Source organism: Dipodomys spectabilis, unplaced genomic scaffold (genome assembly GCF_019054845.1).
Source record: "Dipodomys spectabilis isolate Male_0828 unplaced genomic scaffold, ASM1905484v1 ptg000274l, whole genome shotgun sequence".
NCBI classification, from domain to species: domain Eukaryota; kingdom Metazoa; phylum Chordata; class Mammalia; order Rodentia; family Heteromyidae; genus Dipodomys; species Dipodomys spectabilis.
The window spans coordinates 573825-718003 of NW_024870951.1; positions in this window are offsets into that span (position 1 = coordinate 573825).

Here is a 144179-nt window from a genome sequence, read left to right on the forward strand (position 1 = left end):
TAGAAGCATAAAATTCCATTCTGTAAATATACCATATTTTCTTGATCCATTCATCTATTGAAGGGCAACTGGGTTGGCTCCATATCTTAGCTATGGTAAACAATGCTGCAATGAACATAGTTGTGCTGGTAGCTTATTGTGCCCTAGTTTGAGATCATTTGGATAACTGTGAGGAGTGGGATTCCTTGATCTTAAGGGAGTTCTATATTTAGTCTTTTGAGGAACCTCCATACTGCCTCCCAGAGTGGTTAAACCAGCTTACATTCCTACCATCAGTGTAGTAGGGTTCTCATTGAGGCATATCCACCCCAGCATCTGTTATTATTTGTTTTTTTTTTGATAATGGCCATTCTAACTGGGGTGAATGGGATCTAAATGTGATTTTGCTTTTCTTTTATGACCAGTGATGCTGAGCATCCCCCTTCTCTTTCCAAGAGGCCACACTATAACAAGTTTCTAGTGTCTCAACAGAGGCATAGAAACTTGTAATATTGTATGCTTTTTGTTGTACATTCACTTCACTTGGAGCTTCCAATGACTCCTATAACTTACAGAAAAAGTTTATACTATTTACCTTACTGAAAAAAAACACCAATTTTCAAAAAACATAGAAAAATGTATCTTTGTCAGGGGTCCCAGTGAATACTAAGGAAGTTTCTTTACTGGGAAATTTTACTTGGTTGCTTTTTCGTTATGTCATTTGAACACAGGTTGAATTTGGGGTTTCCCGGCCAACTCTTTAACAAACTAGCAACTATGTTCCTCATTGGATTTTGCTTCACAAATTACAAATATTTTGACATATTTTTGGTTTGGTGTTTGGGGGGAGGTTGGCTTTTGAAGTACTAGTGGGCCAGTACTCAAGCTTGAACTGAGGGTCTGGAGCTCTTGCTTAGATTGCTTTACTCAATGTTGTCACTCTGCCCCTCGAACCACATCTCCACTTCTGGCTTTTTCTACTTAATTGAAGATAAGAATTTGAGGATTTATTAGCTTGGGTTGGCATAAAACTGTGATCCTCAGATACCATCCTTGTGAACAGCTAAGATTACAAGAATGATCCAGAGGATGGATATATTGTGCTCCCTATGAAACCTAAACAAGGGCACATAATTCTGAAGCATGTGTGTAAGATTATGCATTTCTCTGTACAGTATTTTCACAATAAAAAAGAAAATTAAGGGGCTGGGAAGGTGGCTCAGTGGTAGAGCGCTTGCTTTGCATGCTCAAGGCCCTGGGTTCGATTCCTCAGCACCACATAAGCAAAAAGAAAAAAGCCGGAAGTGGCACTGTGGCTTAAGTGGTAGAGCACTAGCCTTGAGCTGAGGAGCTGATGGACAGCGCCCAGGCCCAAAGTTCAGGCCCCATGACCAGACCCCACCCTAAAAAAAAGAAAATTAGTTAGAAAATATAGCCCTTATATGTGTGTATAAATAATATAAATGTGCAGAGGGAAATGAGGATGTATCTGCTGCTTTTGAGGAAAGATTTCACCTATGACTTTTCACAGACTGGGCTACGCTGTACAGAATGCTTGAGACTAAAGGTGAGGTAATTGATGTCATCATTCCATTCATCTATATCCCTTGTTAACATGTGCATATCCTGTGGTGTAATCCTGATTATTTTGTGTATGAGAGGCAGTACTGGGCAGTACTGGGGTTAATTCAGGACCTAGGTACTGTTTCTTAGCTTTAATATGCGATGCTAACACTCTACTATTTGAAGCACAGCTCAGCTTTCTCGATTTACTGTTTAAATGGAGGTAAGAGGAGGTAATTTGATAACCATTCTAGAATTTTAAGCTTTAATGCTTATTAACTCAAAGGAGGATTATAAACATTCAGAATAGTGGAATGTGGCTACTACTCATTTGATTTATGTGGAAAGATGTTCAGAATTCTTATGGTAAAAAAAATATATATCTTCAAATTTCCAGTGGTTGACTTCTATGCTAACTGGGAGGAGACATTGGTGCTGCCAGGGTTTTGAAAGTTGGTAATGAAGCAAAATATCTGGGGAGAGCATTTGCTAAGGATATAATTTCCAAGACTCATACCAAATACATTGAACGAGAATGCTAAGTGATGAATGACTGAGCACCAAATTTTATTTGTTGGCTTCTTTGTTTTTGATGTCCTGGGTTTTGGTCCTAAGGCCTCCGTGCTGTTTCTTAGTTTTTTTCCTCAAGGCTAGTGATCCTCCAGTTGAACCATAGCTTCATATCCATATTTTTGGTGTTTAATTGGACATGTCTTACCAAATTTCCTCTTTGGGATTCCTTAAAACTCATCCTCAGATATCAGCCTCCTGAGTAAATAGGATCCCAATTGTAAGCCACCAGAGCCCAGCAAGAATCACATTGTAGAAGTATTATTTCGGTGAATCAGATGTGTTCGACTGCTAATTTAGCACTTGTTTCCAGTGGGTCATGTCAGTTTTATACTAAAATCAGAACTTTTCATCTTGTAATCCACAGTATCCCATATCTATCTATTTTATTCCTATCTTCATTTCTGACCTCTTTTTGCTTCTTTGTACATTTCCATTCTTACTTCACAAGCAAGCATGTCAGTGCAGTTTTCATTTTCTGAAGTAAGTCAGGTCCATTTTCATCAATGGGGGATGTACTTGCTGTTCTTACTGCCTGAAGTACCTGCTCTTAGATAATTGCCTGGATGATGGCTCTCATATCAACTATCTCTTGTTCAGGGTTGTCTCCTCCCATCTTCACTGTGAAGTTGTTGCTACGAAATCACCAATGTCATGTCTCTGATTTATAGGAATTATCATTATGATTTCTGGTTTTCATTTCAGCATGAAATTGGTGAGCAGAGAGCTATATTCACTTCTGTTTCCCCAATACCTATAATAGTGTCTAATCCTTAGTGTTCAGGAGTCTTACATGGAGATCAGCCTTGCCCAGCTAAATTTATCCTAGCTCCTGGTGAGGACAGCTCTTCAAGCTGAAGTCTGGTGGCTAATAGTCATTCCCTCTCATTCTTTGTGCCTGTTGGTGTGGTTGAGTCCACTTCAGGGCAAAACCAGTGCCTGACACCTATTTGTTGCTATGGCAAAGGTGGCTGTGGCATCATAGAAGTTATAGCCATTATTTTGTGAAGCTGTGTGAGGATATTCACCCCCACATAATTTCTTCCATATATGTGTCTCCTTTGCCCAGGAGTGCATTCAACAAATCAGCAACCAAACAGTCACTCAGTTCCTGATACATTCAGAGTATGTTTCCATTTCCTTTAAAAAAAAGAAAAATTCAAGACATACTTTTGTGATTTGTCATTGAATTACTGAAACCGAATATATTATTTTATGAATTTGTAAGTCTTTGTCCATCTCACGTGAGCCCTTGCCATATTTCTATGTGTTTTCAGCTTGGGAAGGGAAATAAGGTTTATTTCAGTATAGTCAGAGATTATAGTTCAGAAGGCTCTTTTTAGATCCTTTTAGAGGGAATGCCTACTTTTTCTCTGATGTTTTACAGATAGCCATCTTGGTACAGAAACTGAGTAGAGTGTCATAAGAGGCTTGTCCTGATTTCTACTGACTTTCCTCTGGGTTCGGGGAGTGTGATCCGACTGCATATATGTCCCTTTGCTAAACTGAAGGGCCCAGACCTCCTCTAAAAGTCTAAGGCCTTGGGGGTAAGAGAGACTAAACCTCAGAATCCAGCTTCCCACATCACTAGGATTACAGGCCTGAGTCTCTTGGACTCAAGTCATAGGTGCATTTTAATACATAGTGTAGTCAGTTTCATTATATTCACTTCATAGACAGATATATACAAATATATGTATATGTTTATTCATCTATTAATAATCAGTGTTAGATCTAGAAACACACAAATATATATTCATATAATCATATAATTATAATCAAATTATAGCTGTATTTCACCAAAAATATTTTACACTAATATTTTATGAAATAATTACTTAAGACTAAAAATTTAAATGTCTGTGTAGTTTGAAAACTCATATTCAATTTTTTATATTATATAATATACTATATATAACATCAAGAATATAACATGTATTTACATACAACTGATTTAATTGTGTTATTTTCCTTCCTGATTTTGTGTTTGTTCATCTGTGTAAACCTTCTTTCTTCTATTGATGATGGTTTTTACTTTCCAGTATAAATATTTCCTATATATTTTGTCAAATATCAACCATAAGTAGATTTTTATATTATTGGAGCCAAATTTTTCTTCCATATTTACCCAAAGCACAAAGAAAATCTATACAGATTTGAACTCACTGTTGGAAGAATGTCCCACATACCACTATAAATATTATGTCATTTGTCCCAATTGACAGAATAGCTTTGTAGGACATCTTATCTGCTGTCAAAAACCTTTTCTAGCCACCTTATCACCCCAGCCAGGCATGACCTGCCTTCTTTGCTGCTTCCTGTGCATTTAACAGTTCCATTTATACACAGTAGGCTCTCTTGTTCAGCCCCCTGTCACTCTGTGTTTTCCCTCCAATAGCACACATATGTACGATGCTTCAGATTGTAGGTTTAAAAAGAAACATATTTAGGATTCATGAGTCTACAATATATCAAAAACATTGACATTTTAATAAAGTTAGAAAACTAAATAGAATTAACACATTACAACAATCAGAACAAAAGGAAAATAAAGATTTTTCCAGGAAGGGGGAATGGAATCTCTAAGTCTATATTGGCCACTAAGTTGCCTTCAAGCAGAAATTCTCCCTCTGAGTACTCAAAGGGATTTACTTCCTCATTAAAGACAGGATTTTCTTCCTGAGTCCAGGGAGGGACAGGTTCTAATTTCTTAATTGGATATTGGATCCCCTGCAAGAGGACAGATTGGTCTGGGTATTCTGTGAGGAAAGATTCTCTTTCCTCAACTGAATCTAGATTTTGGACCTCTCTTATTGATTTTCCTGAACATAGACTGGGGTCATTTTCCATTAGCACACATTTACCCTGCACACCAAGACGAGTCTTTTTGACTGGTTTGGCGCCGATCTAGGTGAATTGTGAATATCAATGGGAGACATTCTGGATCATCTTCTTCCTTGGTTGTATGTGCAGGTGCACCTGCATCACATGTGGTGTTCAGAACCAGTGAGATGTCCACAAGACTCAAAACTTGCTTGGGCCTTTCCACAAATTAAAAAATAAAGCCCTCTATATTCACATGCTTTCTGGAGATTAGTGATGGCTTCCGATGTCTATCAGTCACCATAGATAACATCAGTGATGGGTTCTTTATCTGGAGTTCTGCAGGAGTTGTTCTACGGTGATGCAAACCTGAGCATGGAAATAGGTTCAGGAGTCTTAGAACTGTAGAAGTTAAGGTGTGACTAAACATTCATGAGGATCTAATGGGGGAAGCTGTAGAACTTGTGTTTGGACTGAACACTGATGAGAATGTAGGGTGTTTCTAATGGGTGATTACTTCCAAGTTCTTTCAAAAGGAGAACAGATATTACCTGACAAAGTATATCAATGAAAGGACATTTTACCAAACTGGGGCGTACTAAGGGCTCTTGGCCAATCAGGCACAGACCTAGAGACCCAGGTTCCATCCACACTCACCAGGCCTAAGGCATCTAAACAAGGACTTCTTCCTCTTTTTCTTGGTCTGAAGGATCATGCGTTCCTCCAGCTGCTCCAGAAGTATATGTGAGCAGAAGAGCAAGTCTGAAGAGGGCATGTTGAGCTTGACATACTGTGTAAGTTCTTTCATGGTGTCATGGTACTTGTGCTCATAGAAATCATCATGGTAGAAGTCCATCCACATAGGAAAGATGGATCAAACCATGCTGTGTGCAGACAAGGAAAATGAGAGCCCGCCCACCACATCCAGAGCCTATATCGTTTTTCTGGCGGACATGCATGTTGGGAGGTGGGAAGAGACTCCTACAAGCAGGATGCTCCTCACAATTTCTCAAATACAATACTCTAAAATTCACCCCGTGATAGGAGGAGAAATTTGTTTCCCCACTGAATCTGACTTGTTATACACAGACCTCCTTTTCATCCATGAGAGTCCACAACAGCAACCGCATTCACGATGTGTAATCTGCTATCCAGTGAAGTGCCAAACCTCAACCCCCTGGTGAAAATCAAAACTGGTGTGCAAAGAAGAATGTTGATTTTGAATCAGAAACCTCAAAGATACCCATTTTTCAAGGACATAACTTCTAATTGTCCCAACGTGCACTTTCTTTTTCATCTTGTTCATCTTCTTCTCAGTTTCGGTAGAAGGATCTGTACCAATGGGAGGAGAGAAGGAGAATTTCTGTGCTTCTCCTTGTTCTGAACTAATAGGATACACATGGGACTGGTTAAGTCCCACAGAGTAATGTAAACATGACAGACAAAAAGTGAAGATATGTCTACACAATTTCAAGAAAATTCAGTGAGTGTGCTTATATGCATCTGTCCAAATAAGTGCACAATGGCTCATGCCTCTAATACTACTAACCAGGAGGGTGAGATCTGAAGATCACTGTTTGAACACAGTGTAATTTGTAAAATTATAAAGATACTTCAATTAACCAGCCAAAGGCCAGACCTGGACCTGGGGATCAAATTATAGAGTACTATGAACAGGACAGCACTCAGGCCCCGAATTCAAGCTCAAGTTGCATTCTTTCTTCTGTCTATATTCCTTCAAATGCCTCCAAGATACTGGTTTCCTAGGTGAGGGTGGACGTGGGTGCCCCTGGCTCATTCCTATAATCGTAGTCTCTCAGCAAGCAAACTGCTAAGGCTCCACTAGTTTCTGTGGCAAATGAAATGTTCTGACAGCCCACTCCTAAGGAGTTAGCCATGGAGTGAACTTTTTTGTCTCAAGACAAGCTCCTGTGATCAGACCCTAGTGAAACAGTCTCCGAGAGGTACCAAGTATTCCAATCATCTGCCAGGGTGTTTCATCAGCCCTGTTTGAAAGAGGAGCACTCACTTTTTAAACAATATCCAGCAACTGCTCCATTGTCTCCTACTCTATAGTGGTGAAGGATGTTTCCCACATAGAAAAGATCACCATTCTGGTAAGCAGGGACCAGGTCCATTACCAGCATTTCAAACAAGCTTGACTCTAAGCTCCCTATATTATAAAGCACATTCAGGGTTTGGGCTAACTCATTGTCACACTGAGGTGGTAAAAAGAATGGATTTTTGAAACATGGAATTGGGAGTACACTTTAAAATGAGTAATAGAGTGGATTGAAAAGTACAAAGTAAATATTTTCTCAGTATACACATATAAAAGCACACAAGAAGAAGGTTGTACTGTGGGCTACGATGAGATTAAATAGGTTTCCTGTCAGTTATAACTGGCCTGAATTGCCTTGGGTTTTCCTTGGTTTCTTCTTATAAAAAGGCCCGAGAATATGGATTCGTGTTTTTGCACTGATCCAATGTCTGCAGCATTGAGTGAGGCACTCACACCTCTTATGCCTGAGACCTGAGTCTCTTGACCTTTGAAAACAACACAGGAATATTTTTCTTGTTCCTGAGCTACAGGCCACTTGAGCTGGCTTGAACTGTCAGTTACAGTTGCCTGGCACTCAGAGTTCCATATTCTGTTCCATTGTGAGGTAGAGAGTGTCATCTCTCAGAGCCCAATGATCTAAGCTGCTTGCTCACATAAGACCATCCCAATGACATACTGGAGACTGAAATCTTCCCTCATACATCACTCTATACACATGTGAACATTGTCAAATCCCAACATCCTCAGCTAGGTCTGGGAATCATCATGCTCTCAACCTCAAGGAACACCTCCTAGGTCAGATCCATGCCTTATTTGTCACTATTCCTCTCATCCTGCAGAAATCATTTTGCCTCTCAGGGCCCTCTCAGCATGCCATGTACTTCATGTATCTTTTTTTGACAACTACATAGTAGGACTTTGTTTGTTTTTTGTTTCCTAGTCTTCTTTGCTCTTGAAGCCCCAGTGTGCTGTCATCTGGAAAAAACCTAAGTACTTAGAGGTGGGAAAATCATACAAATATTGAAAAATAAACCTTACACATATTGTCAGACATTTTTGGAGATGTACATTCTTGTAAGATAAGAGAGTATTTTTGATACTTTTGTCATATTTTATGACAGAGGGGCGGGGGAGGAGGGAAGAGATGCTGCATTGTCTTCTCATGATTCAATGATTATTATAGAAAAATACTATAGTTGAAGGAATGTAAGCTTTAAATATGAAAACTTTGCTCCTGTTTTTTTTATAATAAGCTAGTCGTTTATAAAGAATTCTTCACTAAAGTCTTGTCATCTTTGTCCCATGAACTATCCTCCTCCTTAAAATAATCAGGAAAAAAACCTTCACAAATGAGTGGGCTGTTGCCCAATCTCTGGATAAGAATTTAAGATACGGGGGAGTTCCGGGAAGATGGCGGAGGAGAAGCTGGAATCTGAACAAGCTCTTGCATAGAAAACAGTTTCAGAGTTCCAGTGAACAGTCCCAAGCCAGAGAATCACACCAAGTGTGCCATCACAGGACAGAGAGTTACTCAAGAGAGGGGAAGCCAAGAAGACACATCTGAGTGCCTGCCAGCAGCTGCCACTGTGGCGGCAGGGTCGCAGCGTAGACCACCGCCCCGGGGGCATACCTAAGACACAGTCCGGGACGAAGGAGCCAGACGCAGCGGACGAGCGGATTCTACTAAACACCAGCAAGAACCGACAAGGAGCAGACAACTTCATCCTGCACTTTGCAGAACAGAGACGACCCGGGATCCAAGACTCGGCGTGAGTAGAAGCCCCACTTCCTCACTCCTTCTCAGGGAGCAGAGGAGGGAAGGCCACCCCTCCCCCCCCCCAGCACCGCTGATCTCCATCTTGGATACTGACAAAGCTCAGAGGAGCGGCTAGCTCCAGCTCAGGCCTTGGAATAAAACTAGTCATTTAGCAGGTCACAAGAACTTAATGGCGAAGTGACCTCACAGACTCAGTTCCATCCAGGGAAAAGTCACCCAGCTCAGGCGCCAGCCATTGGAGTGGCTCTCCTCACTGGGTAACCAGAGCCAGAGGCTGCCCCTCCCTCTAGCAGCCACCACAATCAATTGAAAAACAGAAACCCTGAGAATGGCTCCAGGCTGGGTGCTGTGAGTTTTTTTCACAAAATAGCCCCAGGGAAAAGCTACTGTTTGTTGAAAGGCCTCAGCTCTACCCAGAACCTAGCCTCATCACTGCATCCCCCTCTTTTGTAATTCTCAAAGCAGATCACCCTCCCAGTAAACTAACCTGGGAGGGGGATCTCAAAATCTTGGGTAAAGCAGAGCATTTTTCTGCCTGTTTCAACAAACTGACTTAAGAAACCAATCAAGCCACAGGACCTCAAGCTGACCAGAGACTCCAACCAGACTCTGGTTACAGACAAAAGGGAGATACAGGACTCTTCCCACCCCTCCCCCCCCAAAAAAAATCAAATAACTTATTTTTTTCTTCTTCTTCTTTTCTTTTTTTCTTTTGTTTGTTTTGTTTTTTTTTTCGTTTTTTGTTACCTTATATATATAAAAATTTTTTTTTGCTTTTCTAAAAATTTTATTAATCTTTAATTTTTGCCTCTTCTGAAAAAATAATTGTTTTCCATTAACTTTTTTTTTTTCTCCTCTTATAATTTTTATTTTAGGAATACATGAATGTGTGTTTTCTTTTCTTTTCTTGTCTTCTTTCTCTTTTTCTTTCATTCTTAATTATCTTTTTGTTTTTTGTCTAGCTCTACTGAACTTTTGATCTTTTCTTCTCACTTTCCGTATCCTTTCCATCTTTTCCTCTTTGTTCTTCTTTATGTGACTTAACTCTTGTCCTGCACATCCTCAGATAAACCCGTAGTTAACCAGTAGACCCTATCCCCCATTGTGTACACACTCAATCCACAAACTTATTACTCAATTCAAAACCTCTGAGACTTAAATTCATTAATAGCAGTACTACCTCTTTATACCTATATAATATTTTAAGAATTTTTTTAAAGTTTTTCACATCTCCTCTATGTCCCTCCCTTTCTCTCAACATATTCATATTCTTCTATAAATAGATGGTCTTTTAATCTCTAAAATAACATTAATTTTTACGTTTCTATTTTTTTTTCTCGTCTCTTTTCATTCCCCTTTCACTTTCTTCTTTTTCTCTCTCTCTCTACTTGCATCCTACCCAACCTATTTCCTGCATTGTGATTAGGACATAGTTAACTCTCCCTGTGCCTCCCCACACCAATCTATTCCTATTTTTTACCCACATCTCTCCCTAACCCTAATAATTTCTGGTTTTCCAAATTCTGCTCTGCGGTTCGAAGCCCTTTAACATATAGTTGTTTGATGTCGAATAGATGTATCTGTTGAACTAGATTGTATCTGTAGACTATTGACTGTACAAATGCAAACTTTGGTTGATGGTTGCCTTAAGATAGTGTTCTAGCACAAAACTGGTGCTATCTTCATCTCAAATGGGCAGAGTAAGCAGGAAAAACACAAGAAAAATGGCAAATCCGGGTATCTCAATTCCCAATCTTGATAATCAGGTGTTAGAACAGATAATGAATAATACAGAGGCGAGTTCCCCAACAGCTCTACAAACACTGCTGGCAAACATGATAAATGAAAAGTTTGACAACGTACAAAGGACTCTGTATGAGCGTGATAGGGACAGAGAGGAGGCATCCCAGAAGTTTATACAGGAATATCATAAGCGTGAGGAAGCTACTCAAAAACTGATACAGGATTTGCGTGAACAACTTGAGAATACTCAAAGAGAAAGGGAGGAATGGCGTGAGCAGGCTGAGAACACTCAAAGAGATCTGCAGGAATCCCACGAACGGGAGGAAGCTAATCAAAGAGTAATACAGGAATTGAGAGACCAGGTAGAGAACACACAAAGATCACTAAAGGCATTCATGGAATCCATTAACAAAGAGCTGAAGGAAGTCAGGGAGACCACAAAGGGAATGCTGAAGGGAACCCAACAGAAGGAATGGGAGCCCAAAGAAACCATAACCAATCAACTAAGTGATTTGAGGCAAACACTGAACACCAAATTAAGGAAGTAAAGAAATTCATACAAGACCTAAAACAGAGCTTCAACAAAGAACTTGAAGCCATCAAAGCTGACCAACTAGAAGGAAAAGAGATAAAAAACAAAGTAGAGAGTCTTGACAGCAGGTTAGGCCATGCAGAAGATCGAATCTCAGGGATTGAAGACAGCCTAGATATTATAGAGAAAGAACATACAACCATCCAAGACAAGTCCAAGAAATATGATAGATCTATCAAACACCTGGAAGACACCATCAGAAGGCCTAATCTAAAGATAATGGGTGTAGAGGAGCACCTAGAAACAGAAGTTAATGGTCCAGGAAATTTGTTTAACAGGATCCTAGCAGAGAACTTCCCAAACATGCAAAAAGATAGGCCTGTCCAGATACAAGAAGCCTTTAGAACCCCAAATAGACCAGACCAGAATAGGACATCCCACCGCCACATTATAATCCACTCAGGATCAAAACAGAACAAGGAAAAGATCCTTAAAGCTGTCAGAGAGAAAAGGGTAATCACTTATAAAGGGAAACCAATTAGAATCACCTCAGATTTCTCAGCAGAGACAATCAAAGCAAGAAGAGCCTGGAATGATGTATGCCATGCTCTAAAAACAAACAACTATTAACCAAGAATACTGTACCCAGCTAAACTCTCCTTCATAACTGAAGGCCAAATAAAAACCTTCCATAGCAAAGAAAAATTGAAACAATACATCTCCACCAAACCAGCCCTACAAAAGATTCTTAAAGATGTCTTACACATAGAAAACCAACAAGACCGCAATAAAGGCCAAGAAACTGCACCCAAACTGAGAATCCAAGAACCATAGGAAGAACCCAGTTTTCGCAGCCCCCAAGAAGGTAGATAACATGGCAGGAACTCCCAAATACCTCTCAGTCCTATCTCTTAATGTTAACGGACTGAACTCTCCAATTAAGCGACATAGACTGTCTAGTTGGATTAAAAAACAAGACCCTTCTATCTGCTGCCTGCAGGAGTCACATCTTGCCCATAGAAACAAACACATTTTCAATGTTAAAGGCTGGAACAAAATCTACCAAGCAAACGGACCGCATAAACAGGCGGGAGATGCAATCCTAATATCAGATAAAATAGACTTCAAATTAAAATTCGTGAAAAGAGATAAAGAAGGTCGCTACATACTAATTAAAGGATCTCTCTTTCAGGAGGATATTACAATTCTAAATATCTATTCGCCAAACAATGGAGCACCCAAATTTATCAAAGAAACACTACTTTCCCTCAAATCCCATATAGATTCAAAGGCATTAATTGTTGGGGATTTTAACACACCACTCTCCCCACTAGATAGATCAACTCGGCAAAAACTCAACAGAGAAACCGCAAATCTAAACAGCTGCATAGATCAACTAGACTTAACAGACATTTACCGAACATTTAAGCCAGCAGCATCAGAATACACGTTTTTCTCAGCAGCACATGGAACGTTTTCTAAAATAGACCACATTTTAGGCCACAAAGAAAACTTGTCTAAATTCAGAAACATTGAAGTTATACCTTGCATTCTCTCTGACCACAAGGGAATAAAATTAGAACTCAACACCAAAAGCCAAAAAAGAAAGTCCGGTATCACATGGAGGCTGAACAACACACTGCTGAATCATGAGTGGGTCATGGAAGAGATTAGAAAGGAAATTTAAATGTTCATGCTATTCAACAAAAATGAACACACAAAATACCAGCTCCTCTGGGACACAGCAAAGGCAGTACACAGAGGCAAGTTTATAGCGCTGAGCTCCTACATCAACAAATTGGAGAGATCTGAAACTAACAATTTAATGACACATCTAAACCTCCTTGAAAAAGAGCAGCAAGATAAACCCCAATCCAGTAGATGGAAAGAAATAATCAAAATTAAATCAGAATTAAATGAATTAGAATCCAAAAAAACTATAGAAAGAATCAACAAAACAAAGAGTTGGTTCTTCGAAAAACTTAACAAAATTGACAGACCCTTAGCAAATCTTATTAGAAAAAGAAGAGAACACACCCAAATTAATAAACTCAGAGATGAGAATGGAAACATCACCACGGAAACAAGCAAGATTCAGAACATTATAAGGGAATACTTCTCAAAACTTTATGCTAATAAGTTTGAGAACTTGATAGAAATGGACCTCTTCCTAGCAAATATTGACATGCCAAAACTAAACCAAGATGAGTTAAACTATCTTAACAGGCCCATATCAAGCATTGAAATAGAAACAGCAATAAGAGACCTCCCAGCTAAGAAAAGTCCAGGACCAGATGGTTTTACAGCAGAATTTTACAAGGCCTTCAAAGCAGAGCTCACACCAATTCTCCTCCAACTCTTCAATGAAATTGAAAGAGAAAGCTCACTACCGAACACATTCTATGAAGCCATCATAACCCTCATCCCAAAACCAGGCAGGGACTCATCAAAGAAAGAGAACTATAGACCCATTTCTTTGATGAACATTGATGCAAAACTTCTCAACAAAATTTTGGCCAACCGACTTCAACAATTCATCCAAAAAATCATACACCACGATCAAACAGGATTCATTTCAGGGATGCAAAGCTGGTTCAATATATGCAAATCAATTAATATTATTCTTCACATCAACAGGAGCAAGAATAAGAACCACATGGTTATCTCAATAGATGCAGAAAAAGCATTCGACAAGATCCAACACCTCTTCCTGATGAAGGTTTTGGAAAAATTAGGAATCCATGGAGCATTCGTCAATACAATAAAGGCTGTATATGACAAACCTACAGCCAGCATTATACTCAATGGTGAAAAACTAAAGCCATTTCCTCTTAACTCAGGAACAAGACAAGGATGCCCACTCTCTCCACTTCTCTTCAATCTAGTATTAGAATGCCTAGTTACAGCAATAAGACAAGATGCAGACATAAAGGGGATCCAAATAGGGAAAGAAGAAATAAAACTCTCCCTCTTTGCAGATGACATGATCTTGTATTTAAAGAATCCCATAGACTCCACTCCCAAATTACTCAAGCTGATTGAAAACTTTGGCAAAGTAGCAGGGTATAAAATTAACCCCCAAAAATCAATGGCTTTTCTGTATGCCAACAATGAGAAAAGTGTGGCTGAAATTAGGAAAGCAACTCCATTTGTAATAGCCCCACAAAAAATAAAATACCTACGAATTAACTTAACTAAAGAAGTGAAGGACCTCTATGATGAAAACTTTAAAATCTTGAAAAAGGAAATCAACACAGAACTTAAAAAATGGCAAAACCTCCCATGCTCCTGGATTGGAAAGATTAACATCGTGAAAATGGCAATACTTCCCAAGGCTATCTACAAATTCAACGTAATACCTATCAAAATTCCACCCTCATTCTTCAAGGAAATAGAAGAGGCAATATAAAAATTCATATGGAACAATAAAAGACCCCAAATAGCAAAAACACTCCTCAACGGAAAGAACACTGCTGGAGGAATATCAATACCAAATTTCAAACTCTACTATAAAGCCATAGTAATCAAAACAGCTTGGTATTGGCATAAGAACAGACCTCAGGACCCATGGAATAGAATTGAAAACCCAGAAATGAACCTACAGACCTATAGCCATCTATCTAATCTTCGATAAGGGAGCTAAAACAATAGAATGGAAGACAGACAGCCTCTTCAGTAAATGGTGCTGGTAAAACTGGTTAACTACATGTAGAAAACTAAACCTAGATCCTTATATATCACCCTGCACCAGAATCAACTCCAAATGGATCAAAGACCTTGAACTCAAAGCAGACACTCTGAAAACATTACAGGATGGAATAGGAGAAACCCTGGGTCTCCTTGGCTCAGGCCGAAATTTTCTGAATAGAAACCCGGAAACAAAACAAATCAAAGAAAGGTTGGACAAATGGGATTTTATAAGGTTGCAGAGCTTCTGCAGGGCAAATGACATAGCTAGCAAGATCAATAGAAAGCCCACGGACTGGGAGAAGATCTTTACTAGCCATACAACGGACAAGGGTCTCATATCTAAAATATACTTGGAACTCAAAAAATTAAACCACCCAACAACAAATCCTCAAAGAAACAACTGCCCAATAAGTAAGTGGGCGAAAGACTTAAAGAGAAGCTTCTCTGAAGAAGAAAGAAGGATGGCCAATAGACACATGAAGAAATGTTCAACATCCCTAGCCATAAAAGAAATGCAAATCAAAACAACATTGAGATATCACCTCACTCCAGTTAGAACAGCAAAAATCAAGAACTCTAACAACAACAGATGCTGGAGGGGATGTGGACAGAAAGGAACCTTACTTCATTGTTGGTGGGAATGTAAACTTGTTCAACCACTTTGGAAAGCAGTATGGAGGTTCCTCAAAAGACTCCACATAGAGCTCCCCAATGACCCAGCAATCCCACTTTTGGGCATTTACCCAAATGATCACAAACAAGGCCACACTAAAGCTACCAGCACAACTACGTTTATTGCAGCATTATTTAACATAGCTAAGATATGGAACCAACCCAGATGCCCCTCAGTAGATGAATGGATCAAGAAGATGTGGTATATATACACAATGGAATTCTATGCCTCCATCAGAAAGAATGACATTGCCCCATTTGTTAGGAAATGGAAAGGCTTGGAAAAAATTATATTAAGTGAAGTAAGCCAGGCCCAAAGAAATAGAGGTCCCATGGTTTCCCTTATTTGCAATATCTAGTATAGGTATGAGTCAAGCGGAAAAAGTCAGAGAATGTGATGTTAGGGAAACGAACCCTCAAATATGTATTTTCATGTTTTTGTTTCTTTCATGCATGTGTTTCTAACGCATTTATAAGATTATTTCTTTGTTGCTGTGTATGTCCCTCCCCCACAGTGTAACCCCCACTTTCACTATATTTGATGTCAGTATAACATGTGGAGGAGACGGGGACAAACAAGTCGTTTAAGGATTCAGGTGGACCTGTTGCAACAATGAGAAGTACAAAATGTCATGTCAAAACCAGCTTTACAATGTCGGTGGGGGGGGGGTTTGGTTGGGTGGGAGGGAGCGGGGAGGCTGGGAAGGGAGGTGAAGGGTAAACAAAGGAGGAGGCTGCAATGCTTGGTAAGAAATGTATGCATTATCCTGCCCATGTAATTGTAACCCCTCTGTACAGTATGTTCTCAAATAAAATAAAATTAAATTAAAAAAAAAAAAGAATTTAAGATACAACATTGCCAGCGAATCTGTTTGTTTACATGTGTGTTGAGTGTGTGTGTATGTGTGTAAGGTTTTGCTGTGCATATCTGTGTTTTAGGTCTTGAATTCAGGGGCTATATGACAAGCCTGAGTATCTTTCTGGTGACTGTAGTGATCTACCAATTGTGCCACAGTTCCATTGCAAGCTTTTTGTAGTGAAATGGAGAGGAGAGACTCATAAAATTTCATTCTCAGGCTGTCTGAACTAAATCTCAGGTCTCAAACTCCTGATTAGTTAGAGTTATATTTGTCAGTCTCCATAACCTGATGATCAAACTGTTACTGGAGGCAGTGGGGTTGCAAGTTTCTGTCTAGATTCACAACAGTTTATATCATAAAACAGCAACAGTAGAACCCTATATAAAAATACAATAATAAGATATAATTAGAATATAATTTAGTGATATAGTCTGTTAGCATAAATTTCAGGAAACCATGGTCTTAATGATTTAGCATCACAAATCCAAACAAAATGAGATAATTTCAGTAGACTCTACAAATTTTAATTCCATCATATAATAATTTCAAAACATTATAATAAACAGGAAAACGTTCATACTTACAACGTAAAAAGATGTAAAAAGACGAAGATGGCAGATTATGAAATGGGAAATTCTACACTGCAGGAAAATTATTGTCATGGTGAATATATGGTGGTATTGTCATGGTGAATATATGAAAATATTCTTAAGAGGAGCAATAGATAAATATATATTTACTACACATATTCTAACTTGTCTCTATCTCTATCAACTTCCAATATTCTGCACATTGTCAGTGTATTCATGTTTATGGTATATTCCCAAACAGCAAGCAGAGTCAGGAGTTAACCAAACTAAATTAGCTTGAATGTTTTAGGAGATAAACCTGCTAATTATATTGACTATTTTATATATTTAACATGTAGTGTGTTATCATTGTACTCTCTATATATATACATAAGCTATCCAAAATAAAATGGAATATAACATTGTTTTGCCTGTAAAGGTAGATATTTGGGACATCAGTTCCAGACGAGTGTAGAGTTACCTGCAATGCTCCCCAACCACTGGCTATGCGTGATGGAATACTTCTATCATCTCAGGCCCATGGGGAGCTGAGAACAGGAGGATTTCAATTCCATGCCATTCTAGGAAAGATCGTCCACATAGCTCCATCTCAACCAAAGAAAGTGCAACACTGGCTAGCACTTATCACCCCCACTTATGTGAAAATAAAAATAAGAGCATTGTAGTATAAGAAACAAACAATATTATAGCATGGCAATATAAACCATCATGAACAACACTTAACTAGTGTTTGTTTCTCATAATTGTAATCCTAACTATAGCTAGGATTATATATGTGAGCCAGAGGCAGCAAGCAGTTCATTTTAAAAATGATTATTTGAAGCCAGGTGCCAGTCTCTCATGCCTGTAATCCCAGCTAGTCATGAGGCTGAGATCTGAGGATCGCAGTTCAAAGCCAGCCCAGGAAGAAAAGTCCCCATAAGACTCTTATCTCCAATTAACAACTCAAAAAACAGAAGTGACTCTGTGGCTCAATTGGTAGAATGCTAACTAACTTGAGCACAGAGTCTCAGGGACAGTGCCCATGCCCCAAGTCCAAGCCCCACAACTGTCAAAAAAATAAACATTTTAAAGTCTGAATTTTTTGTAAATTAAAATGACAGCTGTGGTATACAATTCTACAGACTACTACAGATTTCATTATATTTGTAGTTAGAAAAAGTAGCAGCAGTTGAATAAAGGACATTTTTTCATAAACTAGGGCAGATTGGTCTCTAATTTGACGAAATTGCTGGACTCATAAGTAATATTTTTTGGTGACTTTTTGTTTTGTTTTTCGAACAGGATGAGAAACCTTATTTCTGCCAATGGCCATTTGGGTGTGTCTAACATCATTCACAGGCCATGAAAAATTAACAGTAAAAACAGGGCACAGTCAACTGGCAATAAATTTACTTGTCTTTATGCCACGTTCCAAATGATTTGTTTAGCTTATATGTCCCTATGGTGTATAGTTTCCTATTCCTGCCTTCCTCAAAATACAAGCATGTTCCACCAATTCAGATTTGAGCCAGGCAATATGGAGTATTAGTGCCAAGTGTCGAGGAAAATTGTAACACAACCAGATAAGCATGAAACTAACACGTTAGTAACTGGACACTGGACTCAGTCGTATAATCCTACCTACTCAGGAGGCTGATGATCACAGTACAAAGACAGCAGGAGTGAGAAAATCAGTGACTCTTCTCTCCAATTAACAACCAAAAAGCCATAAAGGGTGCTGGGACTCCAGAGGTAGAGTAGCCTTGATTACAAAAACTCAGGTGCAGCAACCAATCTTGAGTTGAAGCTGATGTTTAGGCACAAAAACAAAAACAAACTACAACAAAACAAACAAAAACTGGGAGAAAGCTCAGGAAAGGATGGCATTGTCTACAAGGCAAATGTACACATTACATGAATTGTGATATGGTAAACACACTCTACACACCTTAGTAACAATTACATTTAAAAAAGAATCTGAGAAATCCCAAAACCATGGACCTTATGATGTGCATCTGCTTCCTAATTTTTCAAAGTCCCATCATCTGACCTGGTAGCACACATGTTGTAGCCCAGGGTGATTAGAAAATATGACGGTAAAGATCTTTCCAGATTATCCCACCAAGTCTTTGATTACTTTAAGCTAAAAACAAAACAAAGCAAAGAAAACGAAATAGACTTTAAGGTTAATTAGGCTGCTATTAAAAATTCAGATGTTGGTAGTGTTTGTGGAGTGCAAGGGAAAAAACAAATTATGTAAATAAGGATATAGGTGGATCCATAGCAGCAATGAGATGTACAACACATTATGTCAAAAAACAAACTTTACACCTTTGGAGGAGGAAGTGGGAGATGGGAACTGATGAAAAGGGGAAACAAAGGAGGAGGCAACAATGCTTAATAAGAGATGTACTCATTATCTTGCAAATGTAATTGCAACTTCTCTTTACATTATTTTCAAAATTAAAAAATTGAAAAAAAGACTCCAGGCAGAATTATACTGTTAAATGATGAGTTAGTACATATGTTTTTTAGATACTGATCTCACATATGTCAGAAAAATATCCATTAATTCATAACTAAAAACTATGAAGTGTAAGGTGTATTAATTAGGTAAGTATCATTAGGTAACCAATGAAGAGAACACCACATGGTATTCAGTCAGGTAAAGTAGTTTATTTACTGAACTGCTGCCCATGTCATATGTGGTGGAGAGGCATGTGAAAAAAAGGGGATTGACCCAACCTCGGGCCAGGACATATCTAGGCCAAGGACCTGATGACATATGGCCTGTAGGGGGAAAATTCTGGCCACACTGGATGTGACCTCCGGGTCTGGGAATCTCCTCTGGTCAAATGGAAAGTGTGACCAGAGGCTGAGCAAGTTGTGACTTAGTAGGAGGGGGAGGTGTCTGCCTCCAGGCATGCCAGATACCTGGGTAACACAAAAAGGATGGAAACTTAGCCAAGAAGAGGGGAAGTGTCTGCATTGGGTCTGCATGGCTTGGGCAGACCTAATACCAAATACAGGTATCACCTCTGACATGTAAATCCTGACTCCAAACCGTTCATTCTCAATCATTATCTTTCTTTTCTTTCTTTCTCTCTCTTTCTCTTTCTTTCTTTCTTTCTTTCTTCCTTCCTTCCTTCCTTCCTTCCTGTTTTCTTTCTTTCTTTCTTTCTTTCTTTCTTTCTTTCTTTCTTTCTTTCTTTCTTTCTTTCTTTCTTTCTTTCTTTCTTTCTTTCTTTCTTTCTTTCTTTCTTCTTTCCTTCCATCCTTCTTTCTTCTTTCCTTCCTTCCTTCCTTCCTTCCTTCCTTCCTTCCTTCCTTCCTTCCTTCCTTCCTTCCTTCCTTCCTTCCTTTCTGTTCTCTCTCCCTCTATCTATCACTCCTCTCTTTCACTCACCCTCCCTCTCTACCCTACCTCAGTATTCTCAACTCTCAAAATATGGACAATTGGTGAGTTGAACTCACAGGCTGTGAAGAACAACTCAATTGGAAAATGTGAAATTTAAATTACTGTTACCTTATACCTCTACCACAGGTCACTGGAATCAAATAATGAGCACTCAGCAGCATGACATCTCAAACCATTTGGAGGAGGAAAGCATGCACATTCACTGCATTCTGGAGGTCCACCCTGGGAAGGTGGGAGAGACTCCTCCCTCCTCTTGGCTAAATCTCAGCCCAGTTTCTGCATCAGGACAGGTGACTGCCTCCAAGTGAGCCAGTTACCTAAGTGACCCAGGTACTGGGCAGAGACTTAGCCTCTTGTGGTGTTGAGATTAATGGATTATTCAACATGATCCACTAGATTGTTGAGATGGAGACTTCCTAAATTTTTGGTTAGGCTATGTTCAAATTGTGATCTATTTATTTCTGATTGCTAACCATGATTATAGATGTGAACCAGCACATCAGACCATTCAAAGATCTTTACCACGCATGGAAGACATTAAATATTAAGTTTATTTTCCCAAATGACATACAAGTTGACAGACAGCAATATAAGTCCTGAATTCTGGTCGAGGTGTTTTATAATGTGAAGCAAAATTTACTTAGCAAAATATATGACTACTGTGATTGTACTTTCAAACTTACCCTACATTTTAATATCAAATCACCTATGAGCCAATGATTCACTCAAATTACCTGTAATCATTAATTCCTGTCATATCTTCTAGAGGTAGGCAGAACTGGAGCACACACTATTAACTAAAGTGGTAGAAATTTGAGAGGATCACTGTTCTGAATCAGTCTAGGAAGGAAAGTATCACCCATATCAACATACTAGGTAGGTATATTGGAATGAAATCATGGTCCCTGCTTTTGGGGCTGGGTGCAAAAATTGCTACTCTATGAGTGAAGTAACTTAAACAAGAAAGGATTGGTGGAGTGACTCCAGTGGTGGAGTACCTGTCTGGCAAACACTACATCAAAACTGAAATCAATATCCTAAAGATAAAATAAGAAAAGGAAAGAAAGAACAACTCATACTGAACGTGTGTTCAATGTAAAGATTTAGACTAACTTATTGCAGTTATAATGCCATCATTTATTTCTAGGGCAAACACATTTTGTGTCAAGCCTAAATGAAAAAAATAACACACTATATACAAAGCTTTGGTAAAGCACAGGTCTGGCTTACAATTGTGAACACTTATGTTTGCATGTGCAGTGATGTTGCAGGATTGTTAAGGTTTATGGAAGTCCATCCCTTTGATGAACTTGACATGATGAAATTACCTAACCATGCAGTTCACTGGACAGATATTGCTGATAAATATATGCATATATATGTATATGTATATATACATATATACATATATACATGCATATATATGTATATATGTGTATATATACATATCTATGTGTATATATATATATATCTTCACACTTGTATGTATTTATATATTAAGTTACATGTAAATAAAATGGAATTTACAATGAATAAATTTAGTGAACAGATACCTTTCCTAGATAATTATTTAATGAATAAATTCATGTCTTATAGTCTCCAATGCTATATCACACTTATATGGTTGCTGATCCGCTTCAGCTTTTTTATGATATTTTTTTCAGATGAAAAAGCCTGCCAATAAATATACTTGTATGACCTTCTTTTCTTTATGAAATGAAAAGAAGCTGTGTAATATAGCTCTTTATGTGTCATCAACATATTTTTTTATAGTTTCAAGTGCATATTGCCTTATACTTAGATTTCACTCATCTTCCAATAATACCTATGGGAAGGAGAAAATGAAGGATAGTTCTGTTACTTTGGGAGCTTCTGTTATTAATCACTGCAATAAATATTATGAAAATGAAACTCTGAAATTATTTAGAGAGATGACTTGAAAGTTTCCTTTCTACACACTCATGTTACTCCCTCAACTAAATCATAGAACTTAAAATAAGTAACATTTTAGCTGGGAGCCAGTGGTTCATGCCGGTAATCCTAGCTATGCAAGAGCTGAGATCTGAAGATGGTAGTTCAAAGCTAGCCCTTGCAGGAAATCTGTGACAGTCTTTCCTCCAATTAAACACCAGAAAACTGGAAGTGGCACTGTGGCTCAATATTTGGAAAGCTATGTTTTGGACATGTTGTTGGAGTGACAATTGCTGCAGTTTGTTCAAGTGTCAGTAAAAGGGTACAGTTTTAGCACAATGATAGAAATCTTTCCGGGATCTGGTAGATTTTCCCACTGTCTTCAATTTTCCTTTTTTTCTGAGAACTAAAATGTCATTAAGTTATCAGATATTCAGTCTATCACATGTCTAAATAATAGAGAATGGCACCAGGTCTACATTGAGCACTCACAGGAGACAGGTTTCTGGACATTCTCAGGAAGAGCCTTCTTCAGTTGTGGAATTGAGAGGGCTGGATAATTTACAAAACAGCCATCATAGATGGAAAGTATTCTGCTAATTTGACCCCTGAGATATTGGAAGTTTTATCAGCATTGTATTGATTTTTATGAATCAGTTAATCAGATTCTTTATACTACATGATGTTACTAAATTGTGAAATGCATGTTTATTGCATTTCCTTTGTATAACATATAGTATGTTTTGAAATTTGGTATAAATCATTCATGTTTTTATTTTTTCAATATGGATTACTCCTAGTTCTCAAGAGTGGGGAAATGCTTTGGAACTTTGTAACTTGAAGTCATATGTTGCCATGTGTCATATCCTATTTTCCTTGTACAGAGTTGGTAATAAATTATATGTAATTTATTTTTTATTTTTATTTATTGTCTATTGCAGACTTTGAACTTGGGTCCTGGGCACTGTTCCTGAGCTCTTTGGCTCAAGGTTATCTTTCTACAACATTGAGAGACAGCATCAATTTTAGTCTTGATTGATTAATTGGAGATAAGTGTCTAATGGCAACTTTTCTGCCCAAGATGGCTTTGAACTGTGATTCTCAGAAATCAGCCTCCAGATTAGCCAAGATTACAGGCATGAGCTACCAGCACCTAGCTATATGTAATTTCAAATGCAGTTTTCTTCAAGTATTTCATCCTGCACTGAAGTTTATTTTTCTGACAAACTTTCTAATAAATATACAATCTATTTAATTTTTAAAAGTACTGCTGTACCTCCTACTAATTTGTGGCATTTCTGAAATCCAAGTTCCTCTGTGTGCCAGGGTAGATACTTTTGCTTGTAACAAGTATTGTTGTTGGACACATGACATATACCTACTAAGAGAACAAAGGATATGAAGCTACAGTGGCCAGATGAAGAACTCCCAGGACAATTCAAGTGCAACTCATGTACTCTCTGTGTAGGTGCATAGGAAACATAGAACAGACATTCTTTATTTTGGGGGGGGGCGATCATGGGGCCTGAACTCTGGGCCTGGGTGCTGTCCCTCAGCTCTTCAACTCAAGGCTAGTGCTCTACCACTTGAGCCACTGCGCCACTTCCGGCTTTTTTCTTATACTTGAAAGTGATTGAGTGTGTGTGCACATAGATGTTGACTTAATTATCTGTTGCTATAGTTTTACACATTCACTAGTATAAAACAATATTTCATATATGTGTGCAGATCACAGTTTCTAGAATCCAGAGAACCACCTCCATGGGCACCACTTGCCTATGTTGCTCTTTGGGTAATAAGAATGAAACCTGGAATTGTCCAGTGGTAGAGAAATTACTCAGAGATTCAAGCATTTGTCTTTCAATATGTTGCTTGTTCCTAACTCTAAAATTAGGAAGTCTGTTAATATATATGTTATATTATAATATATTTATTATACTACATAATGTATAATATATAGTACAATATATATTACATATAATATCTGACAGAATTATGTATTTATAAGGAAAAATGTAATAAACACATCAATGTCCATACTTTCCTAGTCATGATTAAGTTCAGCAGAGTTAGGTGCATTATATCTCAACAGGAAAACTCTACTGAAGTTCTGATGACCTTGAACGAGATAAGAATTCCTGTTTTTTTTTTTTTTTATTGTAAAGCTACTATACAGAGGGTTACAGTTACATGAGTGAGGTAATGAGTACACTTCCTCTTGAACATTGTTACCCCCTCCATTGTTTTCCCCCTATCATCCCCTCCCTCCCTCCCTTCCCCGAGGTTCTTTTTTTTTTTTTTTTTGATTGTGATTAAAAAGCCTCTCCTCAATTATGAGAAAAGATAAGTTTGGAAGTTTATTTTGTTTTGTTTTTTTGGGGTTTTTTTTTTTTGGCAGGTCATGGGGCCTGAACTCTGGGCCTGGGTCTTGTCCCTCACCTCTTCACCTCAAGGCTAGTGCTCTACCACTCGATCCATAGCACCACTTCTGGCTGAGGAATTGAACCCAGGGTGTCAAGCCTGCAAGGCAAACACTCAACCAATGAGTCATGTTCTGAGCCCAGGTTTGGAAGTTTTTGGGCAGAAGAATTTGGCATTTGCTTTGCATCCTTGATTAGTAATGAATAGGTATCATTTTGCTCCAAATTTTTTCTCCTTTTATGTTCCCTAGACAGTTACACAGGATCATCATTCCATCGTATATCTATAAGTCCTTCTTTTATTTCTTTTTATCATTATGGTTTTGTTGTTGTTTTGATGATCCTGAAGCTTGAACTCAGGGCCTAGGTAGTGTCTCTGATCTCCAGGCTAGTGCTCTACCACTTGAGCCACAGCACTACTTCTGGCTTTTTCTGCCTGGGCTTGCTTTGAATCATAATACTCAGATCTCACCCTTCTGGGTAGCTAGGATTACAGGTGTGAGCCACTAGTGCCCAGCAAGTCCCTCTCTTTTAGATATTATTCTAAAAGCCTCCTATCCAAAGTCACTCCTCAGATAGTAAATGGACTTATGCCAACAATTCCTTCACACTCTCATCTCCTGTTATGGCTATTATGTGTCTTTTCCATGTTATCTTGAAGCTATTTCACTGTTTTCTTCCTAATCCATGATTGTATATGTGTTACTAATAATTACCTAAATTTAGTGGTTATACACCCTAAATTACTCAACCATTAATTTCATTTACTTATTTTTTTCAATATGATTGTTCTTCAGTACCAATCTGAGCTTATCTCACTTTCTCTACCTCTTGGCATGTGTGAAGCCTGGGCCTTTTCTACCTTCAATGCAAGAGGTTAGCCAAAGGATAGCCTACAATATTCCTGCTTAGGATTCAGGACAAGTAGTTGAGTGCCTGAAAGAAGCAATGCATTCTTGGCATGGGAAGAGATGGGAGAGACAACAGCCTATAGAGTAAACTGGTAGACACAACATTTAACAACTTCTTTGAGGAAACTAACCTCCCACACAGTGGCAGTGAGATAACTCACCTAGTGAATTTTCATATATAAAGGAAGTTGTCATGTCTCACTGCACAACTCACTTTTAGTCAAAGAGATGAACATTCTTTTGTGTACTCACTCCTTAGGCCCAGTCTCACTTTATCTCCATCGTAGACTCTGCCCAGACTCTGTTCCTCCCAGAAAGGTGCCTGATGAGGAGGAAAATGTGATCTGTTGGTTTCTGACTGGCCCTGTGAAAACTGAGGTCACTTTTAGTTTTGAACCTATTCCTCCTGACAAAGCTGTGGTAAGTGGTGGGAAAGCTCATTCTCTGAATTGTGGCCTAGTACCAAATCTCTTCAAAGAATGTCAAGGAATGATAGATCCTGCCTGAGGGATTGATTTTATTTCCAAAGAGGTCAATTAATATCTGATTCTGAGTTCCAGGTGAAGCTCTTTTACTAGATCCTCCAAGCTGGTGTGGATGTTGCTCAGATTCCAGACCATCCTCATATTTCTCAAGCTCTTTCCAACAAACCAAAAGGTCACAGGAGTTGAGTTTAGAAACAAGGAGAAATGAGAATAGCAGAAGAATTATTGGCAGGGGAAGGAATTAGAAATTTTGGGTTAAAAAGGGCCCAGAAAATCTAGGATCACTCACATCATTTGGGAATCATATCATAAGATTAGGGAATAAAAGTAATAAATTACTGCCTAAATTAGTACTCCACTGTTCTGACTACATTACAAGTGTTCTGTCAAAAGTTAGCTGTCCTAGCTCACTGTTGATGAGCAAAATGGAACACATTTTTTCTTCACAAAGTTCTACTGAGTATCTTCATCTATGGCCCAGTTTGTTCTTACTCTCTACTTCTCTGTTACTTTCCTTTGCTGGATTCAATCAATGATACTTGAATGTGTTATCATCTTCAGACATGTAATCACATTTTCTTTTAATCCATTTGTTATAAATTAAAACAAATTATGGGGAAACATATATCTATGGTACATTTTCTTCCATGGCATACTTACTTGATGTTATTAAGTATTATTTTAATTGTTTCATTTTTAAAACTTGAGGAAAATATTTTGTTAGTATTAGCACTAATCAGTTGCACACTTTTAAAAAATGTTCCATGTCTGTGTTTTTGTTATTAAGCTTCTAACATTGTCTTGTCCCCCAACTGTTGCCTTCTTAAAATTGGATCAAATTACAAACTGTATATGATGGTCCTTTATGTGTTCATTGTTATATTTAAATTTCTTCTAATATCCACATATTATAGGATATCTTCAACCTATTGTAACTCCTCTAAAAATGAATATGGAGGTCCCTTTTAAAGAAAAACACTAAGCCACAAAACCTGTGAAATTAAGATTAGGTATATATCCAAAAATATTTAGCAGTGATATTGGAGAAATTTTCTTCTCTTACATACCAGAACATGTTTATAGTTATGAATAGCATATTTCCTTTATTCCCTCTTTTTGTGCATCTAGGTTGATTACACAGCTTTCTTTCTTGCTGCCATGCACATGGATGTTGATGTTGATTTATATTCCTTCTTTATGTAGTAAGGTTGCAGTAAAGGTCATCAATACATGTGTCTTTTTGGTATTGTCTAAACTTCCATTATGATCTTCTTATGGGTTGCATTAGTTTACAATATCACAAAACCAAATACAGTTCCTGATTTATTTCAACCTCCCAGATGTTTATTTATTCGAGTGGTGATAGCTATTCTGGTGTGTAGGATGGGATTTCAGTGACTTTCCTATTTATTTTCCTTTGTATTTCCTATGTGGATAAGAATCTCAAACATTTCATTTATTTATTAAACACTTACATTTGTACTGCATTCTTGATCAGTGTCTTTGTTTTTCTTTTGGTATTTGATCAGTTTTTAAGTTCTATAATAATTGATTTTTTTCATATTCTAAATACTTACTTTAGTAAGAAGATTTTTTTCATTGCTGTGGTGCACAATTAACTAAAATCAACAAATTGTACATTTATACCACTGGAATTTTTGTTTGTTTTACAGCCAGGAAATTGTTTCAATAAAGATGCTGAACTTTTCTCACTAGATAGACTGAAATTATAGTATCTCATATTAGCCTAAACTAATCTCAGAACTAACAGTCACAGCCTGGGCCACAACAGTCTAGGTTAAGTAAAACCAATAACACAGCACATGATCCATTTAAATAGAGCAAAAGGCTTCATAAAAGTAAGAAGAAAGGCACCCTCTTTATGAAGCAAATTCTGAAGTTCACAAGCAGATGTTAGGAATCTGAATATTAAGAAGATCTAAGGATAAAGCTATATAGAAGAAGAAATTTAGAGTTCATCATTCAGGAGGAGGAACAACCACTAGATACCAAAACTCAATGCTGTAGGGAAGAAGTGTTTTACACCAAACCTCAGCTGTGTCTGACTCACACCAAACACACCCACACACACACACACACACACCTAGTGAGAGACCTCAGCCAAAGTATAGCCATTCTGGACTTAGTCCATTTTGAAGGCCTCTACTGAAAGTATCCATTGTGAAGGCATTTACTAAAAGTATCCATTGTAAAGACTTTTACTGAAAGTTAGGACTCAGGTTCCTGGAAAAACCATTAAATGTCCCAAAAACATTCTTCCCGTAACTCTCCTAGCAATAGCCATAAGCGGATGACAGGAAGGTACCTAAAGCTACAGATGTTTCTTAAGATTCCATAGTTAGCATAATTTGTTTCTTACTGCTAAGCCTGCACATGTTAGCCAATAAGATTGTTACAATATTAACTCATTAAATGTCAACCAATCATGTAACTGACAAGCTATGAACCCACTTACTTCAGCCCTATGCCCTATAAAAACCCTGTTAACTGAAGGTTCAGGGCTCTCAACTCTGACCCACTGCGATGCTGACAGTTGTGAGTCCAGGCTCGAGCTTGCAATAAATGACCCTTGTGTGCTCGCATCAGAAATGGCTTGGTGGTCTTTGGGGATCATTATCTCAGCACAAGAGTAGTGTACACAGAGAACTCCAAGGGCAGCTGTATCTGGGACAATGAAGCATTTCCCTCTTCCAAGCTGAAATGGGGGTATGCTTTGCCTGGAGGATGGCACCCTGTGAGCCCTGCATGCATGGTGAACCAGACGTGGGAAGCCCTGTGAGCACATCTGGGATGGCCTCTTAGAGGCTGGAGAAGTTTACTCCTATACTTGGACATGGCACGAGGCAGGAGGACAGTGGGAATCCAGAAGATGGGAGAGGCACAGGAGCAAATATGCCTATCCGTGGAGACTCCTTGGCCATGTTAAGGAATTTCCAAGCCCACACATAGCAGCCACCATGCAAGTAAACAGAGGACACTTGTCTGGGGGGGAAGTCCCTGGTCCTGATCCAGAGCCAGAACTTCCCCTCTGGCCCTGTGCCTGGCTAGGGTGGAGCAGTGCCCACCAGCCATTCTTCCTCTGCCCTGCTGCACATAACCTGCAAGCAGCTGTCCGGTCCCCAACACTCATTGCAAGCCAGCTTTGTGGGGCAGGGGTGGAGCAGTGCCCACCAGCCATTCTTCCTCTGCCCTGCTGCACATAACCTCCCAGCAGCTGCCTGGTCCCCAACACTCATGGCAAGCCAGCTCTGTGGGGCAGGCTGAGGCTGTGCCTGAGATTCCTGGTGCCTGCTTCAAGGCGAAAGTGAGGCCTATTGCACAGAAGAGCTGGCCCTCACTCACGTCAAGGGCCCCAGAGAGGCATGACCACCACTGGTTCAGCTCTGCTGCCCTTTCCACCCCCAGAGTTTACCTACAAGTCCGTGCTTTTTTTCTTGAAATTCTTCAGCCACTGGTTGTCTCATTTCTCATTGCCTGTTTGGGTGGGATTTGAGACTCCTTGCTCTCCTCACCCAGCCACGAGGCCCCAGGGGCCTAACTCCGCACCTCACAAACACTCCCAGAACCCAGCTGCCTTTGGGGCTGCTGCTTCCTGAGCCATTGGCGTACTGCCTCCTTCCTCCCTTCACTAGCCTTTGCTAGGGCCTCCCATACTCTCCCTACTACCTCCATCCACAACCCCAGCTGGGCCTACCCCTAGGACTCCCCTCCTCTCCACACAGCTCCCAGTGCCAACCCCAGCAGGGCCACTGTTCTGGGGAAGACAACTGTGGGCCTGGCCCAGCAGAATCAAAGGTTCCACAATGTGCAGCCAGCTTAGAAATGGAGGCAGCATAGGTCACTGATCAGTGTCTTTCACTTCGCTTACACAAGTATTAGTTGTATTAATTTGGTATTTAATTTTGGATTTTGTTACCTCTTATTAAGCCTTTGAAGAATAGCCGGTAGAAATATAGTTCCAAAATTCGGATTCTCCCTTGTTTAATTCTTTCGAGATTCAAAGATGTTTAAGTAGTTATAACCATCATGAACTCTCATTTATATAGCAGAGTCTATTCAGAAAATAATTGCTTATGCATCTGTTATCAATTACTTACAAGACTTGAAACTTTTAAAGTTTCAAATATTACAGGAAGATCTTTGATTCATGTTGAATGGAAGTGAATAGGTTGAGCTGGTGCGTACATTTTTGTGTGTTCGTGTGTGTGTGTGTGTGTGTGTGTGTGTGTGTGTATGTGTGTGAGTGTGTCTGTGTGTAGGGGGGGTACATGTGTATTATTGAAATCAAGGATAAGGATGTTGAAACCGGGTCTGTACTTGTTTCCTTTTTCTGAGATATACATTATGGCGTTTTTTTGTTCGTGGTATGCTCTGATTGCTTGCCTTTGCCTGATGTGCACATTAAAGCTCAATTTTTCAATTAAAGCTTCTTTTTGTATAATTCATCATAAAGGGCTCTGATAGTGTTTTGTCTTTAGTCTGCCATCTAAGATCTTCTTTTCAAAAAATAACATTCAATATAAATTTTACCTCCTGACTGATTTTCCCTTTAATTTGCATTTTGAAATAAGTATTATAAGTCTTTTAATCTCTGAATTAATGAAGAAAAATCATTTTGAAGTCTCTGTTTAGTGTAATAACACCTGGACAGATTTGTTAGCACCAAGACCTTAAAATTACTTTTGTAGTTTTAGTTTAAAATACCTCCTCCAGTTTTATTCATTAAAATATCAGGTAATTCATAATTTTGATTATGTTTAGTGACGAATGAATACATCTGCTCAATAGATTTGCTTGATAGACCCTTGCACAAAAATACCACTTATGGGGTTGAGAAGGTGGATCAGTGGTAGACAGCTTATCTTGAATGCATGAGACCCTAGGTTTGATTCCACAGCACCACCTTAGCAGAAACAGCTAGAAGAGGTACTTTGGCTCAAGTGATAGAGCACTACTCTTGAGCTGAAGAGCTGAAGGACATTGACAATTCACCATCATCAGCAAATTAAATAAGTAAAACTCATACTCAAGTACAAGAATTACACAGGTTGATTACCATTTTAGTTAGGGGCAGGGTGCCAAGATACAACAGAACTCTGTTGTAAAAGTTTAAGAGGGATTTCAACACTTAACAAATACTAAAACCAGAAAGTAAAACATTAGCTCTGCCAACAACATATAGAATTGCTACTCAAAGAGAAACCAGTATTAAGAATGAAGTACTTGTTAAAACATTTCTTAAGATATTATGGCTTTATCTTAATTATCATATAAAGTGACCTTCAAAAACTCCATCGGTGGGCCTGAGTCTTAAGGGCACCTACAAAAACTGGAGGAGAGAATCATCAACCTGGATTTTTAAAATTGTTATTGTATTTTTAAAATTGTTATACGGATAACCATTTTGTAAGTCAGGTAATGAGTTCATATCCTGTTTGACAATCCCATCCCTCCTGTCCCTGTCCACAGTCGTATAGCTCATTGTGAACACAATATCTACAGTGTACAAGTGCTGCATTTGTTTCCCTGTTCTCCTTGAATATCTCTGTCTCCTTCAATGCCGTAAATGGATAAACTAGAACAGAAAAATCCCTCTTGTTTCCAATTCCTGGAATACATTTCAATATAAACATCAGTAGTTTTATGAGAGTGTCAGTCTCTGTAAACACATCCCAAACACGTATACTTCCTACACCCAGTCATAACTCCCACCTGATTCTAAAGTCCACACAGTAATTCTTTTCACTTTGCACACAGGAAGTAACTGAGATTCAGAAAGATTATGTAAGTCACTGGAAATACTGGGCTGAGCATAGTGGCTCACTCTTATACTTACCTATTCCAGAGAGTAAGATCTGAAGATCATAGTTTGAAACCAACCCAGGTTGACATATCCATTACATGTTTATCTCCATTTAACCAGAAGAAAGCGAGAATTGTGTGTTTCACGTGGTAGACCTAGAACGCCACCAGACATGAGTGGGAAACCTAAAGAATATTGACAATATGTTGATTTTTAAGAACTAATGTTGTCCCATAAATAATCTCAGACACCACACACACACACACAAACGAACACACACACACACACACCACAATCACACTCCTTAAAACAGATGTTAGTACTGAAATCCAAATAGTTTTTTTTTTTATTTTATAAGTTTTATTTTTAGCTTTAGTGAGGTTTGACCTGATAGTTTCTACTGATGAGCCACAACTTAGAACTTTGTTATAATTATACCCATATCTGTATTCAGAAGAACATTCTCCTAGTTATGTCTTCCTCCTTTTTCAGCAATGATAAGTTTTCTCTTCTTGGTCCAGTTTCTTTTTGGGATCTCAATCTCTTAGAATTTTCTGTTTTGCATGGTCTGTAAGTTCATTGATCCAGTAAATCTCAGCCATCCTAATAACCTGGACAGAACCTGCCTTGGGAAAAGTGTTCCAAGCTCACTATTCAGTGGATGTTGTTAGTACTCACCCATAATCACGTTCTCTTCAGAACTGGGAACTTGTTAGGTCCTGGAATTCAGGGAAAGCACTCACTGTGTGCTATTTCATGCTTTTTTGTTTTAATGGCAGCGTCCACCAATTGTCTACTTTAAGCATGGTATGAAGAGAAGGATTGCCCCTAAGAGACAGAAGCACTGTACTAACTGTGGCTCTCAAAACATAGAAGGAAGGAAAGAAGTTCTGAAGGAACCATAGAGCCTAGAAACTGATTTCATAAAAATTCAAACTTCCTTTTATCTTCCCTTCAAAATAGAAAGTCAGAGACTGCAGTTACTTGTATGCTCCATTTATATTCCTGAGCAAGGGACTCCCTTCCCCTTTGCCCTTCTGACAATTTACATCAGGGGCAGGTGGGAAGATGTAACAAGAACACCTAGAGTTTGGGCTTGGGATTAAAAACTCCTTTTTGTGATAATAAACATTCCACCACTAACTGAATTGGATCTGAGGGGCAGAAAGAAAAAAGGTTAGAATTTCAGAAACTTATAGTTACTTCTAGGTTTGCTATCTAAACTCATCCCTTTCCACCCCTCAGAATCCTGTTTCCCAACTATGTAGACACCCTTACACTCTAGTCTCCTGGAGCATTTGAGTGTGGGGTATCTTCTACTTCTTATGTGTACTGCTTTACAAATGGAGATTTTCTCCTAGGCTCAAAATTATTTCATTGATTGGGGCATTGTGCAATATGCTAAACAGAGAGTAACCTGGAAGGAAGGTCCTAGAAGGCAAAACATCTACTAGGACAATGGAAACCCATGGTTTGGCTTGCTTAATGTTTTAACTTGTGCACTGAAGTAACAGGAGAAAATGACACAATAAGAAATCTGCCAATTATGCCAAATAAAGAGATACGATGGTCAGAGAAAGGACATTGATTTCATGGTGGTCATGACAAGACAACACCTTACCACACATTCAAAATACTAATCCATACTCACCTACTTTTTTATTCACCCATGTCATTAGGTCTGAGTTGTATGTAGGAGTCCTCAGGGCCTTCAGAACAGGAAGATCTCAGGGAGAGATTAACACTGGTCTGCCATTTTGGGCATAAAATAACCAGTTTGATGAAAGCTCTTAGTAATATCCTACAAATATGTGCATTTATCCTACTACACTTGGTAAGTAACCCCTCACTAAATTATCTTTGGTTTCATCACTTGCTGACATAGAAGCTGTCTGGTAGCTCCATTGTGAATTCACTTTATTCTGCTGAACCAGAAATGGAGAAAGAGAGACTGACCAGAACACATTTGCATCTTTCTCAATGATCAGTGAATGGCAGGGGAATATTTAAGAAGCTCCCCATGTTCTCAGTTAGCTAGTATCATCTTAGATTCCGGCTCAAATCTTGATAAACAGATACAGAAATTAACTTGTTGTACCAGATTCACAGCTGGAGAGGTAGATGAGAAAATGGAAGTGCTTGGTGTGAAAGCCACAGGTTGATATGAAGCACAATTCAAAAAATGTGGAGATGAAGCGAGCTACCTGGAGGGAAATGGAGAGTCAGCTGAAACAGAAGAGCACCTAGAGAGAGAAGATAGAGCAAGTTTGATGCCACCTGGACATCAAAGTAAACCACCTGAGATACAACAATCTGGTTGTGCAGAGCTACAGGGAGAAGTTGGAAGAACATCAGCAAGTGCTCTTGCCCATTTCTAGGGAGCTCCCCAATTGCAATGGTAAGAATTGGTAGCTTCTCAGAGCATTGCTGCTGAGCACATCTTAGATCCCTTGCTACCATGATAATTCACACTGAAGAGGAGCAGCAAGAGTTGTATGATGTGATTGCAAATCACTATGTGGAGCCTGTTCTGTAGCATTGTGGAGTGTGGTCTCTCAGGATGCTTAGAGCAAAGATCCTATAGTTGGTGTCAAAGAATGCAATCTACTTGGAGTAGACATTTATAGATGGCACGTGCCTGAACACAACAAGCTGATAATGAGCTGCTAGAGGTAATTTCCCTAAAGATCTAACAGCCAAAATTGGACAGGCAAACCCAGAGCTATGCACCACATAGGCCACCATGCCAATTGCTTCTCCCATAGTACTGGCTTCCCGCTTTGCACACCCATGAACTTGTTACCTTGATTGTGCCCAACAATCCCTCACAACTTTTACTCTTCCACTTTGTCTATGCTTCCTTGTCCCTGCTAAACAGTTCTGGATACCTGTGTTAGCTACCCCAACCCCTGCAAAGCTGTTGCTGCTAACCAATTTCCTTACACTGGAACTCAGTAATTACAGTCACAGTTAACCTTTACCTGGTATCCTCCTCTCTACTACTCTTTTCTGCTACCCATAATTCATAACACTATGGTTCCAGCCACCTGAACCCTGACACCTCTGTCTCCCCTGTCTGTTACCCCATTCCTACCCCCCAAAAAAAGCAAGGGAAGAGTGGGCACAGACAGTTGACTTGGATACTCCTCTTGCAGGCATATTGGGACAAGTTATTCCTCAGGTATTTAACACGAGGGACCAGCTGGTGGTGGAAAGAAAACAGCTTACTCAAAGTTGACTAAAATCCAAGGACATGACTTATAACTTATTGCTAGGAAAAGAAGGCCCTGCAGTGAAAGTTACTGAGAAAGAAAATTTTACAAATAGTATTGGGAACGATGCAAAAGTTTGAGCTTAGTCTCTTCTACCAGTTGTCTGAATTATTTTATGACATATGATATGTAACTACATTGCATTTTAAAAATTATATGAAGATGTACATTTATGTGGTATTTATATTAATTGATGGAATAGTTGCATAGGATCACGTTAATGATATTCAATAGTTTATGCTCTATGATATGCCCATGAATCTGCCTTTGGCAATATATATTGACCTCTCTAACAACAAATGGAATTTCATTGTCAAATACTACAAGGAGATTATTTGTGCTATTACCAAAATGAAAGCAGGAACAAGAAAACTGAATAAAGCTACAAGTTTGAAGGGAGGGGGTCAGTCAGTGGTAAGGGTTATGATAAAATAGAAATTCTTCACCATGGAATCTTGGAAGAATAGAATGTGTTTTATTGTATTACTCGCTTTTAAAACATTCTTAGAAAGCAAAACATTGTTTTTTATTCTTGCTATTTGGAACCTCTTTAATGAATAGTTTAACAAAAAATTATCAATACAACTTTGAAAATTCAATGATGTGAATTATCAGATTAACATTATACTCAAAATTGGTTTGAGATGCAGGCAGGCTGCATTCCTTTTCTATTAAATTAATGGAATAAGCTTCCTTTTGAATGGGTGAACAGTCCATGACTCTTGTTCCAAAACAAGAAAATATACTGGAGAGAAAAAAAAGAGGAGTAGTTCCAGGAAGTTGGCAGAGGAGAACCTGGAGGCTAAACAAGCCCCCACCTAGAAAGCAGTTTTAGTGTAACAGTGAACAGTCCTAGGCGGGAGAATTACACCAAGTGTGCCATCCCAGTACAGAGACTTTTGCCAGAAAGGGAAAATCCAGGCAAGGAAACAGATCTGCGCACTTGCCGGTAGCTGTGGCTGTCATGGTGGCAGCGGTAGCAGTGGCCATTGCTGCCATTCCTACAACACAGAGAGTACTGGACAAATGTGCCAGACACAGCGAGTGATTGGATTCTACCCAACACCAGCAAGAACTGACAAGGTGCAGGTATCTTCATCCTGCAGATCACAAACCAGAGACAACCCAGGAACCAAGACATAATCACAGCTTCTCAGGAGCAGAGGAGGCAAGGTCACTCCTTCCCCTCCCCACTGTGCCACTACCTGAGATCTCCATCTTTGATACTGGCAAACGCCTGGCTGAGAATACAGCTCCAACCCAGGACTTGGAGGAAAACAAAAGAGTCATTTAGCAGGTCACAGGAACCTGACCTGACTTGCCAGGCTCAGCTCCACCCAAGAGAAAGTCACCCAGCCCAGGCAGTGAAAACAGCCCCCAGAGGAATGCCTTTCTTCACTGCTTAAACAGAGCCAGAGGTTTCCCCTCCTTATAGCAGCCTAGACAATCAATTGAAATTCAGTAAACATAAACCCTGAGAATGGCTCCATGCTGGGCTCTATGAGTGTCTCAGAAGCTAGTCCCTCAGGGAAAAGCTAGTGTTTGCTGAAAGGCTTCAACTCTACCCAGAACCTAGCCTCATCACAGCATCTCCAAACAAGAGGAAACTGCCAACTCCCTCTTTTGTGAGAAACAAATCAGATCTCCATCCCACTGAACTAGCCTGGGAGGAGGATCACAAAATTCTGGGTAAAGCAGACCATTTTTCTGCCTGCCAAACAAACTAACTTAAGAAACCAATCAAACCACAGGAAAACCAAACACCACAAGCAGACCAGAGACTCCACCAAGAGACTAGTTATGGACACAAGGGAGATACAGGATCTTCCCATTCACCTCCCCCAAAGAACCCTTTCTTTTTCCCTTTTCATTAACTTGTAATTTTTTAAAAAAAATTGTTTTCTATTAATCTTTTTTTCCTCTTATAATTTTTATTTTAGGTGTATATGTGTGTGCACTTTTGTATTTTTATTTTATCTCTACTGAATTTTGATCCTTTTCCTTTCTTTCTTTCTCATTCTTTTCACTTTTTCTTCTCTTCATTCTTTTTTAGGTTACTTAATTGCTGTTCTGCTCATCCTCAGATATACCCTTCATTGATTATTAGACCTTATTCCACATTGTTTACACACTTAATCCAGAAATTTATTACTTATTTCAAAAACTCTTAGGCTTAAATTCCTTAATAACAGTATCATCTCATAATACCTATATAATATTATAATTATTTTTTACTTGTTATTTTTATTATAAGTATTTTTAGTTCTTCACACCTCCTTTCTACTCCTCCCCTCCTCTCATCCTATTCCTGTTCTTTTCTCAATATTTCTTCTTTAAACTTGTGTCACTTTTGTGTTTCACTTTTTAAATTTAAATTTTTGTTTTTCCATTTTTTCTTGCCTCTTTTATTTTCTCTTCTTTTTCTCCTATCATTTTGTCCAATCCATTTTCCTCTTTGAAATTAGAACTTGGTTAATTTCACTGTCCTTTGACCTTTCCACATCTCTCTAATCCTATTTTCCCCCACTTTTCTCCCTAAAACTAATAATTTCTGGTTTGCCAAATTCTACTTTGCTGTTCTTAGCCCATTAATACATTGTTGTTTTACATTGAATAGATAGTACCTGTTGAAATAGGTTGTATCTGTCGACTTTTGATTGTGCAACTACAGGACTTTGGATGATGCTTGCCTTAAAATAGTGTTCTAGCACAAAACTGGTGTTACTTTTATACCAAATAGAGGCATTCATGGAATCCATTAAAAGACAGCTGAAAGAAGTCAGGGAGACCCCAAAGGGAATGTTGAATGGAGCCCAACAGAAAGAATGAGAGTCCAAGGAAACCATAACCAATCAACTAAGTGATTTGAGAATAAACACTAAACACCAAATTAAGGAAGTAAACAAATTCATACAAGATCTAAAACAAAGCTCCAACAAAGAATTTGAAGCCATCAAAGCCGACCAATTAGAAGGAAAAGAAATTTAAAAAAACAAATTAGAAATACTTTTTTATTTATTTTTTGGGTCTGGTCATGGGGCCTGAACTCTGGGCCTGGGCGCTGTCCCTCAGCTCTTCAGCTCAAGGCTAGCGCTCTACCAGTTGAGCCACAGCGCCACTTCCTGCATTTTTATTTTGCTTGTGTGGTGCTGAGGAATTGAACCCAGGGCCTCATGCATGCAAGGCAAGCACTCTAACACTGAACAACCTTCCCAGCCCTCAAAGTAGAAATTCTTCACAGTAGGTTAGACCATGCAGAAGACTGAAACTCAGGGATTGAAGACAGCATATATATTGTAGAGGAAGAACATACAACTATCTAAGACAAATCCAGGAAATATTATAGATCTATTCAACATTTGGAAGACCCCATCAGAAAGCCTAATCTGAAGATAATAGGTGTAGAGGAGCACCTAGAAACAGAAGGTCTAGGAAATTTGTTTCACAGGATCCTAGCAGAAAACTTCCCAGACATGCAAAAAGATAGGCCTATTCAAATACAAGAAGCTTTTAGAACCCCAAATAGACCAGACCAGAACAAGACGTGACAACTCCATATTATAATATCCACAGGATCAATTCAGACCAAGGAAAACATCCTCAAAGTTGTCAAGGAGAAAAGTTCAATCACCTATAAGGGAAACCAATTAGAATCACCTCAGATTTCTCAGCAGAGTCAATTAAAGCAAGAAGAGCCTGGAATGATGTAGGCCAAGCCCTAAAGACAAACAACTATCAACCAAGAAAACTGTACCCAGTTATACTCTCCTTCATGACTGAAGGACAAATAAAAACTTTCCATGCCAAAGAAAAAGTGAAACAATATATCTTTACCAAACCAGCCCTACAAAAGTTACTTAAAGATGTCCTACACAGAGAAAACTAACAGGACCACAATAAAGGGTAAGAAACTGCACCCAAATTGAGAATCCAAGAACCGTAGGAAGAACCCACTGGGCGCAGCCCTCAAGAAGGTGCATAAAATGGCAGGAACTCCCAAATATCTCTCAGTACTATCTCCCAACATTAACAAACTTCACAATACAATTAAGCAACATAGATTGTCTAGTTGGATTTAAAAAAAGATCCTTCTGTCTGCTGCATTCAGGAATCACAACTTGCTCATAAAAACAAACACATGTTGAAAGTGAAAGGCTGGAACAAAATCTAACAAGCAAACGGCCTCATAAACAGGAAGGAGTTTCAATCCTAATATCAGATAAAATATATTTCAAATTAAAATTAGTGAGAAGAGATAAAGAAGGTCCCTAAATACTACTTAAGGGATATCTCCTTCAGGAGGATATTACAATTTTAAATATCTATTCCCCATAAGAGCAACTGAATTTATCCAAGAAACTCTACTTTTTCTCACATCTCCCATAGATGCAAAGATACTAATTTTTGGGGACTTTAACACACTCTCCTCACTAGATATATCAACTTGTCAAAAAAATCAACAGAGAAACCATGGATATAAAAAACTGCATAGATCACCTACATTTAACAGACATCTACCGAATATTTCACCTAGCAGCATCAGAATCCACGTTTTTCTCAGCACACAGGAAACTTTTTCCAAAAGAGACCACATTTAGGTCACAAATTAAACTTGTCCAAATCCAAAAACATTGAAGTTATTCCTTGCATTCTCTCAGACCACAAGGGAATAAAATTAGGACTCAATACCAAAAGCTACTAATGAAAGTCCTGTAACACATGGAGGCTGAGCAACACACTGTTGAATCACCAATGGGTCATGGAAGAGATCGGAAACGAAATTCAAATGTTTATAATATTCAACAAAAATGAACACTCAAATTACCAGCTCCTCTGGGACAGAGCAAATGCAGTACTCAGAGGCAAGTTTATAGCTCTGAGTTCCTACATCAACAAATTGGAGTGACCTGAAACCAACAATTTAATGAGACATCTGAGCCTCCTTGAAAAAGAGCAGCAGGATAAACCCCAATCCAGTAGATGGAAAGAAATAATTAAAATTAAATCAAAACTAAATGAATTAGAATCCAAAAAATCATAGAAAGAATCAACAAAACAGAATTGATTCTTTGAAAAAATAACAAATTGACAGACCCTTAACAAATCTTATTGGAAGAACAAGATAACACACTCAAATAAATAAACTCAGAGATGAGAATGGAAACATCAAGACAGAAACAACCAAGATTCAGTACATTATAAGGAATACTTCTCAAACCTTTATGCTAATAAGTTTGAGAACTTGTCAGAAATGTACCGTTTCCTAGTAAATATAGACATGCCGAAACTAAACCAAGATGAGTTAAACCATCTTAACTGGCCCATATTAAGCAATGAAATAGAAATAGCAATAAGAGACCTCCCATCTAAGGAAAGCCCAGGACTAGATACTTTTACAGTGGAAATCTACAAGCCTTCAAAGCAGAGCTCACACCAATACTCCTCCAAGTCTTCAATGAAATTGAAAGAGAAAGTTCACTATCGAACTCATTCTATGAAGCCATCATAAAACTCATTCCCAAACCAAGCCGCGACTCATCAAAGAAAGAGAACTATAGATCCATTTCTTTGATGAACATTGATTCAAAATTTCTCAACAAAATTTTGGTCAATCGACTTTCACAATTCATCCAAAAAATCATACATCATGATCAAACAGGATTAATTTCAGGGATATAAAGCTGCTTCAATATATGCAAATCAATTAAAACGATAACTCATATTAACAAGAGCAAGGATAAGAACTACATGGTTACCTCAATAGATGCAGAAAAAAGATTTGACAAGATCCAACACCCCATTATGATGAAGGTTCTGGAAAAATTAGGAATTCAGGGAACATTATTCAATACAATAAAGGATGAATATGACAAACCTACATCCACCATTTTACTTAATGGTAAAAAAAATAAAGGTATTTCCCCTTAATTAAGGAATGACATAAGGATGTCTACTCACTCCACATCACTTCAAACTAGTATTAGAATGGCTAGGTACAGCAATAAGATAAGATTCAAATATAAAAGGGAATCCAAATAGGGAAAGAAGAAGTTCTCCCTCTTTGCAGATGACATGAACTTGGATTTAAAGAATCCCATGGACTCCACTCCCAAATTATTCAAGCTGATTCAAAACTTTGACAAAGTAGCAGGGTATAAAATTAACCCTCAAAAAACAATGGCTTTTCTGCATACCAAAAATGAGAAAAGTATGGCTGAAATCAGGAAAGCAACTCCATTCGTAATAGCCCCACAAAAAATAAAATACCTAGGACTTAACAAAGAAAAGGAGGACCTCTATGATGAAAATTTTAAAAACCTGAAAAAGGAAATCAAAACAGAACTTAAAAAGTGGCAAAAACTCCCATGCTCCTGGATTGGAAAGATCAATATCGTGAAAATGACAATACTTCCCAAGGCTATCTACAAATTCAATATGATACCTATCAATATTCCAGCCTCTTTTAGTAAAAAGAAGAGGCAATCCAAAAATTCATATTGAGCAATAAAAGACCACGAATACCAAAAACGATATTTAGCGGAAAAAACAGAGCTGGAGGAATATCAATACCAAATTTCAAACTCTTCTACAAAGCCATAGTAATTAAAACAGCTTGGTACTGTCACAAGAACAGACCATAAGACCAATGGAATAGAAATGAAAACCCAGAAATGAACCTATAGACCTATAGACATCTAATGTTCTATAAGGGAGCTAAAAAATTAGAATGGAAGAAACACAACCTCTTCAGTAAATGGTGCTGGCAAAATTGGTTAACTACTGGTCGAAAACTAAAGCTAGAACTTTATATATAATCCTGCACCAGAATGAACTCCAAATGGATCAAAGACCTCGGATTCAAACAGACACTCTGAAAATATTAAAGAATGGAATAGGAGAAACAGTAGGTCTCTTTTGCACAGGCTGAAATTTTCTTAATAGAGACCCAGAATTACAACAAATCAAAGAAATGTTGGACAAATTGGATTGCATCAAATTGCAGAGCTTCTGCATGGAAAATGACATAGCTAGCAAGATCAATTGAAAGCCCATTGATTGGGAGAAGCTCTTCACTACCATACAACAGACAAGGGTCTCATATCTAAAATATACATGGAACTCAAAAAATTAAATCCCACAACAACAAATCCTCAATAAAACAACTGCCCAATAAAGAAGTGGGCTTAAGACATAAAGGGAAACTTCTCTGAAAATGAAAGAAGGATGGCCAATAAACACATGAAGAAATGCTCAACCTCTCTAGCCATAACACAAATGCAAATCAAAACAACACTGAGATACCACCTCACCCCAGTTAGAATGGCTATAATCAAGAACTTTAATAACAACAGATGCTAGAGGGGATGTGGGCATAAGGGAAATTTGTTGCATTGTTGGTGGGCATGTGAACTTGTTCAACCATTTTGGAAAGTAGTATGGAGGTTCCTCAAAAGATTCCACATAGAGCTCCCCTATGACCCAGCAATCCGACTTTTGGGCCTTTACCCAAATGGTCACAAACAAGACCATATTAAAGCTACCAGCACAATTATGATTATTGAGCCATTGTTTACCATAGGTAAGATATGGAACCAACCCAGATGCCCCTCAGTAGATGCATGGATCAATAAAATTTGGTATATATATATATATATATATATATATATATGAATTCTATGCCTCCATCAGAAAAAAATGACATTGCCCCACTTGTTAGGAAATGGAAAGACTTGGAAAAATTTATATTAAGTGAAGTAAACCAGTGGCAAAGAAACATAGGTCCCATGGTTTCCCTTATTTGCAATATCTAGTATACGTCTGAGACAAGCAGAAAAGGTCAGACAAGTTGATGCTAAGTGAAATGAACCACAAGATAAGGATTCATTGTTTTTTTTTCTTGCAATTGTTTCTAACATATTTATAAGATGATTTCTATATTGCTTTGTATGTCCCTCCCCCACAGTATAGCCCCTGCTTTCACGGTATTTGATATTGGTATAATTTGTGGAGGGGAAGGAAAAAACTAATCTTTGAACTAGGGATACAGGTGGACCCATTGCAACAATAAGATATACAAGTCGTTAGGTCGAAAAACGAACTTTACAACATTGATGGGGGGTAGGGGAAGGATCGGATGGAGAGAGGGGGGTAGTATGGAAAGGGATGGGAAGGGGAAACAAAGAGGCGGCAACAATGCTTGATAAGAAATGTACTCGTTATCTTGCCCATGTAATTGTAACTCGTCTCTTTGGTATTCTCACTATAAAAAAATAAACAAATAAAAAATAAAAGAAAAACGAAATTTAAAACTTGGCCTGTGAGGGTGGGGGGTGGGCAAAGGGGTGTCTGGAGAGCATGGTGGGGGACAGATGAGAACAGATGAGAAGGGGAAACAAAGGAGGAGGCAACAATGCTTCATGAGTAATGTACTCATTATCTTGCCCTTGTAATTGTTACCCATCTGTATGGTATTTTCATAAATAAATAAATACAAAGGAGACTCAAAGCTGCTGAAATGAGCATATTTCCCATTTGGACTTTAATGGGATTTTTCTAAAAACAACAAGATTTTCATCTTAACATAATAATTTCAAAATGTATTGCTACAGAATAGATTGTAAATGTAATATTTAATATTATTGTTGAAGACAAAGTTTTACAGAAAACTTTAATTTCAGATAAACTGCAATATTCCATGAAATACATAGAAGAAATATAATTTAAAAATTCACCGATCAAAACAAACCCTGGCAGGAATGTCTGAAAGACACTTATCTGAAAACAGGAATTGGCACTGTGGATCAAGTGGTAAAGACCTCCACTTGAGCTGAAGAACTCAGGGATATGTTAACACCCTGAGATTAAACCCCAGGACTGACAAAAATAAAATTTAAAGAATTGAAGCATTAAGGCTGGGAAGGAGACTCAGTGGTAGAGTGCTTTTCTTGAATGCATGAGGTCCTGAGTTCAATTCCTCAGCACCACATAAGCAGAAAAATGTGGAAATGGCTCTGTGGCTCAAGTGGTAGAACACTAGCTTTGAGCTGAAAAGCTCATCAGGTACAGCAACCATACCCAGAGTTCAGACCCTCCTACCACCACCAACAACAACAAATTAAAGCATCAAACAACCTGAAGTTGTTGTCCAGAATGAGTGCGGCATTATCCATTTACATGGCTTAGTGACTTAATCCTAGCTTAAAAGTGGAGGTGGTGGGCAATTTGTGTGTTTGCTAAAACCTGCAAAATTATTTTGTATTTTCCCAAGGAGGAAGAAAGGAGGGAATGGGGGGAAGAGGGGAGGTGGTTTTTGACCTTGCCTTTTGGTTCCAGTGATTGTTTTCTGGAGTCAAATTCAGAGAAATTCTGCTTGCAATCCTAGTTGCATGGGGGGTGGGGGGCTGAAGAAGCCAGGCCCTGGAAGTGGTTTTGTCCTGTCCTTGGCCTAGCTCCAACCATCACTGGATAATCAAGTCCCACTTCAAGACCAAGAAGCATTGAAGACTACTGATCCACTAGGCAGATGGACCTAACCACAGCCGGAAAAGGCAAAAAATGCAATGCCGAGGATAGCACTGGAAATCTATACCAGAAAGAGAGTTTTATACTGTTTATTGTAAAAATACTATACAGAGGGTTTACAGTTACATGTGTAGGGTAATGAGTACATTTCCTATTGAGAATTGTTACCTCCTCCTTTGTTTTTCCCCTACTATACTTTCCCTCTCCAACTCTCCAACTCCTCCCTCCTTTACCCCTACCCGACATTGTACATTCATTTTCGACACATTGTCCTGTACATCTCATCATCCCAATGGGTCAACCTGCATCCTCATTTCAGCATTCTGCTATAACCTTTCCACTCCCCAAATTACAAAAATGTATATAAAAATGCAGAACACTGGAATCAAATACACTGAAAACAGGGATTATACCATGGGGGGATGAACCTACAAAAGAATCACATAGTGCATTATAAGTATATTAAAAACAAAAACAAGAAAGAAAAAATCACTTGTGTGTCTGACTTGGGGTATCTTTCCCTTAATGTCATCTCATATGGTTATACGTCCATAGCCTTTGACCTTCTCTGGTTGTCCTAGACATGTCCTTGCAAACCAGGGAAACCATGGGACGTATGTTTCTTTGGGCCTGGCTTACTTCACTCAATATAATATTTACCAAGTCTTTCCATTTCCTAACAAATGTGACAATTTCATTCTTTCTAATGGAGGAATAGAATTCCAGTGTGTGTGTGTGTGTGTTTGTGTGTGTGTGTGTGTATCACATTTTCTTGATCCATTGATGAACTGAGGAGCATCGAGGTTGGTTCCATATCTTAGCTCTTAGCTATGGTGAATAATGCTGCAATAAACATGGTTGCACAGGCAACTTTGGTATGACCTTATTTGTGATCATTTGGGTAAATGCCTAAATTCCCAAAAGTGGGATTGCTGGGACATAGGGGAACTTTACATGGAGTCTTTTGACGAACTTCCATACTGCTTTCCAAAGTGGTTAAACAAGTTTACACTCCTATCATCAATGAAATAGTGTTCCGTTTTAGCCACATCCCCTCCAACACGTTATTAAATTTCTTGATTATAGCCATTCTAACTAGAGTAAGGTGCAATAGCAATGTTGTCTTGATTTGCATTTCTTTTGTGGCTAGAATAGTTGAGCATTTCTTCATGTGTCTAATGGCCATTTTTCTTTCCTCTTCAGAGAAGTCTCTCTTTAAGTTTTAGCCCACTTAATTATCGAGCAGTTGTTTTTTTGAAGATTTGCTGTTCGGGGATTTAATTTTTTGAGTCGTAAGTACATTTTAGATATAAGACCTTGTCCATTTTATACCTCGTGAAGATCTTCTCCCAGAACGTGTGCTTTCTATTGCTATTGCTATCTATGACCTTTGCCTTGCAGAAGCTCTCATGTTTCATGCAATCCCATTTGTCCAGCCTTTCTTTGATTTCTTTTTATTGACTATTGTAATATGTTTATTAAATACAGACTGCATCAGCACTTGGAATTTATAATTCCATCTCATCTTGTAATAGTAAATTACTTGTTTCATAAAGAGATGAATTAAGGAATGAATTTCTTAACTGATTTTTCTTTACTCTTTGTTTCTGGCTCTCTATTAAGAAAATTTCGGTATGTGCTAAAAAGCCCTAGTTTATCCTATTCCTTCATGTAATGTTTTCATGTTGTCCTCTTTTATTTTGAGGTCTTTCATCCATTTGGAGTTGATTCTTGTGTAGGGTTTTATATATGGATCCAGCTTTAGTTTAACAGGTGTTTAACCAATTTTGCCCACACCATTTACTCAAAAGGCTGTCTTTCTTCCATTCTCTTTTTTTAACTCCCTTGACAAGGATTAGGTGGCTATCAGTCAGGGGGTTCATTTCTGAGTCTTCAGTCCTACTCCATTGGTCCTCAGGTCTGTTCTTGTGCCAGAACCAAGCTGTACTTATTACTATGGCTTTTTAGTAGCGTTTGAAATTTGGAACTGATATTGCTCTAGTGCTGTTCTTTCTGCTAAGAATTGACAAACCTTCAGCCAGCATTATACTTAATGGTGAGAAGTTAAACCCATTTCTTATAAATTCAAGAATGAGATAAGGATGTCTGCTCTCTCCACTCCTTTTCAACTTAGTATTAGAATGCTAGCTGGGGCAATAAGATAAGATGCCAAAGGGATCCAAATAGCAAAAGATGAAGTAAAACTCTCCTCTTTGCAGATGACATGGTCTTGTATATAATGAAACCCATGGACTCCATTCCCAAGTTACTTGAGCTGATCAGAAACTTTGGCAAACTAGCAGAGAATAAAATTAACCCTCAGAAAATAAAGGCTTTCCTGTATTCCAATAACGATAAGAGTGCAGCTGAAATTAAGAAAGCAACCCCTTTTTACTAGCCACACAAAAAATAAAATACCTAGGAGTTAACTTAAGAGGTGAAGGACCTCTATGATGGGAACTTTAAAAACCTGAAAAAAGAAAATTAAAGCAAAGCTATGGAAGTGGGAAACTTCCCATTCTCCTGGATTGGGAGGATTGACATCATGAAAATGGCAATACTGCCAAAGGCTATATCCAAATTCAATGAGATACCTACCAATATCCCAATGTCACTCTTCAATGATATAGAAGAAGCAATCCAAAAATTCATATAGAACAATAAAAGACCCGGAATAGCAAAGAAGTTTATTGTGACAGTCATTTTGTATTGCCACCTTGATTCTACAAAGTCATTTATGAATTTTAACTTTCTTCCCTCCCTTTGGATAAAGCTCACAAACACCCTGCCTCTAGCTCCTAGACACTTAACACTTAGCTCTGGACAATTGTTCCTAGATAATGTGTTACTTAATTGTATTTTGAGCGCATAAGATATGCATATAAAACTAGCATATTTTGATTTTATGAGAAAGCAACATTTTTCCCCTCTCAAATTTATTTCCTGATAGGCATTTTTATAGAGAATCTGTTTTCATTTTTAAATGAAAGACTGGTAGGAAACTATTTTCATAATCTGGCTCCTTCTCTCGCACCTCAACACCTAAAACACAAATTTCACAAAACATTTACAAGAAACAATGCAAAAACCAAACATTGGGAATGCTCAGATGCAGAACGTTTTACAAAACCCAGAATAACTCTGCTGTCTGAGGGAGGGACTGTCTGTATAAATTAACAAACAAACCCAAAAGTGCAGCCAGGAGCACCAGATGTGAGTGTCCCTGGCTGCTACTCCATGTACAAGGAGCATGGAAGGGCTTCCTGAGTCTGCTGGAGAGTGCATGGAGGAAAGTTTCCTTGCCAGCTTGAGGACAAAAAGATGGCTTCACCCGCCTGGGTCTGTCTTTCTTGTTTTCTCCCCACAGCAGAGCAGAATTGTCCCCTGCTCTAAGAAGAATAAATATTGTACCAGCCAATCTGCAGAGTGGCTTCTGTTTGGTCTGCACACCTTCCTAGGTAGGCGCCCCCTGCCCCGCGGTGTGTGTGTGCTCCCAGGAGCTGATCCTCAGGGCCCAAGCCCACAGGGCAGGCATGTGTTAGATGTGAGTCAGTGACACTGTCATTCACACAGCAGCTGCCGGGTTGCTGCCCTAGCTGAACAGCAGGTGCACCCTAATCTTCTCCCACAGTCCCAGGCGAGGTGCCCGCAATGGCCCGATATGGGCAGGCTGCCACTAGGATCCTACTTCACCAAACAGACAAGCATGCCAGATGAAGTGGCTGCCACCTGAATTATTAATTATTTTATGGAGCAGTATTAAACAAAGTGATACACATTACTGTATGACATGTAATGCTATATCCTTGAGTCTCTAGTCCAAAATCATTAAACTTTATACTAGCAAGAATGGATTTTATTGTTTGTATTCATAAGGCCATAATGGAAAACTGAAATAAAAGTACAACAAAACTCTTATCCATAAACATGTGATTAAATCTCAGAATTTGAAAAAAATTGTATGTAAGTAGTACAAATAAAATTATACTAGAATAGTAAAATACACACAAAATACATTACATTAGTTATGTTAAAATGTAAAATAAGTAATTACAGACAGAATTCCTACTGGATAAAAATATTACAATGGTTTAAATCGTTGAAGTGATATAGGTTATATATTTTGTTTTTATAAAACTTATTTCAATCTCCAAGTTCTGTTTATCTCAGTGAAGGAAAATGTTAGAAAGTATAAATTATATGTGGCACCTCTTGCTTTCAGTACCACGAAGGGGAGTGGCACTTCCTAATGGAGTCCTGAGATGAAACCCACACCCTGCCCAAGTAGACCCATGAGAGGTCCATGTGGTGACCATAAGGGGGTCCAGTACACCACATTGCTGCTGCAGCAGGTGCAGGACCTTTGCGGTGGGCTGTAGCCAACAAGGTTCCATTAGTGACCAAACCAAGCAACCCAGACTCAGGTGCCAAATCCAGGGGGGTAGGCAGGGCAGACGCCAAGTCCTGGCTACCATCTGTGCAACCTACATTTCCAAGGCCAAGCCCTTTCTCCTGCTTTGGAGAACAACAAGGGTAGGGGGTGAGCCCATTGCCTCCAAATGGAGTATCCCTAGAATGGCACCCAGAGCTGAGCTCATGTGGGCCAGAAGGGCGACAGAGGAGGCTACACAGCAAAGCAAGAGGGGATTCATTCCCCCGGTGCTGCAGCTGGTGTGCTGCAAGTCCACGCTTCTCTGGCACTGATTGGCATATGTAGGGTTGACCCTGTACCGAGTCCACAAGGACCAGAAAATGGAATTCCACAGAGATGCTGAAGGGGATCCAGGTTGTTGAGCTGCTGCAGCTGTCACAAGCAAGCTGGCAGAGGGGCCAACACAGACCCGCTTAAAGACTGATGAGGTGAACCAAGGCTGGGCTGCTTGGCCCCAAGGGGGAAGATTTCATGCCCAGCCTTCCTTTACCCATGGACTGTTCAGTGTACAAACATGGTGTCCCCCACCCCGCACTCATGGAGGCAGGCAGTGACCCCAGAACAGAGTCTACGTAGGATGGGCCACGCACTCAGGAGCACAGAAGACCAGTACCAACACAGCTGGAGGAGGAGCGGGCAGCAGTGGCCTCAACTACAGACCCATTGCTGCCAGCTCCTGGGTGAAATGGAACAACTGAGACTGGGAAGTTAGGTGGGAAGAGTGGGCGGGGCTCATCTGGCAATGCTGGGGAGCATGCACACACATCCACTCACTGCACATCCAAGGTAAAGGAGTTGGCCACACATCTCAACGGGTGACCTGAGGAGACACCCACACCCACAGGGACTACAGAAATGGAGTTTAACGTGGTGGCTTGGAAAGGGCTCCAGGGCACAGCCTTGGAGCAATGAACAACTGGCAAAAACAAAAACAAAACAAAAAGAAAAATGAAAAATGTCCAGTAAAACTTTTAATCAATGATAACCTATTATACTTTAAAAAGAGTTTTCCTTTCCTCTTGTCCTATATTTTTGCATGGGGCCCTCTGAATTAACCAGAAATCTCCAGGATTTCTTCATGCATAGTAATACAAATGAATATAGCTTCTATTCTTTTTTAATTAAGAGAAGTTGCATTTAGTTCTTTCCATTGTTTGATTCATGAAAAAGAATTCCTGAAGTATATTTATAAAACACCGAAGTCAGCATTTCTTCTGAACTCCTCACTGAAGAAAGAGAATAAAATGACTGAGCAACAGGTATCACCCATATTGTCACTGTGCTAGCTGTCTCTCTGATTAGAAAATAATCCTGCATATGCAGATCACTTATGCAAAATGTTTTCCAACATCTCTTGTTGTTATATTGCATTTATTTTATTCTTCCTGCCTCCTTTCCTGCTCCTCTTCTCCAGGGTCCTGTTTCCCTCTGCCTTCTCTCCTACCTCTACTTTCTCCCTGTCCGATCTTCTTCTCCCTCCTGCTATGTCCTTCCTCCTCTCTTACCCCTTCCTCCTCCTTTCCTTTCCTCTTTCTCTTACACTTTCTCTTCTACTTCTTTATGGTCTTGGGGGTTGGACAAACACTAAGCAGATGCTCTACTGCTCGCTACAGGCCTCCAGTCTTGACTTCATTTCAATGACACTCTATTTCTTTGGTGCAAACCCAACAAAGTCTTTTGATTCAGGATTTAATTCATTGTACATATTCTAAACCATGAATATGTGCTACTTCGTACAGTGTGGCTAATAAGTGTAGATTATGATTTGGGCTTCAGTTAAACTCATCAGAAATAATGTGTTTGAAGGCAATCTAATGTGATCCTGTTACTCCCACATTAATGAACTAGTTACTTCATATCTTGCACGAGTACTTCCATATTGCTCCCAGTTTAATGAACTCTCACTTTGTGGTAGCACCCACAGTAACACTAACCCAAGGATTGCTGGAGATCAGAAGATTAAGTCCAGACAGGAAAATCCATGAGATATGAATCTCAAAATAACTACTAAAAAGCCAGAAGAAAGCCTGTGGCTATGTGGTTTAGTGCCATACTTCCACAGAATAAGCTGACAACAGGGCCCAGGCCTCATTTGAAGACCTGTGGTGGGTGCATACACACACACACTCACACACACACACACACACACACACACATACACACACACACACAATTTCCCAGCAAGAGCAAGTATCTGTTTTCCCAATAACATATCTGTGTTCCAATTTATGTGTTTGGATATTTTTGAAAGTTTTATCATCAACTTACCTAATTTTAATGAATGACACCCTGTTCACTATTATTTAATCCTGGTTGGAAAATATTTTAAGACACATTTTCATGTAGAAATTTTTTTTTCCCCAAATTGTGACTGTCTTGTAAGAATGAAAGAATTATGCGTTTAACTCATTAGTTCATTAATTAGAAAAGTAACCCTAACCTAGAACCAATTGCCTTTGGATTCTAAAAGCCACAAAAGTACATTAAATTTATACATCCTGTCTTTGATTCAACTCATCTTTCTTAAAATAGTTTCTAGTTTTACTCAATACCGTGCCATTTTTCTAACACAACATTCAGGCTAACCCTCACACTAATCATACCTTAATCCTAATATTATTAACAGTTTCCTATTTCATATTCATTCTAATTCAATCTTGACTTGTTATTCACAGATTTACTTTCAGTTTGACCCTAAATTTTCCATTTCCCTAATGCTAACACTAAGCCCAGCTGGAACTGAAACCTAATTTTCAACCTACTAATAGTCCAAAATTAATATTAAAAATACTCTAGCTTTTATTCATTGCAATGAATATTCCAGTTTGCACTCTGGAAATGAGTTTCAAGTTGCCCTAATTCCAACAAATTTCCTGACTCTACCTCTGAAGTGATCTTGTTCCCTAACATGAACTATTATATTACTTGTCCTCAAATTCTCTAACCAGGAAAAATAGTGTAGTTTCCATTAATCCTACCTTTTCCTGAACCACTGTATCCTAAAACAATTTCAGATTTACATATCATCTAGTACTTTACTTAACGCTAACTCTCAACCTAAACCTGGCTGGAAAACTCTCATTAATCATTACAAGAATGATCACTGAGAAATAAATATAATGATAATGCTCTAGTTAATATTCACACTCACATTTTGGCTTCTATTTGTTAGTGAAAAATCAATTATATAGTAAAACTTTCCTATTCATAACACTGATCATAATCAGAACAAAATACTGACCCTGATTTTAATCCAAATTATATGTCAATACTAACAATAACTAGTTAGTGTTACACTAGTTTTCATCCATCCTAACTTGATTGAAATAAGCCTTCCAAACATAGGTTTCATTTTTTTTCCAATATCTTAGTCATTTTCTAACCCTAAACTTAATCTTAACTGGTATATTGAATATTGCAAGTAGATTATAATATTAATAGCAATACTCTAGTTCACATTCATTCTAATTTTTACCAGGCTTATATTAAAATTTACCTTCAATTTGACCCTCATTTTTTTTCTCCTTCACTCTAACCCTAACCATGGCTGGAATCCTAACCATATCCTTGCCACTAAATCGTATCCCAATTCTAAAATTTATGAAAAATGCTCGTTTTGTGCAATCCTAACTGAAATTTCACTGTAATCCTCGAAATAAATTGCAGGTTTTCCTAAACCCTACAGATTTTCTCACTCTTATCTCTGAATCTATCTTGTTCCATAAGAGGAATCATTATATTCATTGATCTCAAATCCTGATATTATGAAATACACTGTACTTCCATTATCCCAGATTTTCCTGAATTCCTAGAACCTAAAAAAGTTCAGCTTTACTTAACATTTAACACATTTCTTTTTTTTTTTCTTTTTGTCGGTCGTGGAGCTTGAACTCTGGGCCTGGGCACAATCCCTGAGTTCTTTAGCTCAAGGTGTGCGCTTGTACCACTTGAGCAACAGCACCACTTTCTGGTTTCCTGGTAGTAAATTGGAGATAAAATTCTCACAGACTTTCCTGCCTGGGCTGGCTTTGAACTGCGGTCCTCAGAAATAAGCTTCCTGAGTAGGTAATGAGGCTGACAGATGGATTACAGTTAAATGTGAAAGATAATGAGTATGTTTCTTGTTGACCATTGTTACCCCCTTCTTTGTTGTTGTCCAACTATCCCTTCCCTCTCCCATCTCCATCACTATTCTCTCCCCAAGCTGTAAAGTTCATTTTCAGTACAGTGTGCTGTGAGTATTATTGTTGCAATAGGTCATCCTGTTTTGAACCTAAATTTGCTATTTCTCTAACCCTAATTTTAATTCTGTCTGGTATCCTAACCCTAACCATAATAATAATGATAGTTCAATTCAGAAGTTAACAAAAAATACTCGTTTTTGTTCATCCTGTTAATCCTCTGTACATCTTTAATTAAGTTGCAGTTTAGCTTGTATCTTCCAAATGAGTTTATATGTGCATATATAAAGATATAATTTTATGTAAAAAACAAGATTTTTGGAGGAAGGAGTAACAAAAAGGAAATGGAAGGAGTATATTATGGAAAGAGAATAACCAAACTGCCACTTCTGAAAATTAACAACCATTAATAAAATAACTAAAAATAAATAAATAACACACTGCCTTCCAGTGTTCTTGAAGAGAACCATGATATGTCTTGTGAAAGAAATACTTGTTCTAAACTTTGTTCATGCGTAATTTATATTGTTATTGGCCAATTATTTAACTTACTGAATAAAAATTTATCAAATAAGATTCCATGACAAAAAATATAAAACAGTTACCTAGTAATTGTTTGAAGTTTAGAGAACATAATAGGCATGAAAACCAATGAACTGTACATCTTGTGTCTTGGATGAGTGATATTTTAAATATTGTCTTTTATTCAAATGAATATTTAGCTTTACTTTTCAAAATAAATGCAATTTTTTCTCCTTCCAGAACAAGTACTTACCCTGCAATTAAATGTATTAGTGTATTCAGATATTTAAAAGCTAAATTTTCTATGTTGTTATGTAGCTCTACATATTCAGAATGACATGATTTTTCTATTCGTAAATCTCTAAACTGGGATTTTTGTTTCATCAATATAAATTGTCTCATGAGGTTTTTGTGAAGGCTCCAGTAACCAGTGTGGTCAAAAACATTTCCTGAATTCTAAATTTTAAATCTAATCATTTTTAGCCTTTGATTATATCAGTTATTGTCTCTTCAGAGCTACTAAAATAAATACTACTTTCTAAACATTTCACTCAAATTGTAAATAATATTAACATGGGTCAAATAGAGACTAATCATTTCAAACTCACCATATTTGATGATCTCAGTGTGAAGAATGTAGAGAGTATAAGAATCTTATACTCAATAATATTTTTGGTTAAATTAAATTAAATAATCTATCTAGATTTCTAAATTGGAGATAAATCACATTTTCTTCTAATTTTTTTTATTGTGAAAATATCGTAGAGAGGGGTTACAATTATATGGGCAAAGTAATGAGTACATTTCTTATCAAGCATTGTTTCCTCTTCCTTTGTTTTCCCTTCCCATCCTTACCCATCTCCACACCCTCGCCAGCCAAAGTTGTAAAGTTTGTCTTTCGACATAACGTCTTGTACATCTCATTATTACAATGGGTCCAACGGTATCCCTAAAATTATGAAGCAAAAATATCTCGAGGAAATATATTTTTCAATAAAATGTTTCCATCCTTAAAGTGCATTATACTTCAATATAAAGTTTACCTCAAAATAGAAATTCTGCATCTAATCTAATGTACGTTTGCATGCACAAAATTCTGTGACTTTTAGTCTTATTACGTGATATTAATTATATTTTTATTGTGAAATGATCTCTACTTATATTTATTACAAACTTCTGTAATTATACAAATCATGCCTGTACATGCTAATTTACATAATTTAATACACAAACAAAAGTGTCTTTTTTCTTGTCTCCCACAGGGAAGGATGAAATGCTGAAATAAACTAAATAGAAGCACTCTAACAGAGAGTCTATAGGGAATGGAAATTTGCAACGTGAGGATAGGAACATGAGCACTTTCTACTTGGCTGAACAAGAATTCTTGTTTCTACAGCACTTTCTTGCCATTTAATCACACAGGGAAAGCCACAAAATTTGAAGTTCATATGAAGGAATTACATTCCTAAAAGTTGTGGCAACCCTGCTCAAAAGCTCAATCTTATCACTAATTCTTTGTGCTTACTGGCTGATCTATTTCTCTATCACATGTTTCATATTATTAAGCATATTAGTAATTCAACAAGAAGTACATGTCAGGAGACTCCTGAAATTACATCTATTTCAGTGTAATATTTAGAAGAGAGGAAAATGATTATATTGATCTCCAATTCCTCCCTTTGGCCTTCAATATACTAATCAATTGTCAAAACAATCGTGTAAGATGTTAGTTTATTTTCCCAATTTAATTAGAGATTAAGCAAGAGGGTTTTTTTGCAGTAAAGTGATGATAGTAGTATCATAGCTCTGATATGAGCACCTCCTCCCTAACAAGTAATGCTCTATGTACTGTAAATATGGAAGCCACACTAAATTCTCTCTCTCTGTCTTCCTCTCTTTATCTCTCTCTACTGACACACATACACACACACACAAATACACACACACACACAAACACATAGAGCTGCCACCCAGGCACATCTGAGATCAGTTCCATTCCTTTGTAAGTATAGTTGATTGATGTTTGTGCTCCCTTACTTTTCTTTGCTTCAGGATCTTGCCTGGACCTGTATGTTTCCCTGAATTCAGTCCCTTGTTCTTAGTATACTGAGTATCTTTGTATACTTCAGGCCAATTAAGAGTACCCTGAATACAATACCTTCAAATTTGACATTCAAATGTAACTCCATGAATTCATACTACTGTTCCAAGATACTAGAATGTATTGGATCTAGAGCAAAAAAACGCCCACCTTTTTATTTTACAAAGAATTGAAATCATGAAATAGAAGAATATCGATCAGGAACTGAGCTAAGAGAATGGGAGTATGTGGGAAAATGTAGAATGCTGTATGTGTGTTAGAGATATAGAATAATAGGCTCATTTATTAAGAACTTGTCATCCTATATAGAAAGCTCAAATTAAGCATAGAGTTTTTCAGTTACTTTGCTTACCTATCACTTCTGATCACAAATTCTCTCATGAGTGTGTATAGTATCTTTGAATAAATCACATGATTTTTAGGTACTTAACATCTTAAGGAAAGACAGTCTGCTTCTACATTTTTCATTCTATATGACAAACCCTTAATTTTTTCCCCTTTTTGCTGAATAAATGTATTCCTGGAAGCAGGATATTGACAGCAAATCTGAGTGTAATTTTCATTTAGTAAATTTCAAATATAATATAAACTTTGTATTGACTAGTCATTTTTTAAAATATTTTGATGCCTTTAAGTTAATTGAGAATTACTATGGTAGTTCTTGTGTCTAATTGACTTAACCATTATATTATTCATGTATAAACATTGCATTGCAATTTTTATTTTTATATATAAAATAATCCCCAAGGGCTTACTTTAAAGTGATAATAGGGGAGTTGTCTTCATATTCCAAACTTTATATTTACTTCAGTAAAAGTACTAGAAACACATGATGTTTACTGGAGCAATTTAAAAGCTGAGAACGCATTTCTAAAGAGAATGGATTTATTGATTAAAACATAGAATAGAGTAAAAGAAGTCAGGTTTCTTGCTTGAGACTGCATAAATTTCATATGAATGTAGCTCAAGATGTGACTCATAGATAAATTCATATTTATATTACTGAGATTTACATCACAATATAAGCAATATAGGTATTTAAGGAATTGGTCATTCAAAGCCCTAGATACATAATGGATGAAGAATGGAATTGAAAATAGCACAGGCAAAACAATTCAACATGCAGCTTTTATGATTTTATAATACTAATATGGAAGTAATGGAGCTTTTCCCTTTCTGAAGAAGAACGTTTAGCCAATATTTTCAATGTAAGTCATTAATTGTAATGAGTCTAAAGTCTTTTCCTCTGAGATATCCAAGAGTACTATACTCATCTTCTGAAGAGTAAATAAGTAATTATTTTCATTAGCTTTGCTTAATATTAATTTACTTGTAGGACATAGTTTTAAATATCTTCTCTTTCTCTCTATTTAATTACATACATTTCTGTCTCTTTCTGTTTCTTCTTACAAGCCTGAAATCACTATTTCAAAGTAGTATAAGCAGGAAAACAAAATAACCTGATACAACAATCACAAATCCTAAATTATGTGAAAAAATCCAAAATATAAACAATAAATCTGAGGATGAGGAAAAACAATGACAGAATAACAACAGAAAATTATCCTAGCAATCTCTAATGAAATAGAGATTTAGAGTACTAGCAGGTACTCCACATCTAGAGGGTCACATCAAATCAGCTATAATTATAGATATGCAGCTATAAATATAGACATAATTATAGACATAAAATTCATAAGAAGATTTTATACTGTCTTCACAAGAAAACAGAAATCTCTGAAATGGTGCCAGCCAGTAACACATTCGGCAGCACATTCAAAAGCACATGTGCAGTGTGGAAATAAAAGGGCAACATGGAAAAAAGCAGGAACAGAAGTATACATCAGAGAGAGCCACATCCATACACATAGACAATTCACCATACCACTGGACAGTCCATATGGTCACTGGAATCACAAATGTTAACATCACAACATCTCAGCACAACTGATTTCTATTCCTTAATGGACTCGACAAAAATGCCATTCCAGAAAAACAAATCACAACAGGAAACCAAACCAAGACCCTTAGAATCAACCAAGAACATAGGTAGTCACCTACTAATATCATAGATCCCCCAAAAGTAAACCTCCAAATGGACAGAACAAATCAGAAAAATACAAGAAAAGTGATGTCAAAGTAGTATAATTCACACAGTAAATAGCCAGGCATTAGAACAGACAATCAAGGATGTAGAAGATAGTTATCGAAATGTATTACAGATACTGCTGAAAAATGTGATTAATGGAAAGATAGAAAACCTCTACAACGAAATTTGTGAACAAAATGAGACCAACCAGTCATTAGCAAAATAATTCATGGAGACTTCAAACAGAAAGATAAATAAATTCTGAGAAGGCAAGGGAGTCCAAGAAAAAATGGATGTCTAGTTAAAAGATATGAGAGAAGACACAGCTAAGAAAACAACCCTTACATCTCCCCCAACCAAAGAAAAATGTACAGAAAGCCCATACAAGACCTAAAACAAAGCTTTAATAAAGAGACAGATCTCCTAAAAAATGACCAATTAGAAGACAGGGAAATCAAAAACAAAGTATAAAGTCTCCACAGCAAATTGATGACATAGAAGATAATCTCAGGGTCAAAGACATAATAGATCTAATAGGAAAGAGGAAATAATCATTTAGAACAAATCCAAGAAATAAATGATCTTGCCAGAACTTCAAGACTCAGTTAGAAGATCAAATTTCGGGGAGATAGGTATCAAGAAGGAGAAGAGCAAGAAACTAAATGGATGGGAAGTATATTGCAGAATTCTAGCAGAAAAAACATGCCAAACATCCAGCGAGATAGGCTCATTCAGAGAAGCCTGTAGAAACCAAACAGAATTCTAGAACTGAACAATCCACCATGACATCATAATCCATTAGAGGATTATTAAAGATCGAGGAAAGGGTTCTTAAAGATGCCATAGAGAAAAGATTAATTATTTATAAAGGACATGCATTCAGAATAAATACAGATTTCTTAGCTGATATGTCAAAAAGGAAACCTGGCATTATATATGACAAACATTAAAGGTAAACAACTACCAACCATGAATACAGTCCCAAGCCAAACTCTCCTTTACATTTAAAGGATATATAAACATATTTCATGACAAAGAAAACTTGAAATAATGTATGTCCACCAAATTATGAGGATAGAATATAATCAAATATATCCTACATAGAGAAAATCAAGAAGAAGAGGAACTGGTTATATAAAATGTTCCCTACCAGAGAACAAGGTAGATATGTTAAGAGTAGATGAGGCACAGCTCCTAACAACAGGTGTATAACATAACAGAACTTATCAGATATTTCTGTCTTAAAGCTCAATATCAATAGACTTAAATTTCCAAATAGAAGACATAGATTAGATAGTAGTATCAAAAACCAAGATGCATCCATCTAGTATCTATGAGAGACACATTATCAAACACATTCTATGAAGCTAGAATTAGACTCCTCCTCAAATCACATAGGGACCCACCAAAGAAAGACAACTATGAACCTAACTCTTTGATAAACATTAATGCAGAATTTCTTAATAAAATTCTCACTAACCAATTTCAGCAACTAACAAAAAAAAATCATATGGTATGATCAAATAAGATTCACCTTGGATACGATTTGATTCAATATTCTTGTCAATAAACATAATACAAACCATCAGCAGAACCTGGACAAGAAACACATGATTGTCAATAGGGATGTAGAAATTGCTTTTAACAAGCTCCAATACCCCATTATGATGAAAAGGTCTAAGAACCTAGGAATGCATGGAACATTCCTCAATATTAAACTGAGTATGTATATGACAGAGATAATTAGCATTTACCTAAGGGTGGAAGCATGAAGACATTAACATGAGGAATGAGAAAAGGATGTCCACTCTTTGCTACTCTTCAAGATGGTAGTGGACTTTCTTGCAAGAGCAATAGACAAGAGAAAACATAAAGCAGATCAAAATAAAGTACAAGTAAAACTATCCCTTTTGACAAATGAAATGACCCTGTATTTAAAAGACCCTGTAGATTCCTCCCTAAAGTTAGTACAGATGATGCTAACCTTCAGCAATGTAGCAGGATATAAAAACCACAAGAATCAGTAGTTTTTCTGTTACCAACAATGGGAAGATCCACGCTGAAATCCAAAAACAACCTCATATGTACTAGCCTCAAAATCAAATCAAATCTAAACAAAACATAACAACAACAACAAAACTAGGAATTAATTAATTTAAGTAAAATTGTGAAGGACCTATATGTGAAAACTTTAAAAATATAAAAAGGGAAATTGAAGGAGATTCAAGGAAATAGAAAGTCTTTCAATGTTCCTGGTTGGAAGAATTAACATTTTGAAAACTGCAATACTTCCCCTAAACAATTGGCAATGCAATATTCATCAAAATCCCAACAATATTCTTCAATGTAGAAGAGAAAGCAATGCAACTATAATATGGAATTACAAAATTACAGATGAAACAGCATGCTTAGAAATGAATTCCTTGGCCTATAGTCATCTTACACACACACACACACACACACACACACACACACACACACACACACACACACAAATGGAATTATATTCACCCATCAGAAAGATGACTTTTCACCAGTGGTAAGGAAAATGAAAGGTTTGGGAAAATTATATTAAGAGAAAAGAGAAAGGAATGCAGAAAGGAATGCAGCAATATAGGTTTCATGGATTCATTCATTTATTGTAGCTAGAAGATGCATACAAATCTATAAGTAAACAAGACAGATTCTACCTTGTCCGTTAGAATGGGCATTACTAAGACACTAACAATAGCAAATGCTGGCATGGATGTAGCCAATTGGGAACTCTATTATACTTTTGGTGGGAAATTATTAAACATGTTCAACCACTGTGGAATGCAGTACGGAGTTTCCTGAAAAGAGTAAATATAGATCTCCCTTAAGACCCAGTAATTCCCCTCATGGGCAGTAATCCAATAAATAACAAACAAGCTCACATGAAAGCTACCAGCATAACCATGTTCAGGGCTCAGGCCCAGAGTTCAAGGACTGGAAAAAAGTTACCACTCCTGGTATTTGTTTCCGCAAATTCGAACCATTTTATATAAGATACCAAATCAATCTATTTGCAGTAGCTAGATTAAGACTTATATGTACTGGGTGATAAATGGCTCCTTTGTTGAATCTTAGGAAGGGATGCAGGTAGTAGATAAAAGGGAGATTTTTTGTTGTTGTTGTTCGAGGGAATTGAATTCTGGGCTTGGGCACTGTCCCTGAACTCTTCAACTCAAGGTGAGTGCTCTACCACTTGAGTGATAGTGCCACTTCTGGTTTTCTGATGGTTAAATGGAAATAAGTGTCTCAGGGTCTTTCTTACCAAGGCTGGTTTGAACCGTAGTCCTCAGATCTCAGCTTCCTGAGTAGCTAGGATTACAGCTGTGAAGAACTGGCCCCAGGTAAAAATGGGGGCTTTTTAGAAAAGAAAATCCACCTCTTCACCAGTGTCTAAACCTCAGATATTACTATTAGAACACTTTACCTTCACCTCATTTCATCAGACATTTGTAAATTTTCTTTTCCTTCATGTGGGAATACTGCAGTCAATATCAACTCAGCTGAGGGACTGGATCAATTGTATGGTAATTGCTAATACCTAATTTAAGAACTTTTACTTCAAAAGAAATGAAACCCTCATTTGGAATAATTGTTTTCTCTTTTTATTACAAAACTGTGCTTGATTACTTCCTAATGTGATATTGGACTTCCTAATAGAGTGATGAAATTTTCTTTCTTTTCAACGTTCTCCCACATGTGGTCAAATATTTAAGAATTCAAAGATTTGCACTGATAATTGATTAAGCTGACTTCTAAGAAAATGTGCATTTGTGGAATTTGGTTTTCTGTCTTGTTCTTACATGCACAAGCTTTCTATGATTTATTTGTTCTACAAGGAATTCTACTTTCCAATCTTTGTGTGGCCAGTTTTAGTCTCTCTGATCAGTCTTTCTGATCCTCTCTTTGGAGTCTCATTTGAGTCTACCTCATAAAAAATATATTAGTTATCAGTTAAATGACTCTCAGCTTCTGTTTTTTGCCTGACTTCATGTAGGCTGTGATAGCAACCCTGCTTGTCTGTGCTTACTGGAGTGTGTGTGTGTGTGTGTGTGTGTGTGTGTGTGTGTGTGTGTGTGTGTGTGTGTGTGTGTGTTGTTTTAGATGTCTAGGTAGTAGTTTCTCTGGGCCCCTGTGATCCCCTGGCCTAGAGTCAATGAGTTTTTCTCCTAAAGAACAACTGACTAAATTCCTGTTAATTGTCTCAAAATGAGGCAATCAGGCATCCTTGCAAAGCCATCAATAATGCTTTGTAACCACTTACAGAAGTCGTCTATCAAGATGGCCTTTCAAGGTTGACTGTGAAAAATGTTCATTTCCAAGTAGGCACCATAAAGCAGATCACATTCCTGGGATCAGACTTTTGGAAGGAAGGTTCCCCTTCCTTCCTTCTCTTATGATAGATCAAACCATAATATTCTTCAGTTGTGGCCAACCTGGAGCACATATTCCCAAGAATATTCTGTAGCGTAAAACAGTACCAACTTTCAAAATAATGGTAATAAATACTTGTCTACTACAGACTGATTTATCTTGCTTTTATCTGTTGTTATTTTCATTACTTCAAACACATGGATAATTTATATTGGGATTAGACAAAGGATTAAAGGAATAAACATTTAGTTTACTTTCATAGATCCAATATAATACACTTAACCCGTAATGGACAAATAAATCCAACTCTAGAAACAATGTCATGAATATAAAATAAGCCTTAATACGTATAATCTGGCACACACACACACCATCATCTACTCAAAAATTCAGTCTCTCTGTAAATATTTATTTGGTATGAAATAATAAAAATTTAATTAATGAATTTGACTTTTAAGTATTATCTGAAATAGTCCTCATGTATATAATTGTAAATAATTTTATAGATGTCACCTAGAAAAGAATTTAACATGCATGTAGAAATTAAATTTCCACAATTTAAGTTATATGAGAGGGGTCATACCCTCGTGTACTATGTGGTGTGAATTTTACCAAAGTGATGAACCCTTCCACCTAATACCAAGAGTCATGTGTGATAATTTATTATTTGATGTTAAGATGAGTGCTAAGTGTAGAATACACTTTGAATTATTACATAAACTCACAGAAATGAAGCAATAATGATATATTATTTGTTTAAATTCTAATGCTTCTCAATTTTACAATTCATTAAATAGATTATTAAAATTATTTTCACTTTCTTCTTTTCTATTGCTGCTGAAATTAAAATTATATATTAAACATTCAATATTAAGAAATCAATAATAAATAAACTATTATTAAAATAACATACTATTAAACTGTGATTTGAATTATACTTCTAACAAATTGTGATGTAAACAAGTCAATAGAATTAAGGGTGATCATTTTTAAACTTAGCAGCTTGTTATTTATTTATTTTATTTTTTGGGTCTGATCATGGGGCCTCAACCTGGACTGGGCGCTGTGACTCAGCATTTCAGCTCAAGGCTAGTGCTCCACCACTTGAGACACAGCACCACTTCTGGCTTTTTTCTTATTGCTTATGTGGTGCTGAGGAATCAAACCCAGGGCCTCAGGCATGCAAGGCAAGCACTCTACCACTGAGCCACCTTCCCAGCCCAGCAGCTTGTTATTTGTTTCCTAATTGTGTCATTTGTTATTCTTGGTCCAAGTCATCTCTTCATCTTAATTGTTTAGTTTTCTATTTTATCTCTGTTGATTTGCTGATTGTGCATTTTGTTTTCCCTTTTTAATGATTGACATGAGGCTGAAAATCTGTATGCTAGTTTATTACTTGCTATGTTAATGTAAAATTACTGCTTTCCACAGCTGTTCTACACTACGATACTACAGTATTTCCCCCACTCCCATCTCCTGTATTGCTGCTCTCATATATTTTATTTTATTTTTTATTTAAATTTTATTGTCAAGGTAATGTACAGATAGAATATAGTTACATAGGTAAGGCAATTAATTTATTTCTTTTCTAAATTGTTACCCTTTCCCCTATTTTTCTCCCACTTCACTCCCAAAGCCCCCCCCCCCGAGATTACTTACAAAATATTGTCTTGTGAGTACTACTGTTGCATAGGTTCCCCCTTTGTCCTTTGTCTCACCATTTTGTTTTTTTTTCCTTTCCCTTCCCTAGTTCAGATGAACATATTTAAAATACCCAGGGTATCAAAATCCAATACAGTGACTACAGGGGATTAACCATAGGTGGGGAAAACACAAAAGGATAAAAAGAAATCACATAGTCCATTAAGAACAACAACAACAAAGAACATGTCTTGGAGTTCATTTCTCTTGGAATCACCTTATACGATCATATGTACATAGCTATTTTTTGAGCTATTCTGCTCATCTACTAAGATTATCCTTTATGTACACAATAATGCTCCCCTATTACCCAGTAATCCCACTTCTGGGCATATAACCAGGTGATCACAAACAAGGCCACAGTAAAGCTACTACTGTGTATCACAGTAATATTTACCAAAAATCACATACACACACACGTACAGATAAACACACGTGGAAAAATACGCTTGCATCACAAAGAATGTGACCACGTCATTTGTAAGGAAATGGAAGATCTCTGAAAAAAATCATATTAAGTGAAGTAAGCCAGACTTAAAGAAACATAGGTCCCATGGTTTCCCTCATTTGTAATTATTAGTTTACATCAAGGATAATCTCATGTATGTTAATTTGACATTTTGTTCTACGTTGAGCATGCAACATTATTGCTATATTGTTTGTTATTATTTCTGAAAATAGGCAGGTATACTTAAAGAATTACCTTCATCTCATCCATTATTGAAGGAAGAACAACTAAAAGAGTAACCACTACTGGGAAGAACAACTCCTACTTACTTAGCTTCATTCCTATGTAAGGCCAGTGTTGTCCCCTGTATCCTCATGTTGTACATTACAACTTTATACCTTGTCATAATGTATGTCTAGTATCTTATGCATTTTGAACTAAATGCCCCAGAAGTTCCACTTTGCTTTACTTTTTTTTTTTTAAATTCTGTCTTAATGTTTGAGGATGGTGTGTGTGTGTGTGTGTGTGTGTGTGTGTGTGTGTGTGTGTGTGTGTGTGTTACAAAGATCATAACATAACATTTTTCTTCATTTTGAATACATCTTTCACGTCATTGTAAGTTGTGGCTTACTGTATTTTAAGAATTCAAGAATGAAAAAATTCACATATAATCACTCCAAAATGCTTTAAAGCTAGGAGATGATAAAACACGCCTCTGTAAAGTAAATTTTCTTCTACTTTTAAAATTATTCTGAAAGCCTTGTGCTGGTTTGTCACACCTGTAATCCTAACTACTCGAGATACCAACTCAAGAGCCTAACATCTGTGGATAACATTTGGAAGCCAATCAGGGCAAAATAAATTCATGAGATTAATTTTCAAAAATTTTAATGAACTAGCAAAGGGCCAGGAACGGAGATGTAGCTCATATAGTAGCTCACCAATCTAGAGAGCAAGATGTAGCGAGACGTTGAAGCCCTGATTTCAAACTCTGAGCATGCCAACACGCAGGAATGCACACACACTCACTTTTTCAAAATATCTTCATATCAGTGTTTTGCATTCATTTCTTTGTTAATGATATTATATGGGTAAAATATGCACATATATTTATATATGTATATTTATTTATATATGCATATATGTGTATATAGGCCCATATATGTACACATGAATGTTACTATACACACAAATACACACATACATACACAGATGTACACATGCACAAATGGAGAAAGACACATAGATATAGCCAACAAAAGTTTCACTAGTTGTTAAATATGCCTTTGACAGAATGCTTCGTAACAAATGTGTTGAAGATATATTTGTCTCTAAGAGTTCTTTTACCACTCCTCTTATCTCTTACAACTGGTAGGTTTAGAGAGATTCTACTTGAAAAATGCAGGACAAGTGATAGCAAGTCACTCGGAAATCTCAATAAGTATAGGTCATATGGTGTCTCCCTGCTCCCCAAGGAATGCTTGCTCTTGTAGACACTCTCAACATCCAAAGTAGTAGGAAAATATCCTTGTTAAGAATAAAGGTATAAGGCTTTAAATGGCATCCTTCCTTGGGCTCTTTCCACAGCCAGCATCAATTCCTAAGCAGATGAGTGACTCCCCAGAAGACTGGAGCACAGGTCAAAATTTAACTAACCCATATGAAAAGTCTAAAGTGAGAAATGGTGACTGAGGTCGTGCTGATGTCCTGGCCACGAAAATGAGAAAAAAAGAAAGTTTTTTTATGTATTAAATTTAAGAAAAATTTGTAACCTGTCAATAAATGTGTAGAACACAATTATACCAACTGACAAAAGATGATGTGCATTTCATTTATGTGCTTTTGTACTTGGAAAGTATTTTTAAGTGTGTCTACCCAAGTAGAATCAACATGAAACAAGCCAGCATTTCTTCATTTAAAATGCAAAGAAAGGATACACCTTGTCCCATTGTAACAATGAGATTTGCAAGATACTATTAGAGGGGGGTGGATGGAGGTGTTGGGGATGTGTGAAGGTAAGGAATAGTAGGGGAAAAACAAAGGAGGTAGTAACAATGCTCAATAAGAAATGTACTCATTACCTTACTTATGTAATTGTAACCCCTCTGTACAGTATCTTTACGATAAAATATATATTAAAAACATACAAGGAAAACTGTACATATAGCAAGTTGTATTTGTCACTCAATATAAATAAAGTATTGGTTTTAGGGCCACAGGCATACTAAAATTTTGGATGCTCAAATTCTCTACATAAACACAGTATATTATTTTCATTAGAATCTGCCAACAACCTAGTGCAGTGTAATTTCTGTGAAAATTTTTACTACATTCTATGTTTGTAATGGAAAATAAAATATATTCACTATAAACAGATACAAATTTATTTCAGATATTTTTTGTCTGCATTTTGCGGATGGAATTGCGAGAGCTAATTTGAAAAGCACAAATTTAATCAGCAAGAGCTGTCTTCAAGATGTACAAAAGATCTAATACAGCATCATTGAATGGTATGGGACTCTAAGGAGAAGTACTTGAATTGAAACATTATCAGAAAGTGTAAGCAAGCACAGACTATTTAGAAATGCAGCTGCTAGATTTCTCATGGAGAGCTTTTATAACATTTTGTGAAACACAAGTCAGAACCTCATGGAAGTGTAGACAATTTTCCTTCACTTTTCTGTCAATCTTGGTCATTGTCAATCATAATATAACTAATCTAGAATAATCCTGTAATAAGAAAATATTTATGAGAAGTGGGGGAAGATGGTGGAGGAGAACCTGGAGGCTAAACTATCTCTCACATAGAAAGCAGTTTTAGTGTTCCAGTGATCAGTACTAGGATAGAGTATCACAATAAGTGTGCCATCACAGTAAACAGTTTGGCTAGAGAGGGAAAATCCAGGGAAGCAGACACATCTGAGCAGTTGCTGTAGCCATGGCTGAGGCAGCTTTGGTGGTGGCCATAGCCACCCTGCCATACCTACAACAGAGAGGGTCCAGAACAAAGGCACCAGACACAATGGGTGAGCAGATTCAACTCAACACCAGCAACAACTGAAAAGGAGCAAATGAGTTAAACCATCTTAACAGGCCCATATCAAGCATTGAAATAGAAAAAGCAGTAAGAGTCCTCCATTCTTAGAAAAGCCCAGAACCACATGGATTTACAGCGGAATTCTACAAGGTTTTCAAAGCAGAGCTCATACCAATACTCCTCCAACTCTTCAATGAAATTGAAAGAGAAAGTTCACGACCAAACTAATTCTATGAAGCCATCATAACCCTCATCCCAAAACCAGGCTGGAACTCATCAAAGAAAGAGAATTATACACCCATTACTTAGATGAATGTTGATGCCAAACTTCTCAACAAAATTTTCGCCAAACAATTCAACAATTCATCCAAAACTTTACATACCATGATCAAACAGGATTCAGTTCAGGGATGCAAAGCTGGTTCAATGTACACAAATCAATTAATTAACACCACTTTATGATGAAGTTTCTGGATAAACTAGGAATCCAGGGAATATTCCTCAATAAAATAAAGGCTGTATATGACAAACCTGCAGCCAGAAACGAGACAAGGATGGCCACTCTCTCCACTTCTCTTCAATTTACTATTAGCATGCCTAGCTACATCAATAAGAAAAGACAAAAACATAAAAGGGATCCAAACAGGGGAAGATGAAGTAAAACTCTCCCTCTTTGCAGATGACATGATCTTGTATTTAAAGAATCCTATGGACTACAATCCCAAATTACTCATTCTGATTCAAAACTATGGCAGTGTATCAGGGTATAAAATTAACCCTCAAAAATCAATGGCTTTTCTGTATGCCAACAATGAGAAAAGATTTTCTGAAATCAGAAAAGCAACTCCATTCTTAATAACCCCACAAAAAATAGAATAGCAATGAATTAACAAAAGAAGTAAAGGATCTTCAAGATGAAAAGTTTAAAAACCTGAAAAAAGAAATCAAAACAGAACTTAGAAAGTGAAAAAACTCCTTTGATCCTGGATTGGAAGGATTAACATCGTGAAAATGGCAATAATTCCCAAGGCTATCTGCAAATTCAATGCAATACCAATCAATATTTCAACCTCATTCTTCAAGGAAATAGAAGAGGCAATCCAAAAATTCATATGGAATGATAATAGGCAATGGATAGCATAAAAAATCCTTAACAGAAAAAACAGTGCTGGAGTAATATCAATACCAAATTTCAAACTCTACTACAAAGCATTAGCAAACAAAACAGCTTGGTACTGACACAAGAACAGACCTAAGGACCAATGGAATAGAATTGAAAACCCAGAAATGAGCCTACAGACCAATAGGCACCTAATCTTTGATAAAGGAGATAAAAAATAGAATGGTAGAAAGCCTCTTCAGTAAAAGTGCTTGCAAAATGGGTTAATCACTCATAGAAAACTAAAGTTAGATCCTTATCTATCATCCTGTACCGAATCAGAAAAAAATGAAAAGAATACTTAAAAAGGACCAAAAGTTCAGAAGAGATAAACACACACACACACACACACACACACACACACACACACACACACACACACACACACACACACACACACACGTATACACCTAAAATAAAAACTATGGGAGGAAAATAAGATTAATAGAAAACAATTTTAAAAATTAAAAAAAATTTTAAAAGGTTCAAATGAGAGTTCTTTGATTGCAACAATGAGTTGTACAATTCATTATGTCGAAAAACGAACTTAACACCTTTGGTGGGGGGTGGGGGAGGATCGGTGGAGGGAGGGGAGAAGTATGGGAAGGGATGGGAAGGTGAAACAACAAGGAGGCAACAATGCTTGATAAGAAATATACTCGTTATCTTGCCCATGTAATTGTAACTCCTCTGTACTGTATTCTCAAAATAAAAAATTAAATTAAATTTTAAAAAAGAGTTCTTTGATTTTTTTTTGGTGGGGGGGATGGGGGCAATGTTACGATTGTGTATCTCCGTGTCCATAACCAGTCTCTTGATGGAGTCTCTGGTCTGCTTGTGGTGTTTGGTTTTCCTGTGGCTTGATTGTTTTCTTAAGTCAGTTTGTTTGAACAGTCAGAAAAATGCTTTGCCTAACCCATTGTTTTGTGATCCTCCTCCCAGGCTAGTTCAGTGGGAGGTAGATTTGCTTTGAGTATCCCAAAAGAGGGAGATGGGAGTTTCCTCTAGTTTGGAGATGCTGTGATAAGATTAGGTTATGTGTAGAGTTGAGGCCTTTCAGCAATCAGTAGCTTTTCCTTGCTGGGCTAGCTCCTGAGACTCTCAGAGTGCCCAGCTTGGAGTCATTCTCAGGGTTTATGTTTACTGAGTTTCAATTGTTTGTCTAGGCTGCTGTAGGGAGAGGCAGCCTCTGGCTCTGCTTACCCAGTGATGAAAGTCACTCCTCATGGGGCAGATTTTTCTCTGTCTGGGTTGGTTGACTTTCCCCTGGGTGGAGCTGAGCCTGCAGGTCAGAGCAAGTTCCTGTGACCTGCTAAATGACTCTTGTTTTCCTCCAAGGCCAGTGTTGGAGCTAGTTGCTCAGCCAGGCCTTCCAGTCATAGGGGACATGCAGCCTTCCCTCCTCTGATCCCTGAGCAGGAATGAGGAGATCAGGGTTCTACTCCTACCAGCGTCTTCTTCCTGGGCAGTTTCTGATCTGTGATCTACAGGATGAAGATATCTGCTCCTTGTCAGTTCTTGCTTGCGTTGGGTAGAATCTGCTTGCCCGCCACATCTGGCGCCTTTGTCCACGATTCTCTCTGTAGTTATGGCTGCCAAGAGTGTCTCTGCTACCAACTCTGCCACTGCAGCCATGGCTAGCTGCAAGTGTCCAGATCTGTTTCCTTGCTTGGATTTTTCCTCTCTGTCCAAACTCTCTGTATTGAGATGAAACACTTGGTGTGACTCTGTAGCCTAAGACTGTTCACTGGAATATTAAAATGCTTTCTATGGGAGAGTTTGTTTAGCCTTCAGCTTCTCCTCTGCCATCTTCCCCAGAATCTCACGATTTTTTCATGAGGGTTTTTTTTAAGGGAAAAATGTCATTGGTGTTTATATTTTGTGTTGGCATAAAATGAGTCTACTATTGTCTTAATTTAATAAAATAAAACTCAGTGGATGGGCACTGGTGGCTCATGCTTGTAATCCTAGCTACTCAAAAGGCTGAGATATGAGGACCTCAGTTCAAAGACAGCCCAGGCAGGAAAGTCGGTGAGACTCTTATCTCAAATAAGCCACTAGAAAACCAGAAATGGCACTGTGGCTCAAGTGGTAGAGAGCTCACCTTGAGCTGAAGAGTTTATGACCAGTGCCGAGGCCCAGAGTTCAAGCCCCATGAATTATCAAATAAAACAAAAAAACAACAACAAAAACTCTCTGATTCTATGACAGCAAAAATTTTGTGGGTAATGGTTAAGACCAGGTTGCCATTCTAAAAAATTATATATCACCCCCCCAAAAAAGAGGAACAATAGGAAATATATAGCAGGAAACTTATAAATCTTAATGGACGAACAGTCTGTCAGTTTGTTTTGACTTTTTATCAAAAATGAAAGTAATACTTGATAATATTTTCTTAAGGCATTTAAATTTCTTTGACTTTGACATTTAAGATTCATTTTAAAAAGAAATTCAACAGGTGACAGTGTTTTCTCCTTACTTTTCCAAAGAAATGATTATTTCATCATTATAGTGTATAACACAATATAACCTGAAAGCATTTGTTAAGGGGAAAAAAATTCCCATTCTTTGTTTTGCTTGTCTGTATTTAAAGCTGCATACCACATCCTACCCACCCTATTGTCTGTCTTCTCATTTGAAACATTTCAATAAAAGTGCCAGCCAGTAATGTTTTACAAAATAGCCTGCTTTCATTCATTGTGCTTTCCAAAATATATCTCATAAATGCCAACAACAAAACACAACTGGAAACATCTGTGGATTTTTCTATTTATGGTGCAAAGTAATCACTTTTCATAATTCTTAGAACCAGCTCTTCACAGGCATTAAATGCTCTTTCACTTCCATGCTTTAGAACAGCAACATGTAACAATGGTGTACATGTTAATTTGTTCACCACATCTGGTTTGTTTACAGCAAGGACTGACTTCATGGAAGATTGTAATAGATGAGTTGAGCAATTATGTAGTTTAAAAGGGCTCTGAGTTGGGGATAAAGAATATCCATTTATGTGACTAAATATTTAAATTAAATCCTATAATGTATACTCCTTCAATTTTCTGGCTAACATGTTCTACAATCTACGTATTTTTAAAAGAAATATTGTACGTTGTTTCCTTGGTGACAACGTAATTGGAAGACTTAAAATTTTCCTATACCATGGCCATCTGAAATGAGATGCAGATACTTAGGTTAGCATAAAGAAATTTTGGGACAGCATTAATGTTTGAATCTTGGATGGGATTTGATTGGGAATAGTGACAGGATTTCATAATATGAGAAGAAAAACCAAAGGCCATACTAATACTTTTATCTGCCACATTGTTTTATTAGTTTATTCAAACACACACATATAAACACACAGATACACATTATGAAGACCCAGTCAGTCTGCAAGAAAATATTTTGATAGGAATTCCATAAAATATTTAGTCTGCTGAGATCTGATTAGACTTTACAGAAATATTTAGTGGCATCCACCCCTAAACAAGTTATTATCATTGGTGAAGATGTTGCCATTTGATTTTAGAATGCCCCAGAAAGACCTATGTGTTAAAGAAAAATGACATTCCAATTCCTCCCAGACTGTGGAGCATACCTGAATAGTTCTTCTGGAGATTAAGTTCTTCAGAGTGAAACTCATGAGAAAATAGACTTTCATCTTCTTACTTCTTCTTTTAATCATTCTAGGTAAAAAATATTTCTCTTTGACATACTCCCCTCCTTGACATTGTCTTGTCACTGGCCCCCAAAGCAATAAAATCAGCTGAACATACACTTAACCATTCAATCTTGTACATCTGAGTAAGCCTTTCTGCTTAATAAATGGACAATATCACTTATTATGGTAGGTTGTAAAGCTAACCCAAAGTTCTAGTCTTTCTAACAATGTGAAGTATATTAAAATGTGCTTCATTATAAAATATCTAACTCCCTGTTGTATATTGTGTCTTTTTTTCTGTTGATCCTAGCGCTTACAATCAGGGCATAACTGTAAAACGGTTTACAATAAATAATCACATTACTTTTATGATTCCATAATTTTACTTGTTTTCCTACAAATTTATAGAATAGTGTAGCTATGGAAAATCAATAAATATTGAATTTTGATATCGGATTACTTATCATTGCAAGTGTTGTAAAAATTTATCTACACTGAAATGATTGCCATTGATATCTTTCTCAAGATTCCAAATGTTTTTACTTTCAGCTGAGCTTTTACAAAACTCATATCCCAAACATAATTTTTAGTTTGTTCATGCAATCATAAATATATGGCACAAAATGCTAATTAACTTTATTTGCTGTCATTAATGGAGTATACCTAATAGAATCAAGTATATACCCTCAGGGAAATAAGATATTCCTTCTAAATCCAGAATTGCAGGCAGACAGACAGACACCCACACCCACACATATACACACACCCACTCTCTCTCTCTCTCTCTCTCTCACACACACACACACACACACACACACATACTTACCACTCTGATTCAGGTATTAGACAATGATCTACTAATCAAACTTTCTTGTCCAGACATAAAATTCATTCATAATTCCACACATATAGAAACACCAGATCATTCAAAATAATGAGAATATTTAACAGAGCCACCACGCTCTGAGCCATGTACTCCCTGATTTCATTCATTCATTTCGATGCATTTTTCATATCATGATTAAAAATCTTCTTGAATCTCTCTGATTAACAGATAATATGTTATCATATAAGAGAAAATGTAGGTAAAATTCCTTTTTGCATATGAAATAATAACATTCATGACGATAAACCATGACTGTTTTTCAGTTTGGTTGCCAAAATGGAACTATTAGACCTTCTGAGTATTTAACTATAAATCTGAACCTTTAAATTTCCCTGGGATTTGAATTGTGTTACTTACAACATTAATGTAAAATAAAAGCATTACTAAATAGAAAGAAAATTATAAGTTTATCACACCTTAATCCCTGACTTGACTTTAAGATAAAAACAATTACATTTATATAACATGATAAACATCCTGAAACAAACTATGAGGTATGGAAACAGAAGAGTCTGTTTTTTGTTTACTGTATGTTGTTGTGATTTATAGTTTGTGATGATTCTGTCTTCTTTACCTTATGCATGGTATATTCATTCTACGTCTTCAGGAAGGTGGGGGTGGGCACAGAGCTTTAGGGAAAGGGTGAAAAAATGAAACAGTGGATTTCCTTGAACATTGATAAAAGTGGACTATTTAACACATGGGTGGGGAAAGAAGGGAGGGAATGGGAAAATATGAGGGAACTGAAGACATTTCATAAAAGGAAATGTACACATTACCTGACTCATGTAATTGTAATACCTCTATAAATCAACTTAATAACAGAGTAAATTTATTTTAAAAAGGCAAACAAAACATTGTTCCTTAGAATCTTACAAGTATGTTTTGTTCACTGGTTTGAGCTGGTTGAGTCTATCTCTGAAAATAGCTACATTTACATTTATTGGGTGAATTTTTGAGGTACTAGTAGATAAAAGTCAATTATGAATGTATGTTTTTCTGAGACTCTGATTTATTTATTTCTTTAATCTAATTTGTATGATTTCTATCTACTAGTTTTTGAATTGGCTTGTTCCTGTTTTTCAAGGACCTAGTGGTGCATTATTAGTGCTGATTTAAAATTGTTCTAATTTGTTGATGTACATATTCAAAGCTATAAATTTTCCTGAGTATTGCCTGTGTTCTTGTTCCCCAGAGGAGGTAGTATTTTGTCTGTTCACTTCCACTGAATTACATAAACGTTGGAACTTCCCTCCATATGTCTTCAGTGACTCACTGATGATTTAGCAATGTGTTCTTCAGTCTCTGTGAGTTTCAGAATTTTTTGTGATGCTTTTTGATATTGAGATCTAATTTGGTCCCATTGTGGCCTGACAGGATACAAGGAGTAATTTCATTTTTATTTTTGAATTTTCACAGATTTTCTTTCTGATCTAAGATATGATCTATTTTGGAAAGCTTGTCAAACCAGGTATTTGGTATTGATTTTTTTGCTAGATTGTGACCTAGACGGCCTGTCCAGAGGTAAGAATGATGTGTTTAAGCAACCAGCAATGTGTTTGGATGTATACATGTTTTTATGGCAAGTAGTATTTGTCTGATGAATTTGAGAGATCTAGGATTCAGGGCATTGATATTTAGCATTGTTATATCCACCTGATTGAGACTTTCCTTTACCAACATTTAATGTACTTTTTAGTCTCTTTTTACTTTTATACCAATTTTAATTTAAAGCCAATCTTATCTAATATTAATATAACTATTCTGGCCTGTTTATGAGGTCCATTTTTAATTTGTAAAGATGATGTACACGAGGAATCCAATTACATAAGTCAGATAATGAGCACATTTCTTTTTCAACAGTGTCACCTCTTCCCTTATGTTCTCCCAGTTTTTCCCTTTCATCCTCCCTCCCCCATAAATTGTATAGTTCATTTACAAGGTAGTGTTTATTGAGTGGCACTGCTACATTTGTTGACCCTGTGTCCCACCATTTCTGTGTTTCCCCTTCCCCTTCCAAACTTATATATAAGACCAAAGGTGCAGAAATTAAAACAAAATTACAGCATCCGAATTCAGATGGAAAAAGCAAAATAATAAAAAAAAAAAACTCTCAATATCATTTCTTGGAGATCAATTTGATGAACATTATATTATATGATAATATTCATATAGCTATTGAGCCTTTGTGATGCTCTCCAAAGGACATCCTCCTTTGATCTCACTGTACAAATGTTTAGAATCCCATGTAATTTATCATGTCCAAATGTAATGTTTTCTCTTTTACCATCCAAGTGTGTTAGGCTGTAGAATTAGAGGCACATTCTAATACAACAAATGAGGGAAATCGGGCAACCTATATTTCTTTGAATCTGACTTTCTTCACTTAATATAGGTTTATTCCAAGTCTTTCCATTTCCTTATGAATGGTGTAATATCATTTTTTCTGGGCGAATAGAGTTGCATCATACTGAAGTGTTTCTTCATGGCAAAGGAAAAAGTTAGCAGGATATATAGAAAGAGAATAGAATGGAAGAAGATATTTACTAACTAAGTATTAGACGAGGGTTTACATAACTAACCCATATTTACAGATCAAATAAACCCTCAAATAAACAAGAGCCCAATTAATATATGGGATAATGACTTAAAGAGAACATCTTAGAAGAAAAGTAACAATGACAAATAGACATATCTCTCTCCATGAAAGAAATGCCAATCCAAACAACACTGAGAGTCTTCTCACCCCTGTTACAATGTCATTATGAAAAAACGAACAATCACAGATACTGATAGGGATGTGGTCCAAAGGAAACTCTATTTGATTGTTGGTGGAAATGTGATCTTGTTCAACGACTTTGGAAAACACTATGGAGGTTCCTCACAAAACTGAAATGAAAGCTCCCTATGATCCAGCAATTCCACTTATGTGCATTTACCCAATAGAGCAAAAACAAGGCCACACTGAAGCTGCTAGCACAATCATGTTCATTGTTGCATTATTTTCTATAGCCAACATATGGAATCAGCCCAGATACCTCTCAATGCAAAAATGGGATGAAGAATTGTGTGCGTGTGTGTATATGAATTATATATATATATATATATATATATATATATAATTTCATTGATATCTATTTACAAATATGTATGTATATATACATACATAATCAAATTTTATTAATCAGTCAGAAAGAATCATATTGCACCATTCTTTTTTGGGAGGCAGGGGGTCCAGTCGTGGGACCTGAGATCTAAGGCTTGGTCGCTGTCCCTCAGCTCTTCAGCTCAAGGCTAGCGCTGTACCACTAGAGCCACAGTGCCACTTCCGGATTCTTTCTTTTTGCTTATGTGGTGCTGAGAAATCAAACCCAGGGCCTCATGCATGCAAGGCAAGCGCTCTACCACTGAGCCACCTTCCCAGCCCCTATTGCACCATATTAAGAAAAATGAAAGACTTAGAAATAATCATATTAAGTGAAATTAACTGGACCCAGAGAAAGTTAGGTTGTATGACTTTCCTTATGTTTGGTAGACAGAAGGTGCTTATAAATGTAAAATTAAATATACTGGATGCTATGTAAGGAGGTAAATGAATTATCTGAAGTGTCAGAGTCCATGGAAAGTGAAAATAGTATATTTCTCTTAAAAGATTAAGTCAAAACCCAACAAAATAAATACCAGTAAATGGGGATTACAAGAGAGGACAGAGGGGGTAAGGTGAGAGGGGTAGGAAATTGAAAAGGATACAGTACAGGCAAAAATCTATTGCATACTTGCCAGAATTGAAATATACAAAGTAATGTGTAGTGTGAAATGGGAGTTAAGATTTTGAAGTGGAAACACAATTCCAGGTGTATTGTATACACAAAATGATTTGTTAAATGGCAAGTAATTCCCTACATAACATATTATTGAGATAACTATGGACTTGGTTGTTTGGGAGGAGTGGATGAGAATGTTGAATGGGGTGACATTAATCAAGATGAACTGTATTCATAAACAGCTTCAGTGAATGGCAACTCTTTTGTACAAATACTTAAAGACAATAAAAGTATTCAAAAGGTTGATTATGATAGTTAAATTGAGCGTTGAACCCCAATTCAATTCCCGTTTAATAATATTTGTAACCTGGAGGTTTGGAGAATAAAGTTTAAATAATAAAACATTATGAATAGTTTTTTTCAAAAATTTGAAATTTAAATCAAAACTACTTTGCTTTTTGTCCACTATGGGCTGTTATAAGAAAATACTTCAAAATAAGTGGATTAATAACATCAGGACTATATTACCCATACTCTAGAAGCTTGAACATTGATTATAAAAATGATTATTCAAAACAAATCTTTGTATTATGGGGGTCAACATTCTGGTTCATTATAATCTGTTTGCTGGACATTCACATGGCAGAATAGTTATATTTGGCTTCTTTTATCAGGATCATTATTGCAGGGTCATCTCTGAAAGGCTGATTCTAATGTCACCAGACAGGGGAATAGAATTTCAATATGTGTAATTGGAAGGAGTTACAGTATCCAATATATTTTGCAACTTTTTCTTTAACTCAGTGTAGTGTATCAATTTGGATATTATTTCATAGAAAATAATAACTTAAGGACAAACCTATATCGTGTAAATTATGTGAATGATTCTTCTTATGATGGGAATAATAGTAGTGATGACAGAGTGAAGTATGATTGTTTTGTGGCTCTTGAATCACATCATAGGTAATCATGTAAACATGTTCAGCCTTTCGAAGGCCTTTCTGGTGTATTTGAACAATCTTCAATGAGTTAACTGCTTTCAGAAATACAGATCTCCTTAGATTTTAATTGCTGTCTGCTATTAAGTCTCCCACAGAGACCAAAATCAGAGTATGCTAATTTCTCTGATAAAACATATAATATAAATTGTATAATTAATATAATATGAAGACTGTATAATTAATAGCATTATAAATACTAGTGTTCACATTATATAATATATTGACATCCTTTGGTTGCATCAATTTTTAAAATATTTATAACTATGTAAATAGTTTGCAAATAGTTATTTGATGATGTATAGAAAATGAGAAAAAGATTTGTGTACATATTTACTTGAGATGCAAACATATTCATCTGGTTATATCTGATCCATCCTTTGTTGGTTTCATTCATGCATGGAGAACATGCAGAGAAGTGACAATTGTAACCTTGCGTTTACAAAAGGGTTAACTTACATGAAGTTTATGTTGGGCTAAATAACAGATTTTATAAATTAAATTGGTTTTGTCCCTTCTTTCCTTTCTTCCTTCTTTCCTTTCTTGTTTCTTCCTTCCTTCCTTCCTGCTGTCCTTCCTTCCTCATTCCTTCCCTCCATCCCTACCTCTCTCTTTTGCTCTCTTTTTTCTTTCTTTCTTTCCTTCTTTCGTCCTTTTTCTCTCTTTCTTTCTTGCTTTTCTTCTATTCTTCCTTTCTTTCTTTTACTCATAATATTTCTTAAGTGTATACATAAAATACCAATGTGTTATGAGTAATTATAAATATTAACTAGATTAATATTAATTTTAATGAACTATGTTATATCTTAAATCAAATTGTACTAAAAACCACTTCATAATATTTGCAGGATATGAAACAAATTTTACACTTCATGAAATTGTTTATTTCTTCAAACTAAAATAAGAATCTAGACATAATATGCATGTGTGTGCATGTGGGTGTGTGTTACTCTTGTGATTTGAACTCAAGGCCTATGCCTTAGTTTTTTTCACTCAAGGCTAGTTTCACCCACAACTCCACTTCTGGCTTTGTGTGTGTGTGTGTGTGTGTGTGTGTGTGTGTGTGTGTGTGTGGTTATTTGAGATGTGTCTCACAAACTTTCTTGCCAAATCTGGCTTTGGTCCCCAGCTTCCTGAGTAGCAAGGATTACAAACTTTAGACACTCATATTCAGGATAGATATATCAACTCCCACTCATGATAACCAAGGGACAGAACAGATAAGGAGAGTTCCCAAATAGCTCTACAAACACTGCTGGCAAACATGATAAATGAAAAGATTGAAAACATACAAAGGACTCTGTATGAGCGTGATCGGGAGAGAATGGAGGCAATCCAAAGGTTTATACAGGAATATTCTGAGTGTGAGGAAGCTACTCAAGAACTGATACAGGATTTTGGTGAGCAGCTTGAGAATACTCAAAGAGAATGGCAGGAATGGTGTAAACAGGCTGAGAACACTCAAAGAGAACTACAGGAATGACATGAACGGGAGGAAGCTAAGCAAAAAGTAATACAGGAATTGAGAAAGCAGGATGAGAATACACAAAGATCACTAAAGGCATTCATGGGGTCCATTAACAAAGAGCTGAAGGAAGTCAGGGAGACCACAAAGGGAATGCTGAATGGAACCCAACAGAAGAAATGGGAGTCCAAGGAAACCATAACCAATCAACTAAGTGATTTGAGAATAAACACTGAACACCAAATTAAGGAGGTAAAGAAGTTCATACAAGATCTAAAACAAAGCTTCAACAAAAAATTTGAAGCCATCAAAGCTGACTATTCAGAAAGAAAAGAAATAAAAAACAAAGTAGAAAGTCTTGACAGCAGGTTAGACCATGCAGAAGATCGAATCTCGGGAATTGAAGACAGCCTAGATATTATAGAGAAAGAACATACAACCATCCAGGACAAGTCCAAGAAATATGATAGATTTATCCAACACTTGGAAGACACCATCAGAAGGCCTAATCTAATGATAATGGGTGTAGAGGAGCACCTAGAAACAGAAGTTAATGGCCTAGGAAATTTATTTAACAGGATCCTAGCAGATAACTTCCCAAACATACAAAAAGATAGGCCTATTCAGATACAAGAAGCTTTTAGAACTCCAAATAGACCAGACCAGGATAGGACATCTCATCGTCACATTATAAGCCACACAGGATCAATTCAGACCAAGGAAAAGATCCATAAAGCTGTCAAGGAGAAAAGATTAATCATCTATAAAGGGAAACCAATTAGAATCACCTCAGATTTCTCAGCAGAGACAATCAAAGCAAGAAAAGCCTGGAATGATGTATGCCATGCCCTAAAAACAAACAACTATCAACCAAGAATACTGTACCCAGCTAAACTCTCCTTAATAACAGAAGGCCAAAAACAAAACCTTCCATAGCAAAGAAAAATTGAAACAATACATCTCCACCAAACCAACCTTACAAAAGATTCTTAAAGATGTCCTACATATAGAAAACCAACAAGATAAAATAAAGGCCAAGAAACTGCACCCAAACTGAGAATCCAAGAACCATAGGAAGAACCCAGTTTTCGTAGCCCCAAAGAAGGTGGATAACATGGCATGAACTCCCAAATACCTCTCAGGCCTATCTATCAACATTAACTTAACTCTTCAATTAAGCGACATAGACTGTCTAGATGGAATAAAAAACAAGATTGTTCAACTGCTGCCTTCAGGAGTCACATCTTGCCCATAAAAACAAACACATTTTCAATGATAAAGGCTGGAACAAAATCTACCAAGCAAATGGCCCCCATAAACAGACGAGAGTTGCAAGCCTAATATCAGATAACATAGACTTCAAATTAGAATTTGTGAGAAGAAATAAAGAATCTCTCCTTCAGGAGGATATTACAATTCTAAATATCTATTCGCCAAACAACGGAGCACCCAAAATTTATCCAAGAAACACTACTTTCCCTCAAATCCCACATAGATCCAAAGAAATTAATTGTTGGGATTTTAACACACCACTCTCCCCTCTAGATAGATCAACTCGGCAAAAACTCAACAGAGAAACCACAGACCTAAACAGCTGTATAGATCAACTAGATTTAACAAACATCTACCGAATAACTAACCCAGCAGCATCACAATACACGTTTTTCTCAGCAGCACATGGAACATTTTCAAATAGACCACATTTTAGGCCACAAAGCAAATGTGTCCAAATTCAGAAACATTGAAATTAAACCTTACATTCTCTCAGACCACAAGGGGATAAAATTAGAACTGAACACCAAACGCCACCAAAGAAATCCGTTAACACATGGAGGCTGAACAACACACTGCTGAATCAGGAGTGGGTCATGGAAGAGATTAGAAAGGAAATTCAAATGTTCATGCTATTCAACAAAAATGAGCACACAGATTACCAGCTCCTCTGGGTCACAGCAAAAGCAATACTCAGAGGCAAGTTCATAGCTCTGAGCTCCTACATCAACATATTGGAGAGATCTGAAACCAACAATTTAATGAGACATCTGAACCTCCTTGAAAAAGAGCAGCAAGATAAACTCCAATTCAGTAGACAGAAAGAAATGATTAAAATTAAAACAGAATTAAATGAATTAGAATCCAAAAAAACTATAGAAAGAATCAACAGAGTTGATTCTTCGAAAATATTAACAAAATTGACAGACCCTTAACAAATCTTATGAGAAAAAGAAGAGAATACATCCAGATAAATAAACTCACAGATGAGAATGGAAACATCACCACAGAAACAACCAAGATTCAGAACATTTTAAGGGAATACTTCTCAAAACTTTATGCTAATAAGTTTGAGAACTTGGCAGAAATGGACCTTTTCCTAGCAAATATTGACATGCTAAAAATAAACCAAGAAGAGTGAAACCATCTTAACAGGCCCATATCAAGAATTGAAATAGAAACAGCAATAAGAGACCTCCAAGATAAGAAAAATCCAGGACAAGATGGTTTTAGAGCAGAATTCTACAAGGCTTTCAAAGCATAGTTCACACCAATACTCCTCCAACTCTTCAATGAAATTGAAAGACAAAGTTCACTACTGAAAACATTCTATGAAGCCATCATAACCCTCATCCCAAAAACACGCAGGGACTGATCAAAGAAAGAGAACTATAGACCCATTTCTTTGATGAACATTGATGCAAAACTTCTCAACAAAATTTTGGCCAATCGACTTCAACACTTTATCCAAAAAATCATACACCACGATCAAACAGGATTCAATTCAGGGATGCAAAGCTGGTTAATATATGCAAATCAATTAATATTATTCATCACATCAACAGGAGCAAGGATAAGAACCATATGGTTATCTCAATAGATGCAGAAAAAGCATTCGACAAGATCCAACATACCCTTTATGATGAAGGTTTTGGAAAAATTAGGAATCCATGGAAGGCTGTATATGACAAACCTACAGCCAGCATTGTACTTAATGGTGAAAAACTAAAGCCATTTCCTCTTAACTCAGGAACAAGACAAGGATGTCCACACTCGCCACTTCTCTTCAATCTAATATTAGAATGCCTAGCTACAGCAATAAGACAAGATGCAAACATAAAGGGTATCCAAATAGGGAGAGAATACATAAAACTCTCCCTCTTTGCAGATGAAATGATCTTGTATTTAAAGAATCCCATAGTCTACACTCCCAAATTACTCAAGCTGATTCAAAACTTTGGCAAAGTAGCAGGGTATAAAATTAACCCCCCAAAATCAATGGCTTTTCTGTATGCCAACAATGAGAAAAGTGTGGCTGAAATTAGGAAAGCAACTCCATTTGTAATAGCCCCACAAAAATAAAATACCTAGGAATTACCTGAACCAAAGAAGTGAAGGACCTCTATGATGAAAACATTAAAAACTTGAAAAACGAAATCAAAGGAGAACTTAGAAAATGGCAAAACCTCCCATGCTCCTGGAATTGGAAAGATTAACATCCTGAAAATGGCAATATTTCCCAAGGCTATTTACAAATTCAGTGCGATACCTATCAAAATTCCAACCTCATTCTTCAGGGAAATAGAAGAGGCAATCCAAAAATTCATATGGAACAATAAAAGACACCGAATAGCAAAAAAGCTCTTCAACGGAAAGAACACTGCTTGAGGAATATCAACACCAAATTTCAAACTCTACTATAAACCCATAGAATTCAAAAAAGCTTGTTACTGGCACAAGAACAGACCAAAGGACCAATGGAATAGAATTGAAAACTCAGAAATGAACCTACACACCTATAGCCATCTAATCTTCCATATGGGAGCTAAAAAAATACAATGGAAGAAATACAGCCTCTTCAGTAAATGGTGCTGGCAAAATTGGTTAACTACTTGTAGAAAACTAAAGCTAGATCCTTAGATATCATCCTGCACCAGAATCAACTCCAAATGGATCAAAGACCTCTAAGTTAAAGCAGACAATCTGAAAACATTGCAGGGTGGAATAGGATAAACCCTAGGTCTCCTTGGCACAGGCTTAAATTTTCTTAATAGAGACCTGGAAACACAACAAATCAAAGAAAGTTTGGACAAATGGGATTGCATGAAGTTGCAGAGTTTCTGAATGGCAAAGGAAATAGCCAGCAAGATCAATAGAAAGCCCACGGATTGGGAGAATATCTTCACTAGCTATACAATGGACAAGGGTCTCATATCTAAAATATATTTGGAACTCAAAAAATTAAATCCCACAACAACAAATCCTCAAACAACTGCTGAATAAATAAGGGGGTTAAAGACTTAAAGAGAAACTTCTCTGAAGAAGAAAGAAGGATGGCCAATAGACACATGAAGAAATGCTCAACCTCCCTAGCCATAAAAGAAATGCAAATCAAAACAACATTGAGATACCACCTCACACCAGTTAGAATGGCAAAAATCAAGAACTCTAAGATGCTGGAGGGGATGTGGACAGAAGGGAATCTTACTTCATTGCTGGTGGGAGTGTAAACTTGTTCAACCACTTTGGAAAGCAGTGTGGAGGTTCCTAAAAAGACTTCACATAGAGTTCCCCTATGACCCAGCAATCCCACTTTGGGCATTTATCCAAATGTTTACAAACAAGACCACACTAAAGCTACCAGGACAACTATGTTTATTGAAGCATTATTTACCATAGCTAAAATATGGAACCAACCGATATGCCCCTCAGTAGATGAATGGATCAAGAAAATGTGGTATAATCACACAATGGAATTCTAAGCCTCCATCAGAAAGAATGACATTGCCCCATTTGTTAGGAAATGGAAAGGCTTGGAAAAAATTATATTAACTGAAGTAAGCCAAGCCCAAAGAAACATAGGTTCCATGATTTCCCTTATTTGCAATATCTAGTATATGTGTGAGTCAAGCAGAAAAGGTCAGATAATGTGATGTTAAGAAAATGAACACTTAGTTATGTATTTAAATGTTCTTTTTTTCTTTCATGCATTTGTTTCTAATGCATTTATAAGATTATTTCTTTGTAGCTTTGTATGTCCCTCCCCCACAGTATAATCCCTGCTTTCACCATATTTGGTGTGTGTATAATTTGTGAAGGAGAAAGGGGAAAACAAGTCGTTTAAAGATACAGGGGGACCCGTTGCAACAATGAGAAGTACAAGTTGTCATGTCCAAAACGAAGTTTACAACTTTGGTGGTTGGGGGGTGGGGGAGACTGGGAAGGGATGTGAAGGGTAAACAAAGGAGGAGGCTGCAATGCTTGATAAGAAATGTACTCATTATCTTCCCATGTCATTGTAACCCCTCTGCACAGTATGTTCACAATAAAAAAAAGAGAAAAAAATTACAATCTAGAAAGTGTATCTGTAATGTAAGTTGTGTCAAGTCACCATCGGCAGCAATCGTTTTTAGATCTCACTATGTCCTGTCTAATGCCAGATAATATTTCATTAATTTATTTAATTTTTTCTAACAAAATTCATTATGAATGGCAACATCACAATTTTCTAGTGAGCATCAACACATCTTCAACATATTTATTTCAACAAACAGCATTTTGCAGTTTGTTTTTGTTGTTTAATTTTGCCAGCGCTGGGGCTTGAAATCAGGGCCTGGGCCCTCTCCCTGAGCTTCTTTGATCCAGACTTGCACTCTACCAATTGAGCCACAGTACCAATTCCAATTTTTCTGCTTATGTCATACTGAGGAATCACATCAAGTGCTTCATGCATGGGAGCCCAGCACTCTACCACTAACCACATTCCCAGTTATTGGGACTTGTTGTTGTTGCTTTAAGATAGCCTTTTACTATGTGTCCTTCTGTTGGCCAAAACATAGGCTGGTCTCAAGCTAACTTCTTAATCTTCCTCTCAAGTTCAGAGATTACAAACATTGACCACCATATTCGGCTCAGGATTCTTTGTGAGAAAATACTCTTAGATATAGAAAGAGTTATTCTGTCTTCCATGGACTCTATGGTTTTTGCATTCAGCATTTTAATCACACTCTTGTACTGGTGTGTTTCCACTTCTAGATCAATAGAACTATTTCAGGTTCTGAACTTGAAGCTGATCCCTGCCACCCAATAATATCACATTCTTGTGAATAGCAATAGCTGGCCTCATGAGCATAGCAGCCAGCTGGAGCTCAGCTACCTGATGGCCTTGGGCTCCAACAATGCAATCATTTCTGTGCACAGACTGAAAACTATCATAGGTAATTATGATTTACTCCATTCTATTCTCAGCTAAATTCTATTCTCAGCTTTGTATGCTTTAAAATCTCTTGAATATTAATTACATTTTCCTACATTCTCAAAAGTAACATATGTCTTACTCTAAAATTCATTCAAACATGCAAAAATATTAATGTAGTGCTGTCCAACTATGGCTCAAATTTTAAAACCTGGATAATTTAGAGATAAAAATCGGAGGATCCTGGTTTAAAGCAGCCTATGCAGAAAAATCTGAGACATTTCTCCAATTGAGAAACCAAAATCCAGAAGTGGAGATGTTGCTCTCGTGGGAGAGTGTCAGCTTTGAGCAAAAAGGCTAAACAAGAATATTAGGACTACTTCTGACTCCGTTGCCTCATTTGATTTTGCTTCACAAGTTACAAAATATTTTGACATAATTTTGGTTTGGTGTTTGGGGGAGGTTGGCTTTTGAAGTACTAGGGGGCCAGTACTCAGGCTTGAACTGAGGTTCTGGAGCTCTTGCTTAGATTGCTTTGCTCAATGCTGTCACTGTGCCCCTCGAACCACATCTCCACTTCTGACTTTTTCTACTTAATTGAAGATAAGAATTTGAGGATTTATTAGCTTGGGTTGGCATCAAACTGTGATCCTCAGATCCCATCGTTGTGAACAGCTAAGATTACAACAATGATCCAGAGGCTGAATATATTGTGCTCCCTATGAAACCTAAACAAGGGCAAGTGTGTAAGATGCATTTCTCTGTACAGTGTTTTCACAATAAAAAAGAAAATTAGTTAGAAATTATAGCCCTTATATGTGTGTATACATTATATAAATGTGCAGAGGGAAATGAGGATGTATCTGCTGATTTTGAGGAAAGATTTCAACTATGAGTTTTCACAGACTGGGCTACGCTGTATAGAATGCTTGAGACTAACGGTGAGGTAATTGATGTCATCATCCCATTCATCTACATCCCTTGTTAACATGTGCACTTTATACTGTGTTGTAATCATGATTATTTTGTGTATGAGAGGCAGTACTGGGGTTGAATTCAGGACCTATGTACTGTTGCTTAGCTTTTATATGCAATGCTAACACTCTACCATTTGAAGCACAGCTCAGCTTTCTGTATTTACTGTTTAAATGGAGGTAAGATTCTTTTTTGCTCAGTTGGCATTGAACTGAGTTCCTCATAGCTCAGGTTTCAGAGTAGCTAGTTTTACAGGCCTGAGGTTGCAAAGCCTAGCTTTTCATTATTACTTTTACAAGCTATCTGCTCACACACATTCCTTGCATTCAAAAGTCTCACTGTTCAGGATGATAAGATGTAAGGAAAGATGGTTGAGTGGATAAGTTACCAAATTGGTCTCTAGCCCCAGTAACATCATTCTGGCAGTAAGTTACATTTCAGTCAGTGAGCACATATTTCCAATTTCACTCTGCCTTTTTTAAATGCCTTTTTGAACTGTCTTTGATACATCTTTTAAACATTATCTCCCAAACAGGAGATATTATGTGAATGTATTTGATAATATTTCAAATAGGGGTGTTGTTGTGTGTCTTCATGTCTGTTGTCAAAGGCTGTCCATCTGGGCTTCAGGAACAGAGCTAATGTTTCCTGTCTGCTGGTTGCAGACAGGAAGGTTTTTCCTGGCCAGGCTTTGACTTGGGATCCATTCATCTTAGATTTCTAAGTAGCTAGGATAACAAGCATGAACCACCAACAACTGGCTTGTTTTAGAAGCATTGCTTTTCATTCATTGATTTTTTTTTTCCTGGAAGGTTGATCTAGACAGACTGCTTGTACCTCATGATAATGTGATTTGAATAACACCCTTTGCCTCTGGCATTTCTGAAACTGATTTCCACAGTTCTAGACAAATGGAATTGTTCTAAAGCCAATAGCATTTTCCTTCTGAGATGTTAGGTCGCTTATTTAAATCTCTTATCATTTCCTTTGGCAAAACGATCAGGGTTTTTCTGTAAAACCCTATTTCTTGAGATTATTAGAGATAGAAGGTATCATGTACACACTTTCTAATAGTCTTTCCTTTTATAAACATATGTTACAAGATTGGATGGAAGAATGATGACTATTGAATTAATTTGATAACCACTCTAGAATTTTTAAGCTTTAATCCTTATTAACTCAAAGGAAGATTATAAACATTCAGAATAGTGGAATGTGTCTACTACTCATTAGTTGTATGTGGAAAGATGATCAGAATTCTTATGATTAATAAAATATATCTTCAAATTTCCAATGGTTGACTGCTATGCTAATTGGGAGGAGACATTGGTGCTGCCTGGGGTTTGAAAGTTGGTAATGAAGCAAAATATCCTGGGAGAGAATTTGCTAAGGATATAATTTCCAAGACTCATATCAAATACATTGAACTAGAATGCTAAGTGATGAATGACTGAGCACCAAATTTTATTTGTTGGCTTCTTGGTTTTTGACGTCCTGGGATTTGGACCTAAGGACTGGGTGCTGTTTCTTAGTTTTTTCCTCAAGGCTAGTGATCTTCCACTTTAACCATAGGTTCATATCCATATTTTTGGTGTTTAATTGGACATGTCTTTGGGCTTCCTTAAAACTGATCCTCAGTTATCAGCCTCCTGAGTAAGTAGGATTCCAATTGTAAGCCACCAGAGCCCAGCTAAAATCACATTTTAGAAGTATTCTTTTGGTGAATCAGATGTGTCTGACTACTATTTTAGCACTTTGGTTCCAGTGGGTCATGTCAGTTTTATACTAAAATCAAAACCTTTCTTCTTGTAATACACATATCCCGTATCTACTTTATTCCTATCTTCATTTCTGACCTCTTTTTGCTTCTTTGTACATTTCCATTCTTACTTCACAAGCAAGCATGTCAGTGCAGTTTTCCTTTTCTGAAGCAAGTCAGGTCCATTCCGATCAATGGGGGATGTACTTGCTGTTCTTACTGCCTGGAGTACCTGCTCCTAGATAATTGCCTGGATGATGGCTCACATATCAGCTATCTCTTGTTCAGGGTTGTCTCATCCCATCCTCACTGTGAAGTTGTTGCTACAAAATCACGAATATCATGTCTCTGAATAATAGGAATTATCATTATGATTTCTGGTTTTCGTTTCAGCATGAAATTGGTGAAGACAGAGCCACATTCACTTCTGTTTCTCCAATACCTATAATAGTGTCTAATCCTTAGTGTTCAGGTGTCTTACATGGAGATCAGCCTTCTCCAGTTCAATTTATTCTAGCTTCTGGTCAGGACAGCTCTTCAAGCTGAAGTCTGATAGCTAGTAAGTCATTCCCTCTCATTATTTGTGCCTGTTGGTGTTGTTGAGTCTACTTCAGGTCAAAACCAGTGCCTGACACCTATTTGTTGTTATGGCAAAGGTGGCTGTGACATCATAGAAATTATAGCCATTATTTTGTGAAGCTGTGTGAGGACATTCACCCCCACATAATTTCTTCCATATATGTGTCTCCTTTGCCTAGGAGTGCATTCAACAATTCAACAACCAAACTCTCACCCAGGTCTTGATACACTCAGAATATGTTTCCATTTCCTTTAAAAAAAATTCAAAACATGCTTTGGTGATTTGTAATTGAATTACTGAAACAGAGTATATAATTTTATGTATTTGTAAGTCTTTGTCTATCTCTCTTGAGCCCTTGCCATATTTCTATGAGTTTGCAGCTTGGGAAGGGAAATAAGGTTTAACTCAGTATAGTCAGAGATTATAGTTCAGAAGGCTCTTTTTAGATCCTTTTGGAGGGAATGCCTACTTTCTATCTGATGTTCTACAGATGGACATCTTGGTACAGAAACTGAGTAGAGTGTCATAAGAGGCTTGTCCTGATTTCTACTGACTTTCTTCTGAGTTTGGGGAGTGTGATCCCACTGCATATATGTCTCTTTGCTACACTGAAGGGCCCAGGCCTCTTCTGAAAATTTAAGGCCTAAACCTCATAACCCAGCTTCCCACATCTCTAGGATTACAGGCTTGAGTCTCATGGACTCAACTCATAGCTGCATTTTTATACATAGCGTAGTCAGTTTCATTATATTCACTTCATAGACAGATATATACAAATATATGTATATGTTTATTCATCTATTTATAATAAGTGTTAGATATAGAAACACACGAATATATATTCATATAATCATATAATTATAATCAAATTATAGCTGTATTTACCCAAAAATATTTTACACTAATATTTTGTTAAATAATTACTCAAGAATAAAAATTTAAATACCTGTATAGTTTGAAAAATCATATTCAATTTTATGTATTATATAATATACTATATATAACATCAAGAATATAACATGTATTTACATACAGCTAATTAAATTATGTTATTTTCCTTCCGGATTTTGTGTTTGTTCATCTATGTAAGCCTTCTTTCTTCTATTGATGATGGTTTTTACTTTCTAGTATATATATTTCCTATATATTTTGTCAAATATTAACCATAAGTAGATTTTTATATTATTGGATCCAAATTTTTCTTCCATATTTACCCAAAGCAAAAAGAAAATGTATACACATTTGAACTCACTGTTGGAAGTGTGTCCCACATACCACTATAAGTATTGTGTCATTTGTCCCAATTGAGAGAATAGCTTTCTAGGCCATTTTATCTGCTGTCCAAGACCTTTTCTCTCCCCCTTATCAACACAGCCAGGGATGGCCCGGCTTCTTTGCCGCTCCCTGAGCATTTAACAGTTCCCTTTATACACAGTAGGCTCTTTTGTTCAGCCCCCTGTCACTCTGTGTTTTCCCTCCAATAGCACATGTATGCACGATGCTTCAGATTGTAGGCTTAAAAAGAAACATATTTAGGATTCATGAGTCTACAATATATCTAAAACATTGACATTTTAATAAAGTTAGAAAAATAAATAGAATTAACACTTTACAACAATCAGAACAAAAATAAAAATAAAGACTTTTCCAGCAAGGGGGAATGGAATCTCTAAATCTAGCTTGGCCTCTAAGTTGCCTTCAGACATAAATTCTGCCTCTGAGTCCTCAAAGGAATTTACTTCCTCATTAAAGACAGGATTTTCTTCCTGAATCCAGGGAGGGGCAGATTCTAATTTCTTAATTGCAACTTGGATCCCCTGCAGGAGGATAGATTGGTCTGGGTATTCTGTGAGGAAAGATTCTCTTTCCTCAACTGAATCTAGATTTTGGACCTCTCTTATTGGTTTTCCTGAACATAGACTGGGGTCATTTTCCTTTAGCACACATTTACCCTGCACACCAAAACGAGTCTTTTTGACTGGTTTGGCGCCGATCTAGGTGGATTGTGAATATCAATGGGAGACATTCTGGATCATCTTCTTCCTTGGTTGTATGTGCAGGTGCACCTGCATCACATGTGGTGTTCAGAACCAGTGAGATGTCCACAAGACTCAAAACTTGCTTGGGCCTTTCTACAAATTAAAAAAAAAAAAAAGCCCTCTATATTCACATGCTTTCTGGAGATTAGTGATGGCTTCTGATGTCTATCAGTCACCATAGATAACATCACTGATGGGTTCTTTATCTGGAGTTCTGCAGGAGTTTTTCTACGGTGATGCAAACCTGAGCATGGAAATAGGTTCAGGAGACTTAGAACTATAGAAGTTAAGGTGTGACTAAACTTTCATGATGATCTAATGGGGGAAGCTTTAGAACTTGAGTTTGGACTGAATAAGTAGGTAGGGTGTTTCTAATGAGTGATTACGTCCAAGTTCTTTCAAAAGGATAACAGATATTACCTGGCAAAGAATATCAATAAAAGGACATTTTGTCAAGCTGGGGCGTACAAAGGGCTGTTGGTCAATCAGGCACAGACCTAGAGACCCAGGTTCTAACCGTACTCACTAGATCTGAGGCATCTAAACAAGGACTTCTTCCTCTTTTTCTTGGTCTCAAGGATCATGCGTTCCTTCAGCTGCTTCAGAAGAATATGTGAGCAGAAGAGCAAGTCTGAAGAGGGCATGTTGAGCTTGACATACTGTGTAAATTCTTTCATGGTGTCATGGTACGTGTACTCATAGAAATCATCATAGTAGAAGTCCATCCACATAGGAAAGATGGAACAAACCATGCTGTGAGCAGACGAGGAAAATGAGAGCCCACCCTCCACATCCTAACCTATATAGTTTTTGTGGCAGGATATGCATGTTGGGAGACGGGAAGAGACTCTTGCAAGCAGGCTGCTCCTCACAATTTCTGAAAAACCATACTCTAAAATTCTCCTTGTGATAGGGGAGAAATTTGTTTCCCCACTGAATCTGACTTGTTATGCACAGACCTCTTTGTCATCCATGAGAGTCCAAAACAGCAACCACATCCATGATGTGTAATCTGCTATCCACTGAAATGCTAAGCCTCAACCCCCTGGTGAAAACCACAACTGGTGTGCAAAGAAGAATGTAGACTTTGAATCAAAAAGCTCAGAGATACCAATTTTTCAAGGACAGAACTTCTCTTTGTCCCAACGTCCACTTTCTTTTTCATCTTGTTCATCTTCCTCCCAGTTACGGTAGAAGGATCTGCACCAATGGGAGGAGAGAAGGAGAACAACTCTGTGCTTCTCCTTGTTCTGAACTAACAGGACACACATGGTCCTAGTTAAATCCCACAGAGTAATGTAAACATGACAGAAAAAACTGGAGATATGTCTACACAATTTCAAGGAAATTCTGTGAGACTGCTTATAAGCATCTGTCCAAATAAATGCACAATGGCTCATGCCTCTAATCCTACTAACCAGGAGAGTGAGATCTGAGGATCACAGTTTGAAACAGTCTAATTTGTAAAATTCTAAAGATACTTCAATTAACCGGCCAAAGGTCAGACCTGGACGTGGGGCTCAAATAGCAGAGTGCTACGAACAGGACAGCACTCAGGCCCCGAATTCAAGCTCAAGTTGCATTCTTTCTTCTGTCTATATTCATTCAAAAGCCTCCAAGATAGTGGTTTCCTAGGTGAGGGTGGACGTTGTGTGCCACTGGCTCATTCCTTTAATCCTAGTCTCAGCAAACAAACTGCTAAGGCTCCCCTAGCTTCTGAGGCAAATGAAATGTTCTGGCAGACCAGTCCTAAGGAGTTAGCCATGGAGTGAACTTCTTTGTCTCAAGACAAGCTCCTGTGATCAGACCCCAGTGAAACAGTCTCAGAGTGGTACCAAGTATTCCAATCATCTGCCAGGGTGTTTCATCAGCTCTGTTTGAGGGAGGAGCACTCAATTTTTAAACAATATCCAGCAACTGCTCCATTGTCTCCTACTCTATAGTGGTGAAGGATGTTTTTAACATAGAAAAGATCACCTTTCTTGTAATCAGGGACGAGGTCCATTACCAGCATTTCCAACAAGCCTGAGTCCAAACTCCCTATATTATAAGGCACATTCAGGGTTTGGGCTGACTCATTGTCACACTGAGGTGGTAAAAAGAATGGATTTTTGACACATGGAATTGGGAGTATACTTCAAAATAAGTAATAGAGTGGACTGAAAAGTACACAGTAAATATTTTCTCATTATACATATATAAAAGCATACAAGAAGAAGGTTGTACTGTGGGCTGTCATAGTTATACCTGGCCTAAGTTGCCTTCTGATTTCCTTGGTTTCTTCTTATAAAAAGGCCTGAGAATATGGATTCGTGTTTTTTCACTGATCCAATGTCTGCAGCATTGTGTGAGGCACTCACATCTCTCATGCCTAAGACCTGAGTCTCTTGAACTTTGAAAACAACACAGGAACATCTTTCTTGATCCTGAGCCACAGGCCACTTGAGCTGGCATGAGCTGACTGTCAGTTACTGTCGCCTGACTCTCAGAGTTCCATATTCTATTCCATTGTGAGGTAGAGAGTGTCATCTCTCAGAGCCCAATGATCTAAGCTGCTTGCTCACATAAGATCGTCCCATAGACATACTGGAGACTGAAATCTCCCCTCCCACATCATTCTATACACATGTGAACATTTTCAAATCCCGACATCATCAGCTAGGCCTGGGAATCAGCATGCTATCAACCTCAAGGAACACTTCCTAGATCAGATCCATGCCTTATTTGTCACTTTTCCTCTCATACTGCAGAAATCATTTTGCCTCTCAGGGCCCTCTCAGCCTGCCATGTACTTCTTGCATCTATTTCTGACATCTACATCCTAGGACTTTGTTGGTTGTTTGTTTCCTAAACTTGTTTACCCTTGAATCCCCAGTGTGCTGTCATCTGGAAAAAAGGTAAGTACTTAGAGGTGGGAAAATCATACAAGTATTGAAAAATAAACCTTACACATATTGTCAGACATTTTTAGAGATGTACATGCTTGTAAGATAAGAGAGTATTTTTGAAATTTTTTTCATATTTTATGACAGAAGGGAAGGAGGGAGGGAAGAGGTGCTGCATTATCTTCTGATAATTCAGTGATTATTATAGAAAAATACTATAGTTGAACGAATGTAAGCTTTAAATATAAAAACGTTGCTCCTGTTTTTTTTTATAATAAGCTAGTCGTTTATAAAGAATTCCTCACTAAATCTTGTCATCTTTGTCCCATAAACTATCCTCCTCCTTAAAATAATCAGGAAAAAAACCTTCACAAATGAGTGGGCTGTTGCCCAATCTCTGGATAAGTATTTAAGATACAACATTGCCAGAGCATCTGTGTGTGTACATGTGTGTTGGTGTTTGTGTGTGTGTGTGTGTGTGTGTGTGTGTGTATGTGAGGTTATGTTGTGCATATCTATGTTTTAGGTCTTGAATTCAGGGGCTATATGACAAGGCTGAGTATCTTTCTGGTGACTGTAGTGATCTACCAATTGTGCCACAGTTCCACTGCAAGAATTCTGCAGTGAACTGGAGAGGAGAGACTCATAAAATTTCATGTTCAGGCTGTCTGAACTAAATCTCAGGTCTCAAACGCCTGATTATTTAGAATTATAATTATCAGCATCCATAACCAGGTTATAAAACAGTGTTAATGGAGGAAATGGGGTTCAAAGTTTCAGTCTAGCTTCACAACATTCTATATCATAAAACAACAACAGTAGAACCCTATATAAAATACAATAAAAAGATGTAATTAGAATATAATTTAATGATCTAGTCTGTTAGCATACATTTCAGGAAACCATGGTCTTAATGATTTAGCATCACAAATCCAAACAAAATGAGATAATTTCAGTAGACTCTACAAATTTTTAATTCCATCATATAATAATTTCAAATCATTATAATAAACAGGAAAACATGCATACTTATAATGTAAAAAGATGTAAATAGATGAAGATGGCAGATTATGAAATGGGAAATTCTACACTGCAGGAAAATTATTGTCATGGTGAATATATGGTGGTATTGTCATGGTGAATATATGAAAATATTCTTCAGAGGAACAATAGATAAATATATATGTACTACACATAGTCTAACTTGTCTCTAACCCTATCAACTTCCAATATTCTACACATTATCACTGTGTTTGTGTTTATGAAACATTGCAAAATAGCTAGCAGAGTCAGGAGGTTACCAAAATACATTAGCTTGAATGTTTTAGGAGATAAACCTGCTAATTATATTGACTACTTTAGATATTTAACATGTAGTGTGTAATCATTGTACTCTCTAAGTATATACATAAGCTATTCAAAGTGAAATGGAATATAACATTGTTTTGCCTGTAAAGGTAGGTATTTGGGACATCAGTTCCAGACCAGTGTAGAGTTACCTGCAATGCTCCCCAACCCCTGGCTATGCGTGATGGAATACTTCTATCATCCCTGGCCCATGGGGAGCTGAGAACAGGAGGATTTCAAATCCATGCCATTCTAGGAAAGATCTTCCACATAGCTCCATCTCAACCAAAGAAAGTGCAACACGGGCTAGCACTTATCACACCCACCTAGGTGAAAATAAAAATAAGAGCATTGTAGTAAAAGTAACAAAAATATTAAAACATGGCAATACAAACCGTCATGAACAATACTTAACTAGTGTTTGTTTCTCATAACTATAATCCTAACTATAGCTTGGATTATATATGTGAGCCAGAGGCACCAAGCAGTTCATTTTAAAAATGACTATTTGAAGCCAGGTGCCAGTCTCTCATGCTTGTAATCCCAGTAAGGCATAAGGCTGATTTCTAAGGATCGCAGTTCAAAGCCAGCCCAGGAAGAAAAGTCCCCATAAGACTCTTATCTAAAATTAACAACTCAAAAAACAGAAGTGACTCTGTGGCTCAATTGGTGGAATTCTAAGTAACTTGAGCACAGAGTCTCAAGGACAGTGCCCAGGCCTTGAGTCCAAGACCCACAACTGTCAAAGAAAAAATAAATATTTTAAAGTCTGAATTTTTTGTAAATTAAAATGACAGCTGTGGTATACAATTCCACAGACTACTACAGATTTCATTATATTTGTAGTTAGAAAAAGTAGCAGCAGTTGAATAAAGGACATTTTTTCATAAACTCGGGCAGATTGGTCTCTAATTCGAGGAAATTTTACTCATACATAATATTTTTTGGTGGCTTTTTGTTTTCTTTTTAGAACACGATGAGAAACCTTATTTCTACCAATGGCTATTTGGATGTGTCTAACATCATTCCAGGCCATGCAAAATTAAACAGTAAAGACAGGACGCAGTCTTTGTTTTGTTTTTTTTGTGAGGCCTGAACTCTGGGCCTGGGCGATGTCTCTCAGCTCTTCAGCTCAAGGCTAGTGCTCTACCACTTGAGCCACAGCGTCACTTCCAACTTTTTTTCCTTATGTGGTTCTGGGGAATCGAACCCAGGGCCTCAGGCATGCAAGGCAAGTGCTCTAACACTGAGCCACCTTCCCAGCCCTGACAGGACGCAGTCAACTGGCAATAAATTACTTGTCTTTATGCCATGTTCCAAATGATTTGTTTAGCTTATACGTCCCTATGGCCTATAGTTTCCTATTCCTGCCTTCCTCAAAATACAAGCATGTTCCACCAATTCAGATTTGAGCCAGGCAATATGTAGTATTAGTGCCAAAAGTAGAGGAAAATTGTAACACAACTAGGGAAGCATGAAACCAACACGTTAGTAGCTGGACACAGGGGACTCAGGCCTATAAACCCAGCTACTCAGGAGGCTAATGATCACAGTTCAAAGACAGCAGGAGTGAGAAAATCTGTGACTCTTCTCTCCAATTAACAACCATAAAGTCATAAAGGAAGCTGGGACTCCAGAGGTAGAGTAGCCTTGATTACAAAAACTCAGGTGCAGCAACCAATCCTGAGTTGAAGCTGAAGGTTAGGCACAAAAACAAAAACAAACAACAGCAACAAAACAAACAGAAACTGGGAGAAAGCTCAGGAAAGGATGGCATTGTCTACAAAGCAAATGTACACATTACATGAATTGTGATACGGTAAACACACTCTACACACCTGTGTAACAATTACATTTAAAAAAAAGAATCTGAGAAATCCCAAAGCTATGGACCTTTTGATGTGCATCTGCTTTCTAGTATTTCAAAGTCCCATCATCTGACCTGGTAGCACACAGGTTGTAGCCCAGGGTGATTAGAAAATATGAAGGCAGATGCTGATCGAAGATGGAGACGGGGCAGTAGGGAAACGCCACAGCTCTCTCCAACCAAAAAGAGAGTTCGAGTTCCAACGTTTAATCTCCCCAAGAGACCAACAACAACAAAAAGACAAACACTCAGAGAAAAACCAGAGGTGGAAAATAACAAAAAAAGAAAGAGAGGAAAAGAAGAATTTCAGAACAGAGAAGAGCGAAGACCCCTCCCCCAACCTTTACTGGCCGCGCGGCAGTGAGCCAAGCCGCCGGCCAGCTGGCCCGGCGGGGGCTGCCGGAGCCACAGAGACACAGGGGGCGGCTTGCAGATCACCAGGTACCGGATTGCAGAACAGCGGATCGCCAGGAACAGAGAAACCTAACAACCGGGAGTCTCCACGAGGATCCCACCCCCACCCATCACTCTCCACCGGAGCGGAGAGGCTCCATCCCGCCAAAGCCGCCCGGCACCAGCAGCACGACAAAGGGACCTGTCGGCAGACCACCTGCCCAATTGCCATCGCAGCAACCCGGCGGGGGGCCGCCCAACCCAGCCCGCAACCACCCCAACTGAACTCGGATTGCAACAACAACTGACGACCTACAGGGTGAGTACCCAACAGGGGACAGTGAATCCCTCAAGGGAGACCAGAGCTGGAGGGAATCCCCAGACCCTGACCTAGACTCCCTACCCCAACACCCAGACCACAGGACCCACTAAAACTGGGAACTGTTCGAGAGCTCCACCAGACGGTGGAGCACACTCTGCTGGCCAGGCCAGAGCAAGAGCGCCCCTGGAAGGGAGCTTAAATGCCCAAGCCAGGAACAGCGCCCTGGGTCAAGACTACCAACAGTAGAAGAAATTTGAACTGTGTCCTCCAGGCTGCATAACCTAGGTGGTATACACATTAGCACAGGCCTAACGAGCGTGCTCCAGGCTGGGGCCGGAACCAGGCCTGGGGACCGGCACCTGAACAAAGCAAAAAGGGTCAGAAGTGGGGCTGTGACTCAAATGGTAGGGTGCCAGCCTTGAGCTGAAGAGCTGAGGGACAGCACCCAAACCTAGAGTTCAAGCCCACAACCAGCCCAAAACAAACAAACAAAAACACATCAGGAGCCCATAGCAGACTCCAGTATTTGGGAGAGTGCATCCAGAGCATCTGATCTTCCCAAGAGCACCCGCAGGAGCAAACACAAGCAGTCTAGGCTGCTCAACCCTTCCAAAGGTGGGAATTGCTACAGCAGAGAGCTGAGAATCCTAAGTAAGTCAGAATAGCAGCTGGAAATAGGCTCCCAACAGAATCCAGATCAGGCACAGACTCTCTCTACCAATACAGAATCAGCAACCAAGCAAAGACAGACACACCAAAACAAGATTGAAGAGCAGTCTCCTGAACCCCCATGCGAAAATCACAGAGAAAAATCACAAGGTTTACCACTACCCAGGACAGCAAGCTCACCTCAAAAGCCAGCAGCCACAGAGGGGAGAGCCCCAGTGGGAGCAAAGCAGGAATGGAAGACAAAAACTACATCCAAGGGTTGCTGGAGGCAATGACTCAAGAAATAAAGTGAGAAATGGATCAGAAATTGAAAGAGCACAAGGATGAACTATCAAAAGATATACAGGACATCAAACAAATGTTGGATGCAAAAATAGAAGCTGCACAAACCTCAGTAAGAAGTGAGATAAACGCCAAATTAGAGGTAATGCATACTGATCTCACCTCATTGAGAGGTGAGATCAGTACTCTGAGAACCAACATTGAATCCATAAAGGGATGCATTTCCACCATGCAAACCACAATAGAAGCCACGGTCAACAGAGTGAATGAAATGGAAGGTAGAGTGTCAGATACAGAAGACAGAATACACCAACTGGACCAAAAAGTGACAGATATGGAAAAATCACTCAAATTAAACCAAAGGGAAATTCAAGAGCAAGCAGATAATGCTAAAAAATTTAACCTTCGCATAATCGGAGTGGACGAAGGTGAGGAATTCCAGAGCAAGGGAATGCAACACCTATTTAACAAGATAGTCAATGAAAATTTTCCCCACCTCAAAAACGACCATCTTAACTACATCACAAAAGCTTATCGAACACCCAACAAGCAAGATCCCAGGAGAAACACTTCTAGGCACATTATAGTAACAATGATGGATCTGAATAATAAGGAAACAATCCTGCATGCAGCAAAAATGAAGAAGGAGCTATACTACAACGGGAAAAAAATTAGATTCACTGCAGATCTCTCCACACAAACAATGAATGCAAGAAAAGCCTGGGAAAGCACCATACGAGCCCTGAGAGCCAAGAACTGCCAACCCAGACTGATATACCTGGCAAAGCTAGCATTCACATTCGATGGAGAACTGAAAACTTTTAATAGCAAAGAAAAACTAAATGAATACATAAACATTAAGCCAGCATTACAAAGAATTCTAAGAGGGGGGACACAACCTGAAGAAAGCAACCAGGAACTGGGACCTGCCCCAAACAGGCATTACTCAAAGTCTAACTGAGCAAGCACAGGAGGAAAGGAAAAAAGAAAAACTTAGGAAAACGGAATGGCAGGGACAACAATGCATCTCTCTATACTTTCTCTTAATATAAATGGGCTGAATTCGCCAATTAAAAGAAAACGAACTGAGGACTGGATCAGAAAACAAGACCCATCCATCTGTTGCCTTCAGGAGACCCACCTCTCAGCCAAACATACAAACAAACTCAGAGTGAAGAGGTGGAAAAGGATCTACCAATCAAATGAACCCAATAAGAAAGCAGGTGTAGCTATCCTGATATCTGACAAAATAAACTTTTCATTAAAATCAGTACAGAAAGACAAGGACGGACACTACATATTAATAAAGGGAACAATCCAAGAGGAGGATATAACCATCATCAACTTATATGCCCCAAATATCGGTGCACCCAGATATGTTAAACAAATGCTCTCAAACTTACAGAATAAAATAGATCCCAATACGATAATACTAGGAGACTTTAACACGCCACTCTCACCAAAGGACAGGTCTACCAACCAGAGGATTGGCAAAGAAGCTACCGAATTAAGTGAGGCCATACTTCAAGTGGAAATAACTGACATCTACCGAGTATTTCACCCTAAAACAACACAGTACACATTCTTCTCAGCAGCTCATAGAACTTTCTCCAAAATAGACCATATCATAGTTCATGCAAGGAACTTAAGCAAATACAAAGGGATCGACATAATCCCCTGTATCCTATCTGACCACAGTGGAATCAAGCTAGCTCTCAATAACAAAGCATACCGCAGAAATTTCTCTAATACATGGAAATTGAACAGCACACTCCTTAACAAGGCCTGGGTAACAGAAGAGATCAGAGAAGAAATAAAGCATTTCCTACAACTCAATGAAAATGAAAACACCTCACAAAGAAACTTGTGGGACACAGCAAAAGCAGTCCTGAGGGGCAAATTTATTGCCCTCAGTGCCCACATCAAGAGAATGGAGACAGACCAAGTAAATAATCTCATGTTGCAACTAAAACAGCTAGAAAAACAAGAAAAAATGGGACCTAAAGCTACTAGACGAAGCCAGATAACCAAATTGAGAGCAGAGATTAACGAATTAGAAAATCAGAAAACCATAACCAAAATAAACCAAATAAAAAGCTGGTTCTTTGAAAAAATAAACAAAATTGATGGCCTGTTGGAAAGATTAATTAAAAAAAGAAGAGAGGAAACCCATATTAATAGGATTAGGGATGCCACGGGAAACATCACAACACGTACCCAAGATATCCAAACAATTCTAACAGACTACTTTCAAAAGCTATACTCTCTAAAGGAAGAAAATCTGGCGGAAATGGATGCATTTTTAGAGAAATACAAGTCACCCAAACTGAGCAAAGAAGAAGTTAGCCAATTAAATAAGCCAATATCCTATAATGAGATACAGGAAGCTATCAAAAGTCTTCCAACAAAAAAAAGCCCAGGACCAGATGGATTCACAGCAGAATTCTATAAGACCTTTAAAGAAGAACTAATACCCATACTCCTCAAGCTCTTCAGAGAAACAGAGAAGGAGGGAGCTATCCCAAACTCATTCTACGAAGCCAATATCACACTCATCCACAAACCAGGCAAAGACCCAACCAAAAAGGAGAATTACAGGCCAATCTCCTTGATGAACACAGATGCAAAGATCCTTAACAAGATTCTAGCTAACAGAATCCAGAAACACATTAAAAAAATAATACACTATGATCAGGTAGGCTTCATCCCAGAGACACAGGGATGGTTTAACATACGTAAGTCAATAAATGTAATCCAGCATATCAACAGAGCCAAGGTCAAGAATCACATGATTATCGCCACAGATGCAGAAAAGGCCTTTGATAAAATTCAACATTCATTCATGCTAAAAGCTCTGGAGAAAATAGGAATAGAAGGAACATTTCTAAAAACAATAAAAGCCATTTATGACAGACCAATAGCCAATATTATACTTAATGGGGAAAAGCTACAACCAATCCTCCTAAAAACAGGAACAAGGCAAGGATGTCCACTGTCTCCACTCCTCTTCAACATAGTCCTAGAACCCTTAGCCAGGGCAATAAGGCAAGAAAAAGACATTAAAGGGATCCGCATAGGGAAAGAAGAAGTTAAACTATCCCTTTTTGCAGACGACATGATACTATACCTCCACGATCCCAAAAACTCCATGCCCAAACTTTTAGAAATCATAAGTCACTTCGGCAAAATAGCAGGATACAAAATAAACCCACAAAAATCAATTGCCTTCCTATACACTGATAATGCACAGGAAGAGAGGGAAATAAAGGGAGCAACCCCATTCACAATAACCTCCCAAAAAATAAAATATTTAGGAATTAACCTAACCAAAGATGTAAAAGAACTATTTAATGAGAACTATAAAAAGTTAAAGAAAGAAATTGCAGAAGACACTAGGAAATGGAAAGACCTCCCATGCTCCTGGATAGGCCGACTTAATATAGTAAAGATGGTGATACTTCCAAAACTAATATACAAATTCAATGCAATTCCTATTAAAATCCCAATGACGTACATCACTGAAATACAGAAAACAGTCCAAAAATTTATATGGAACAACAAAAGACCTAGAATAGCCAAAACAATTCTAGGGGATAAAGACAATATGGGAGGGCTATCCATGCCGAACTTCAAACTCTACTACAGAGCTATAATCACAAAGACAGCATGGTACTGGCACAAAAACAGACCCGAAGACCAATGGAACAGAATAGAAGATCCAGATATAAATCCACAGGCCTACAGCCAGCTGATATTCGACAAAGGAGCCAAAGACATACAATGGAAGAAACACAGCCTCTTCAACCGCTGGTGCTGGGAAAACTGGGCAGCCACATGCAGAAAACTAAAAGCGGACCCCAGCCTATCACCATGCACCAACATCAACTCAAAATGGATTAAAGACCTTAACATTAAACCTGAATCTCTGAAACTACTACAGGACAGAGTAGGAGAGACACTTGAACTAATAGGCACAGGAAGGAACTTCCTGAACAGAGTCCCAGGGTCACAACAAGTTGGAGAGAGACTCGACAAATGGGACTACCTTAAAATAAAAAGCTTCTGCACAGCTAAATCTATCGCAACTAAGCTAGAAAGACAACCAACTAATTGGGAAAAAATATTTACCAGCAATATATCAGACAAGGGGTTAACATCCTGTATATACAGGGAACTCAAGAAACTAATCCCTCCCAAACCTAACAAACCAATTACTAAATGGGCAAGGGAACTAAAGAGGGAGTTCTCAAATGAAGAAATAAAAATGGCAAAGAAACACATGAGGAAATGTTCATCATCCCTGGTGGTGAAGGAAATGCAAATAAAGACAACCCTGAGATACCACCTTACCCCAGTCAGAATGTCCCACATCCACAAATCAGCCAACGACAAATGCTGGAGGGGATGTGGAGAAAGAGGAACCCTGTTACACTGCTGGTGGGAATGTACACTTATACAACCACTTTGGAAAGCAGTCTGGAGGGTCCTTAGAAAGCTAAAGATTGACCTCCCTTACGACCCAGTCATACCACTTCTAGGCATCTACCCTGAACAACAGGAACCAATATACAAGGACACGTGCACCTCCATGTTTATTGCAGCACTGTTCACAATAGCCAGGATATGGAAACAACCTAGATGCCCCACCACAGATGAATGGATCCAAAAATTGTGGTATCTATACACAATGGAATATTATGCAGCCATTAGAAATGACAAAATAATGGCATTTGCAGGGAAATGGATGGAGCTAGAAGGAATCATGTTGAGCGAGGTAAGCCAAGAACGAAGAGACAAACGGTACATGGTCTCCCTGATAAGTGGATGCTAAATCCAAAAGGTTAGGTGATACGATAAAACTAACAGGACTTAAGAAACAAAGAACTCCCGCTCATCTGGTTGAACCACTACTAAATATCCCCATGCTGCTGATCACAAATATGGTATATAACATGTGAACACTGTTATATATTACAGACTGTGGTAGACAATTTGCTCCAGGGAAGTTAGAATGAACTTGTGACTTTGAAATTATGTAATCATTTAATCACAATCAAAAAAAAAAAAAAAAAGAACCTCGGGGAAGGGAGGGAGGGAGGGGATTGTAGGGGGAAAACAATGGAGGGGGTAACAATGTTCAAGAGGAAGTGTACTCATAACCTCACTCATGTAACTGTAACCCTCTGTATAGTAGCTTTACAATAAAAAAAAAAGAGTAGATATGGAACACATGCTTAATCCCACTGATTCTACTATATCCATCAGGAAAAAGTAGGAGGCAAGTCCGGATAAGTCATTGCGGATGCTATACATAGGACCCATGGACCACTGTGAAAACCTGGGTTACTCTGAGAGAAATGGGGAGCCACTGGAGATTTTTTAAGCAGGAGAAGATATTATCAGGGATCAAAATCATAAGAAGATTTAAAGATTGAATAAAACAATTCAAGGAAAGTACTAAACACTATGGCTTGTCTATTAATGGTGCTCAATGAGTGGCAATTATGACTGTAATCATCATTTTCAAGGAATGCTATTAGAGCAGTAGTACTCTTTGCCAAGACTGAATCAGGAAGATAGAGAAAATGTGAATGGTGCTTTCACTAGTATGGTGGGCTTAGTAACCAAGCACCTCTCAATAAGGAAAAACCATGGACCATATGGTAAAATCTACCTAACATGCAAAAAAGAATTAGCACCTAACTCCACAAACTCTCCCAGTGTTGCAAAGTAGAAAACTCTTCTTAATCTACTGTAAGATGTCAGCATTATCTTTATGGTGAAGTCAAACACACAACAAAAATAAAAATAAAGATCAATAAAGGTTCTTGATTATTATTAATCTAAAATGTCCTCTATAAGACACTAACAAAAATTTCACCTGTTAAAAGTGGGATTTGTGCCTGGCGTCAGTGGCTCACACCTGTAATCCTAGCTACTCAGGTGGCTGAGATCTGAGGATCACGGTTCAAAGCCAGCCCAAGAAAGAAACTCCATGAGACTCTTATCTCCAATAAACCATTCAGAAAACTGGAAGTGGTGCTGTGGCTCAAGTGGTAGAGTGTTCGCCTTGAGCTGAAGAGCTGAGGGATAGTGCACAGGCCTAGAGTTCAAGCCCCACAACTGACAAAAAAAGTAGGATTTGTTTCAGCCAGGGTAACTGTTGTATATAATAGTTAATCCATTTATGTATTAGATTAACTACTATTTGTTATATATATTAACATCTAGAACATACAAAGAACTGCTGCAATTCAATAATAAACAATTTGTTTAAAAAAAAAAAAGAAAGAAAATATGAAGGCAGAGATCTTTTCAGAGTGTCCCACCAAATCTTTGATTACTTTATGCTAAAAACAAAACAAAGCAAAGAAAAAAAAATAGACTTTAAGGTTAATTAGGCTGCTATTAAAAATTCAGATGTTGGTAGTGTTTGTGGAGTGGAAGGGAAAAAACAAATTATGTAAATAAGGATACAGGTGGATCCATAGCAACAATGAGATGTACAACACATTATGTCAAAAAACGAACTTTACACCTTTGGAGGAGGAAGTGGGAGATGGGAAGGGATGAAAAGGAGAAACAAAGGAGGAGGCACCACTGCTTAATAAGACATGTACTCTTTATCTTGCAAATGTAATTGCAACTCCTCTGTATATTATTTTCAAAATTAAAAAATTGAATAAAAAGATTCCAGGCAGAATTATACTGTCAAATGATAGTTAGTACATATGTTTTGTAGATACTGATCTCACATGTGTCAGAAAAATATCCATGAATTCATAACTAGAAACTCTGAAGTGTAAGGTGTATTAATTAGGTAAGTTTCATGAGGTAGCCAATGAAGAGATCACCACATGTTATTCAGTCAGGTAAAGTAGTTTATTTACTGAACTGCTGCCCATGCCATATATGATGGAGAGGCATGTGAAATAAGGGGGTTGACCCAACCTTGGGCCAGGACATATCTAGGCCAAGGACCTGGTTGAGATATGGCCTGGTCGGGGAAAATTCTGGCCACACTGGATGTGAGCTCAGGGCCTGGGAATCTCCTCTGGTCAAATGGAAAGTGTGACCAGAGGCTGACCAGGTTGTGACTTACTAGGAGGGGGAGGTGTCTGCCTCCAGGCATGCCAGATACCTAGGTAACACATAAAGGATGGAAACTTAGCCAAGAAGAGTGGAAGGGTCTGCATAGGGTCTGCATGGCTTGGGCAGACCTAATACCAAATACAGGTAGAACCTCTGCCATGTAACTCCTGACTCTAAACCGTTCATTCTCAATCACTTATCGTTCTTTCCTTTATTCTTCCTTCCTTCCTTCCTTTCTTTCTTTTTTCTTTTTTACTTTCTTTCTTTCTATCTTTCTGTCTGTCTGTCTTTCCTTCCTTCCTTCTTACCTTCCTTCCTTCCTTCCTTCCTTCTTTTCTTTCTTTCTTTCTTTCCTTCTTTCTTTCTTCCTGCCTACCTTCCTTCCTTCCTTTCTGTTCTCTCTCCCTCTATCTATCACTCCTCTCTTTCACTCACCCTCCCTCTCTCCCCTACCTCAGTATTCTCAACTCTCAAAAAATGGACACTTGGTGAGTTGAACTCACAGGCTGTGAAGAACAGCTCAATTGGCAAATGTGAAATTTAATTTACTGTTACCTTACACCTCTACCACAGGTCACTGGAATCAAATAATGAGCACTCAGCATCATGGCATCTGAAGCCATTTGGAGGAGGAAAACCTGCACATTCACTGCATTCTGGAGGTCCAACCTGGGAATGTGGAGGAGACTCCTCCCTCCTCTTGGTTAAATCTCAGCCTAGTTTCTGCATCAGGACAGGTGACTGCCTCCAAGTGAGCCAGTTACCTAAGTGACACAGGTACTGGGCAGAGACTTAGCCTCTTGTGGTGTTGAGATTAATGGCATGATTCAACATGATCCACTAGTTTGTTGAGATTGAGACTTCCTAACTTTTTGGTTAGGCTATGTTCAAATTGTGATCTATTTATTTCTGATTGCTAACCATGATTATAGATGTGAACCAGCACATCAGACCATTCAAAGATCTTTACCATGCATGGAATACATTAAGTTTATTTTACCAAATGACATACAAGTTGACAGACAGCAAACTAAGTCCTGAATTCTGGTCGAGATATTTTTTAATGTGAAGCAAAATTTTCTTAGCAAAATATCTGACTACTGTGATTATACTTTCAAACTTACCCTACATTTTAATATCAAATCACCTATAAGCCAATGATTCACTCAAATTACCTGTAATCATTTATTTCTCTCATATCCTCTAAAGGTAGGCAGAACTGGAGCACACACTATTAACTAAAGGGGTAGAAATTTGAGAGGATCACAGTTCTGAATCAGTCTAGGAAGGAAAGTATCACCCATATCAACCTACTAGGTAGGTATATTAGAAAGAAATCATGGTCCCTGCTTTTGGGGCTGGGTGCAAAAATTGCTACTCTATGAGTGATGTAACTTAAACAAGAAAGGATTGGTGGAGTGACTCCAGTGGTGGAGTACCTGTCTGGCAAGCACTACATCAAAACTGAAATCAATTTCCTAAAGATAAAATAAGAAAAGGAAAGAAAGTGCAACTCATACTTAACATGTGTTCAATGTAAAGATTTACACTAACTTATTGTAGTTATAATGCCATCATTTATTTCTAGGGCAATCACATTTTGTGTCAAGCCTAAATGAAAAAAATAACACACTATATACAAAGTTTTGGTAAAACACAGGTCTGGCTTACAATTGTGAACACTTAAGTTTGCATGTGCAGTGGTGTTGCAAGGTAGTTAAGGTTTATGGAAGTCCATCCTTTTGATGAACTTGACATGATGAAATTACATAACCATACAGTTCACTGGACAGATATTGCTGATATATACATAAATATATATATATATATATTTTATAATTTCACGTACATATGGCCTTACACTTAGATTTCACTCATCTTTCAATAATACCTATGAGAAGGAGAAAATGAAGGATCATTCTGTTATTTGGGAGCTTCTGTTATTAATCACTCCAATAAATATTATGAAAATGAAACTCTGAAATTATTTAGAGAAATGACTTGAAAGTTTCCTTTCTACACACTCATGCTACTCCCTCAACTAAATCATAGAACTTAAAATAAGTTACATTTTAGCTGGGAGCCAGTGGTTCATGCCGGTAATCCTAGCTATGCAAGAGCTGAGATCTGAAGATGGTAGTTCAAAGCTAGCCCTTGCAGGAAATCTGTGACACTCTTGCCTCCAATTAAACACCAGAAAACTGGAAGTGGCACTGTGGCTCAAGTGGTAAAGTGCTAGCATTGATCTAAAGAACTTAGGGAGAGCACCCAGGCCTGGAGTTCAAGCCCCATGACCAACAAAAATAAAAAAGGAAAAAAGTGAGGGAAAGCAACATTTTAATAGTAATGTGCACATATACACAAAAATTGTATAGAAATAAAATTGTAACAGTCCCTCAACTGGCAAAAAAAAGATTAAAGTGCAATTACTTCAATCATTCATTTAGATAATCTATACTGAGGGCAAGCTATTGGAGCTCACATCACGAACTAAAGGGGTAGAATTTGAGATGATCACACTTCAGAACCAGTGTACCAGGAAAGTAATATGATTCTCATATTATCTTAAAGCCTGGCAAGTTGGAATGCATTTGTGATCCCAGTTACTTGGCAGACATAGTTGAGCAACTTAGCCTCTGTTCAGCCTTCACCAAAATTGATAACCTATGAGCAAAGTAACTAAATTAAAAAAGGATTGTTCTAATGGTATAATATTTGTTCAACAAACAAAATATCTAAATTCATACTCATTTCATAAAAGAGAAAAGAAAAGGGAAGAAAGAAAGAAAGAAAAAGAAAGAGAAAGTAAAGAAAGCAGAGAAGGAGAAGGAGAGAAGGAGGAGAGAAGGGAATGAAGAAAGGAAGAAAGGAAGGAAGGAAGGAAGGAAGGAAGGAAGGAAGGAAAGAAGCAAGGAAGGAAGCAAGGAAGCAAGGTATCAAGCAAGGAAGGAGATAAGGAAGAAAAGAAGGAAGGACAGAAGGAAGGAAATAAGGAAAGAAGGACAAAATGAAGGAAGGAAGGGAAAGAAAGAAACAAAGAAAGAAGGAAAGAAAGAAACAAAGAAAAAAAGAGAGAAAGGAAGGAAGGAAGAAAGAAAGAAAAGAAAAGAAAGAAAGAGAAAGGAAAAGAAAAGAAAGAAAGGGAGGAAGAAAGAACGGGTGAAAGTGAGGTATAAATAAAAACCTCAGCATGTGTTAGATGTTAATAATTACCCTAAATCATTTAAACTATAAATGCCATCATTCAAATCTCTGGGCAGAGACATTTTATATCAAGCTTGTTGTACGGACTTGGGACTCCCAAAAGACCATCAGATACTACGACCAATGCAAACAGCAAAAGTCATTTATTTGCAAGCTCAAGCTTGGTCCTCCACGCACTGGTAACCCGTGACAGTAAGAGTCCCCAAGCACAGAATCAACACAACTTTTATAATATTGAACAAATAAGTTTAGGGAATTTCCACACAAGCAGTTACATGATTGGTTTGAGCCCACCCTAAACATACTGCCTTTTTTCTGAACTGTTGGTATGTTCTGTTCCTGGAACACTTGGGCAACTGTTCTGCTTTCTTAAGGGTGGGCAGGGTTGGTGGCAACCTGTGTTTTTTTCCTCTCTCTTGGGCTTACTCTGAGGGCAGCCTAGCAAAAGATGGTGGGGTTAATCTCAAGTTGGAGTTACTTTGGCTCTTCATTCCCTCCTCTTCTAGAGCATCAGGGACCAATCATGTTCCCCTAATTGGCACAGTGTTCTATATTTACAGTTTGGTATTTGGATCTCAGAACTAATAGATGGACTGTGCTGATCCTCTCTTTTACAAAGGACACCAGTCTACAAGGTCCGATTGTGAGTAACAAAATTAACAGTACCAAAGGCCCTGACATTTTCTTCTAGCAATCTTGACTCTGTATATAACAGCTAACTTAATTTTATACCAGCTATACTCGTAAGCTCCAATTTTAAGACATACTCATACCATTTGTTACATACTTAAACTTTCTGAGGTTTGTCTTCTTTACAAATATTTTAAGACAATCCTTACTTTTTAAATCCTTTCTCATCCTGAGGATACCAATTTTCCCCCAGTTCCTTTCCTAAGGCTTACTGTACTACCCTCCTCTTCTTTACAATTCCTTGAGATTTTTTGTGGTGAGACTTTAAAACCGCCCATTTTTCCTTTGACTTGTGGAACCAAGTTATCTCAGAAAGCCTCAAGGCACAGTAGGATGAAAAGTTTGCTAGATTTTTTTTTGGGGGGGGTCCGTTCGTAGGGCCTCAACTCTGGGCCTGGGCACTATCCCTCAGTTCAAGGCTCAAGACTAGTGCTCTGCCACTTGAGTCACAGTGCCAGTTTCGGCTTTTTTCTTTTTGCTTATGTGGTGCTGAGGAATCAATCCAAGGACTTGAGGCATGCAAGGCAAGCACTCTACCACTGAGCCACCTTCCCAGCCCAAGCTTACTAGATTTTAAGGCTAAGATTAGGGCTGGGACTCATTCCTCGTACTAACTCCATTGATTAAAAAAATCTCTCGTTTATCTTTAAAACACACCCAGGAGGAAGCAGGTTATTACCATACCAGAACCAAACTAGGCTGTGACCCTGTAGTGCCTAAGGCAAGCCAGTGATATTCTCGTTCCCAATATCTACTGTGGGAGTATAAAGGGTTACTGCATATTACCAAGAGAATGTCCCACACGATCTTAGTTGTAGCAGCTTTCAACCGGGAAGCATTTTCAGGTGATGGAATCAGTCAGGAGTGCAGTCTACTTTTACCATGGTGGAGGTGGTCTGGGTCTTGATGTAGATTTCCTCCAGGTAAGTGTCAGGCTGTTGTTGAACTTTACCCATTAGGGTGTGCAGCAGTAGCAGCAGTAGCAGTAGCAGTGTCTCTCAGTGGCTCCAAGGGATTGTCACACCTAATGTTGGACTGCAAATTCCTACATTGACTGGTAAGGATACATTGCATACACTTGGCAGGCTGTGAACCCACTAGTTTTTAAGACAATTTATACAATAGCCCAGGACAATTTACCAAGATGATAACTTTTTAAACAAATAGTTCTTTTAATAAGGCTAGAATTTTCTAAGCAGATATAGAGGGCTCAGACCTGTACTATTATTTCCCATGCCTTTCCTTCTGTCTATTTTGCCACATTTTTTTAAAAAGTGAATATTTTCCATTGTTCTTAAAAGGGGATGATGGGCAAAGATTCATCTTCTATCACTTCTTCAAGCTGACTCAGGAGTGTTGATCCTACCTAGCCAGGAACCTATAAACTTAGCCTATTTTACAAAGAGTTTACCAGGGTTAAATGTCATTAAGAATAATATTTTTACTTTTGACAAAATGCACAGACCATTTTTCTGGCTACAGCAGTGGAGCTTATTTATCCTTCTGGTTTGCAAAAGGATCTTTATGGATGGCTTAAGAACCTGATCTATAGTAATCCTAGCAATATCTGAGATACCTATGCAGGCCTTCAGACAGATATCAATAGACACACACTCTCAGGTTTACAAACTTTTCCTGAGCAGATGAATTTCATGTAGCTGGTGTCAGCTCAAAAATTCACCGCCAATTAGAGCTTTTGGCACATACAGGGGTTGGGATTTAAACTATCCTCCACAGTTTAAAACCTTAGCTTTTTACTACTATCACAGATGACTGACAAGTTCCTGTCCCTTACAGTCATAGACATTAGGCATGCTTACAAACTATCTTCCCATGACCTCCTGGCTCTGACCAATTTTTGAAGGGCCATGCAGAAATGATGCAAGGATCTGACATTATTTCTGCCATCTAAGCAGTGGCTTATGGTCTCTGGATGCTCCTCCATTACTTTCGTCCAAAGAGTGTCTTCTCCACACTGGGAACAATGCCTCATTGGCAATTCCCTTAGTTTGTTGCTAGACTTGAACTTGGGGCCTGGGTGCTGTCCCTCAGCTCTACAGCTCAAGGCTAGCACTCTGCCACACTGAATCCAAAAGCAGTTCTGCTTGCTCTTTCTGCCTTCTGCTGGCTGAGTAGAGGTGACATTCTCACAGGGACATTTATCTGCCCAGGCTGGATTCGAACCAGTTTTCAGATCAATGAGTCTCATAAAAGGCCATTTTACTCCAATTAAAAGCAACAAGGCAGGGGAGGATTGGGTGGGGGGGTGGAGGGGAAGCTGGGAAGGGATGTGAAGGGTAAACAAAGGAGGAGGCTGCAATGCTTGATAAGAAATGTACGCATTAACCTGCCCATGTAATTGTAACCCCTCTGTACAGTGTGTTCACAAAAAATAAATTAAAAAAAATGTTTTTCACATTAAAAAAAAAGCAACAAGGCAGTCAACATAGAAGTAGCTTTTAAGCATATTCTTACCTGAAACTTATTAAGAGCCAAAGTTACATCTGACAAACTTACAAGAATCCTCACTCCTTTTTGTGGATCTGCTGGGAATGGTTACAAAAAAAGCAAAAACAAAAACAAAAACAAAAAAAACAAAACAACAGCAACAACAAAAAACCTATGAGACCAAACTGAAATAGGAATTAAGCAATAACTTTGGTAATCCTAATTTTCCCTTTTTGTACTTTGAGGCAAATGTATAGAACAATTATACTTTTAAACTTTATATACAGAAATCGATTCTTAATTTGTAAGCCTCCCATTTATCTCTGTTTTAATATTCTATACTTTAGTTTTTAGTTGCATTTTGAAAAACCTCTTAAACTCACCTTTAGCTGCTTGTTTTAAAAAGGATACACATGAATTTTAACACATCCATGGGGCAGTTTTAGCAATGTTAATCAGATCTTCACATCGCTCATTTTTACCATTAGGTTTCCAGTGTCTATCTGTAGGGAAAAGGGGCAGAATAAATATGGGCCACTTGGCCCTTCCAGTGTGGGTACACACCCAATCCTACTCTTTAGGGTTAGTTGAACTGTGTTTGTGCCAGCTTGCCCTCTTTCACCATGAGTGGACTCCTCCCATGGCCTGTTCCACCATGCATGACCAGCTAAACTGCACTTCTGCCTGTTCACCCTTCCCTCCAAAAGATAGGTCTTCTGTTGGCTTCAAAATTTCTCCTTTTTGCTAAGCCAGATATATTGATTACAGTGTAAAAAGCCTTATGCATTCTAAAGTACCAGATTTTCTAATGTTTAACTTAAAGAATCGTTAAGCCATTTCAAACAATGTGAAAATGCTTTAAAAATTTTTTGGTAATGATCAAATCTTATAACCTTTTGAACTTTAAACTCAGCCAATTGTTACAGCATGCTGACAATTTCTATCATGAACATGTTCACAAACACATACAAAACACACTCCAGATTTTTAAGCACCCAAAAACCAAAACCAGTTATATGTACATTTTAAAGTTTTGAAAGAAAAATTTAAGACAGTATTTATTTTAATCTAAGTAACTTGGTTGAACTTCATTTTCCCAGGGCTTGCTTATTTAGCAAGGCATTTCAAAATTTGGTCTTTTGAATCCCTTCTTTTGGAGGAAGGCTGGGGGGGAGGGGGAAGTCACCTGAAATTAAACTGGCCTGATTTTTATCCAGTTTTAGTCAAGAGCACTTTACATTGTCAGGACTAGCTGAAAAGTCAAAACCAGGCACAAATCCTTCTCTGTGACTGAGCCCAGCTGGAGGCTGGAACTTTTATTTCCCCAGATATGTTCAAAATCACATTTGTAATAAAAGTTGCTAGATGAGACCTTCATGGATGAGGTAGTATGGGGTTTCTGGTGGAGATCTGTATGGTTTAAGGGAGGAGTTGGTATTCGCACAACCTGTATGGTGGAACAGGACAGGGCTTTGAGGGTGAAGGCCAGGCTGTGTAGGGCTTTGAGACATCAAGGAGGAAACAGGAAGGACTTGACTTGTTAGGGGAGGGGTCTCGTGGAGTAGGTGGGATTTAGGATGGAGGCTGGCAGGCAGACAGGTTTTCAGTGGAAAAAAGTGGGGTCACTAGGAAGGAGGCTGTTTGGAGCAGGGCTTTGAGAAGGAAGAACAAGGCTACAAAGGAAGAGGTTACTTAGAGGAGGAGATCTGGTGGAACACTGTGAGCCCTTGTGGGATATATTGGGTGAGGTTTCCCCTAAGGCAGGGCAGGGAATGGAGGCAAGAGGTTGACAGAAGGTAGGGATTCTGGAGCAGGAATGCGGAGCTATGAAGGAGCGGCTTTTCAGGGTGTGGTTTTGAGAGGGCAGGGTGGTACTAGAAAGACATAGGCTAGTAAGGGGCGGGGTTTCTCATGGAGAATGGCAGGCCTTTGGCAAGTGTGTTAGGGTGAAGGTGGGGTTTCCAGCAGAGCAGGATGTAGTCACAATGTATGGATGCGTTTTTCAGGACCAGGGCTTTGTGAGAGCAGTGATAAGATCCAGTGCACTAGACTAGTTAGGATGGGGTTTCTGGTGTATCCAGTCACCACTTGGAAATGAGGAGTAAGGTTGGATGGGTATTTCAGTGTTGTAATGCAGGACATGGACTATGGACAGGATTTCCAGCAGGGGAAAACAACCTTCCAAAAAGGACTATGGAGGGACTGGGATTTACATTTGCGTATAGTGAGGCTTCCAGAGGGAGGCTAACTGGTGCAGTGGTTTCCAGTGAAGCAATGTGGGTGTCGAGAGATGGGAGAGTGTGGTGGAGGTTTTCTAGGCTTCCCGAAGGAGGCCAACTGGAACAGTGGCTTCCAGTGGAGCAATGTGGGTGTCCAGAAATGGCATAGTGTGTTGGGGGTTTTCTAGTGGGATTTTTCAGGAGCAAGGCAGGGTTTAGAGCCATGGGGCTAGTTGGAGGAGGGGCTTTGAGAAGGAGTGGAAGAGCTATAATAGTGTAGAATAATTGTGGGCAGAGTATCTGGTGGAGTAGGATGTGGAACTGAGGGAGGAGCCATAGGGGGCGGGTTTATCTGGAGAGCAAGGCAGGGCATTGAAAGAGTAGATGTGGGAGGTAGGGAGACTTGTGGTGGAGCAGGGATGTCTTTCCAGGCAGGAGATGGGCTATGTGAAAAGCTCCTGGCCAAGGAAGGCAGGGCTTCAAGGGCCGTTATAGGAAGGTGAAGGGTTTTTGGTATAGCATGATGGGCTTTGTGGGAAGAGGTAGGTTCAGTGCTGTGTTTGAGAGGTTAAGCCTCTTACAAGTAGGCTAGTTATGGGCAGAGTTTCTGATGAATCCTGGGGGGCTGGAGTGAGAAGGCTGGTTGGGGGTGGGGTATAAAAGGGAAGGGAGAAGTTTGGAGGTACTAGGATATGGGAACAGTGCGACTATGAGGGACTAGAGTAGGTAGGGGCGGACCTCATCTGGTGGATGAGGTGGGGATTTGAGGGAGAAGCCTGGTGTAGGCGGGGTTCTATTGCAGCAAGGTGGGAAATAGAAGGAGATATGGATGTGGCCTGGTTTCTGGTGCTGCAGAGCAGGGATTCCAGGATGGGGTGGGGTGGAAGAGGGATTTCCATAAGGCAGAGGAGGGCTTTCAGGAAGGAGTATGGTTGCAGTCAGGCCTTTGAAAATTTTTAGCAGGGCTACCAGGGGATAGGTTAGTTAAGGTTGAGCTTTTTAAGGAAGAGGCTGACTAGTAGGGGGTTTCCAGTTGATCTAGTCAAGTTTTATGGGAAGGAGGGATAGCAAATGAGCAAGAGTTTGTGAAGAGTGGAGCTACTAAAAATAAGAAGTTACTACTAATAATATAAGAACACCGTTTTCTGTCAGTGTAGAATTATACAACTTTTATGTGTGTGAGAGATACTGGAGAAAGTAACCAAGTGTTAATTCCTTCCTAGGGAAATTTTTCTTTATTCCACTTGATTGAAAATAAAACCATAGGTCATATCAGGCTCAGAAGCACACAGTAGACTAAGACACATGAAGCCAAGAAGTTGATTCCCCAGCACCACCATTAAGGACCACAAATAAAAAGTTTAAAATATCTCACTTGGTCATAATGGACAATATTGTCTCAAAAGCAGCAATCAAAAGGCTGAGAGCTCTGCTCTCAAAGGTCAGTCAAGGGAAGACAGGGGTATGAGCTATTACCTCAAGAGTATTTAAATTTGAGCTGTTGTACACTAAAAGATTAAGACTTTGGAGACAAGATGGATGTCTGTGTTATGGATTTAATGACTATTGCTCCCTTCTGCTCCCTAACAATAAGGGATTCAATTATCACTATGTATACAAACAATACCTCATGCTAATAGTTGTAACCAAAGCTAGATTATTGCCTTAGTTTGTGGACACACTGACCACCCACCCGCCCCCCTTGTAATAGAAGGAATATAAACATGTTAAGCAGGATTTGGTGATCCAGAAGCTGGCAATGAGGCTTTGGGTCCTCTGGTGTCTTCTTTCCTATCACTTCCTGTGATTTCTCAGTTCTATGGCCAGGTATCCCATCATCTTTCCTGTCCCATGGTTGCGGTTAGTGACAGTACTGATTTTCTAAACATCTCAAAAAAAATATGGAAAAACACTTCCTCAAAAAAGATTGAAGAAGATTGAGCACCTGGAAAGGTACCAAACGTTAGCAGTGACCCTGTGATCCTCTAGCAAGTAAGTACAATTCAGGAGTATCTTTACTTCTGATATTATGAGATGGATAATTGTCCCTTTTGTATATTTGGTATTTGGTATTACATGCATTTTCAGAAACACATGCATTGTGAAATAATGTTATTTATTTCACAGGTCACAGACCATGTCACTGAAGTGATGACCCTAATTTCTTATCTCAGTTGCCTGATTCAGACTTAGATGAGTGTGAATTGCCTAATTATGAAGATTTCTCCATGAAACTCAGCAACACAGAATGAAGTGTTAAGGTCAGGCCATTCCATACCTGTAAGGATTTTTACATATATTAGAGTAATATACACCTACACTGCTCAGCACTCATGGCACAGTGGTATGTTATAATTGTCCTCCAATCAGAAATATGCTACAGCTTAAAGTAGAAGGATGGGCTATTCATTTACAACGCAAGAGTAATGATCACCCCCTGAAATTATTCTCAGTGGAGAATCCTTCCTATACATTTTACTGACTTAGCTTCTACTCTCTGTTTACCATTATCAGGAAGGGTCACACTGTATCGAGCTACAATACTCCAGCAATTTAGCTGCCTTTGAATTTTACCTCCAATCTTGATACCAAGGTCAACTCTGCAACTCTAGTGACATAGTTAGTGGACACCCGAACTTTTCAAGCCTAGTTAAAAATTCAACTATCACTGCTCATACCCAGTGTTAAAGAACTCACTCCTTTAGATGTATTATGTATCTTCTTTATTTCCAACACTGCCTTAGATGTTGGTTTTTGAAGTAGAGCTTTTAGTTTGCATTTGATTTATGGAGGTGTTAGTGATGCCAGTTGATAGTAACTTGACGTTTTGATATTGAGGGTATTGAGGAAGTGAATACACATCACTCACAAAAGTTTCTTTATGTGTATATGTATTGCTATATTGTGAACTTCCTAAAAGCCAGCCATGGGAGCACACATCCCTAATCCCATCATTTATGTCACTGAGACAAGCCTTGAAGGGTCCAGACCACTTGGCACTTTATAGTGAGAACCTTTCTACAAAGAAATGGGAGAGAATAGCAAAAAAAAAAAAAAAAAACAACAACAACAAATGAATCTTCCAACAGTTTTGTTACATATTCTTTACACTTAGCCATTAAGAGCACCATAATAGTATTGTTTATGACTTCTTACCTACTTTTTTCCTGTTCTGAGCTGTTTTATTTATGGATCTCTAAGAAGTCACATAAGAATCACATAAGGAATCTATATAAATCATATAAAAATCATAAAAAAGAGTTTGTTAGGGATATATAATCCAAAGGTAATAATTTCAGGAAAATATTAAGCACATAAAATGTAATACATTGACTATTGAAAACTTCAGCAGTTGTAGTTTATTTACTCTTTTTTTTTTAATTTTTATTTACTTTTTATTGTGAAAATACTGTACAGAGGGGTTACAATTACATGGGCAAGATAATGAGTATATTTCTTATCAAGAATTGTAGCCTCCTCCTTTGTTTCCCCTTCTCATCCCTTCCCAGACTCCCCCGGGGCCCCCACCCAATACTCCACCCCCCACCAAAGTTATAAAGTTCGTTTTTGACATGACAACTTGTACTTCTCATTGTTGCAATGGGTCCACCTGTATCCTTATTTAAACGACTTGTTTTTCCCCTTCCCCTCCACAAATTATACCAACATCAAATACAGTGAAAGCAGGGGTTATACTGTGGGTAAGGAACATACAAAGCAACAAAGAAATAACCTTAGAAATGCATTAGAAACAATAGCATGAAAGAAAAAAAACCTTAAATACATATCTTTGGGTTCATTTCCCTAACATCACCTTATCTGACCCTTTCTGCTTGACTCAGACATATACTAAATATTGCAAATAAGGGAAACCATGGGACAAATGTTACTTTGGGCTTGGCTTACTTCACTTAATATAATTTTTTCCAAGTAGAAAACTAAAGCTAGATCCTTATATATCACCCTGCACTAGAATCAACTCCAAATACATCATAGACCTCGGAGTCAAAGCAGACACTCTGAAAACATTGCAGGATGGAATAGGAGAAACCCTAAGTCTCTTTGACCCAGGCTGAAATTTCCTTAATAGAGACCCAGAAACATAACAAATCAAAGAAAGGTTGGACAAATGGGATTGCATGAAGTTGCAGAACTTCTGCATGGCAAAGGACATAGCTAGCAAGATCAATAGAAAGCCCACGGATTAGGAGAAGATCTTCACTAACCATACAATGGACAAGGGTCTCATACCTAAAATATACTTGGAATTCAAAAAATTAAATCCCCGAGAGTTCCAGGAAGATGGCAGAGGAGAAGCTAGAGGCTAAACAAGCTCTCACATCGAAAGCATTTTTAGAGTTCCAGTGAACAGTCCTAAGACAGAGAATGACACCAAGTGTGCCTTCACAGGACACAGAGTTAGGCCATAGAGAGAAAATACAGGCAAGGAGACAGCTCTGAGCACTTGCCAGCAGCTGCCGCGGTAGAGTGCTCACCTTGAGCTGTAGAGTGTAGGACAAGCGCCGAAGCCCAGTCAAGCCCCATGACCGACCAAAAAAACAAGACAACAACAAAAAAACCCCAAAAACTCTCTGATTATATGACAGCATAATGTAGGTAATGGTTAAGACCAGGTTGCCATTCTAAAAAATATATATATCACCACCCAAAAAAGAGGAACAATAGGAAATATAGAGCAGGAAACTTATAAATGTAAATGGACTAACAGTCTGTCAATTTGTTTTAACTTTTTATCAAAAAAAAGTAATACTTGATAATATTTTATTATGGCATTTAAATTTCTTTGACCTTGACATTTTAGATTCACTTTAAAAAGAAATTCAACAGTTGACAGTGTTTTCTCCTTACTTTTCCATAGAAATGATTATTTCATCATTATAGTGTATAGCACAATATAACCAGAAAGCATTTGTTAAGGAAAAAAAAAAATTCCCATTCTTTGTTTTTCTTGTCTGTATTTAAAGCTGCATACTACATCTTACCCACCCTATTGTCTGTCTTCTCATTTGAAACATTTCAATAAAAGAGTCAGCCAGCAAAGTTTTACAAAATAGCCTGCTTTCATTCATTGTGCTTTCCAAAATATATCTCATAAATGCAAACAACAAAACACAACTGGAAACATCTGTGGATTTTTCTATTTATGGTGCAAAGTAATCACTTTTCATAATCCTTAGAACCAGCTCTTCACAGGCACTTTCACTTCCATGCTTTAGAAGAGCAGCATGTTACAATGGTGCATATGTTAATTTGTTCACCACATCTGGTTTGTTTACAGCAAGGACTGACTTCATGGAAGATGGTAATAGATGAGTTGAGCAATTATGTAGTTTAAAAGGGCTCTGAGTTGGGGATAAAGAATATCCATTTATGTGACTAAATATTTAAATTAAATCCTATAATGTATACTCCTTCAATTTTCTGGTTAACATGTTCTACAATCTACGTATTTTTAAAAGAAATATTGTACGTTGTTTCCTTGGTGATAACGTAATTGGAAGACAAAATTTTCCTATACCATGGTCATCTGAAATGAGATGCATATACTTAGGTTAGCATAAAGAAATTTTGGGACAGCATTAATGTTTGAATCTTGGATGGGATTTGATTGGGAATTGTGACAGGCTTTCATAATATGAGAAGAAAAACCAAAGGCCATACTAATACTTTTATCTGCCACATTGTTTTATTAGTTTATTCTAACACACACATATAAACACACAGATACACATTATGAAGACCCAGTCAGTCTGCAAGAAAATATTTTAATAGGAATTCCATAAAATATTTAGTCTGTTGAGATCTGATTAGAATTTATAGAAATATCTAGTGGCTTCCACCCCTGGACAAGTTATTATCATTGGTGAAGATGTTGCCATTTGATTTTAGAATGCCCCAGAAAGACCTATGTGTTAAAGAAAAATGACGGTGCTCAGCTCTGCCCTTCCCTCTGCTGCCCCACAGCCACTGGGTGAAGACAGCAAAGCCACAGGATGATGCAAAGAGCCCCGGGGCTGCCTGTGCGCCAGGGGAGGGTGGAGGGCGGGCAGCCGGGGAATGGGGCACCGTGTCACTGTCTTGGAGGGGTTGGCTGTCTCCCAGGCAACCTGTATCTTTCTCCAGCTGGCATTCCTATAGGATCTTCCCCTGGGGGCCTGAGCCGGGAAGTGGGTCCTGTGGGCAGCCCGGCCCCACCCCACCTCCCACAGAGGCCCTGGACTGTGGAGCATACCTGAATAGTTCTTCTGGAGATTAAGTTCTTCAGAGTGAAACCCATTAGAAAATAGACTCCCATCTTCTTTCTTCTTTTATCTTTTAATCATTCTAGGTAAAAATCATTTCTCTTTGACATACTCCCCTCCTTGACATTGTCTTGTCACTGGCCCCCAAAGCAATAAAACTAGCTGAACATGCACTGAACCATTCAATCTTGTAAGTCTGAGTAAGCCTTTTTGCTTAATAAATGGCAATATCACTTCTTATGGTAGATTATAAAGCTAACCCAAAGTTCTAGTCTTTCTAACAATGTAGAGTATATTAAAATGTGCTCCTAACTCAATGTTGTATATTGTGTTTTTTTTTCTATTGATCCTAGCACTTACAATCAGGGTCTAACTGTAGAACTCTTCGCAATAAATAATCACATTACTTTTATGATTCCTTAATTTAACTTGTTTTCCTACAAATTTATAGAATAGTGTAGCTATGGAAAATCAATAAATATTAAATTTTGATATAAGATTACCTATCACTGCAAGTGTTGTCAAAATTTATCTACACTGAAATGATTGCCATTGATATCTTTCTCAAGATTCCAAATGTTTATAATTTCAGCTGATCTTTTTCAAAACTCATACCACAAACATAATTTTTATTTTGTCCATGCAGTCATAGGTCCATAAATATATGGCACAAAATGTTAATTAACTTTATCTGCTGTCATTAATGGAGTACACCTAATAGAATTAAGTACATACCTTCAGGGAAATAAGATACTTCCTTCTAAGTCCAGACTTGCAAGCAGACAGACAGACAGACACCCACACCCACACACATACACACAACCACACACTCACACACACACACACACACACACACACACACACACACACACACACCACTCTGACTCAGGTTAGGTTCTAGACATTGGGTATTAGATAATGATCTATTAATCAAATTTTCTTGTCCAGACATAAAAAACATTCATAATTCCACACATACAAAAACACCACATCATTCAAAATAATGAGAATATTTAACAGAATCACCCTGCTCTGAGCCATCGACTCCCTGATTTCATTCATACATGTCGATGCATTTTTCATATCATAATTAAAAATCTTTTTGTATCTCTCTGAATAACAGATAATATGTTATCATATAAGAGAAAATGTAGGTAAAATTACTTTTTGCATATGAAATAATGACATTCCTGAGGATAAACCATGCCTGTTTTTCAATTTGGTTGCCAAAATGGAATTATTAGACCTTTTGAATATTTAACTTTAAATCTGAACCTTCAAGTTTCAGTAGGATTTGAATTGTGTTACTTACAACATTAATGTAAAATAAAAGCATTACTAAATAGAAAGAAAATTATAAGTTTATCACACCTTAATCCCTGAATTGACTTTATGATAAAAACAATTACATTTATATAACATGATAAACATCCTGAAACAAACTATGAGGTATGGAAACAGAATACTCCATTTTTTGGTTAGTGTATGTTGTTGTTAATTTATAGTTTGTGATGATTCTGTCTTCTTTACCTTATGCATGGTATATTCATTCTACGTCTTCAGGAAGGTGTGGGTGGGCAAAGATCTTTAGGGAAAGGATGAAAAAATGAAGCAGTGGATTTCCTTGAACATTGATAGAAGTGGACTGTTTAACACATGGGTGGGGAAAGAAGGGAGGGAATGGGAAAATATGAGGGAATTGAAGACATTTCATAAAAGGAAATGTACTCATTACCTTACTCATGTAATTGTAATAACTCTATAAATCAACTTAATAACAGAGTAAATTTATTTTAAAAAGGCAAACAAAACATTGTTCCTTAGAATCTTACAAGTATGTTTTGTTCACTGGTTTGAGCTGGTTGAGTCTATCTCTGAAAATAGCTACATTTACATTTATTGGGCGAATTTTTGAGGTACTAGTAGATAAAAGTCAATTATGATTGTATGTTTTTCTGAGGCTCTGATTCATTTATTTCTTTAATCTAATTTGTATAATTTCTATCTACCAGTTTTTGAATTGGCTTGTTCCTGTTTTTCAAGGACATAGTGGTGCATTATTAGTGCTGATTTAAAATTGTTCTAATTTGTTGATGTACATACTCAAAGCTATAAATTTTCCTGAGTATTGCCTGTGTTCTTGTGTCCCAGAGGAGGTAGTATTTTGTCTGTTCACTTCCACTGAATTCCATAAACTTTGGAACTTCCCTCCATATGTCTTCAGTGACTCACTGATGATTTAGCAATGTGTTATTCAGTCTCTGTGAGTTTCAGAACTTTTTGTGATGCCTTTTGGTGTTGAGATCTAATTTGGTCCCATTGTGGTCTGACAGGATACAAGAGGTAATTTCATTTTTTTTTTTTTTGGTCCGGTCGTGGGGCCTGAACTCTGGGCCTGGGCGCTGTCCCTCAGCTCTTCAGCTCAAGGCTAGCGCTCTACCACTTGAGCCACAGCGCCACTCCCGGCTTTTTTCTTTCTGCTTATGTGGTGCTGAGGAATTGAACCCAGAGCCTCGAGCATGCAAGGCAAGTGCTCTACCACTGAGCCACCTTCCCAGCCCCGGTAATTTCATTTTTATTTTTGAATTTTCACAGATTTTCTTTCTGATCTAAGATATGATCTATTTTGGAAAACGTTCCATGGGCTGTTAGGTATAGCTTATCAAACTAGGTATTTGGTTGTGATTTTTTTTCGAGATTTTGACCTGGATGGCCTGTCCAGAGGTAAGAATGATGTGTTCAAGCAACCAACAATGTGATTGGATGTATGCATATTTTTATGGCAAGTAGTATTTGTCTGATGAATTTGAGAGATCTAGGATTCAGGGCATTGATATTTACCATTGTTATATCCACCTGATTCAGACTTTCCTTTACCAACATTTAATGTTCTTTTTAGTCTCTTTTTACTTTTATACCAATTTTAATTTAAAGCCAATCTTATCTAATATTAATATAACTATTCTCGCCTGTTTATGAGGTCCATTTTTAATTTGTAAAGATGATGTACACGAGGAATCCAATTACATAAGTCAGATGATGAGCACATTTCTTTTTCAACAGTGTCACCTCTTCCCTCATGTTCTCCCAGTTTTTCTCTTTCAACCTCCCTCCCCCATAAATTGTATAGTTCATTTACAAGGTAATGTCTATTGTGTGGAACTGCCACATTTGTTCACCCTTTCCCAACATTTCTGTGTTTCCCCTTGCCCTTTCTAAACTTACATATAAGACCAAAGGTGCAGAAATTAAAACAAAATTACAGCATCCGAATTCAGATGGAAAATGCAAAATAATAAAAAAACTCTCATTATCATTTCTTGGAGATCAATTTGATGAACATTATATTATATGATAATATTCATATAGCTATTGAGCCTTTGTGATCCTCTCCAAAGTGCATCCTCCTTTGATCTCACTGTATAAATGTTTAGAATACCATGTAGTTTATCATATCCAAATGTAATATTTTCTCTTTTATCATCCAAGTGTGCCAAGGTGTAGAATTAGAGGCACATTCTAATACAAGAATTGAGGGAAATCGGGAAACCTATATTTCTTTGAGTATTACTTTCTTCCCTTAATATAGGTTTGTTCCAAGTCTTTCCATTTCCTTATGAATGGTGTAATATCATTTTTTTTCTGGGTGAATAGAGTTGCATTATACTAAAGAGTTTCTTCATGGCAAAGGAAAAAGTTAGCAGGGTATATAGAAAGAGAACAGAAAGGAAGAAGATTTTTACTAACTAAGCATTAGACAAGGATTTACATAACTAACCCATATTTACAGATCAAATAAACCCTCAAATAAACAAGAGCCCAATTAATATATGGGATAATGACTTAAAGAGAACTTCTTAGAAGAAAAGTAACATTGACAAATAGACATACCTGTCTCCATGAAAGAAATGCAATTCCAAACAACACTGAGATTCTTTTCACCCCTGTTACAATGTCATTATGAAAAAACCAACAATCACAGATACTGATAGGGATGTGGTCCAAAGGAAACTCTATTTCATTGTTGGTGGAAATGTAATCTTGTTCAACGACTATGGAAAACACGATGGAGGTTGCTCACAAAACTGAATAGAGAGCTCCCTGTGATCCAGCAATTCCACTTATGGGCATTTATCCAATAGAGCAGAAACAAGGCCACACTGAAGCTGCCAGCACAATCATGTTCATTGTTGCATTATTTTCTGTAGCCAACATATGGAATCAGCCCAGATGCCTCTCACTGACAAAAGCGATCAAGAATTGTGTGCTCGTGTATATGAATTATATATATATAATTTCATTGATCTCTATTTACAAGTATGTATGTATATATACATACATAATCAAATTTTATTAATCAATCAGAAAGAATCATATTGCACCATTCTTTTTTGGGGGGCGGGGGATCCAGTCGTGGGGCCTGAGCTCTGGGGCTCTAGTGCTGTCCCTCAGCTCTTCACCTCAAGGCTAGTGCTCTACCACTAGAGCCACAGTGCCACTTCCGGATTCTTTCTTTTTGCTTAGGTGGTGCTGAGAAATCGAACCCAGGGCCTCATGCATGCAAGGCTAGTTCTCTACCACTAGAGCCACAGTGCCACTTCCGGATTCTTTCTTTTTGCTTAGGTTGTGCTGAGAAATCGAACCCAGGGCCTCATGCATGCAAGGCAAGCGCTCTACCACTGAGCCACCTTCCCAGGCCCTATTGCACCATTCTTAAGGAAAATGAAAGACTTAGAAATAGTCATATTAAGTAAAATTAACTGGACCCAGAGAAAGTTAGGTTGTATGATTTTCTTTATGTTTGGTAGACAGAAGGTGCCTATTAATGTAAAAGTAAATACACTGGATGATATGCAAGGAGGTAAATTAATTATCTGAAGTGTCAGAGTCCATGGAAAGTGAAAATAGTATAGTTCTCTTAAAAGATTAAGTCAAAACCCAACAAAATAAATACCAGTCAATGTGTACTACGAGAGGACAGTGGGGGGTAAGGTGAGAGGGGTAGGAAATTGAAAACTATAGAATACAGGAAAGAATCCATTGTATACTTCCCAGAATTGATATATACAAAGCAATGTGTAGTGTGAAATGGGGGTGAAGATGTTGAAGTGGTAATACAATTCCAGGTGTATTGTATACATAAAATGTTTTGTTACATGGCAAGTAATTCGATACATAACATAATATTGAGTTAAGTAAGGACTGGGTTGAATGGGAGGGGTGGATGAGAATGTGGGAAGGGGTGACATTAATCAAGATGCACTGTATCCATACACTATTTCAGTGAATGGCAACTCCTTTGTACAAATACGTAAAGATAATAAAAACATTCAAAAGGTTAATTATGGTAGTTGAATAGAGCATTGAACCTCAATTCAATTCTCATTTAATAATATTTGCAACCTGGAGGTTTGGAGAATAAAGGTCAAATAATAAAACATTATGAATAGTTTTTTTTCAAAAATTGGAAATTTAAATCAATTCCACTTTGCTTTTTGTCCACTATTGGGCTGTTCTAAGAAAATATTTCAAATAAGTGCATTAAAAACATCAGGACTATATTACCCGTACTCTAGAAGCATGAACATTGATTATAAAAATGGTTATTCAAAGCAAATCTTTGTCTTATGGCGGTCTACTTTCTGGTTAATTATAATCTGTTTACTGGACATTCACATGGCAGACTAGTTATATTGGGCTTCTTTTATCAGGATCATTATTGCAGGGTCATCTCTGAAAGGTTGATTCTAATGTCACCAGAAAGTGGAATAGAATTTCAATATGTGTAATTGGAAGGAGTTAGAGTGTCCAATACATTTTGCAACTTTTTCTTTAACTCAGTGAAGTGTATCATTTGGATATTATGTCATAGAAAATAATAACTTAAGGACAAACATATATCGTGTAAATTATGTGAATGATTCTACTTGCAATGGGAATAATTGTAGTGATGACAAAGTGAAGTATGATTGTTTTAACGCTGTTGAATCACATCATAGGTAATCATGTAAACATGTTCAGCCTTTCTAAGGCCCTTCTGATATATTTGAACAATCTCCAATGAGTTAACTGCTTTCAGAAATACATATCACCTTAGATTTTAATAGCTGTCTGCTATTAAGACTCCCACAGACACCAAAATTAGAGGATGCTAATTTCTCTGGTAAAACATATAATTTTTATAATTAATATAATATGAAGACTGTAACATTAATATCATTATAAATTCTAGTGTTCACATTATATAATATATTGACATCCTTTGGTTACATCAATTTTCAGAATATTTATAACAATGTAAATAGTTTGCAAATACTTATTTGATGATGTATAGAAAATGAGAAAAAGATTTGTTTACATATTTACTAGAGATGCAAACAGATTCGTCTGGTTATATCTGATCCTTCCTTTGTTGGTTTCATTCATGCATGGAGAACATGCAGAGAAGTGACAATTGGAACCTTATTTACAAAAGGGTTAACTTACATGAAGTTTATGTTGGGCTAAATAACAGATTTTATAAATTAAAGTGTTTTTGTCACTTCCTTCCTTCCTTCCTTCCTTCCTTCCTTCCTTCCTTCCTTCCTTCCTTCCTTCCGTCTTTCCTTCCTCCCTCCTTCCCTCCATCCCTACCTCTCTCTTTTACTCTCTTCTTTTTTCTTTCCGTCTTTCCTCCTTTCTTTCTTTCTTTCTCTTTCTTTCTTTCTTTTCTTCTATTCTTCCTTTCTTTCTTTTACTCATAATATTTCTTAAGTGTATACATAAAATACCAATGTTTTATATGCAATTATAAATATTAACTAGATTAATATTAATTTTAATGACATGTTATATCTTAAAGCAAATTGTACTCAAAACCACTTCACAAAAGTTGCAGGATATGAAACAAATATTACTATTCATGATATTGTTTCTTTCTTCAAACTAAAATAAGAATTTAGACATAATGTGCATGTGTGTGCATGTGGGTGGGTGTTATTCTTGTGATTTGAACTCAAGGTCTATGCCTTAGTTTTTTTCACTCAAGGATAGTGTCCTAACGTTTGATCCACAACTCCACTTCTAGCTGTGTGTGTGTGTGTGTGTGTGTGTGTGTGTGTGTGTGTGTGTGTGTGTGTGTGTGTGATTGAGATGTGTCTCACAAACTTTCTTGCCAAAGCTGGCTTTGGACCCCAGCTTCCTGAGTAGTAAGGATTACAAGCTTGAGACACTCATATTCAGCATAGATATAATATATCTAAGAATAAAATAAATTTATGATTTGAATTCTAGAGGCTCAATTTAATAAATTAACATTTAGATATTTATTTAGTTGTTAAATCTGAACCTGCACTGTGGAAAAATACTTTTCATTTTTATGAAAAAAATATACACTTGAAGGTTTAAATGACAGAATCTGGGCAAATTGAAATACTCTATTATTCAAAAGCGACAAAGGGATTATTAATCAAATTTCTAATGTAAGATAAAATCAATAGGCTCTGTCAGGATGAATGAAGCAATTTGTCATTAACTTTGATTATTATCTAGAGGAGTTACATGATTTTCTCTACATTTTACCCTAATTTTTTGACATGAAAATGCAGATTCATACATTTTTGAGTATACAGAAATCATAGTTAATGGTCATGTATTTCTCAGGTTGGAGTACCAAGTCATTTCAGAGAAAAATTGAATTTCATGTATTTTATGTCAACAGTGATTTTGAGAAATTGAATCAATCTTAATATGAGCTAACTCAAGCAAGATATTCCATGACTTTTCCAATTATTCCTATAGACTTGAATATAACTTATTATTGAATGGCAGGAAATTCATATTATACCAACTCTCTATAGAATAATTAAGAAATAAATGACCGTGATAGCATTCATTTTTCCTTCACTAGAAAAAATGAACCTTGCTATAGGCGACAAAATACTTCTATGGAAATGCCATAAAATTATGAAAAGTTCAAGTCACTATAAGTTGAATGAAATAGTTATTTTTGAAGGTCACAAAATGAAATCTCTTGAAGCTTCTTTATCTGTTAAATAAAATGTATTTGCATTTAAAATATTTCATTCATCTCTCCTACAGTGGTATAACCAAACCAACTCCATGCCAAATAGTTTATCTGATTAATTCGAGTAAATATTTAGGAACAGAAGTTATCACACTTGTATAGACATATTTACCCACCATTCTAGAAATTAAATCTGAAATCATATAGGATTGGGATTAATAATTAGCTTTCACTATGTTGCCATAAATAGGTGGTGAACCTTTTCAAGTGGGCTCAGTTGAAGAGGTATGGTCACTGAGAACTTGTGATCAAAGAAGATGTTAAGATCAAAGTCCTTTCCTCCTCTTCCTTCTTTTCCTTCTCTGTCTCCTTCTCCTTTTCCTTCTCCCTCTCCCTCTTCCCCTCCTCCTCTTTCTCTCTCTCCCACTCCTATTCCTCCTCTTCTTTACTTTCTGTCTTCCATGAATACACATGCTCAATCACATGTTCCTGACATTGGGTTCTGTGCCACCACCAAACCCAAGCAATGAGGATAAGAAACATAAACTGAAATGTGTAAAATCAGATGCCAAGATTAATCTTTCCCCCTTATTAATTAATTTTATAAAATATTTTGTCATATTAATAGGAGACTGACACAGCATGCTCTCATTTATTATAAGGGATAGGATTTACTGGAAAACGATCTGACTAACATCACCCTAATGAAATGATTGATCAAATTAATATTATATTAGGACAAATCTACTTTAAAATATCAGATATATTTCAACAAGAGGCAAAAAATTCGCCTCTATGGTTTGCTATGAAAAGACAACAGAATTCAATCTGTTCCTCAAGGAAATTGACCTATAATTGGCAGTATTGTCAATTTCATAAATGATTTAAGAAGACTGAAGAACAAATTTCAACTCTACCTAAGAGATAAAATTTACTTTGTCCCTGTAAACAACCTTTGTATTCTATCTATGTTTGGTCTACGAAATGACTTGTATTCTATTTTAGTCATATTTTTCATTGACTTTAAGTAGTAGCATGGGAGTTGCTGTTTGACCATGCAGTTTATGAACAGTTTTTAGTGAATTATTTTGTTTTCTTTCTTCTCTCCTGAGGTTTGAACTCTGGGTCTGGGCGCTGTGCATGACCTCCTTTCGATGCACACTAGAACTCTATCACTTGAGGCACAGCAGGACTTTCAGATTTTTCTGACATTTAATTGGGGATAAGAATCTCACAGACTTTCCTACCTGGGCTGGCTTCAAACCTCATTCCTCAGCCTCTTGAATATCTAGGATTACAGGAATGAGCCGTTAGTGCCTATCTTAATAAAATGCATCTTTTTCTTTTTGACCAGTCCTGGGGCTTGAACTCAGGGCCTTGGCAATGTCCAAGAACTTCTTTTCCTCACACTGGCACTTTACGACTTCTGTCACAGTGCCAATTCCAGCTTTTTCCGTTAATGTAGAACTGAGGAATCAAACACAGGGCTTCACATTATTCCCCTAAGACTACCACTAAGCCACATTGCCAGCTCAATACAATGCATCTGTTTTTTAATTTTTATTTTTTGTTAACAAACTCTACAGAGGGGTTACAATTATATGGGCAAGATTATGAGTACATTTCTTATCAAGCATTACAGCCTCCTCCTTTGTTTACCCTTCACATCCCTTCCCAGCCTCCCCCCGTCCCCCCACCTAATCCCCGCCCCCCACCAAAGTTGTAAAGATCGTTTTTGACATGACAACTTGTACTTCTCATAGTTGCATCGAGTCTACTTGTATCCTTAAACGACTTGGTTTTCCCCATCTCCTCCACAAATTATACCAACATCAAATATAGTGAAAGCAGGGGTTATACTGTGGGGAAGGGATACAAAGCTACAAAGAAATAATCTTATAAATGAGTTAGAAACAAATGCATGAAAGAAAAAAAACATTTAAATACATATCTAAGGGATCATTTTCCTAACATCACATTATCTGACCTTTCCTGCTTGACTCACACATATACTAGATATTGAAAATTAGGGAAACCATGGGACCTATGTTTCTTTGGGCTTGGCTTACTTCACTTAATATAACTTTTTCCAAGCTTTTCCATTTCCTAACAAATGGGGAAATGTCATTCTTTCTGATGGAGGCATAGAATTACATTGTGTATATATACCACATTTTCTTGATCCATTCATTTACTGAGGGGCATCTGGGTTGGTTCCATATCTTAGCTATTGTAAATAATGTTGCAATAAACATAGTTGTGCTGTTAGCTTTAGTGTGGTCTTGTTTGTAAACATTTGGGTAAATGCCCAAAAGTGGGATTGCTGGGTCATAGGGGAGGTCTACGTGAAGTCTTTTCAAGAACCTCCATACTGCTTTCCAAAGTGGTTGAACAAGTTTACACTCCCACCAACAATGAAGTAAGGTTCCCTTCTGTCCACATCCCCTCCAGCATCTGTTGTTGTTAGAGTTCTTGATTATAGCCATTCTAACTGGTGTGAAGTGGTATCTCAATGTTGTTTTGATTTGCATTTCTTTTATGGCTAGGGAGGTTGAGCATTTCTTCATGTGTCTATTGGCCATCCTTCTTTCTTCTTCAGAGAAGTTTCAATACAATGCATCTTGATGATCATTATCCCTCATTCTTTTCAGTCCTATCTCATTCCTCAATTTACATAATTTTGTATTCACTGACTTGCAATGTCATATACAGTCACTCAGAGGATATATCACAGATCATATTTTATTGATAGTCTTATTCATCAATATATTATACGTGTGCATTATAGAATTCTGTGATTTTTAAATTTTAAATTATCACTCATATTCACCCATTACAATTCTAAAATTTTTCTTAAGGTTAATGCAAATGCAATATGTAATTCTTCGATAAAGTACAATGATTAAAGATTTGGAGTATGAATATCACCTTCAGTTCTAGAATATTTTATCATCACTACCCTCTCAAAATACTCCAATATCTATTATTAATCACTTCCTGTCATCATTTCAACCTACCCTTCACTTGACCAACCATTACTTCATAGTCTACCACCACGGCTGTGTCCATTTTAAAAAGCTCATGTAATTAGAAATTGAATTCTATTTTATCCATTCCTCCCAAGTAAAATTTGTTTCCAAACCAAGTCCATATAAATTTTTCCCAGGGATATACCATATTTATTTGTATGTGTGTGTATAATTCTATAATGCCCTCAATGGGCATTTCAATATTTTATTATATGTTATTATAAAAGGTTTTCTTATGTATATAATTGTACATGTGTTTCATTGGACATATGTTGAAATATATTTTGTATATAAAATTATGATTCAAAATGCTGGATCATAGAGGTAACTCTATGTGTAGTATCTTAGATTGCCAATATGTTTAACAAACTGACTCTGTCACTTTAAGTGCCAAGCACCAATATATAAGGATTCCAATTTCTACATATTGGTTTGCACTGATATTCTATTGTTTTTCTATTTCCACTAATCTCTATATGTATGCAATGTATAGGTATGGTATGATTTTTCCATATATTCTTTGGATTTTGGTATATTATTATAAAAATATGTATTTGGATTTTTGATAACATATTCAGGATAGTTAAAGCTTTTCATAGGCAGGATGGTTAAAGTTTTTCATAGGCATTAATATATTTCTTATTCAAGTCTCTTTAAATAAATGTATATGTATACACACTATGTACATATGCATATATTCATACTTATATGTGTACATACACAAATACCTATATATGTATACATATATATGAATATATGGATGTGTATATACATGTATATAGACATAAATGGTTATTATTATTTTCATTTGTCTGTAAGTTAGCATTGTACTTTATTTGCCAAACTTGTCCTTTATTGACTATACTTTATTTTATTTTATTGTTAAAATGTTGTACCGAAGGGTTACAGTTACATGAGTAAGGCAATGAGTACATTATTTGTTGATCATTATTACCACTTTCCTTTCTTGTTGTAGTACCACTATCCCTTCCCTCCCCCAGCTCTCACATTCCTTTCTCCCCACTCTTCGCAGCATGAAGTGGTAAGGTTCATTTCCAATATAGTCTTATTGGTATCTGTGTTGCAATGGGTCATCCTGTGTCCTTATTTCAGCATTTTGTAATTCCCTTTACCCTCCCCAGATTAGACATGTATATACAAGATGCAAGGTATCAAAATCGAGTACAGTGACAACAGGGGATATTCCATAGGGGAAAGAACATACTAAGGACACAACAACAACAAAAATGAATAAAATGATATTGTACATTTACAACAGTAACAATAGAGACAGAACTCCCAAACATGTCCCTTATTACCAAGCTAGTTATTGTAATTCATGTCCTTATCATTTTTGGAACTTCACTAAAATGTTTTGTAGCCTTCCATGTGGACTTATATGTTCAATTTTTCCTAAATCTATCTACTGATAAGATACCAGCCAGCTCTCTTCTGAAGCCAAAAAGGCAGCCTTCTACAGCTTGGTTCCATATCACTTGTATTTTTCTTTGTTCTAAGAATACTGATTCAAGCCCAGTGCAGGTGGCTCATTTTATAATTGTAGCCAGCTTGAGCAGAAAAAGTCCATGAGACTCGTATCTCCAATAAACCACCAGAAAAACGAAGTGGCTCTATGGCTTACGTGGTAGAGATCTAGCCTTGAGCCGAATAGATGAGGGACAGCTCCCAGGCCCAGAGTTCAAGGCCCAAGCCCACCACCAGCAACAACAACAACAATAAAGAGAATACTTACTAAAAAGGCAATAGCATTAAGCAGTCTTAAAGATAGGCTCAAGTTTAACATTTTAGTCTTATCTTAGATACCAAGGGCCTTCTATTCTAATGAGCCATGAGCCCTCAGAATGTTGACCAAATTTCTTAGTTTATTTACACAATTACTATAAGTATGTATTTTCTCATCTATCTTTCAATTCACCACAACATCTGTATTTATCCTTTATGACATACTCGAATATCAATGCCTTTGGAAGATATTTATTAATTGGTGTATATTAGTTGTACAAAGAAATCTTATTAAAATATTTTACACACTCACATATTGATCAAGGGCCTGTTTAACCCATTTCTGTCTTTCTCCGTTCCCATTACCCCTTATTTTTCAACTGTTCTCTGTGAATTTCTTTGTGCCATCTTCACACATCGTCAAAATGTATTAAAGTGTTGTTGACTCACCCTCATTGAACATTATGCAATGCTGAATATAAAAGCAAAAATCTAAGTAAATGGAGACATATACTTTTTATGGATTGGAGGATAAAATTGAGCAAAGATATTAATTGTCCTCACCCCCCCCCGCTTTTTGGGGCTTATACATGGGGTTTGAAATCTGGGCCTGGGCACTGTTCCTCAGCTCTTCAGCTCAAAGTGAGTGCTCTACCCTTTGAGCAACTGTGCCACTTCTGGTTTTCTGGTGGTTAATTGGGGATAAGAGTCTCACAGACTTTCATGTTCCAGCTGCCTTGAACCGCAATCCTCAGATCTCAGCCTCCTATCCAGCTAATGCAATAAGTGTGAGCTAACAGTGCCTAGCTTCACAGCTTTAGTTATAAGTATATGAAAATTCCTAAAAACACCTGACCATCACTCTTTGACTCATTGACAAAGGAAAATAAACTGGAATATATTTCTCTGTCCAATATTAAAGCTGTTACTGTAAAATTGTTATATTTGTAGAGGAAAGATTATATAGCTCAATGTGTCTGTAGGGCACCAGATTAGAGCCACATAATTACTATCAAGGAATATTTAATAAGAGTGTAAAACCAAACACTTGTGGAGTGACATTCTTTTAAATAAGTGGTGATAGGTTAGACAATATTGGGGAGAATTAAAAAGTGAACATTGACTTAACAATTTATTCAAATATTCACTTCAAGCATTCTTTGAAGGTGGCATATAAAACAAAAAGAGTGATGTAAATGTATAAGAGAAGATGCCTTGACAATTTTGGAGATGAAGCGTACTTAAATTTGGCATTAAAATTATAGGAAAGGAAAACTTAATATAGTAGAATTCAAAAAAGTATAACATAATTTAGTCTGTGAAAGCTCATATGCAACTAGTGAATAGAAGTTGAGAGCACGGGACTTATGTATCTCAACCTAACTACTTGGTAAGCTGTGATGTGAGTATTGCTGTTTGATGGCAGCCCACAAAATAAAGTCCCTGAAAACCTTATCTCTGATTAATCAGCAAAAGAGCCAGAAGTGAGGCATGACTGAAATGGTAAATTGTTAACGAATTGCAACTAATCTTACAGACTCTGTGTTCATGTCCCAGGACCATACCTACATGTACAAAACTAACAGTAGTAATAATAGTAGTGATGATGATGATGATGATGATGATGATGATGATGATGATGATGATGATGATGATGATGATGATTGTAGGGCACATGGGCAGCAAAGATGGTACTGAGAGGGAGTTGAGTGGTAAGAGCCAAATTTGCTTTACGTTCAGTGGGTAACCAGCCCGTGGAAGCTTAGGTTCATGATAGGGTGTGACCTTGACAGTGATTGGTTCCTCTTCCTCCCTTGCCATGCCACCTGCTCTTTTTTACTTTAAAAAGGGCTCCTCTGTGTTAATAAAGGAGTTTCTTCCTGCTTGACTTCACTCCCTCCTGGATCTGATTGTTTCCCGGGCTGAGGGAGGCTGGGTAACAGGCGAGCGGCCACACTTACCTTTCCTCGGACCCCTTCTGTGTTTTGTGGGATGGACGAAGACCCACCAGATGATGATAATGATGATGATAATGATGATGAAGATAATGTTGATGAAGTGTACCCATATTCAAGGATAAAATATTTGCAAATCCTATACCTGAAGAATGCCTCAAATTAGACTCTACATAGAATTCTCAAAAAATTTGTTAAGAAGAACATCAATTAGAAACTAGCAAAATACATCTTGTGAAAAATAAGCCCAAGAAAGGCATCATCAGTCATCAAATAAACGCACATTAAAACAAAAAGGACATCATAAAACATGTATGAGAATTACTGCACATAATACAATATTGACCATACTAACTGCCATCAAGAAACAGAGAAACTGGATGCTGGCAGGAATCTCAAATGGTAAAGCCACTTCTGAAAACTTGTTGACAGGTTCCTAGAATATGAAATATGCAAACCACCTAGAGTATATCACAGGAATTGAGCTCTTCAAGCTTTGTCTCATAGAAATAAACCGTTACATTAACCCAAAGGCCAAAACACAGAGGATTATAGCAGCATTATTTCCTCTAGTTAAAGAAATGGAAATCAATTCAGGCTTTCTTCAGGTGAATGGGAAACAAATTGTGCTACATTCTGTAATAACAGAACCAAAAGGCTAATCGAGTGAATACAATACAATATTAAGGCACACAAAAACATTGAATAATCTACCATAGATTTGAAGGCAATCCTAAAAGCTTATTTATTGCATGATCTAGAAGTCGGAGAAAAAAAGTGTTTTGGTTTCCAGGATGAAACAGGTTTGGGATGGGACCAAGAGAAATAGTGGGTTTAATTATAGAAGGGAAGCATGAGACAGACTTATTTTTGGTAAAGAAATGTGTAAAGAAACGTGTCTGTAACTATTCATATAGAATTGATAAAATTATATTGAACTTATTGTGTGCACAAAATAAAAAGATTGAAGTCTGCATAAGGTACTTGTGAAATATTAATGTCCTACTTTTAATGTCATACTATAAATATTTTAAGAAACTGAAAAACTATTCAAGGGATTTCTCTGTGTTCTTCTTATAACATCATAAAGATCCATACTAACCTCAATAGAATTTAATTATATCTAGAAAACAGAAGTCAATATTGAATGTTTACAATGAAAAATAGTATGGGTCCAAGCTTTAGATGAACTATGCCATGCCAATTAGACGGCAGAGATTTAGAAGACTGATATCGAGGGCCGGTTCTAACCAAAAAAATTCGTGACAAAGTACAAAAAAGAAAGCAAGATATAGGGTAATTTCCCTGTTATCTCTCGTTTGTAGAAGCCATAGGTAAGAGATTATTGCTCAAGCAAGGCTTGGCCAAAAAGTAATACCTCATCTGAAAAATAATATGAAGTGGTCAGAGCCTTAGAAACTTCAAGCACCAGTAGTGGCAAAGGAAAAAAGAAAAGAAGAAAACATGAAAGGAAAAGAAATGAGAGAAAAGGAAAACTATTTCCTCTTCATTCTTGTAGTTTCACATCATTGGATTCAAGAATTGAGGGTATTTTGTTTACTGTTTTCAGATTCAGGCCTCTCTAATATGAAAGCATTTATTTCAAGTAATTATTTTATTATTACTATTTATTAACTTATTATTCTTGGAGATTGAACCCATGGCTTTGTATATATTAGTCTAGTCCTCCAACTGAGCTTTACCCCAGCTCTCTTTTGTATAGTTTTGGTAATTGTTTATAAGTTCTTCAATTGATAGCTACTCTATTTTTCATCTTATCTTTTCTCTGCCACATTTTCCTCTATATATTATAGTTTATGTGTTCAAAACTTTCCTCAATTTTATCTTCTAAACTTAGAATTTTGCTTTTCCGTTTACAGAGAACTCAATTTCCTCAGGAATGTGGTAATGCCATTCTTTCCAACAGAAGCACAGATTTCCTCAATAGAACAGAAGTGAAGACCCAGAAATGAATCCACTCCTATAGACACATAATCTTTGATAAGGGAGCCAGAACCACAGGATGGAAGAAAGACAAATTCTTCAAAAACTTGTGCTGATGGAATTGTCTGTACACAGAAAACTGAAGTTAGATCCTTATATATCCTCCTGCACCAGAATCGATTCCAAATGGATTGAAGCCCTAAATGTAAGTCCAGATACCTTAGAATTTTACAGGAAGAGTTAGGGGAAACACGAGGGCTCCTTGGGACAGGTCAAAACTTCCAAAGTAAGGCTGGATAAATGGGATTACATCAAACCGAATCAATCATTTGTCAGACTCAAAAGAGACGAAAAATAAAGAGATATTGTAGCACATTTATTAGAGAGCAAACCTACAGATGAGAGCCTCAGCCAATGGTAAACCGTTAATCCCTTTTTGAACTAGTATATTTATAGTGAGTTTACATGAATATAAGAGTTTTCTGGTGGGGATTAGTAAGAAAACAACTAATACTAAGACAGAGATAGCATGTGAAAAGATTTGTAGATGGACAAAGGGAGAGATTATGGCTGTGGTGTCTAGTTCAAAGCCTTGGCTTGGTGCCAGATTTGTAAGGTATAGGTGCACAAAGGAAAGGGTACAACAGGACCGGTTATTAACAAAAGGCTCACATATGTCTGAAGCCTCAAAATAAGGACCCAAGTCTGTGTGGACCAGACAGCATCTAATATAAGGTTTTATTTAAAATAGCAAGCACAATTTTAGATTTTTCCACAATGGGATGGTACATAGTCAGTCACAGGCAATGTCTGCTATGTCAGGTAATCCAATCTACTCTTTCATGTTACCCAGTAGCCAGGTTTCAACACAAATGAGTACAATGAGATTGTACAAATGAGACTGTGATTTTTCCCTCTCCTGAATCAAAATTCTGTCAAATGATTTCTGTCTTCCAGCTGTTTATGCAATATTTCTCATGATCTTTTCTACTACTTTGTCTTCATTATTGATGTTCATAGTAGTTTTTATTGTTGTCTTATGTGTCTATGCCATTTTTAGGGCTTGAACTCAATGTTTAATTGTCTTCCTTGTACTTTTTGCTCATGGCTGATCACACTCTATCCTTTGACCCACATCCTCATATTCTCCTTCTTGCTGGACAATTGGAGATAAGTTTTCACATTTTTGTCTGTTTAGACTGACATTGAACCAAAATCTTCAGGTTTTAGCCTCCTGAGTTTCTAGGATTCTACACATGAGCCACTAACACCAAGCTTTGCTTTACTGTTATTTTAGTTATGTGGTAGAAGAAAGTGGAAGCATATTTGTGTTAAATGTGCAATTTTCAAATACAAGTTGGAATCAACTTGATATAATGTAACAGTTATCAAATTTAACAGTTAAATCAATGAATAGCTCACATTCCCACAGAAATATAATTGAAAACAAAAGGTGTAATTGTTTTCCTAAAACAAGTAATGGAACCATGAACTTCTCTCACCTAACAATTCATGTTTTCTATGAGTTTAATTAGCAGACTTCCAATCCTAAAAGTAAATATATTAATTTTATACCATAAGGAGCAAAGTGATTATAGTTAAGAATAGATATTTCATCACAGCCAAAAGATAACTTTTCGAGCAGTCTCACTAAAAAGAAATGTTACATATAGAAACTAATGGATATGATATAGCTTGATCATTACACATCATATAAATGAATGGGATTACAACTCCATACTTCATAAATGTGGAAAAAATAATTTTGTAGCTAGGGGCAAGTGGTTGATGCTTGTAATCCTAGTTACTAAGAGTCTGAGGGCTGAGAATCATGGTTCAAAGCCAGCCTAGGCAGGAAAGTCTGCGAGACTTGTTTGTTTAATTTTTGTCGATCGTCGGGCTTGAACTCTGGGCCTGGGCACTGTCCCTACGCTCTACAGCTCAAGGTGAGCATTCTACCACTTGAGCCACAGCACCACTTCGGATTTCTGGTGGTTTTATCGGAGACAAGAGTTTCACAGACTTTCCTGCCCCAGCTGGCTTTGAACCGCAATTCTCAGATCTCAGCCTCCTGAGTAGCTAGGATTACAGCCGTGAGCCACTGGCGCAGGTTTCTTGAGGCTATCTTCAATGAGCCACCAGAAAACTGGCAGTGGCTCAAGTGGTAGAACACTAGCTGTGAGGTCAAGAACTGAGGGACAACGTCTAGGCCCAGATTTCAAGCCCTAAGACCGACAAAATTTAAAAATAAACTGTTAAAAATAAAGAAATACTTTGGCATAAATGTTAAAATATAATTCTAAAAATTTTTAAATCCTCACTAGATATAATAGTTTATATAAATGAGAAGTGTTTTCTGGTTTTGGTAACCATTGAGTCAATTGTGTAAGTCACAAATTTCTCAATCAACTCATATTTATGTATTTATATACTTATATGCCATAAGTATAATTACCTGATAATTGATAGGCAGTGCTGTTTTAGGAATCTCCCTTGGCTTTCTAACATTAACCTTCCTACCCTAAAATCAATATGCCCTCCAACCTTGTCAGAGATTTCATTGACAGTAAAATTACTCATCTCATTGGAGCAGAAAAGTATAAGCCATAATTATTGTTTGGAATAACTGTCACATTTACATGCATTTCACTTAGTTTAAGAACCATGCCAGTAATAGCAAAATGTCTTCTGAGCTTTTCAGTCTCTTAAGAGATGAAAATCTTTAATTATATATCTATTTTTTTCCACCTAACATCCTATATACTAGGAAGATCTTTTTGTGTAACACTGTTTTCCTGACTAGAAGAATGGAACAAAGGCAATAATGAAAATAGCCAAGGAAAATACTTGGAAACAATTTAAAAAGCAATGGCCTGTATTCATCGGTTTCAATGAGAATATACAATAAAGTATGTTTTTGTTATTTAAAGAGCAATAATTAAACTTTATTTAGCAGTGAAGAAGGGAACAGAAAACGGTGTTTGAAGACAGCTTGCCTTTGAAAAATTCAACAAAAGCATAATGGATTTTTCTTGTTTTTTTATATAGTTGCCAAAATAATAGAGAGCAACACCCAAAGGCAGGAAAACACTTAAGCCAAAGCAGTAAACTTTTGTCTATAAAATAATTGTGAGTGTCTGACTCTTTCAAAGTCAGGATTGATAGGAGGAAAAGTGTATTTGCTTTAGTGTGAACAATGAAAAATATAAAAATCCTTTATTAATGTTTTACATATAATGACTAGGACTTCTCATGTTGGAGAAGAGGAAAGTTATGAAAAAGTTCAAAATTGTTTGACTATTCCCCAAGAGCATTCTTATTTATCACCTATGGCAACAGAAGTAGCCTTGGTTACTCTTAGTATCATGCTTGTTTATATTTAGAAGCATTATTTGTTGCTGGATTATAAGCTGCAATACCTTAAGTAGGAATAGAGTCGTTTCCTGAGAGAGGAAAGTTGCTGTGTAAACAAACCTAAAATATCAAAGACATAGCATAGTGGAAACTATTTTACAGCTATATCAAAATCTGTAGGTATAGATTTTGTTTCCCATTGTTCCAGGGGAACCATTTTTTTAACTTCTTTTTCACCATCTAATGATCCTATAAAATCCTATACAATCCTGGGATTGCTGTAACTTTACTGGATTCCCTAATTTCTGTTGGAAAGTTAGGAAAGATAGAAAATTGTGTTTCTGTTACTGTTTTACCTTATTTTTTTTATTACTTTAGAAACTGTAACTCAAAATGGCATAAATTATCTTTATAATATTAGGAGACAGATTTCATGTCCATCTTCTAACCCTAGCCTTCTACAAAACTTTGGTACTTAGTGATCCCCAAATGTGAAAATAAATATAGGGAGCATCTTATTTAAATATTGTTGAGAATTTCAAGACTTCCTTTATGTAAGGCCCTTAGAAGTACAGCATACATGTGTACAAAGCCAGTGACAACAGGAAAATATCACTAAGTTTCCCCAAAAGGATTGATGAAGTCAGTAGTTATCTTCCCAAGCAGTTGAAAAAATGCTTCCAAAATAATTCAGTGCACCTACATTTGTGGAGTTATTTAAGTTATGGCTTCTTTGTTAGACATATTCTTTTCTTTTAAAAATTGTCAAATATTAGCTTTATAATAAGTTTTGTCTAGTATTTCTTGGTTCAAAACAGAAATCTTGATACAGTTGATGTCACTTGGCTTTCTTACTTTCTCAGTTCAAAGCCAACCCAAGCAGGAAAGTCTGTCACATTCTTATCTGTAACTAAACACCTAAAACGCCAGAAGTGGAGTTTTGGCTCAAGCAGTAGAGTACTAGCTTTGGGGGAAGTTGGCCAGGGAAGACATTTGTTCAGGGACATGGTCCAGCGTCTGAGTTAAAGCTCCAGAACTAGAACAAACTAAACATACAAACAAGCAAAAAAAAAAAAAAAAAAAAAACGCACGTATTTCTTAGGGACCATCCTTAAAGCACTGGTTTGAGAACAGGCTCCTTTTGCTGATCATACTCACTCGATTCTGCTTTTTTGGAATACTAATTGCACTCCAGAATTCAGGACAAGATTAAAGGAATTAATAAGTGACTCCTGCAACAACAGAATCTTCTCAGTAGTGAAATATCCATGCATAAGACAATTTAAAACCTCCAAGTCGTTGTTTCCTTGCAATAGAACACTTTTAAAAGAACGTTATTTCCTTTTGTTCTATGCTGGCCTTCAAATAGCCCAATGTTTCCTTTTGTAATACTTTCAAGAAGTTTACAGACAATTTTTATATGAATAAAGAACATACTCGAAAAAATTCAGGGACAGAGTTTCCTTCAAGCCTTGGATTCTTTTTTTTCTAACAATGAATATATATTTTTATAGTGAAAATAATGTACAGATGGGTTACAATTACATGGGCAAGATAATGAGTACATTTTTTATCAAGCATTGTAACCTACTCCTTGGTTTCCCCTTCCCATACCTTCTCATCCTCCCCTCTCCCACTCATTCAATCCCCCTCCCTCCACCAACAAAGTTGTAAAGTTCGTTTTCGACATAAGGACTTGTACATCTCATTGTTGCAATGGGTCAACCTGTATCCATATTTAAATGATTTGTTTTTTTCCGTTCCCCTCCACAAATCGTAATGACATCAAATACAGTGAAAGCAGGGGTTATCGTTATGCCGTGGGGAAGGGACATACAAAGCAACAAGGATATCATCTTATAAATGTGTTAGAAACAATCACATGAAAGAAAAAAAACATTCAAATACATATCTTAGGGTTCATTTCCCTAACATCTACTTATCTGAACTTTTCTGTTTGACTCAGACATATACTAGATATTGCAAATAAGGAAAACCATGGGACCTATGTTTCTTTGGGCATGGCTTACTTCATTTAATATAATTTTTTCCAAGTCTTTCCATTTCCTAACAAATGGAGCAATGTCACTCTTTCTGATGGAGGCATAGGATTCCATTGTGTATATATACCACATTTTCTTGATCCATTCATCTACTGAGGGGCATCTGGGTTGGTTCCATACCTTAGCTATGGTAAATAAGGCTGCAATAAACATAGTCGTGCTGGTAACGCTAGTGTGGCCTTGTTTCTGAACATTTGGGTAAATGCCCAAAAGTGGGATTGGTGGGTCATAGGGGAGCTCTATGTGGAGTCTTTTGAGGAACATCCATACTACTTTCCAAAGTGGTTGAACAAGTTTACACTCACACCAACAATGCAGTAAGGTTTCCTCTGTCCACCTCCCCTCCAGCATCTGTTGTTATTAGAGTTCTTGATTATAGCCATTCTAACTGGGGTGAGATGATATCTCAATGTTGTTTTGATTTGAATTCCTTTTATGTTTAGGGAGGTTGAGCATTTCTTCATATGTCTTTGGAAATCCTTCTTTCCTCTTCAGAGTAGTTCCTCTTTAAGTATTTAGCCAACTTATTTATTGGGCAGTTGTTTCTTTGAAGATTTGTTTTTTGGGGATTTAATTTTTTGAGTTCCAGTTATATTTTAGATATGAGACCATTGTCTGTTGTGTGGCTAGTAATGATCCTCTCCCAGTCTGTGGGCTTTCAATTGATCTTGCTAGCTATGTCCTTTGCCAGGCAGAAGCTCTGCAATTTCATGAAATCCCATTTGTCCAACCTTTCTTTGATTTGTTGTGTTTCTAGGTCTCTATTAAGAAAATTTCGGCCTGGGCCAAGGAGACCTAGTGTTTCTCCTATTCCATCTTGTAATGTTTTCAGGGTGTCTGCTTTGACTCTGAGGTCTTTGATCCATTTGGAGTTGATTTTAGTACAGGGTGATATATAAGGATCTAGCTTAATTTTCTACAAGTATTTAACCAATTTTGACAGCACCATTTACTGAAGAGGATGTCTTTCTTCTATTCTATTTTTTAGCTCCCTTATCGAAGTTTAGATGGCTATAGTTCTGCAGGTTCATTTCTGGGTTTTCAATTCTATTCCATTGGTCCTGAGGTCTGTTCTTGTGCCAGTACCAAGCTGTTTCGATTACTATGGCTTTGTAGTTGAATTCAAATTTGGTATTCATATTCCTCCAGCACTGTTCTTTCTGTTAAGGATCGTTTTAGACATTCAGGGTCTTTTATTGTTCCATATGAATTTTTGGATTGCCTTTTCTGTTTCCTTGAAGAATGAGGTTGGAATATTGGTAGGTATCACATTGAATTTGTAGATAGCCTTGGAAAGTATTGCCATTTTCACGATGTTGATCTTTCCAATACAGGAGCATGGGAGTTTTTGCCACTTTCTAAGTTCTATTTTGATTTCCTTTTTCAAGTTTTTAAAGTTTTCATCATAGAG